Below are 125,061 nucleotides of genomic sequence, written 5' to 3'. Positions count from 1 at the left end.
ATAAAAAAAAAAAAAAAAAAAAAAAAGACAAGTTGCATAGAAGTGACCTTGATAAGAAGACTACATAATAAGATGTCCTAAAAAAGGCATTTGACCCACATCAAAAGTCTAAAGGCAATTAGTCTAATAAATTATTTAAAAGCTACATGGTTGAAATAGCACCCCTTATTCATGTGGTTGTAGAATTGAAAAGAGGCATTCTTAAAACAAAGCTTGTCTAATCATATTTACAAAGGAAGAAAAGGAAGAACCAATTACATGTGCTTCTCTTTTAAATCCACACATTATTATTCTTGTTAAGCATTAATCTCTATCATTCTTGTGTCTCACCACCCATCACTTCACCAGTTGCCATATGTAAGAGCTGACCCTTTAACTTCATGTTGCAGCAACAGGTGTTATTAGTTAACACTTAATTTCTGATCTAATCTGATCTGATCCGATCCGATCTGCTCTGCTGTGATGTTTTGAAAAGTTGGGATGGTCCTCAAAGCTTTTTAGTTGCGCATTTGCAATATAGATTTGGAGATAAAGGCCTTTTGTTGATTGGAAAACAGGTGAGGCCCAACAACACCAGAAAGCATGCAGGCCATAGTTGAGGGTCCTGCTTATCTTTCTCGTTTGAGTTGAAAGCTTCTTAACACAAACCAAATTTCTCAAATCATACGGAAAAAAAAAAGAAAAAAAAGCCTCATACCAATGATCATTCCCTAAATTAGCCAACGTGGGACTCACTCCCAATAATCCTCAACAATTCTCCCCTCGAACAAAGTACACTATAAGTCTCCCTTGAAGCTTATAGAGCTCTCGAATAGCCTCCCCTTAATCGAGGCTCGACTCCTTTCTTTGGAGCCCTCGAACAAAGTACACGCTTTGTTCGACACTTTAGTCACTTTTGACTATACTTTCGAGTCTCACAATTCTTTGTTCGATATTTGAGGATTCTATTGACATGGCTAAGTTTAGGGCATGGCTCTAATACCATGTTATGAATTACGACTCTTCACAATGGTATGATATTGTCCACTTTGAGCATAAGCTCTCATGGCTTTGCTTTGGGCTTTCCCCAAAAGGCCTCAGACCAATGGAGATAGTATTTCTCACTTATAAACCCGCGATCATTCCCTAAATTAGCCAATATGTGACTCACTCCAAATAATCCTCAGCAGTATCAACGAAAAGCATGCAACAACAAATAGAAAGTACAAAAAATAAAGCATTGTTTGGAAGCCTTAATGAATGAGCAACGTGGAAGGCATCTGATGTTAAAGGCAACTTTTAAAAGAGAAAAAGAATACCAAATGGCGGATGGCTCCAATCTGATCTAATTAATTGAATGGCAGCTCAAACATAAGACGCAATTATGAATATGACAGAAAAGGCCAAAACAATTACAAGCATGAAAAATAGTACACCACTTTTCTTTCCTTTTCTTGATGTACTTTACATCAAGACTAAACTAACACCAAACATCATCTTTTCTTCCTCTTTTGGGTGTTAAATGAACACGACTCTCCACAATAGTATGATATTATTCACTTTGAGCATAAGCTTTCATGGCTTTGCTTTGGGCTTCTCCAAAAAGTCTCACACAAATGGAGAGAGTATTCTTTGTTTATAAACTTATGATCATTCCCTAAATTAGCCGATGTAAGACTTTCATCATCCAACACCTCCCCTCGAACAAAGTACGCCTCCCCTTAATCGAGGCTCGACTCCTTTAGAGTCTTCATCGAACAAAGTTACAAAATTCCATTTCTGACTCTCCATTAGTTCCACTTTACTACTTAAGTTTCTTTAGGCGCTTCTTAGTTTTCATTATTACACCTCTCTGTGTGTGAAAGAGCATGCTATTCTTGTTCTGTGACAGGTGTTGGTGTACAGTCAAGAAGAAGTCAAGAACCCAATGATTGAAAATTGAGTACTGAAGAAGACAAGAAACAAGGAAAGAAGGTCGTCGAAGTAAAAGATGGTATTGGTGCATCTTTCCAAGTAAAAGTGTGCAACCAATTTTATCTTCACTTTCTAATATCAAATGACCTCACACCCCATGTTCTGGTGCATAGCCTTGAACAACGCTCAAAAAGACAACCTCGGTACAAGAGCAATAAAATGTGTCTTTTTAGAATATTCTTCTACCATAATGATTGTAGGAAGTCTTACATCTCAATTGATGTGACATTCACCGAGTGTAAACTGTTCTTCTCTAAAGCCTCCCTTTGGACACACTAAATAACCTTGCCTCTCTTAATATAAGGTTAGTAGCTAAGGGATCTATTCAAACTTGACGACATAGTTACTTAGAGACATTTGCCTTAGTAACAAAGATGAACACTACAAGAATATTGCTATCTTTAGTTTCCAACTTAAATTGACAGCTCTTACATATGTAAGAATGTGTTCTTTCGCGGTGATCTAGATGAGGAAAGCTACGAGAGAATTCATTTAGGATTTGTAAATTATGGAGTCTGCTGCTTATTTATAACTTAATCAACGGTTATACTTAATAAAACTATATTTTATAAATGACATATAAAGTAAATTATCATAAATAGTAAATAGCAATATATACAGTTATATCTGGTAAAGCGATATATAGTAAGCTAAACCATATATATATATATATATATAGGTAAAGCTATACTATCTGGTAAAGCGATATATAGTAAGCTAAACCATATATATATATCCCTCAGACAGAGCTTTAAAAATGTACTTTATGTATTCTCTGTATTCTCTCTTTGTAACGACCCATATCCACCACTAACCGATATTGTCCTCTTTGGGCTTTCCCATTCGGGCTTCCCTCAAGGCTTTAAAACGTATCTGCTAGCGGAAGATTTCCACACCCTTATAAAGGGTGGTTTGTTTTCCTTCCCAACCAATGTGGGACATCACAATCCAGCTCCCCTTCGGGGCCCAGCGTCCTCACTAGCACTCGATTGGAGGAAGGAGAACAAATCACCCTCTATAAGGGTGTGGAAACCTTCTCCTAGCAGACGCATTTTAAAGTCTTGAGGGGAAGCCTGGATGGAAAAACTCAAAGAGGACAATATCTGTTAGGGGTGGGCTTGGAGTGTTATACTCTTACTCTACATGGCTGAAGTCATCAATATAAACCTTTAGCCAATATTCTCCTTGCATTTTCTCTATCCTGTTCTTTGTGTTCATCTAGATCAAGTGTGTACATTGTTGTACGATCCTAACCACTCAAAAGGTAAAGTGTGTAGTCTAAGTCCTGTATGAATTAAAACAATCACCAAGTGTGTGGTTTGGAAGATTCACGAAGGTAATGAAAGACTGTGAGTATATGTAGAGTTAAGGAGATTACTCTATTTATCAAGCACTCAAAATCAAGAAGAGTTACAATACTTCTAGTGTATGTAGATGACATCATAGGTACGGGAGATAATAAAGAAGAAAGGATTGAACTTAGAAGGAAATTAATGAGAGAATTTGAGATCAAATAACCTGGAAGGCTAAAGTACTTTCTCAACGATGAAGAAGCATACTCAACTTAGGACATTTTCCTATCACAATAGAAATAAGTAACAAATTTATGAATCCCAAAAGAACTTACAATCAACATTCGACATGACATAGCATACTCCGTAAGTGTAATTAGTCAATTTATGCATTACCGGCGAGAGCCTCATCTTCAGACAACATATAGAGTATTACATTACTTGCAAGAGACTTCAGGAAAAGGAGCCTTATTTAAACAAAAACAATCCCCTTGCATCCCCTTCTATTGGAAGCTTACACGGACTTTGATGACTTGTAGATTAAGGGACAAACTCAATGTTTCATGAGTTAGTATACAGTATTGAAGGTGGAAGGTATAATACCTAATCAAATGTTGAAAGTTAGCTCCCCATTGTGTTTAAATTGCCTTGCAGTGAATTTCTGATGGGAATACATTTGAATATCCACAGTCTTAAAGATCACGTATTTGTTTAGATTGCTGTCAGTTAGTATCTAATTAAATCTCCGTTAGGAATTAGATTTACTTTTGATTTGATTAGACTAGATTTATTTACTGGTTTGTGACCAGATTTTCTGCAGATTTTTAGGTAGATTTTTAAAATATCTTTTTGTATTCTCTGTGTATATATATAGAGCATTCTTGCTCTTCATAATTCAATCATCTCATCAATCATTCAATCAATCTCTCTTTCACTAACAATTGGTATTAGAGCTATCTTCTTAAGGGATCTGTGAGATCAAAATGGGAGAATCAAGTTTTTCAGCTGTTGCACCACCAGTCTTCGATGGAGACAATTATCAAATGTGGGCAGTTCGTATGAAGACTTATTTGGAAGCCTTGAATCTTTGGGAAGTAATAGAAGAGGATTACGAGGTCCCTCCACTTCCAGCAAATCCTACTGTAGCACAAATCAAATTACAGAAGGAAAAGAAAACAAGGAAATCAAAGGCGTAAGCTTGCCTATTTGCCGCTGTATCTCAAATGATCTTCATGCGAATAATGTCCCTCAAAACAGCAAAGAAAATCTGGGATTATCTCAAGGTTGAATATGAAGGAGATGAGAGGATTCGTGGAATGAAAGCCCTGAATTTGATTAGGGATTTCGAGTTACAGAAGATGAAGGAGTCAGAGTCGGTGAAAGAGTACTCTGACAGACTTCTCAGTATCGCCAACAAGGTGAGATTACTTGGTTTTGTATTAAATGATTCCAGGATCGTTGAAAAGCTACTAGTCACTGTTCCAGAGAAGTTTGAAGCCACCATTACTACTCTGGAGAACACCAAAGACTTGTCAAAGATTTCTCTTACAGAGCTCTTGAATGTTTTACAAGCACAAGAGCAAAGGAGGTCTATGAGGCAAGAAGGGGTGATTGAAGGTCTCTTACTTGTTAAGCATCAAGACAGCCACAAGTATAAAAACAACAAAAATTTCAAAAATCAATTGATGTATGGAGATTCATCTGCCAATTATCAGAAGACAAAAGGAGAAGGGTTCAAAAAATCCTATCCACCTTGCCGCCATTGTGAGAAAAAAGGTCATCCACCATACAAGTGTTGGAGAAGACCTGACGCCTTCTGCTCTAAATGCAATCAACTTGGACATGAAGCTGTGATCTGCAAAGCCAAATATCAGGTGAAAGAAGTAGATGCACAAGTAGTTGATCAAGAAGAAGAAGAAGATCAATTGTGTATGGTCACTTCTTCCTCAAGCAAAGAATCAAACGAGAGGTGGTTGATTGATAGTGTGTGCACAAATCACATGACATATGACAAGGAGTTTTTTGAGGAATTAAGAGACACTGAAGTCAAGAGAGTGAGGATTGGCAATGGTGAACACTTGGAAGTCAAGGGAAAAAGCACAGTAGCTATAACAAGCTATGAAGGTACAAAATTTATTCCAGATGTTTTATTGTACCTAAAATTTATCAAAATCTGTTAAGCGTTGGTCAATTACTTGATAAAGGCTATAAAGTGTTGTTTGAGAATAAGCAGTGCTTGATCAAAAATGCTAGTGGCAAAGACTTGTTCAATGTCAAAATGGAAGGAAAAAGCTTTGCTCTAAATCCGACGGCCTTTATATCCAGAGCTAGTGCCATTAGGACTTGGCACAAAAGACTTGGGCACTTTCATCATCGAGGTTTGCTTCAGATGCAGTCAAAGAAGCAGGTAGAAGAACTCACTGACATTGATGATGACATGCCTCCTTACCGTGCTTGTAATTTTGGGAAGCAACATAGGCAACCCTTTCCTAAACAGGCATGGAGAGGCTCGAAAAAGCTGCAACTGGTTCATACTGATCTTTGTGGTCCTCAACGAACACCATCATTAAATGGTAATCTTTATTACATTACTTTTATTAATGATCTAACAAGAATGTGTTGAATATTCTTGCTGAAGCAAAAGTCAGAAGTTGCGAGTGTATTTTGGAAATTCAAAGCCAGAGTTGAGAATGAAGGTGCATGCTTGATTTAGACGGTAAGATCAGATAATGGCAAAGAGTACACTTCAGAAACTTTTAACAGGTTTTGCGAAGAGGCTGGAATTGAACATCAATTGACAACACCATACACTCCTCAACAGAATGGTGTTAGTGAAAGGAGGAATAGATTCATAATGGAGATGACGAGATGCATGCTTCATGAGAAGGATCTTCCAAAACGTTTTTTGGGAAAAGCAGCAAGCACTGTTGTGTGCTTGCAAAATCGAATTTCAAGAAAAGCTGTGAAGGATCTGACACCATTTGAAGTTTGGTATGGTTACAAACATTCTTTAAAGTTCGTTAGAGTATTGGGGTGTCTTTGCTTCACTTACATTCTACAGGTCAAGTGTGACAAGCTTGACAAAAAGGCAAAAGCTGGCATTTTTGTTGGGTATAGCATTATATCAAAATCTTACAGAGTTTTTCAACCACACATTAGTTGTGTTATTGTGAGCCGAGATGTTCATTTGGTTGGAAATGAGCAATGGAATTGGGAAGAACTGACGAAGGTGAATCAGATTTCTAATACACCAAACAATTTAAAGATGAACGGCACCTGTCCGAGGAGGAGCTTTCAGTGATCGAGAAAAACAAAATCTGGGAGTTGGTTGATCGACCTCTAAACAAAAAGATAATTGGAGCAGGATGGATGTTCAAAAATAAAAAGCTTAGTTCACAGCTTCTAAACAAGGAGGAGTGTTAAAGATCACGTATTTGTTTAGATAGCTGTTAGTTAGTATTTAATTAAATCAATGTTAGGAGTTAGATTTACTTTTGATTTGATTAGATTTATTTACTGGTTTGTTATCAGATTTTCCGAAGATTTTTAGGTAGATTTTCTAAATATATTTTTGTATTCTCCGTATATATATAGAACATTCTTGCTCTTCATAATTCAATCATCTCATCAATCATTCAATCAATCCCACTCCCAGTGGAAGTTTTCCACTGACAAACAGGGTCCAATTTGTATCCCCGGGTTCACACTGCAAGCATAATGATATCAGATAAATCACAGTTGCCTCAATTGAAAAGTAACAATGATGAATAGAAGAACAAATCAAGATGAACAAAAACTTGATCCATATTACCAACTCTAACTAAATCAATCACCAGTAATCTCCACAAGAACAAATGCCATTGGTGAAATGATGAAATCTGCTTATGTCTCTTACTATAATCTCTCGCCCAAAAACTTCTGATGCAAACTTCATTACGGTATGACAGTCTCCACAAGTTCTTAAGTTCTTTTTTATCCTAATTGGAGCCCCGGCGGGAAGGCTGAGCAGCCCAAGTGCAAGAGCTAGTTTCTCGCTATGGTACCACAAACTCTGCTCCTTGTATGCTTCTGCCATGTTTATTGCAAATTCAGTTTCAGCCACATACCCTTTCTTCTTTACCAACTCCTTCACCTTCTCCAACATCTCGTAAATCTCCTGCGTTTTCTCATGCGACTTATCATGCACTGTGAACACATATGTTGAATTCTTTATGTCAATCCAGCTGCATCCTGGTTCCTTCCTAACTCCAATGGCTTCCATCTTTCTTCTAACCTCGTCGGCCTCGCGTAACATCCCATTACGTGTCAAGATGTTACAAAGCAGCACATAATTTCCAGGATTATCTGGTTCCAATTCAAAAAGTTCCTGAGCCACTTCCTTACCCATTTCAAGGTTGCTATGATTCCTGCAAGCACTAAGCAGAGCCCCCCATACAGAGGCGTCTGGTTTGGTAGGCATCAGTTCTATAAACCTCTTAGCTCTATCCAACTGCCCAGCACGACCAAGCAAGTCGACTATACACGCATAATGCTCATAGCCAGGGTAAATACCATGCACTTTAGTCATTGAATTAAAGTAGAAGAACCCTTCTTCAACCCGACCGGTGTGGCTGCAAGCAGAGAGAACAGAAACGAAAGTAATATAGTCAGGTTTAATCCCCTCTCTCAACATTTGCTCGAATAACTCAACAACCTGGTTAGCATGACCGTGTTGTTGACAAGCTGCAATTATGGCTGTCCAACAAACCACATTACGGTCCACAGTCTCTTCAAATATCTGAAAAGCATCTACCAAGCTGCCGCACTTTGCATACATCGTAACCAAAGAGCTTGCAACACACAAATTCTTCACGAATCCAGATTTTATGATCTGATTATGGATGAGTGCTCCCTGATATAATGCTGCAAGATTTGCACAAGAATGAAGAACAGAGGAGTATGACGCTTCATCAGGTATTAAACCTTCCCTCCTCATCATCCAAAAATTATTGCAGGCATCTTCATAATTGTTATTATAAACGCATGCCATGATCATAATGTTCCAAGTAACAACATCTCTAGCTCCAATGTTTGAAAACAACTTCACAACATCGTCAAACAAGCCACACTTACTATACATGTCAATCAGCGAGTTATTTACATAAACCAAATTCCTGACACCAAGCTTGAGAGCAACTCCATGAACTTGTTTCCCAAACTCCCAGTTACCAACATTGGCACAAGCACTCAAAGCACTAGAAAAGCTTACCTCATCAACAGCAGTTAGACTCTCGAGTAGAAGCGTCTTAAAGAAGAGAATGGCCCGATCATATAGCTTGTTCTGCAAGAATCCCACAATCATAGAGTTCCAAGACACTAGGTTTCTCAGGGGCATTTCCTCGAACACCTTCTCGGCCCTGCACATATCACAACACTTGGCATACATGTCAAGTAACGCACTGGCAACAAAGACGTCAGCATGGAACCCGTGTTTCCAAATCAAAGAATGCATCTGATCCCCATGAACAGAAGCCATAGTGTCAGTGCAAGCAGATAAGACAGCAGAGAAGGTGTAGTGATTGGGATAAACCCCAGAACACCTCATATGGTTAAAGAAAGTAAGGGCGTGAAAGGGTCTTTTAGAACGGGAAAATTGGGTGATAAGAGAAGTCCAAGAGACAACGTTCTTAGAGTCATGTGGGGCTGAGGAGAAGAGCAACAAGGTGTGATCGAGAGAAGCAGATTTGGCGTACAAGTTGAGGAGGTTGTTGAAGAGGAAAGGGAGGGAAAGGAAGGCAGTGGTGATGAGATGGGCATGAATTTGAGTGGCATGTTTCAGGGTCCGCCCTGAATTGATAAGGCTGTTCAGTGAGGTTGGAAGGGGAAGTAGTTTACAACTCATAACTCGTACTCCTGCATTAATCACTACGAGTTTCAAGCAAAGATTGTTGATTGGAAGGGGAACTCACTTCGATTCTTCGACCACTTGGGTCGACAAGATTCACGAAACCCACTGCTGTTCTCGGCATAGAATCTACAGATTAGGACTACTGCTCTCCATTTTTTACTGTCATAACACACACAAATGTGAAGTTTGGGTTGAATCAAACCCATATTTATATCCAACCTACTCCAAGCTCATCAGGGTTCATCAGGGTGTATATGGTCCGGGTTAAGTCGGATTCGGAGATTTTTTTTTTACCCAACCCAAAAGTTCGGGTTGGTTGGATTGTTAACCCAATCCGACCCAAAAATTTTCACAACCCAACCCAATTCAACTTTCTATTTTATTTTCGGGTTGGGTTGGGTTCGGGTTGGGTCCTCCGATTGTTAATTTTTTTTTAAGGTTTTTTAAATTTTTTTATTTATTCACAAGATATAATCTTAGATAAAAAAAATTTTAAAGGTTCACAAATAAATTTAAATCCATTTATATTTATTAAAAAAAAATAAATTCATGGACAACAAATAAAAAAATGTAACATCTCAACCTTATTTAACAAAAATTAGAATGAAATATTGAAATGATTTATGTAAATATAAAATGAAACTAAAAATAATAAAACAAAATGTAATTTATGTAAATATAAAATGAAACTAAAAATAATAAAGTAATAAAAAAAAAACATATTATAAACGATGTATTTAAAAATAGTATAAAATGAATAAATATTTGTTAATTTATTTACTTATGTTTAAAAACAAAATGAAGTGATTTATGTAAATATAAAATGAAACTAAAAATAATAAAACAAAATGTAATTTATGTAAATATAAAATGAAACTAAAAATAATAAAGTAATAAAAAAAAAACATATTATAAACGATGTATTTAAAAATAGTATAAAATGAATAAATATTTGTTAATTTATTTACTTATGTTTAAAAACAAAATGAAGTGATTTATGTAAATATAAAATGAAACTAAAAATAATAAAACAAAATGAAATATTGAAGTAATTTATGTAAATATAAAATGAAACTAATAAAGTAACAAAAAAAACTATTTAAAAATAGCATAAAATGAATAAATAAATATTTGTTGATTTATTTACCATATGTTTAAAAATAAAATGAAATATCAAATTAATTGAAGTGATTTATGTAAATATAAAATGAATATTTTTAAAAATCCAAATCACGACTTCGACAGATCTTAACATTTTCAAGGTTATTTATAAGTTAATTGGGTTTCGGGTCTAACCCGGGTTTTTTATCCTATGAACCGAAAACCGAACCGGGATACTCCGAGTCTAGAAAAAACAACCCAACTCAATCCAAAAGACTAATCCAACCCAACCCCTATAATTCGTGCCGGGTTGGTCTGGGTCATGAGCCTGGCCCAACAGCCCAACAGCACAAATGGGCCAAACCCACTGGATTTTATATCCAGGCCATAGTTGGTCTTTCGATTCAGCTCCATAAAGCCTACCATGATCTTTAGTTCGAGTTGGAAGCGACATACAAGCACTAAAAGGAACTAAAACAATACAGAAGCTGTAGACCCAGTTGCTTCTCTCTCCACCCTGTTTGATTCTGTTTTTGTTTATGATAAATAAAAGAGAACTAAAAGGAATGGTATATCATCATCCTCATCCTCATCAATAACTCCAGGCAAGATCATGTGACAAAAGTGTGTCAGTGACAGACTGGTTTTGGCTGCTTCTTCTCTTTACTCTTCTACTGACTTGGTCGAGCTTTTCTGACTTCTTCCCGACCGCCTCATTCCTTTCCTTCATTTCTTCATCTTCTTTCAATCTCCATCCTTAACCACTCCGACAACCGCCGCTTTGTTCTTCAATCCACGATCATTATGGCTACCCAAACCCAAGCTTCTACATCCGATGAGGTATGTTTTTCCTTAATCATTAATGGATGTGAAGATCGTTTGTTCATGTTCTTAGATTCTTGATCAACACCCACTTCTTAGTTTCTTCTATTTTTAACTTTAAACACCCTTCTCTGTGATATGTTTCATACTTTGCATGTAATACAGACTGCATCAATTACTTCATTTGGGTAAGAGATCATTACCAACATCTTGATAGATTAGAACAGAGCTATGGTTGATTCAATCTGTCAATTCCTTCACCAATATCTTATGGATTCATTGTACTGTTGTAGCAAACCAAGAAGTTTAGTGAAGCAGTAAAAGTAACGGAACAAATAGAAGAGACAGGAAAAGGTGAAAACTTGGCCACATCCGAAGCAAGGGCAGTGGATGAGCCTCCTGTTTCTGAGAGACCATCGAACGAACCCATTGTAGGAGAAGCAACAGAGCTGCCAGTCATTGCGTTCCTGGAAAAGGGTACAAAGGAGGAGTTTGATGCAGCTGACAATAAAGGAGAAGTCATACAAAAAGAGAGTCTGGAGGTTCTACAAAATGTAGAAGAACAAGCATCAGAGATTGTGGGCCTTGTTCCAAAAGCACAAGAGGAATCATCAGTAACGGCAGAGTGTGGCAAGGCTCCAGCAGATACAGAGGAGGAAGACAAAGAGGCAGACAAGGAAGCACAAAACAAAGAAGCTGAAGCGATTGAGGTTGTTCCAATGGAAGAAATGATTGGAACAGCTGAAGCTCCAACACCAAAGGAGCAGGCAGTTGACAAAGAATTGGAAGAAGTGATAGCAAAAGAAATTAGCATACCCACAGAAGTGATAGAGCCAAGTACAGAGTTTGTAAGTGCAGAGAAAGAGGCAAGTTGTGTTGTAGCAGAATCTGCTGAAACTCCACTCAAAGTCATAGCAGAAGACACTACTGAATCCATTACAGCTTCCAAGAACAAAGAGCAGCAAAATGAAGAACATCCTGTGGTAGCAGGCAAGTCATTAGTTGACCTGATAGCAGAAACCAAGATAGAAGAACCCCAAGTAGCAGGGCTTGAAGGTGCCAATGTATCTGAGGTGGAAGTAAAAGATGAACAAGTTGCGAGCACAAAGGGAGAAGTGCCATCAAACCCCACTCAGAAGCACTCGCACAATCTCTTATCCAAACTAAAACACTCATTGGTGAAGGCAAGGAAAGCCATCATTGGGAAGTCACCCACCTCAAAAACTCTTTCCTCCCAACCAAGGGATGATATTAAAGTCAAGTGATGGTCTGCACTTAATAGCCAGATTCAGAGTTAAGTACTTATCAGAATATATGTTGTGAGGATTGGTTTTTTTGCATAGTTTCTTATAGTTGCAATGTAAAATTTGATATTATACCGTCATGTGTACATCGACTTCAAATTTGTGGATTTTGTGTGTGAAGTGATAAGGTATTACTTAGCGTGTTGTCTGTGGCTACATGTTGGATGTTTCAGTCATGTTTGTTCTCGGTTGGTACGAGGCCTTTTAGGGAAGCCCAAAGCAAAGTTATGAAAGCTTATGCTCAAAGTGGACAATATCATATCATTGTGGAGGGTCGTGTTTGTCTAACATGGTATCAGAGTCATGCCCTAAACTTAGTCATGCCAATAGATTGGTAAATCCTCAAATATTGAACAAATGACTCCAAAAGAAAAGGAGTCAAACCTCCTCGAGGGTAGTAAAAAATGACTAAGGCTCCAAAGGAGTCAAGCCTCGATTAAGGGGAGGCGCACTTTGTTCGAGGAGAGGTGTTGGATGATGAAAGTCCCACATCGGCTAATTTAGGGAATAATCATGAGTTTATAATCAAGGAACACTCTCACTCTCTCCGTTGGTATGAGGTATTTTGGAGAAGCCCAAAGCAAAGCCATGAGAGCTTATGCTCAAAGCGGACAATATCATATCATTGCAGAGGGTCGTGTTCATCTAACAGCAATCACTCCCTAACCATAAACTTGTTTGGATGAGGACGAGGGGCTACATAGGTTAGACATTGTTGACTTGATTGAGGGTCATAACCCCTTCATGCTACTTATGTTATGGGGCCTACTAAGAGGATATCAACGGAACTCTTTTAGAGAATTTGATAACAGTATCCATAACGGTATGATGAGAAGTATAGGTTGGAATACGGACGTTAAGGTCGCACCTCAAGAACCTACTAGCATTAGGTCCATGTGAATCATGATAATGATCGACAAGGTTCACAATGATCGACAAGGAACTCTTAAAAGGACTGCCTTTCTAGCCCTTAATCTCAAATTAACTAGTTTAATTATATTTTATTTTTTTATTTTATAACGAACCTATTTTTAATTAAAATTTTAGTGTGGTAATTTCGAATTTCAAATTGGTAACTCAAAATTTCACTCCTCATATTTAAATTCATTATCTTCTTCGTAATCAACCCACAATTTTTTTACATTTTTTGTATCCTCTATTTTTCTGAAGTCTTCCTTACCGATCTCTCCAAGCTTCCAATTTTTATTTTTCTTCATATTCTCGAGAGAGGATTCTATTGTATTGTGAGTATTCAAATTATAAATCTACAATAGTTGTGGTATATTCTTCAAAAATCCAAAATTTGTAACAGTTCAATCCTAAGCCATGGAAATGATTGAATTTATTCTAATACTCTAAAAAAAGCGGTGTAACATTTTTGCTCTGATCCGTGGAAAGAGTAAGAAAAGTTTTTATTCAAATTCACAAGAGGTGTTTGAGAGTAGAGTAGATCGAGTTTGACCGAACTACTATAATCCTAAGTTCAATTGAGGAGAATCTTCTTGGAATATGGAGCTTATTTATAGCTTATTCAACTGTTATGCATAGTGCAACTATATTTGGTATGATATATTACACAGTAAAGCTATATTTGGTAAAACATATAAATTGTCATAAATAATAAATAGTTATATATATATCTATAGTAAAAAGTTATATCTTTAAAGCTATATATATATGGTAGATAATAATATGTGGTAGATATTTATATTTATATTTATATTTATATATATAGTAAGCTACAACTATATATATAATATACCCATCCTGCAGAGAGATTTGAAAATGTAGTTTGTGTATTTTGTTTATGTGCATATCTATAGTCATCAATATAAACCTTTTAGCTAGAGTTCTCCTTGCATTTTCTTTATTTTGTTTTTTGTGTTCATCTCGATCGAGTGTGTGCGATTCTAACAAATCTAAGTATACCTAGTATATAGCCTGGCCTACAATTTAGAAACGAACTCTTAAGTTTGAATAAGACACCGTATGAACTTATGACATAAAACTTAAAGAACTATAAGAAAGCTACTTCCAGAGTATTTTTATAATCATTCATACTACTTTCAATCTTTTTAAGATGAAAGTTAGATGGAATGTTCGAGGCAAGAGCATGCACAAGTTACAGGGCTATACAAGTCGACTAGATTGATGTCTTGTGTTTTTTATGCTCTTTATGAACTCCATCTTTATGTATTTTGAAAGTTGTGTTGGTTGTGTTAGTCAGATTCTGTAATACCCGAAGAAAGAGAAATAGAGATAGAAAAAAAAAAGGAAAAGTCGAGAGAGGGGCAAATAGGTAAGTTTGCCCCTCCAATCACTAAACGGGTCCAAAGGAAACCCTATCAAGAGTCCTGCAAAAGAAAAATAGTGAGAGAAAGGGGCTAGAGAGAACCTAGAGAGAGAAGAGGAAGAATGAACGGCCGGAAGACTCATCGGAAACTACCATCGGAGTTTACTCCGGTTAAGATCATGATGCAAGGAGCCCTTCTTGGAAGGGAAAAGAGAATCTGGGTGGTCGGAATCCCATTTTCCATCAAGAAATCAGAAAAAACCCGCGAGGTAAGATCTTGAATGTTTTCTTAGATCTACAGTTTTTCTTTGTGAATCAAGATCTGAAATCTTGATATATTCATTTAGGAACAACTCTCTACATGATCTTTGAAGAAGTTTGGCTGAAACCTCGATCCGAAGGCTGAAACCCGAGAATCGTCCGAGAACGATGAGCGAACTTCCGACGTTCTTAACTCGTCCAGTAGTCAAGCAAAAATTACAAAAAAATATACTAGGACATAGCCCGTAACACGATCTAGAACTTTGTCGAAGAAACCATATCGATCCGATCTACGGATCAAAAGATATGAAAATCGGAAAAGGAAACTGTGTTACGGATTTCAAAGAACAGAGAAAAAAAAAAAAAGAGGTCGGGCGGAGGGCGGCGACAAGCTCGGACACGCATCAACCGTCGGCTAGAGCAACGCAGCTCCAGCGAGGCGATGACACGTGTCACCCGGAAAGCCGAGCCGAACCAAAAACGCGAGCCGAGCCGAGCCGAACCGAACCGACCGACCCACGACTGCGCAGAAGCTGCCGCGCGTGCGACCTGCGATTGGCGCATTCCCGCGCGCGTGGCCCTCACACTCCCAGCGCACTACTAGCGCGTGAGCGCGCGCGAAACGGCCGTTTTGGCCCGGTTGCCCTCTGTTTGCCCGATTTTTGTCCCGATTCCAGTTCTAATATTGTTTTTATGTGAATAGGAACCTAATTTAAGGAAATCAGTATTTTTGGACACCTCACGGGCAAAGAAACGCTAGCGAAAGGGCACGCGTCAACCAGGTAAGTCACCACCCGGTATTTAGGAAGAAATACTTGTAGGTTTCGCTTGGATTGTATGTATGCATGTTAGTAATTTTGCCTTAAATTAGCTCTCCATGAATGAGATTAGTCAGATGGATTGTTATGATACGTTGGGTGAATTATCTGAGTGTTGCTTGTATGCTTTAAGCTTCTGTTGTACGTATGCATGTGTTTAATTTATGTTGGAATTGCGTATTTCGTGTTCTGGGTGCTCGATGGATGAATTCGCCCCATTGAGCGCGAACTTTGTGTTCTGAGTGCTAGATGGAGGTCATCGCTCCGTTGAGCCAGCGTGCCTAGTTTGCATGAATTATATATTATGATATTTGTAACAAAAAAAAAAAAGGGGCTAAGTCAACTGAGGGGCAAAAATGTCATTTTGCCCCTCCAACCCAAATAGGGGTCCAAGGAAAATCCAGCCAGATTGCCTGCAAAAGAAAGAAGAGGTTAGAGAGAGGTTAGAGAGAGGTCGGCCGGGAAGATTAACGGACCACCGCCGGAATCCATCTCCAGACGAGACTCGTACCAGGATTGAGGGGCTATCAAGGCCTACGCACCATCAAAGCCTAAGAACATTTCGCGGGGTAAGGTTTCTGAACGATATTGCTCAGATCTGAGTTTTCCCCTACGTGAATCGACCCTAAAATGTTGAAATCTTCACCTAGGAACAACTCACGCACGGTCTGTGAAGAAGTTTGGCCGAGACCTCAACCCAAAGGCGGAGATCCGAGGGTCATCCGAGAACGGTGAGCGAAATTCCGGCGTTCTTAAATCCTCCGATAGTCAAGAAAAAAATTATAAAAAGAATACTAGGACGTAGCCTGTAACACGATCTAGAACGTTGCCGAAGGAATCATATTGATCCGATCTACGGATCGAAAGATATGAAAATCGGAAAACAAAAACCGACTGGGTTTCGGTTTCCAAAGGACAGAGAAGAAAAAAAAAACGCCCGGCGAGCGACGGAGGGCGGCGACAGGCGCCGGACACGCGTCGACCACCGGCTGGAGCAACGCAGCTCCAGCGAGGCGTCGACACATGTCGCCTGCAAGCCGGGCCGAATCGCAACGCGAGCCGAGCCGACCGGACCGAGCCGAGCCGACTGGACCGGGCCGGGCCGGGCGACCCGCGACTAATTGGGTGCGCGTGGCAGGCGCGCGTGCAGCCTGCGGCTGGCACCTTCCCGCGCGCGTGGCCACGCACTTCCAGCGTGCTGCTGGGCGCGTGAGCGCGCGTGGAACGGCCAGTTTGGCCCGGTTGTTTTCTGTTTTCTCGATTTTTGCCCCGGCTTCAGTTCTAATACTGTTTTTACGTGGATAGGGACTTAATTTAGAGAAATCAGTAGAGTTGGACACCTCACGGGCAAAGAAACGCTAGCGAAAGGGCACGCGTCAACCAGGTAAGTCACCACCCGGTATTTAGGAAGAAATACTTGTAGGAATCGCTCAGATTGCATGCATGCTAGTAACTCTGCTTCAGATTAGCTCTTCATGTAAGTTACTAGTCAGTTTATCTGTTGTGTTTGAATTGTGTAAATTACATGAGTGTCGCTTGTATGCCTTAGGCTTCCGCCGTATGTATGCATGCGTTATTTGATGTGTGGAATTGAGTAGGCCGGGTTCGGGTGTTTGATGGACGAATTCGCCCCATTGAGCGCGAACTTCGTGCTCTGGGTGCTTGATGGAGGTCATCGCCCCGTTGAGCCGGTATGCCTAGCTTGCATGAATCACATACTATGATGTTAGAAGAAGATTACATGCACCCTCTGTTAATTGCTAGGGCCCATTTCTTTGATAAGATTAGGGAATCTTGGATAGGAGCGATATGTCGCTCTAGACAGACTTAATTTTCCCCTAGAAACTTAGCGGTTTACCACGGTAAGAAAGTACCTAAGGGGGTTCATAGATTGCTAGCGTGAGAACGGTATCTATAGCTTCGTGGGAGGACCAAGGGTCCCTGATCAGTCCTTACTGTTCTTAGCCATTTCGCATGGGAAATGTGTCCCCACGTCGTACAGCCCATTAGCTGCATGGGAACGGGTTGGGTCGCGCCCCCCATAGGAGGACTATATGGGCGTAGAGGTATTCAGCACACCCCTAGGCTAGGTACCATGTAGTTCTAGATAGCCATGTAGAGGTAGCGCCTCATAGAGAGATACCGACCATATTAGCTTAGCATAAGGAACCTCTAGGTGACTAATGAAAGGACGATGAACCGGTGAAACCCAAGGGGCAAGCCCCAAGAGACTAAGGTTAGAACCCGATGTCCTAGAACCGAATTAGGAAACCGTGGGAGTTCTGCTAAATTAAGATGCGAAAAGAGCCTACAAGTAGGTGGCTTACTGAGTATAATTTTTATACTCATCCTTGCTATGTTTTCTTTTTTTTTCAGGGGCGCGAGGCGTCGGTCAAGAGTGGGCGTGATCTGAAGGGAATTGTCACAGAGGAATGGGTTGTCCCGGGGCGTCAGTCCAGTCTTAGTCATCATTTTTGTATTCGCATTCTTTTTAAATTTATTTTCCAAACGGTCTTGTGTTCTGTGTTTATCGTTCGAAAAACTTTATTGAAATTTGATGATTTTCGCTACTTCATATTTAAATCTCTTGTGCATCTGTGTCGTGTCGTTAGTCACTGTCCGTAGTAAAATATTGGGCTGTGACAAATTTGGTATCAGAGCCGTCAGGTTATAGGTCCTGTAGACATTTAGGGTAGAGAGTCGTGTCCTCTGTGACTTCGCTCGTCAATCACATGCCGCTCACGACCAGACGTTCTCACGCGACGGAAACATAGAGACAAAGATTAAGTTAGTATTTATAGAGCATACCATGACTGACTAGGGCATTATATCGCACATTACCTAGGAGATGTGTTGTGGATGAATTGTGACCATAGTTCTTTGTTATCGTGGTAGATAATGGCACCAAAGAGACGCGAACCGTATGTAGGGCCAGGACCTAGAAGGGGAAGAAGAGAGGAAGTTCAGGACACCTCGGTTCCAATACCTGAAGAGGAACAACCTGAACCTCAGGAGGAGGTTGGGGATATGCCCCAAACTAGCGAGGGGACAGTACCACAGCCATCAAGATCAAAAAGACGCCGAATGAAGGCCAAGGCCCGAAGGCTGCTCGAGACACCCCCTACTACTCCCTTCTCCGAGGAGGCCCCATCAGATCCAACCCCGTGTACAGCAGTCCCACTAAACCAGCCATTAGCCATGCCCTCAGCGGAGATGTTTCAGACGTTCATGATGACGTCGATGGAAAATCAGGCTCTGACGAACCAGATGATTCAGACCATGATGTCTAATCAGTCAACAGGGCAAGGGGGCAAGGATTCAGGGACTATGACTGTGGAGTCCCGCTACTTGAGAGATTTCCAAAGGCATAAACCGCCTTCCTTTGACGGAGGCAAGATGGATCCTATTGCCGCTGAGAATTGGCTAGAGGCCATAGAAACGGCCTTCCATTTTATGAACTGCCCACCAAAGTATGAAGTCCATTGTGGGACATATATGCTGAAAGGAGAAGCGCACTTCTGGTGGAAAGGTGCTCAGAAAACCATAGTACCACAAGGAGAGTTTATTACATGGTGTCAGTTTAAAGACGCATACCTCCACAAATACTACCCAATCACTGCCAGAGTGAAAATGCAGGCCGCGTTCCTCGCATTGAAACAGGGAGACAGATCAGTGGGGGATTATGACTTGGAGTTCAATAGGCTGGCAAGGTTTTCTCCAGCCTATGTTAGTTCTGAGGAGTTGAAGGGCGAACGATTTATTGCTGGCCTGAGGGAAGAACTAAGGGGGAATGTGGCATCCCAGTCATCCTTTGTCTATACGAAAGCCCTTCAGGTGGCAACCCTGCTCGACTCGCCCCGTACCGACAAGCTTCAGTTGGGAATAGCATAATCATCCCACACTGCGGCCCAGGGAAAGGGGGCATACCCTAACCACCCCAGAACTGGCAGACCACCCCGTGGCCGCACTGATAGGCGAGGGAGAGCCCCGGTACGGAACATGACTTTGTGCCCTAATTGTCGGCGTCCTCACACGGGGGAATGCAGAGAAGGAACAGGCGCCTGCTACAGATGCGGTCAGGTAGGGCACTTTGCAGTGGATTGCCCTCAGAGAAACGATCAGCGTGTCAACCTGCCTGCAGTACAGCATCAGAGGGGCCAAGCCGGCCAACATCAGCAGGGGCGAGCTGTAGCCCATGCAACAACAGCCAGGCAAGCTGACCAGCCGGACGCGGTTGTCACAAGTACGCTACCCGTATTTGGTCATCTTGCATTAGTGTTGTTTGATTCGGGTTCGACGCATTCATTCGTATCTGAAGAGTTTGTAGAGCTAGCACAGCTAGAGAAAGAACTTTTAGAGATTACCCTATCAGTGTCTACCCCTGCTCATGAGCTGTTGCTAGCTACCCATAGGGTGAAGGGAGGTGGAGTAACGATAGCAGGGCGTGTCATCGAAGCTACACTGATAGTGTTAAGGATGCAAGACTTCGATGTCATCTTGGGTATGGATTGGCTAGGCGGGAATCGCGTTTTGATAGACTGCGAGACCCGAATAGTGACTCTCAGGCTCCCGTCAGGGGACATCTTTACCTACAAGGGAGCCACTTCCAAAGGTGTCCCGAGCGTCATAACCTCGCTAAGGGCTAAGAAGTTGATTCGTAGTGGCGCAATTGCATTCCTAGCCAGCGTGACCTTAGATAATAGTAACAAACAAAAAACCTCATCGGTACACATCGTCAGGGAGTTCGTAGATGTCTTTCCGGAGGATCTGCCGGGTTTGCCCCCAGCTAGGGAAGTCGATTTTGGGATCGATTTAGAACCAGGAACGGTGCCGATCTCCAAGGCACCTTACAGGATGGCACCTGCAGAACTCAGGGAATTGAAGGAACAGTTACAGGAGTTGTTGGATAAGGGTTTCATCCGACCCAGTGTATCACCCTGGGGAGCCCCTGTTCTGTTTGTCAAGAAGAAGGACGGGTCCATGCGGATGTGTATTGATTACAGGGAATTAAACAAGGTCACTATAAAGAATAAGTACCCTCTCCCGAGAATTGACGACCTGTTTGATCAGCTACAGGGAGCAACAGTTTTCTCCAAAATTGACCTAAGGTCGGGGTATCATCAGTTGAGGGTCAGGGAAGGGGATATACCCAAGACAGCCTTCAGAAGTCGTTATGGGCATTACGAGTTTCTCGTTATGTCTTTTGGCCTTACCAATGCACCAGCTGTTTTCATGGAACTAATGAACAGGGTGTTTAAGGAATTCTTAGACACCTTTGTCATAGTGTTCATCGACGACATTCTGGTATACTCTAAGTCAGAGGCAGATCATGAAATACACCTCAGAAAAGTCTTGACAATACTGAGAGCTCAGCAGTTGTATGCCAAGTTCTCTAAGTGTGAGTTTTGGTTGTCTAAAGTTGCGTTTCTGGGTCACGTGGTGTCAAGCAAGGGGATCACAGTGGACCCAGCTAAGATAGAAGCAGTGATGAGGTGGCCACAGCCGACCACAGTCACAGAGGTGAGGAGTTTTCTTGGGCTAGCTGGTTATTACAGAAGGTTTGTTCAGGATTTCTCCAAAATTTCCTCGGCGCTGACTCAGCTAACCAAGAAGGGCAAGCCCTTTGCTTGGACTCCAGTCTGCGAACAGAGTTTCCAGGAACTCAAGAAGAGGTTGGTAACTGCACCAGTCCTTACGGTTCCAGATGGGTCAGGTAATCTCGTGGTGTACAGTGATGCATCAGGGAAAGGCTTGGGGTGTGTGCTCATGCAGAAAGGTAAGGTGATAGCGTATGCTTCTCGACAATTGAAAGAATATGAACGAAACTACCCCACGCATGATCTCGAGTTAGCAGCGGTAGTATTCGCTCTAAAAACGTGGCGGCACTACCTGTATGGGGAAAAAGTACAAGTCTTCACTGATCATAAGAGCCTCAAGTACTTATTCACGCAGAAGGAGCTCAATATGAGACAGAGGCGATGGTTGGAGCTGGTAAAGGATTATGACATAGAGATTCTGTACCATCCAGGCAAAGCCAACGTGGTAGCTGATGCATTGAGCAGGAAGGCTGTGCATACTTCTGTGATGATCACCACACAGGAAAAACTACAAGATGAGATGAAGAGGGCTGGGATAGACGTGGTGATTAAAGGTGGTAATGTTCAGATAGCACAGTTAACTATACAGCCTACCCTACGAAAGAAAGTTATCGACGCTCAGAGGTCTGATGAACACCTCAGTAAAGTGTGGAGTCAGATGGAGACAGAGAGTCCAGTAGGGTATTCTATCTCCTCAGACGGGGGTCTGCTATGGCAAAACCGCCTGTGCGTTCCCCGAGACGAGGGAATCTTAAAAGATATTATGACCGAAGCCCACGATACATCTTATGTGTTCCACCCTGGAAGTACAAAGATGTATCAGGATCTGAAGAGATTTTACTGGTGGTCCGGAATGAAGAGGGACATAGCAGATTTCGTAAGCCGTTGCTTGACCTGCCAGCAGGTGAAGGCCCCGAGGCAGCGCCCAGCGGGATTGCTACAGCCCCTGAGCGTCCCTCAGTGGAAATGGGAAGCAGTCTGTATGGATTTCATTTCGGGTTTGCCAAAGACAAAGCAAGGTTTCAACGTCGTATGGGTAATTGTAGACAGACTGACTAAGACAGCCCACTTTATTCCAGGAAAGTCCACATATCGAGTAGACCGGTGGGCTCAGTTATATATCAAGGAGATAGTACGCCTGCACGGGGTACCAGTGTCCATAGTATCAGACCGGGACACCAGGTTCACCTCTCAGTTCTGAAGGAGTCTTCAGAAGGCACTAGGAACTCAGTTGAGGTTCAGTACAGCATTCCATTCTCAAACGGACGGACAGACCGAAAGGCTGAATCAGGTTTTAGAGGACATGTTGCGAGCCTGCTCCTTAGATTTCGCTGGGTGTTGGGACGAACATCTGCCTTTAATGGAGTTTGCCTACAACAATAGTTATCAAGCGACCATTCAGATGGCCCCCTTCGAGGCACTGTATGGGCGTAGGTGTCGAACACCAGTGTTTTGGGAAGAGGTAGGCACGCAGCAACTAATGGGACCAGAGTTGGTCCAGGTCACCAACGCAGCGGTGCAGAAAATCAAACAGAGGATACTCACCGCACAGAGTCGACAGAAAAGCTATGCAGATGTGCGTAGAAGGGACCTCGAATTTGAGGTGGGTGATCACGTGTCCCTGAAGGTGGCCCCTATAAGGGGGGTGTTGAGGTTCGGGAAGAAAGGGAAATTGAGCCCAAGGTTCATAGGCCCCTTCGAGATTCTGGACAGAGTCGGGGCTGTGGCTTATAGAATTGCCCTACCACCGAACCTTGCCGCCGTGCACAATGTGTTCCAGGTATCCATGCTGCGAAAGTATTCTCCCGACCCTACTCATGTAATCGAGCATGGGATGCTTCCTCTTCGAGAAGATCTGTCTTACGAGGAACAGCCTAGCAGGATTTTAGCTCGAGACACTAGGCGGTTGCGTAACAAAGATATTCCCTTGGTAAAGGTCTCATGGGGTAACCGCCGTGAGGAAGAGGCAACCTTGGAACGAGAAGAGGACGTGAGGAAAGCTTATCCCGAACTCTTCCAAGGGATAGCTACTTTCGGGGACGAAAGTTCCTAAGGAGGGGAGAATTTGTAACGCAAAAAAAAAAAAAAAAAAAAAAAAAGGGGGGGGGGGGCTAAGTCAACTAAGGGGCAAAAATGTCATTTTGCCCCTCCAACCTAAATAGGGGTCCAAGGAAAATCCAGCTAGATTGCCTGCAAAAGAAAGAAGAGGTTAGAGAGAGGTTAGAGAGAGGTCGGCCGGGAAGATTAACGGACCACCGCCGGAATCCATCTCCAGACGAGACTCGTACCAGGATTGAGGGGTTATCAAGGCCTACGCACCATCAAAGCCTAAGAACATTTCGCGGGGTAAGGTTTCTGAACGATATTGCTCAGATCTGAGTTTTCCCCTACATGAATCGACCCTAAAATGTTGAAATCTTCACCTAGGAACAACTCACGCACGGTCTGTGAAGAAGTTTGGCCGAGACCTCAACCCAAAGGCGGAGATCCGAGGGTCATCCGAGAATGGTGAGCGAACTTCCGGCGTTCTTAAATCCTCCGATAGTCAAGAAAAAAATTATAAAAAGAATACTAGGACGTAGCCTGTAACACGATCTAGAACGTTGCCGAAGGAATCATATTGATCCGATCTACGGATCGAAAGATATGAAAATCGGAAAACAAAAACCGACTGGGTTTCGGTTTCCAGAGGACAGAGAAGAAAAAAAAAAAAAAAAACGGCCGGCGAGCGACGGAGGGCGGCGACAGGCGCCGGACACGCGTCGACCACCGGCTGGAGCAACGCAGCTCCAGCGAGGCATCGACACATGTCGCCTGCAAGCCGGGCCGAATCGCAACGCGAGCCGAGCCGACCGGACCGGGCCGGGCCGGGCGACCCGCGACTGTGCAGAATTGGGCGCGCGTGCAGCCTGCGGCTGGCGCCTTCCCGCGCACGTGGCCACGCACTTCCAGCGTGCTGCTGGGCGCGTGAGCGCGCGTGGAACGGCCAGTTTGGCCCGGTTGTTTTCTGTTTTCTCGATTTTTGTCCCGGCTCCAGTTCTAATACTGTTTTTACGTGGATAGGGACTTAATTTAGAGAAATCAGTAGTGTTGGACACCTCACGGGCAAAGAAACGCTAGCGAAAGGGCACGCGTCAACCAGGTAAGTCACCACCCGGTATTTAGGAAGAAATACTTGTAGGGTTCGCTTGGAATTGTATGTATGCATGTTAGTAATTTTGCCTTAAATTAGCTCTCCATGAATGAGATTAATTAGATGGATTGTTACGATGTGTTGGGTGAATTATCTGAGTGTTGCTTGTATGCCTTAAGCTTCCGTTGTACGTATGCATGCGTTTAATTTATGTTAGAATTGTGTATGCCGGGTTTCGGGTGCTCGATGGACGAATTTGCCCCATTGAACGCGAACCTCGTGCTCTGGGTGCTTGATGGAGGTCATCGCCCCGTTGAGCCGGTATGCCTAGTTTGCATGAATCACATACTATGATGTTAGAAGAAGATTGCATGCACCCTCTGTTAATTGCTAGGGCCCATTTCTATGATAAGATTAGGGAATTTCTTTTAGGAGCGATATGCCGCTCTAGACAGACTTAATTTTCCCCTAGAAACTTAGCGGTTTACCACGGTAAGAAAGTACCTAAGGGGGTTCATAGATTGCTAGCGTGAGAACGGTATCTATAGCTTCGTGGGAGGACCAAGGGTCCCTGATCAGTCCTTACTGTTCTTAGCCATTTCGCATGGGAAATGTGTCCCCACGTCGTACAGCCCATTAGCTGCATGGGAACGGGTTGGGTCGCGCCCCCCATAGGAGGACTATATGGGCGTAGGGGTATTCAGCACACCCCTAGGCTAGGTACCATGTAGTTCTAGATAGCCATGTAGAGGTAGCGCCTCATAGAGAGATACCGACCATATTAGCTTGGCATAAGGAACCTCTAGGTGACTAATGAAAGGACGATGAACCGGTGAAACCCAAGGGGCAAGCCCCAAGAGACTAAGGTTAGAACCCGATGTCCTAGAACCGAATTAGGAAACCGTGGGAGTTCTGCTAAATTAAGATGCGAAAAGAGCCTACAAGTAGGTGGCTTACTGAGTATAATTTTTATACTCATCCTTGCTATGTTTTCTTTTTTTTTAGGGGCGCGAGGCGTCGGTCAAGAGTGGGCGTGATCTGAAGGGAATTGTCACAGAGGAATGGGTTGTCCCGGGGCGTCAGTCCAGTCTTAGTCATCATTTTTGTATTCGCATTCTTTTTAAATTTATTTTCCAAACGGTCTTGTGTTCTGTGTTTATCGTTCGAAAAACTTTATTGAAATTTGATGATTTTCGCTACTTCATATTTAAATCTCTTGTGCATCTGTGTCGTGTCGTTAGTCACTGTCCGTAGTAAAATATTGGGCTGTGACAATATTAGAAGACGGTTGTATGCACACTTTGTTATTTTCTAGTGTCCATTTCTATGATATGCTTAGGGGGTTACTGTTAGGAGCGATATGTCGCTCTAGCCAGACTTAACTTTCCCCTAAGAACTTAGCTAATTACCATGGCAACAAGATACCTCAGGAGTGTTCATAGATTGCTAGTGTGAGAACGGTATCTATAGCTTCGTGAGAGAACCAAGGGTCCCTGATCAGTTCTTACTACTCTTAGCCATTTCGCATGGGAAATGTGTCCTCACGTCGTACAGTCCATTAGCTGCATGGGAACGGGTTGGGTCTCGCCCCCCATAGGAGGACTATATAGGCGTAGGGGTATTCAGCACACCCCTAGGCTAGATACCATGTAGTCCTAGATAGCCATGTAGAGGTAGCGCCTCATAGAGAGATACCGACCATATTAGCTTGGCGTAAGGAACCTCTAAACGTCTAATGAAAGGACGATAAACCGGTGAAACCCAAGGGGCAAGCTCCAAGGGATTAAGATTAGAACCATATGTCTTAAGACCGAAATAGGAAACCGTGGGAACCTGTTAAATTAGGATATGAAGAGAGACTACAAGTAGGTGGCTTATTAAGTATAATTTTTATACTCATTCCTTTCTACCTTTTTTGTCAGGTGCCGGTCGAGGTGGAGGAGCGTTCGAGAGCTATGCGGTCACAGAGAGGGTCGTTCCGGAGCATCAGTCCCTTTTTGATATTTTGGAATCTTTTGCAAATTTATTTTATATTTGTATTTTATTTCCTTTTTCTAAACTTAAATCCTCTTTTGAAATATTTAAAAAAAAAAAAAAATTACACTCCCCTTTCTTCTATTTTAATTTTGTTGGATTTTCATCTTTTTATTTTACTCCTCTCTTTATTTTCTTTTTAATTTTATTTACTTTTGATTTGATCTTTTGAGTCACAGTCCGAGCTTCAAAGCTTCGAAAATCGGATCGTGACATATTCCAATATTTTTTAGGTTGAAGATTGAATGTGCAATCACATCCTATCACATTCTAAATTCTAAAATTCCAATATAAGACAAAATAAACGGTAAATAAAATTTACAAAAATTACCTCTAAATCGACAAAATCAACCCTCCAAAATTTTCTTCAAAAAAAAAAAAAAGTGAGATTTGAAACGGGAATAGGTTGCCTGTCAGGAGAGAGAAGGTGGGAAACGTGTCATATTGTGATGATTTGTCCGTTTGAATTTTGTTTCATTCTCTTATCGCCACGTTTCGCTATTCTACTGGGTTGCCACCTCAGCTGTCCACCTCATCACTTTTTCCCCTCTATTTGGATATAACATGATTTTAAATATAGATGATACTATAAATTTATTAAAATATACCGAGCTTTTCTTGATTAAAAAATGTTTAAAAGAATTGAAAGTTATTATCTATACTAACCAACTACACATTTTTTTTATAACTTGATTATAGGAATTTCACAGTTAACGTGTTTTGCTGAAATTGATTCTATATTACATGTGAGAACAAACTCGACGTTATTTGATGAGGATGATAATAAATATTTTGGTGTAATTGAGTGGGTTGTGGGATACGCGTTTGTTGTTGACAACGCACGTAACGCGTGTGACCAATTTTTCGGCAACTAAGAGAGGAATGACGCAATATCTACCACTCAAAAGTGTGCATAGATATGAAAATATTATTACTCAACGAAAGAATACAGATTTAAGAATAAGAAAAAAGAATTGGGATCGAATGTTCTATCTTCATTGATATTCACGACCTTTAAATAGGATACAAGATACTAAATAATATCTACCAAGAAAATATAAACTAACTAAATCCTGATAATAAAATAAAATATACTACTATTCAAATTCAACTGATTACGATATCTAAAATATATTTCCTAACTAATATATTCTGGAAGATTACGAATATCATATATTCCATAACTAATTCAAACTAAAATAAGTTGCACTAAATTTTGACAGGGAAGCATGCAAGCCGTTATACAAGGACTCCTACGCGGCTCAAATTCCCTTCTCTCTTGCTTCATTTCTTATATATTAAATATATTCCTACATTTTTCTACAAAAATAAATAAATTTTTTTACAAAAATAGAAAATAAAATAGGAGACAGAGAAGCAGAAGCCTCTCTTGTCTTTATCCCGGCTCGTGGACATCTCTAAATATATGAGAATAAATTTTTTTTAGTTAAAGTATATAAAGTTAAATGGAAAAATAAATTAATAATTATATTAAATTTTTTAAAAATGTTCGAAAAAATAATTTTGAATAAAAACGCTTAATACTTTCCTGGAAATATACAAACTTTGAGTGTTTCAAAATTATTTTTGAAATTCAAAAAAAATTCATTAATACTTTTCAACTTAAAAAAATAAAAATGATTATAAATTTAAGTGCAGTAATAACACCTTTTATTTCGATAAAAAAAAGTATTACCATTAATATATATATTTTATAGTCTATTCAATTATAAAAAATACTATCAATAGATTCTAAAAGAATAAAGGTGTTGATGATACAAGATACAAACGATATCATCCATATATTACCTGTAAAAGTATTTTTTTTATTTTTTAAATAAAGGTGTTTTTTTTTTAATTTTTAAATAAGTATATGGATATTAATAAGACTTTTGAAATTTTTAGTATTTTTTTAAATATTTTTAAAAGTGGGAGGGTATTTTTGAATTTTTTTTAAAACAAAGTTAAAATGACCATTTTCTCTGGAGCCCTTAAACAAAGTACACCTTCATCCTTTATTGGACACTTTAGTCACTTTTGACTATACCTTCAAGACTCACAATTCTTTGTTCGATATTTGAGCATTCTATTGATATGACTAAGTTTAGGGTATGATTCTGATGCCATGTTAAGAATCACGAATCTCTACAATGGTATGATATTGTCCACTTTGAACATAAACTCTCGTGGCTTCACTTTGAGCATAAGTATTCCTCGATCTTCCACTGAATTAACCTATTGGATGATGAAAGTCCCACATCGACTAATTTAGGGAATGATCATGGGCTTATAAACAAATAATACTCTCTCCATTGGAATGAGACATTTTGGTGAAGCCCAAATCAAAGCCATGAGAGCTTATGCTCAAAGTAGACAATATCATACCATTGTGGAGAGTCGTGTTCGACTATCATAACCAATGTAGGCTTATGATATCTTAATCAATAAATTAAATTAATATTAGAAAAAATGAATATAAAGTGTAAAGTCAAAGTTTAATTAATTGGTTGTATTTCGTGGAAATCAATCCCTACTAATCCTTCTTTTGGTTGGCATCGAAAAAGATGTTTATGAACCAGCTAGGCACCCAACCAGAATCCAATTTCACGTGTCCTTTCTCATTTACAACTCTTTTTTATTTTATTTTATTTTATTTGTTAATAACAATAATATACCTGGAATTTTCATAACCTTTTTGCGTCAAGAAAAAATAAAATACACGTGGAAACGCATTTAACCTCCACGTGACTGGCCGGTTAGCTTCACGTGCTTATGTGCCAAGAGCTTGAGAGGGAAGGAAGGGACCATTCCACGTGCCAAGTTAAAGCGCTTTAATCTCCGCCCTCGCATTTGCAGTTGCCAGATGCGGCAACATCTCCACCGTTGGATCTCTTCGTTTCAAAACCATCTCCCCGACACGTGTCTCGTTTAATTTTTTTTTTTTTTTTTTTGCTCTCTTTTACGTCACTTTGTTTGCACTCGTTAGCCCACCATCCTTTCTCGCTGTTTCAAATTTTAATTCTTTTAATCACGCGCTTTCTTATGTACAACAATTTTTTATTATACCACGACACTCTAAATGGATTAGGAGTGTTCATATAACTCAATAATTGTAACGGTACACATCTATCGCTAGCAGAAATTGTCCTCTTTGAGCTTTGTTCTCCCCCCAACCAATGTGGGACATCACAATCCATCCCCTTAGGAGCCCAGCGTCTTTGAGCTTTGTTCTCCCCCCAACCAATGTGGGACATCACAATCCATCCCCTTAGGAGCCCAGCGTCCTCGCTAGCACTTTTTCCTTCCTCCAATTGATGTGGGACCAGGAAACACCCTTATAAATAATGCCCAGTGTTCTCGCTAGCACTTTTTCCTTCCTCCAATTGATGTGGGACCACCTCCAAATCCACCCTTTTTAGGGCCCAACGTCCTTATCTTTGAGCTTTGTTCTCCCCCCAACCAATGTGGGACATCACAATCCATCCCCTTAGGAGCCCAGCGTCTTTGAGCTTTGTTCTCCCCCCAACCAATGTGGGACATCACAATCCATCCCCTTAGGAGCCCAGCGTCCTCGCTAGCACTTTTTCCTTCCTCCAATTGATGTGGGACCAGGAAACACCCTTATAAATAATGCCCAGTGTTCTCGCTAGCACTTTTTCCTTCCTCCAATTGATGTGGGACCACCTCCAAATCCACCCTTTTTAGGGCCCAACGTCCTTATCTTTGAGCTTTGTTCTCCCCCCAACCAATGTGGGACATCACAATCCATCCCCTTAGGAGCCCAGCGTCCTCGCTAGCACTTTTTCCTTCCTCCAATTGATGTGGGACCAGGAAACACCCTTATAAATAATGCCCAGTGTTCTCGCTAGCACTTTTTCCTTCCTCCAATTGATGTGGGACCAGGAAACACCCTTATAAATAATGCCCAGTGTTCTCGCTAGCACTTTTTCCTTCCTCCAATTGATGTGGGATCACCTCCAAATCCACCCTTTTTAGGGCCCAACGTCCTTACTAGCATACTGCCTCGTGTCTACCCCCCTTCAGGGAATAGTGAGAAGGCTGGCACATCGTTTGGTGTCTGGCTCTGATACCATTTGTAACGACCTAGATCTACCACTAGCAAATACTGTTCTCTATGGCTTTCCCTTTCGGGCTTCCCCTCAATGCTTTAAAACGCATCTACTAGGGGAAGGTTTCCACACCCTTATAAATGATGGTTTGTTCTCCTCCCCAACCAATGTGGGACATCACAATCCACCCCCTTTGGGGCCCAGCATCCTCACTGACATTCTTTCCTTTCTCCAATCAATGTGGGACCACCCCCAAATCCACCCCCCTTTGGGGCCAGCGTCCTTACTAGCACATCGTCTCGTGTCTACCCCCTTCGGGGAATAGCAAGAAGGCTGGCACATCATTCGGTGTCTGGCTCTGATATCATTTGTAACGACCCAAATCCACCGCTAGTAGATATTGTCCTCTTTGGGCTTTCTCTTTCGGGCTTCCTCTCAAGGCTTTAAAACGCGTCTACCAGAGAAAGGTTTCCACACCCTTACAAATGGTGGTTTGTTCTCCTCCCCAACCAACGTGGGACATCACAATAATTAAACCAATTCACATTAATAAACCCAAATCATAAATAGATTTTTAAATTTTGTTGGATTGAGTTATGAACTTTATTTGAATAGTTCCGATCACAAATCTATGAGAGCTTATGCTCAAAGTTGACAATATCATACCATTGTGGAGAGCCATGTTCATATAATTCAATAATTAAACCAATCCAGACTAATAAACCCAAATCATAACCGATAGATTTTTAAAATTTGTTGGGTTGAGTTATGAACTTTATTTGAATGGTTCGGATCACAAATCCAACCACCTCAAAACCTTGAGTTAGTTCAAAAGATTTTTTCGACCCGACTTAACCGACTTAACCAATAGAGTTGGGTAGACCCATGAATTAAAAGGTTAGTAAAAATGTAATAATAGAATGGGGAAGGGAGAATGAAGGAAGGAAGCACCAATGAATGCAAATTACGTGTAAATAAGGGGGGCACAACATGACCAATGGGGAAAGGCCACGTCACCTCCACGACTACTATTATTCCCAATAAAAGAATTTTAAAAAATAAAAAATAAAAAATTTGGTTGCCTTGTGTAAGTTGGTGTATATATAAAGAAGTCTCAAAGAGGATTAACCCCACCATCGCTACCCACTACCACTGCTTCTAACGCCTCCTCCATTCCCCTCTGTTGAATCCGAAGAAATTTCATAAGCAAAACATGGCCGACCCGGGCACCGCTAACTGCATCGATATCCTTCTGGCTATTCTCCTGCCGCCTCTCGGAGTGTTTCTCAAATTTGGATGCCAGGTCTGTGTCGCTCTCATCTTTTCTTCTTATTCTTTGGTTAATCGATGTTGTTGATTCGATGAACATGTAATTAAACCCTAATTTGGTGTTCCACAGGTTGAGTTTTGGATCTGTTTGGTGCTAACTTTGTTCGGATATCTCCCCGGGATCATCTATGCTGTTTATGCTATCACCAAGTGATTCCGAGATGTGCTTCATCATCAAACTGTGTGTTTAGTTTGGTTTGTGCTATGTGTTTGTGTGCTGTGCTTCGTTTCTAAATTCTTTTTTCTTGCGTTTTGTGGTTGTTGCTGTTGGTTGGATTGATTGAATTGGTTGTTGTAAACAAAATCCATCCTACTTTTTCTTCAACTTAATTACAACTTTACTTATATTTTAATCTTTGATTGTTCTTCACATATCCGAATTCATGTTTAAATAATTAGGAACAGATTAGGCACCAAAAAAAGGAAGAAAAGAGGCCCCACCCGTTGATATTTATGAATTATATGCATAAAACAAGGATGCCTATCACTTTACAACAAATAAGGTATCCAATTCCAATTTCCAGACGTATTTGGTCCTCTTTTTTAACTTTTTCCCAAAATGGGATTCAAACATCATCAATTCTTCAAAACAACTCACCGTCACATTTTTCTTGCATCTTCTTTCAAATCTAGCTATCCTCTTTTGAATGCCAATTTCTGGCCTTCATTGTTTTTAATTCATTTTAGTGTGTCGGTTCAAATTTGTTGAATAAAAAGTTTTGATAAAAAATCACAAGTTGTCACGTCATTTATTAGACAAAATATATATATATATATATATATATATATATATCCATCTCTAAATAATGTCAAGTGTTTTGATCGTGACCCTATGATGAAGTAAAGATACCTTAGTAGGTCAAATACTTAGGGTTGTTGGATGATGAAAAGTCTCATCCCAGCTAATTTAGAGAATGATCATGGGTTAAACAAAGAATGAGTGCTTTGTTCGAGGAGAGGTGTTGATGATGAAAGTCTCCATGATCATGGGTTATAAATAAAGAATACTCTCTCCATTGGGATGAGGCCTTTCGTGGGAGACCAAAGCAAAACCATGAGAGCTTATGCCCAAAGTGGACAATATCATATCATTGTGGAGAGTCGTGTTCCTCTAACAAGGGTAACCAAATATAGTTCATTAAATGATATGACTTGACCAAGAAATAAGGCCGAATTCAAATGATGGTGCCCAAATGTTAGAAATTAGTTAGAAAGTCTAGATTTCTCCTAACTCTTAAGAGTCAGGCACCTTCAAAGATCCGACGACTTCGAAATCCTGGAACTCTAATGTTAAGAACATGTGTTACTCGCTCTTTGAACGACACATGCATATTTAAAAAAGAAAATGAAAGAATCACTAAAAATGAAACTTTTTCAAGAAATCTGGTGAGGTAGCAATTATTTTAAACAATGTCAAGTAAAATTTAAATATTAAAATAAATGAATTATTTTGAACAAATCTCACCCCACAAATTTTAAAAATTTGATATTTGATTCTGCCAAATTTGATCTCAACTTTATATATATTTAAAAAAAAAAGAATTTTTTTTTTAGAGTGGGTTCTAATTTTTGAATAAAATATCTATGGATAAAGTAATATATATATATATATATATATATATATATATATATATATATATAAAATAAGATGAGAAGAATGGCAGACAAAAAACTTTAATTGATTTTGATATTTGGACAACTTACTTACAAACAACCCCTAATGCCATCTTCTCTCTCTTCATCTTTAGGTTCACATAAATAATCCCGGGGTCCATTCAACCCAACAACCTCCAGTTTGGGTTGAGTTGGATTAGCATTTCGAGTAGGGTTGGGTTCATTTTTCTAAATTCGAACTAAATCGCGGTTTTTAGTTCGTAAGCAAAACCTTCAGATTGACTCGAGCTAAATAAAAATATATAAAATATATTAAGAATCTTTTTATATTAATAGGCTTGCCAAAATATTATTTTGTTATTTTATTATTTTTCTATTAGTTTTATGACTAAGTTGAATTAGAATTTTTGCTGTTTATTTATTGAATTTGTTTTTTTTCTCTAAATTAATCATTTTTTATTGTTTATTTAATTTTATGATTATCCTTATATTTTGGTTACTTTAACCAATTCTAAACGTATTACTTTAAACAATTCTCTAACAAATCTCTGTATTTAGTTTTATGACAACGTTAACCATGTTAATAGGTTTCAATTTTCGCTTTCTGGTTTTTATTTCTCTCTTTTTTTTTTTTTTTGTCAATAATTATAGATGAATTTGTGTTTGTTTGTGAACTTTTAATATATTTTATTTAAGATTGTATCCAAATAGTTATAAATTGCTGAGAAATAAAATTATAAAAGATTGACAACCCAACTTGGACTCAACCCGAAAATAGAGGGTTGGGTTGGGTTGGGTTGTGAAAAATTTTGGGTTGGGTTGGGTTACGGATCCAACCAACCCGAACTTTTGGGTTGGATCAAAAAAATCTTCCAACCCGACCGGATGATGTACACCCCTAAATAATCCCATCATTCGTTATTCTAATTCTATCTCATTCCTTCTCACACCCAATTATTTTTTACTTTTTTTTTTTTTAATTTGTCGACCTCCCCAACAATTGGTCAACTAAAAGTAAAAAATAAAAAGGTAGAGAGGTTCAAATGATCGGAAAATCTAATCAACTTAAACTACTTAACCCAAAAGGTGGTTGGATTGATTTTTTGAAAAATTGAAAATTGGAGTTGATTTGTGGGTTGACACTATGGTTGGGTCACCAACTTAAAAGTTATGTTACAATCCAACCCTAAGTTAATTATTATGGAGATTAAAAATATTTAATGTTTGTAATTGAGGTGGTGAATGACTGTGACTTGTGCCCAATAAACTACAGCAACCACACCTTGAGCCCAATAAACCACGGTCACCCACCCACCTGTGTTAACTCAGTATTTTAGCCATTAGACCACACGACCCAGATGCAAGTCACCACCCATCAAGCCACGTGTCACTGTTTGCAGTCACTGACTCCATCGACTCGGCTCCTTAGCTAAAAAGGCTTTAATTCGCCTAAGTTTATACGTTTTTACACCTATTCTGTTTGTGACTCTCTCCAAGCTTGTTCGACTACACATGCTGCTTATACGTGCATGTTCAATCGTCTACGACACAACTGAATTGCCTCTACACTAGGCCAAGTCATTCAACTCGACCTTCCCACTACTCGGGGCCAAGGTCTCTCAATGCAACATCGCGTCTCATCTTTTCATCTTGATCTCCATCGACATGGGCCATATGTCTTGACGCCATCCCACGTTTCGGGTTGTCGTTGGCCATCACAACTCACTCGGTTATGCCATCGAGAACAGACCCATGTGTTCATGCAACATATTATAAGTTTTATTAATCCCAAAATGTCCCATTAAGTCACCACCATGTGCTCCTTTTACAAGCAAATCTCTAATAGAACATTTAGGAATATAAAGCCTCATTTTCTTAAATAAGAATTCATGAAACACATAATAATCATTCACAGTTGTTTTTGTAAGACAAGATGTATAAATAATTCCAAGTCTGAATCATTTCGATATAATTATTTAATATGCTCAAATCCAAGAATTTTTGTACTAATAGAAGTAAAAAGATTGTACCTTCTAGATAATGCATCAGCTACCACATTATCCTTACCTTGCTTATATTGATGACATACGGAAGTGTTTCAATAAACTCCACCCACTTTGTATGCCTACGGTTCAGTTTGCTTTGACCCTCAAGATACAAGCTTTCATGATCAGAGTGGATCACAAATTCTCTAGGCCATAAGTAGTGTTGCTACACCTACAATGTGTGAACTAAAGCAAACAATTCTTTATCATAGGTAGGATAGTTCAATGCTGTCCCATTTAGTTTTTCACTAGAATACATTACGGGTTTTCCATCTTGCATCAAAATAGCACCTATACCAAAACCACTTGTATCACACTCAATTTCAAAAGTTTTATCAAAGTTAGGCAAGACAAGTAATGGTGCATTGGTTAATTTATTCTTAAGCTCATTGAATGCATTCTTTTGCATATTTCTCCCATTTAAAAACAACATTCTTTCTCACCAAGTCATTCAATGGTGCAGCTATGGTGCTAAAATCTTTTATAAATCTCTTATAGAAGCTAGCTAACCCATGAAAACTACGAACTTCACTTAAAATTAACTATGAAGTCAAAAAAGTTTAACTTTTTTCATGCAAAAACTACCGTTATTAAAATTAGCATAAAGTTTCTCTTTTCTAAGTGTAGTCAAAACTAATTAACATGCTCCACATGCTCATGCAAAGTCTTTGAATAAATTAAAATATCATCAAAATACACAACATGCTTTCCTAAATATTCTCTCAAAACGTGATTCATTAAACGCATAGTTGTACTAGGAGCATTAGTTAACCCAAAAGGCATAACAAGCCATTCATATAATCCAAACTTAGTTTTGAACGTGGTTTTCCATTCGTCTCCTACCTGCATTCTAATATGATGATATCCAGATTTCAAGTCAATATTTGTAAATAAACATGAACCATGCAATTCATCAAGCATATTGTCTAGCCTAGGAATAGGATGTCGATACTTTACTGTGATTTTGTTGATGGCTCTACAATCCAGGCACATGCACCACGTTCCATCTTTTTTCGGCACCAATAAGATTGGTACAGAACATGGACTCAAACTCTCTCGTATATAGCCCTTCTCCATGAGCTCCTCTACTTACCTTTAGATTTCTTTAGTCTCAGTTGGGTTGGCTCTATAAGCTGGTCTATTAGGAATGATAGTCCTAGTTGGGTTGGCTCTATATGCTGGCTTATTTGGAATGAAGTCTATTTTATGTTCAATATCTCTCATGGGAGGCCTTTAGGGGCTTCAGCTTGGAATACGCCATCAAATTCCTGTAAAAGAGATTGAAACATATTAGGCAAAGGCAAATTGTTATCGTTAGAGACTAAACATCCTTCTTTTTACATAAGTACAAAGATGGTTTTTTGTGAGAACATTGCCCTTCTAACCTCTCCAACTCTAGCCAAACAACTCACTTTCTTTCTTTTTTTCAATTTCATTCTTTTTTTCACTGTGTTTTTCTCTTTGATTTTTCTCTATTTTATCACTTAGTCTGGTTTTTCTTTCAACTCTTTTTCTTCAATCTCTTTCTTTTTTTTCTTCCAACTTTAATTGATCAGCAAATACATTTGCCGAACTCAAAGCAACCACCCTTCACCCCAATAAACTACCGTCCCCCACCCACCTGTGTTAACCCACTATTTAAGCCATTAGACCACACGACCTAGTTGCAAGTCACCACCCATCAAACGAGAAAATGAGATTTGCGAAGACAAAGGCAGTATAAAGTCTGATTCCTCAATTCAGTTTAAGTTTAATTAAATTAGAAAATGAGATTTGAGAAGAAAATTAAACCCCATATATATTCCCCCAACTTTGTGGCTTCATTGGACCTTAGGCGAGGTTTGTCTTCACCAATCAAATATTATAGAATCTAAGCTTGTTCGACCATACACGCCGCCTACGTGTGTATGTTCAATTGTCTGCGACACAACCGAATTGCCTCTACAACTAGGTCTAGTCATTCGGCTCGACCTTGCCTCTACTCGGGGCCAAGGTCTCTCAATGCAACATCGCATTTCATATTTTCATCTTGATCTCCATTGACATGGCCCATATGTCTTGACGCCATCCCATGTCTCGGGGTGTCGTTGGCCATCACAACTCACATTGAGAACGGGCCATCACAACAATTTGGTGAGCATACATATTTCGTATGGATGGAATTAACTCTAGAACCGTATGCTCGAATTCCTTTGGAACCTCAAATTTTGAGGTTAAGGCCTGGGACCCTACCCGACACTTCAACAAGCCTATCTTTGCCCCTCTTGTCTATTCGATGTCTCTATCTTACTTATGTCTCGAATTGTCTTCAATTCCCACTTTGTGTGGTGTGTTGGATGATGCACCATCCTCCTCGGTCGCATCATGGCACTTGTCTAAGCCCTTGTGTGGCCAGTGGGCGCTGCTTCTCTTGTAGCAACGTGAGGGTCACAACCTACTCTCTTCATAGTTAGGTTGTGACACAAGGAAACCCTGTACGATTGACGACGACATTGCAAGTAAAAACCATGACACATGCATATAACAGTGGTATTTAAATTTTTAGACTATAGGTTAGTATAGGGCATGTTCATTTTCAATATTTACTTTATTTTATTTAATATTTCGTTGCATCATTTAAGAGAGTCCATGACATTGTTTAATGAATATATTTTTAAACGATTATTTCGATATAAGAGAGCATGTTATGATAATGATAGCAACTTTAGGTTAGCAATCATTACATTAATATTTTGTTGGCAATATATTGATTGATCCACATATATATATTTGGAATTTATCGTTTAAAATGTTATATTTTATTTCAAAAGGCCTCCAAGTTTGTAATATACATTTGGTATATAAATTTTTTTTTAGCATGTCTTGTAGTTTACTTGTATAGAGGTCGAGCATTCGTCTCTTTTAGTGACACATATACTTATAGTAAGATTTGTCTTTTTAGTGACCCATATACTTGTTAGTAAGATTTGACCTACAGAGGACTTTCTACTCAAATGATCTTTCGCAAACCTTGAACATTCGCTACGTTCTAGGCTCACGCAGGTATGTTGGTAACGAACAAACCATGATGTTGTAACCATAACTAGTAATGTCACACTAGAACAACAAGTTCGAGGGAGAAAAAAAGAAAGAGAAACTCGTTAGGGCTTCGGAGTTTATTAGGGAAGAAAAGAATAATGTGTTTGTAACGTTTTCTTATTCAATACTCATTTTTATTTTAATTTAAAAACTTTGAATGATTTGGATAGATATAGTTAAATAGGGAAGGAGAAGTAGTTAAATGTTATGGATGATATTAGATGCAAAGAAGGCAAGAAACATAAGGCATGGAAGAGCAAGCCAACCCAAACGTACGAAGGTGATAGCAATAAATAATGATTATGAGGTTACTATAAAGGGTAGGAAGTTATTGGATCCTATGAATAAATAATACAATATCAATTAATAATCCTCACGATCATCTCAATATTTGAAAATTAAAAGCGCCACCAAAGACCAAATTTAATTGCTCCAACCAGGAACAAGATCATACACACACACACATGTATATATATGCATATAAATCACAAGAATAAAAAAGAAAAAAGGAAAATCATGACGAGGAAGAAAGTGAAGCTGGCTTACATTGTGAACGACTCCGCAAGAAAGGCGACGTTCAAGAAGAGGAAGAGAGGGCTTATGAAGAAGGTGAGTGAATTGAGCACCCTTTGCGGGATTGAGGCATGCGCCATCGTGTTTAGCCCCTACGATGCTCAGCCCGAGCTGTGGCCTTCCCCCATCGGCGTCCAGCGCGTTCTCTCTCAATTCAAGAAGATGCCCGAGATGGAGCAGAGCAAGAAAATGGTGCATTTTCAGACACCCTTTTGTTTCTTTTCAAAATTGAGTGTACTAACACAAGCTGCCCTTTCCCTTGACACAGGTGAACCAAGAGACGTTTCTGCGGCAGAGGATCGCCAAGGCCAATGACCAACTGAAGAAGATGAGAAAGGACAACCGGGAGAAAGAGATGACGCGGCTGATGTTTCAAAGCCTCACCGCTGCCAAAGGCCTGCATGCACTCAACATGCTTGACTTGAACGACCTCACTTGGCTCATTGATCAAAATCTCAAAGACATTACTAAACGCATTGACTCCCTCAAGAAGCCTCCCCCCCACTCTCAGCCACACCCTCACCCTCACCCTCAGCCGCCTCCCCCGCCGCAGACCGCCGCGTGGCTTATGGAGCTTGTCAGCCCTCAGGACCAAATGGGGTTCGTGGCGGATGACATGCTCTTGCCCTTCGGGGATCAAACTTATAGCCATAATAATGCAATGTGGTCAAATGCCTTTTTCCCTTAGCTTTCTGTAATTTTCTTTTCTGGGTCTTGCACACCAACTCCTTCCACATCCACATGCATTCTATTCCATTCTATTCTCATCATAATTATCAATTTTCTTCATCTTTTCTATGTTAAATTAGTCGAACTCAACCCAAATAATTTCATAACCTAACCCAAATCATACGAGTTGAATTGGATTGATCAAGTTTCGCGTTTTATCGAACGTGTACTTAAATGAAGACGTTGGTGCCAAAATTAGGTTTATTGGTAAATTACAAACACTAAATCGTTACATAAATAACGATGGAACCTAGTTTTGAAGAGTTTTTATGATTGAATTATTGTAATAAATCTCAAAAATCAGTACAAGAATCAAAATTTGTGAATAATTTAGGGAGAGGAGCAATAATAGTGAATAGCAATTTAGGGAAAGAAATTGAGGGAATCCAAATGGATTGTTGATAGTTGATGACAGAGTAATTAATATTAGATTACATTTAATTTTGGAGAGCTTTGAAGGTAATTTAGTGTATTACCAAATTTTAATTATAACTTTCCTTGATGGGATTGATGCAACCAAATGATTAATGTTTCCATTCTATGCACCCAACAAATTTATATAATTCTCATTCCCTTATTTTCTTCTTATGGTAATAAAATCCGAAAATACGTCTTATCTTAATCTTCCACGCACCACACGGTACTTCAAAAATGAAACATATACGTTTAATCTATGAGTTGTTTGTTCTTATGTTTTAAATAATGCAATATTAATTTCAAATTAATATTTATGGAATGCTTTGCAAATAATACAGACAATATAGACGTGTCAATCTAATTCTTGATGTCTAATAGATCTCTAAACTTTTAATTTCATATTTAATAAAATCCTAAAATATTGTAAGTTTTTGTTTCTCTAAACACTAAAAACTCGTTAGCGACTCCTTGACGAGTTAGTTCTTGCAATTGTTTAGAGATCAAATTTGACCTTTGACTCGTCCAAATGAAGCTTGCTCATAATCAATCACATGAGTTGAATTTTCTTATATAGCATGGATACATTGAATACATTAGGAACCCGTGAAGTGTTGGGACTTGGGGTAATGCCAATCGTTCAATCTATTCCAATATCTCAATGAACCGGTGAAGCACGATCTTAGTTTCTATTTATCTCCAAACCTTACGACGCCTTTCCTAGAAGCTATTTTCAAGAACACATTATTGCTTACCTCAAACTCTAGATTCCTACATCGTGTATGGTTCATGATCGCTTGTAGAATCTCATTCATGGTATGAATCAACTTTGGTTCCAAACTTCATCTCAATACATTGGAGTCCTACATCTCTTCCTATAAAAGGCTTCAAAGAGTATCATATAGATGGTCCTCTGTAACTTTATTATACGCAAACTCCGTAATATGTCGTCTAGAGTTTAATTTAGGTATTCGGTATAATTGTCTAGTTAGGAATGAAAAGTTGTCTTGAACTCAAATCGAATACCCGCTCATGATAGACAATGATAGTATGAAGTGTGCGGATTTGGTAAGTAGGTCAATTATGCCTATATCATTATGTAGTCTTTTAGTTGTTGCACGATAAAGTTCATAGCTACGTTCTATCACTTCCATTCTAGTACATTTAAAGGTTGTAACAAGTATGCTTTCTTTTTTCTTTGTGCTTTGACAAGTTAGCAAATTCTAACACATCTCTCTTTATACCTCACTACCATAAATACTTAATACATTTTTGGTGCTACTAGGATGTATCAAATGATAAGTTATGAGCGTTTGTCAATATCTCTTATTTAAGTTCAAAATTCTTTAGTATGCACAACCATTCTTGCCATAAGAGTCCCTTGTCAGAGATGCCAAACAGAAACCCTTCTTCATTTTCATCTCTAATATCATTAGAAATTGATTTATTTGTTGAGAATCTACAAGTTGGAATTTATGTTCTAAAGTGTAACGACTCTAGATTTCTACCCGCCTAAAGCTGTTACCATCTTCATAACATCATCTCTTATGCGGAAATAAGTATTTAAACATCATCGTAAAATATTACCATGAATTTACATATTTCAAAATGTTTTTAATACAATATAATGAAATATTAAATAAAATGAAGTAATATTAAAATTGAAAAAACGCCCTATACCAACCTATTATCTAAAAATTTAAATATAAATATTCTATGTATGTGCCATGGTCTTTATTTGCAATGCCGTCGTCAGCCGTACATGGGTGCCTTGCCTTTACTTGAAGAATAGAAGTAGCACATGAATTGAGTATTTTATGAAATAATCAGTAAGTGACCCCACTAAATGATTAGGGGCCTATCGTTAAAACCATTATAGAGGTGTCTCTAGTCCGTAAAAAATTAGATGTGTATTACTTCCTTACATACGACCCACACGTGCGAGCATGAGTCCACCAGGCGGTTCGTGCCCCCTAGACCCATCATAGTAGGGTTAGTTATCTGTAGCCAGACGTTCGGAGGTCAGAAAACCCTCAAATATCATGCAAGACATGATGATGATGATCATCATCATAGTATACATGTTCGTACTCATCATCATAAATAGGGAAGTAATCCGATGTAAATGAACATATAATATGCATGAGGTCTCTATAGTTTTTATCTTAAATTGTTCTTGTGACAAACCCTATACATCATTCACATATTAGTCTAGGTAATATGCATGCATTGGTCTTCATATATTCATCACCACTAACATCATTACGGTCGTGTCTTAGAAAACTTTCATCATAATACATCATGGCATGTAATACATGCACGTCATCTTAAAATGGAATATCATCATATTAAGTCATATCATCATCATGCATCTTATATCATCATTTTATCATACATTATTGTCATCATGTCATCATGTCATCATGTTATATCACCATCGTATCTTCATATCGTTATATCGTCATGTCATCATATCTTCATCATCATCATACCATCGTCATCATATAGCATTACCATAACATCATATAACATTACCATATAACAACATCATATCATCATATAACATCATATTGTATTACTTCATATCATCATCATCATAATACATAAAGCATAAATGAATCATGCAACACTAGGCATGTTTTGTCATACAAAAGACAAGTTTTTCGACCGAGCCGATAGTAAGGCCACTTACTTGGTTGACCTTAGCCAAGGTTTGATGTACTACAACCTCGCTAGCGTCTTCCTTCTTATCATAACATTTTTATCATATCTTCCATGGGTGTATTGAGGTTGTACCTCATGCCAAAAAATGTCTTATTACATGCCATTCATACCATATATCTAAACATTTCATATGTGTCATATCATAAGCATATCGTGTCATAAAACATATTTTCGTATGCGTTGTATCATCAAACGTATCATATCATATCATTCACATTTCATATCTTAAATATATCGTCAAATACATCGTATCATAACACTTATATCACATCATTCATATAGCATATCATAACATACGTCATAAAATTTGCATAGCGTATCATAATCATATCATTTCATAACATATATCTTATCTTCACGTATCATACCTCGATTATATCATCAGACACATCATATCATAACATATATCCTATCATAAACATATCATGTCTACCATGCACGTATCATAACATATATCATCAGACACATCATATCATGACATATTATAGTCATATGGTTTTTGTCACAGCCCAACTTTCAAGATTTCGAGAAATTGGACCGTGACAAAAAGACGAAATGAAAAAAAAATCAAAATAAAGTAAAACATTGGAAATGTGGAAATTTGTAATACCCGAAGAAAGGGAAATAGAAATAGAAAAGAAAAAAAAAAAAAAGAAGGAAAAGCCGAGAGGGGCAAATAGGTAAATTTGCCCCTCCAACCACCTAAGGGGTCCAAACGAAACCCCATCCATAATCCTGCAAAAGAGAGATAGTGAGAGAAAGGGGTAGAGAGAACCTAGGGAGAGGAGAAATGATGAACCGCCACAAGACTCACCGAAAAATACCGTCGGAGTCTATTCCGGTGAGGATCATGATGCAAGGAGGTGAAGATCATGCAGAGAGACTTTCTTGGAAGGGAAAAGAGAATGTGGGTGGCCGGAGTCCCATTTTTCATCTAGAAGTCGGAAAACCCGCAAGGTAAGGATCTTGAATGTTTTCTCAGATTTACGGTTTTCCCTTTGTGAATCAAGATCTGAAATCTTGATATTTTCATCTAAGAACAACTCTACGCATGATCTGTGAAGAAGTTTGGCCGAGACCTCAACCCGAAGGCGGAGATCCGAGAGTCGTCCGAGAACGGTGAGCGAAATTCCGATCTTCTTAACTCGTCCGGTAGTTAATAAAAAATTTACGAAAAAAAAAATACGAGGACGTAGCCAGTAACACGATCTAAAATTTTGTCGAAGGAATCATGTCGATCCGATCTACGGATCGAAAGATATGAAAATCGGAAAAGAAGGTTGTGTTTCGGTTTTCAGAGGGTAGAGAAGAAAGGAGAAGAAGAAAAAAAAAAAAAAGAAGAAGAAGAAGAAAGGAGTCGGCCGGCGAGCGGCGGACGGCGGCGACAGGCGCCGGACACGCGTCGACCATCGGTTGGAGCAATGCAGCTCCAGCGATGCGTCGACACGTGTCGCCCGCAAGCCGGGCTGAACCGCGACGCGAGTCGAGCCGACCGGACCGGCCGACCCGCGACTACGCGGAGGCGGGCGCGCGTGGCAGGCGCGCGTGCAGCCTGCGATTGGCGCCTTCCCGCGCGCGTGGCCACGCACTCCTAGCGTGCTGCTGGCACGTGAGCGCGCGTAGAACGGCTAATTTGGCCCAGTTGCTTTCTGTTTGCCCGATTTTTGTCCCGGTTCCAGTTCTAATACTGTTCTTACGTGAATAGGGACCTAATTTAAAGAAATCAGTATTTTTGGACACCTCACGGGCAAAGAAACGCTAGCGAAAGGGCACGCGTCAACCAGGTAAGTCACCACCCGGTATTTAGGAAGAAATACTTGTAGGGTTCGCTTGGATGGTAGGTATGCATGTTAGTAATTTTGCCTTAAATTAGCTCCATGAATGAGATTAATTAGATGGATTGTTATGATGTGTTGGGTGAATTATCTGAGTGTCGCTTGTATGCCTTAAGCTTCCATTGTACGTATGCACGCGTTTAATTTATGTTAGAATTGTGTATGCCGGGTTTCGGGTGCTTGATGGACGAATTCGCCCCAGTGAACGCGAATTTCGTGCTCTGGGTGCTTGATGGAGGTTATCGCCCCGTTGAGTCGGTATGCCTAGTTTGCATGAATTATATACTATGATGTTAGAAGAAGATTGCACGTACCCTCTGTTAATTGCTAGGGCCCATTTCTATGATAAAATTAGAGAATTTCTGTTAGGAGCGATATGCCGCTCTAGACAGACTTAATTTTCCCCTAGAAACTTAGTGGTTTACCACGGCAAGAAAGTACCTAGGAGGGTTCATACGTTGCTAGCGTGAGAACGGTATCTATAGCTTCGTGGGAGGACCAAGGGTCCCTGATCAGTCCTTACTGCTCTTAGCCATTTCGCATGGGAAATGTGTCCCCACGTCGTACAACCCATTAGCTGCATGGGAACGGGTTGGGTCGCGCCCCCCATAGGAGGACTATATGGGCGTAGGGGTATTCAGCACACCCCTAGGCTAGATACCATGTAGTCCTAGATAGCCATGTAGAGGTAGCGCCTCATAGAGAGATACCGACCATATCAGCTTGGCATAAGGAACCTCTAGGTGACTAATGAAAGGACGATGAACCGGTGAAACCCAAGGGGCAAGTCCCAAGAGAATAAGGTTAGAACCCGATGTCCTAGAACTGAATTAGGAAACCATGGGAGTTCGGTTAAATTAAGATGCGAAGAGAGCCTACAAGTAGGTGGCTTACTGAGTATAATTTTTATACTCATCCCGTTCTCCTTTATTTTTCTCAGGTGTTCACTGGCTGCTGGTCGAGGTAGAGGAGCGTTTGAGAGCTGTACAGTCACAGAGGGGGTCGTTCCAGAGCGTCAGTCCCCTTTCGGTCTTTTAGAGTCCTTTGTATTTCATTTTATATTTGCAATTTCTTTTGTAATAATTAACAAACAAATTTTCTATTCAAAGTATTTTTATATTTTTACTTTGGTTTTCTTTTCTGTTATTTTCCTTTTGTTTGTTTTCGATTTCGCTTTTAGTCACGATTCGATTTTTCGAAGCCTCGAAAATCGGGTCGTGACAAAATTATAGTAAAATTTTGCGCGATTTTAAAAGTCACACAACACCACTATCAAAGTTATTTACAAACGGGGAAAAAGGGCATGGGATACAAAAAGAATACAATTGATTGATGCCCCAAGTCAACATCTCTCTGTGACAGAGCAGCTCCTGAGCACCTCCCGACCTCGACTGGTACATGAAAAAGAAAGGAAAAAGGGATGACTCGGTAAGCAACTTACTTGTAGGCTCTCATCGCTTCCTTCTTCTAGTAGGTTTTCACGACTTTCCTTTTGTCCAAAACCATGTTTCACATGATTCATCATTATTCATCTACCCGTGTAGTCCCTAGTCCCTCATTGAGACTAATTTATGGCATCATGGCATTGGCCTTGACTGTTTCTACACTCAATAGAAGCTAGTCATGCCAAACCACCTACCCGAGTAGTCTCTGATCTCTTCCAAGACCAGTTTACGAAGTCACAGCGTCGACCTTGACTCGTTTCTATACTCAATAGGGGCTCTCATCTGGACACTTACCTATGTAATCCCTAGTCCAACAAGGATTGGTTTACAGGTTCGCCTCTTTCTACACTTAATGGGGTCTCTCCACCTACCTGCATAGTCCCTAGTCCAACCAGGGCTGGTTTATAGGTTCGCCTGTTTCTATGCTTAATAGAGGTCTATGTCTTGAGCTAACTACCCATGTAGTCCTTAATTCTTCTCAAGAATTCATTTAACGGGATTATAGTTGGCCCTGACCCAATTCTACAGTCAATAGTAGCTCAACTAGTTTCGTGATCCTGTAGGCTACTTAAATCATGTTAATATACCGTGGAGGTCTACTAAATTCTTAGGGACATTCATGCAGTTTAAACTTCATTTTCTCAATTCCAGGTTGTTCTGGGTTAGCCCCTTGACTTAACCAATCCGTGATACTCATAGGTCTAACCTTTGGTTCTACATGTAAACCGCACTAGCTATAGCGCCCTAATCTTAACTGTGATTTTGACGCATGCTCTATTAGGAGAAATATATCTATCAACCGTCTCTAACACATAAATCATGTCTAACCATTCACATATTTTATTTAAGAAGGTATTCCTATCAAGCCTCAATGCATGAAAATCATGTCATAAATCATACACACAATCCACAATCAAACTAGCTGAATGGGGAGATAACATCCATCAATCACTCGGAGCGCAGATAAGAATATCCCTTCCACCGTCACACCACAACAAAGACATTAAATTAGACATGTTTCTCAATCCTCTTGTTCTAAGGGCAATTTCATAATTTTATCATGCATGTCATAATTATCCAACTTGTTCATTCTATGTTCTAATCATACATATTTTAGCCACCTATAGTACATTATGCATATTTTAGCCACCTATAGTACATTATGCTTGCATGCTAACTTATCCTAGCGATTTCTACAAGTATCACTTGCCTAGTATCCAAGTGGTTACTTACCGGAATGAAACGTGTCTTTCAAAGCTTGCTTTTTTGCTAGTTGAGAGCCTCAAAACCTCTCAAAAGCTTGCTAGTAGGTCCTAAATCAAGTGAAACTCGAATTGTTACAATGATTTTGACAAATTTTGTGTTGCAGTGGAGGCATTAGGAGATGCACTGGAGTTGACCCTTGTCTCTACATGTGGAGAAACTTCAATCGTAATCTCTTGCTGCACCTGTTCTTTGATCCAATCCCAACTCACATTTTCATCAAATATTACATCCCTTCTAACTAAAATCTTTGCACTAACGGGGTTGTATAGTTTATATGCCTTTGATTGAGTACAATAGCCAATGAAAATGCATTTTTCAAATTTTCATGAAGCTTTTGACGAATTTAAGGATGTTTCAAAGCATAAGCAATACGACCAAAGACTCATAAATGACTTACAGATGGTTTCCTTCCTTACCATGCTTCATAAGGAGTTCGATTCATAACCACCTTTGTTGGTGAGAGATTTAATAGATAGAAAGATGTTGCTACAGCTTCTGCCCAAAATTGGTTTGAAAGTCTCATTGTTTGTAACATACATCTTGCTATCTTCACAATAGTTCGATTGTTTTGTTCAGCGATTCCATTTTGTTCTGGAGTGTAGGGAGCTATTAACTCCCTTTGGATGTTTTTTTTTGTTTTTTTTTTTCACAAAACAGATTGAACTCTTTAGATATGAACTTGTCACCTCTATATGTGTGAAGAACTTTAATGTGACAGCCACTTTGGTCCTCTACCATACCTTTAAAATTTTGGAACTTCTGAAAAGTTTCTGGCTTATGTTGCAGGAAGTAAACTCAGTTCATGCGACTATAGTCATCAATAAATAGTAAAAAATATATACTCTCACACAAGGACTTAGTTTGCATTGGCCCACATAAATCAGCATGAATTAGTTCTAGACGATGTGAAGCTCTTTTAGCTTTTCCAATAGGAAAGAACATCCTAGTTTGCTTGCCATAACTGCACCTTCACATAAACTAATTGAATCAATTTTTGATAATCCTAAAACCATACCTTTATCCCTGAGTATTTTCATGTCCTTCGTATGGAGATGCCCATATCTAAGATGCCATAATGTCGAGTTATCTTTTGTGCTAGCAGCAAGAGCAAAATTCATTTATTGATCTTTATACCAACAATTCACTTTTATGTGCTTATACCTTCTGCAATGGTAACATTATATGACGTTCCTTATGTTACTTTGCTCCTTGAATTGCCTTTGTCCATAATTTCTCCATCTACCCCTTTTACTACGACCACCATGGAACCTGCGAAATCCCCCTCTTCCACGACTCCTACCTGCTAAACAAATATTTTCTCTTTCGTCGGCTTCGTTGTTGGCTGTCTCCTTCACTTGTAGTGCCTTTTCTTCATTCCTTTCTAGTGATCTATTGATTCTTGACTCATGAGCCTGAAGTGAGCTCATCAGTTCATCAATGGAGAGTATTGATAAATCCTTAGCTTTTTCTATAGCAGCCACCACATGGTCAAACTTTGGAGTTAAGCTTCTCAACACATTTGCAACAATTGTTTAATCTGAAATTTTCTTTCCATGGGTACACATCTGACTATTGCTCTTGACAAAAGGTCAGCAATTGATTCACCATTCGTCATGAGCAGAGTTTCAAAATCACGTCTTAGAGATTGCAATTTCACTATTATGATCTTTGAATCTCTTAGAAACTTCTTGGATAGAATTGACCATGCTTGCTTTGATGTGGTTGCTGCTGCAATTCGTGAAAAAATAGTCTCATGAACTGCTTGCTGAATAATGAATAGAGCTTTGACATCGTTTTTTTTGGTTTCTCTTAGTCTCTCATTTTCTTCTATTGTGGGTTCTAATACATCAACAAACCCGTGCTCCACCAAGTCCTATAGCCCTTGCGATCTGAGTAAGGTCTTCATCTTGATGCTCCATTCATATTTCTCACCACTAAGAATTGGTAACAGTGGTGCAGAGGAAGAAAAACTAGCTACTGCTATTTTCGTTTTGTAAAAAAAATAATCACCCACTCTTGTGTTGACAAGAACTTGGCTTGATACCAAATTTGTCGGGAAAAGAATAGTGAAAGAGATAGAAAAAGATAAAATAGATCAAAGCTGCAGTGCTTTATTATTGTTTTCTCGTTATATTAGTTAAAGAGTTACACAATTCCAATATTTATAGGTTTATACACTAACAATAAATATAGTAAACTATGGAAATCATACATAAATTCAAATCTACAAACAATTTTCTAAAATCTTCGTAGTTTAAATATTTGGATCATATCTCAACTACTTTAAATCATATCTTTTGAATACTCTGAATCATATCTCAACTACTTTGAATCATATCTCAACAACAGACATACCAAGATGTTGTCACATACTCAGCTTCACACGTCGAGAGTGTCACGATCGGTTGTTTCTTTGAAAGCCAAGTTAATGCTGTGGTGCCCATAAAGAATACATAACCCATAAATAATAATAATAATAATAATAATAATAATAATAATAATACTAATAATAATAATAATAATAAGTGGAGAAATAAAATAAAACCCAGAAAACAGAGGAGGAAAAATATGAGATTTTGTTGTTAATGAGCACGAGTTTGGATCGACTAAATTCGATTGCCGATTGAGAATAAGGAAAGAGAGGTTTTGTCGAGGATTCCTTGAGGAAGAGGACACAACCACGAGCTGAATCGAACGTTTATACGAAGGTAACGCAAAATCCATATTACCGAACCTTTAAATCTTGATATCCTGGCGTATATTGAGTAATAGATAATGAAATAGAGTTTGTTAGAATCGTAATAAGGAGATCTATAAAGTTGTAGAAGAAGTCGAGACGAAATATGGCTATAGAGGTGGAATATGGCTTCGGGATATAACCGAAATTATTGTGAAAGTTGGAAAATTGCAGGAAATCAGAAGGAAGAAGAAGAGGCACGTGAAATACACGCAGGGTGCGTGAGAATCTGCGACTGGGTGTGCGATTGGGTGGTTGGCTGGCGCATTAAGTGTGCTGACAGAGAGAGTGAGGGCACGTGAGAGCGCGTGTGTGGCTATTTTGGCTTCTGATTTGTCCCATTCGACTCGTTTTAACCCGTTCTATCTAGTTTGACCTATACTTACCTTGAAAATTGTGAAATATAGGTCTGATTGGAAGAAATTGTGTTGAAATACCCTATTAAACATTCAAGAAGAAAAAGGGGTTTCAAAACCAAGTAAGTAGCATATCGTCCTTTAAACTAGTTCTTAACTTGTTTTACAACATGTGAGTATGTTGTTTACATGATTAAAAGGTTAATATGTTAATATGAGCTTTGATAATATGTAATGTCTATTTGTATATTGTGACTGATGATATGTAATGTCTATTTTATATTGTGACTGCTTGCATGTGATGTAAGCATGTTATAAATAATTACTAGAATGTTTTATGTAGCGAACATTATATATGTATGAAAGCATGCATTGGATGTATGTTATGGAAAGGTTATGACTCTAGGATATGCATTGGTTGTTGAGCCATGGCTTATTTATATGAGTATTGTAGTCTATTAATTCCCGCAGAGTTCTTGACCAACACGTTGTGTGCTAAGTCAGAGAGAATGAGTACTTCTGACCGTTGGTATATGCGATTTACAGGCCGACAAAGAAATTAGTAGACGAGCCGTATTTGATTGAGAGCGAGTCTTACATACGAGTCCGAAAATTCTAGATAAGCATATAGAGAGAATGTCAGTAACCTAAGCTGGAGGTAGTTGAGATACCTCGTTAATGAACAGGTGACCCTGGTAAGAGAAACTAGGAGTCAATGGCGAATAAAACTTAAAAACACCAGAAAAGATTAGTTATAACTTATGAAAGATAAGTTAGCCACTTACTGGGTAATTTAATTACTCATCAAAATTATTATAACCTTTCTTTTCAGATTTAGGTGATGCAGGCCAACCGAGGATGAGACCGGCTAGAGACTATTGGGAATCCATGTCTGGGTTTGTTGATGTAATTATGCTTTTGCTATTTAAAAGTTATATTGGTTGTTTAATGTTTTAAATAGCACTGATTTTAAATGTTTTACTCGATGTTTATAGAAATGTTTTGGAAATGTTTCTAAATTTATGGTTGGTTGTCGGAGTTTGTTATCGGAGTCGATGGTAGCTCCTGTAAGTCGTGTTGTTGATGTGCGGGTGTTACAGCTTCAACGCCCTCCAATGTGAATAAATCAGCTCCTCCATGAACCGGCTTATAATGCCGACACTTAATGAAAGATCTGGCCTTGTGCATGTAAGATAGCGAAGGCTTCCTAACAGACTCCGGTACCTATTTGCATCTACTCGTTCTCCTTCATCGTACTTTTAGAGTTTTGCACCTGATTCCATTGCTATTGATTATGGGTTGCAATTTTCCATCTTGTACTTCTTCAAGATCTTCTTTGCATGTCTCCTGTGATATAAAAATACCCGTCTTTCCTTGTTTAACCTCCAATCCAAGGAAAAACTTAAACAAGCCCAAATCTGTCATCTCAAATTCTCGTGTCGTTGTGCTTTTAAACTCTTTTATCATCTCATCATTGTTGCCTGAAAAAATGAGGTCATCGACATAAAAAGCAACAAGTATCACATTACCTCCACTCTTCTTTGTGTAAAGTGCATGCTCGTGGGGACATTGCTTGTACCCGTTCTCCTTGAAGTATGTATCGATAAGAGTATTCCATGCTCGCGGTGCTTGCTTCAACCCGTAAAGCACCTTCTTCAATTTTAGTACCTTCTTCTCTTCTCCAATTTTCATGTACCCGAGTAGTTGTTCGAGGTAGACTTCTTCTTCAAGCACACCATTCAAGAATGCCGACTTGACATCCATTTGAAAAATCAGCCATTTAAATTGAGCCGCCTGGGAAATGAGCAATCAGATTGTCTCCATTCCTACAACAGGAGCAAACACTTCGTGATAGTCGATTCCCGCCTTTTGCTTGTATCTCTTCGCAACAAGTCGCGTCTTGTACCGCTCTATCTTGCCTTGAACGTTTATCTTTTTCTTGAACACCCACTTCACACCAATGGGCTGACTTCCTTCCGGTAATTCTGTTAACTCTCATGTATTGTTGCGATGAATCGCTTTAATCTCCTCATCCATGGTAGTTTGCCACTTCTTGTCTCGCACCGCCTCTTCAAAGCTGATATGTTCAGCATCTGCCAGAAGACATACAAGGTGTGCCTCATTTGTTGAATCATACAAGTCTCGCAAACTTCGCATTTTGGTTGTCATGGTTCATCTTCATCATCAGAGATTTCTGAGTTTGATGGTATACTTGTTGGTGCAACGACGGATGATTCTCCAACTTTGATATTGACTTCCGTCGAATTGTTCCAGTCCCATTTGCTTGCTTCATTTACTCGCACATCACGACTCACCATCACCGTCTTGCTTTTTGGGTCAAGTAGCTTATGTCCTTTTGTCTTCTCATCATACCCAATAAAAATATATCTCTTGCTTTTGTCTTCGAGCTTCGTTTTTCATTGATCGAGTACGTGAGCATAAGCCATACTACCGAACACTTTGAGATGAAAAACTGTAGGCTTTTGTCCGCTCCAGGCCTCTTGTGATATTTGATCATCTAACTTTGCATGTGGACATCGATTCTGCACATAGTTAGCGCATTGCACGGCTTCTACCCAAAATTTCTTTGGCATCCTTTTGCTCCTGAGCATTGACCGAACCATATCGAGAATGGTCTGATTTTTCTCTTGGCTACACCATTTTGTTGACGGGTGTACGGTGCGGTTAGAAATTGCCTTATACCTTGCTCCTTGCAATACTCCATGAAAGTCGTTGATGTATACTCACCACCTCTATTGGATCGTATAGCTTTGATGTGTCTACTAGTTGCCTTCTCCACCATCACTTTGAACTTTTTGAACACCTCGAATGCCTCAGATTTTTCTTTCTGAAAGTAAACCCAAGTTTTTCGTGAGTAATCATCGATAAAAGAAATGAAATACCTTTTACCGCTGAAAGACTCGGGGGTAATTGGTCCACATATATCTGTATGAATCAACTCGAGAGGTTGTTTAGCCTAAAATTCAGCATTCTTTTGGATTGAGGTTCTCGCATGCTTGTTGAGTATCACGATCATGCTCGTCCAAGGCATGTTGCCCATAGGGGGGATACGACTAGTCGTCCAAGGCTTCAGAAATATCATGTCTAGGTTTGTCAGACATGAAATGCCTCAGAATGTACTAGAGGGGGATACGACTAGTTGTCAACTTCTCCCTACCCAAGGTTATATACTGTGAGCCGTTGTTATTTCTCTCTTGCTTGCTTATATAACGTCTCTTTCAAAAATCTCTCTTTCGAAAATCTCTCTCTACCCTCGTTTTCTAAAACCTTTTCTTAAAATCGAGGCCAGAGGCTCGAGCATATGTCGCTTGGCTGTAGGCGACGTAAGAATGAATTGGCTTAGCTCACTTATCGTTGGAAAGTGAGTGCCGCACAATCGCAAGTTTGCTGCCATTAAAAATGCGATTGTGACACTGAGCATGCATTCTTCACAAAATTTTCCTTCGTGGTTCAAGTTGGGTAGCCCATGCACCATATTCTTCTTTGTTAATTCTTTTAGGCCGCCATGATGTAGGTGACCACAACGGAGGTGCCACAGTGATGCCTTGTCTTCTACGTCGACTCGCAAACAATTTTATTGTATGCTTCTTACATTCAGTTTGTACATCTGATTTCTTCCTATCTCGACTTCAGCAACCAAACGCCCTTGCTTGTCCTTTAGGTGTAGCAGATGGTCTTTTAAGAATATTGAATAACCTTTCTCTGTGAGTTGCTCCATACTCAATATGTTGGTCTTGAGGTCTGGTACGTAATAAACATCTTGGATTGACCCCATTAAACCATCCTTTTGCAAGAAATGTATCGTACCTCGGCCTTTGACCTCCACCTTTGATGCATCTCCAAATGTCACATGACCATCTTCAATCTTTTGCATCTTTTTGAATAGGTACTCGTGACCACACATATGGTTGCTTGCCCCTAAGTCGAGGTACCACAGAGTGTCGTTGTTGATGTTGTCTTCATTTTGAGCCATCACAAGTTAGATTGGTTGTTCCTTCCACCTTTTTATCGGCTCGACAATCTTTTACAAAATGCCCCAGTTTGCCACAATTATAACATTTGTCGAAGTTACAATCATTCGCATAGTGACCATATTTATGACATTTGTAGCTATAACGACCCAGAAAAAAAAAAGAAAAAGAAAAAGAAAAAAACTCAGTCGTTGGAAAACTCGGGAATTTTTTGGTGACCGCTGAGTTTCGCGGATCCCATGCGAAACAACAGCCACACCTTGCTCAGCCTTCAGCCCACGACTCCCAGCCCAACTACAGTGGCCCAAACCTCAATCCAGCCCAGAAGCCACGGTTCAGCTGAACCGACCCGAGACCAGACCCATGGTTCAATTGAACCGGCCTGCAAACCATATACTTGCAGCCCAATCCAGTAAACCGAGGCCCAAAACCAGCCCAACCCTATAGCCTTTTGTAGTAGTCAACCCGAATCGGAGTGCGACCTGCGCCTCGAGCCAACGCACACCGTACAACATGGCGTGCTCTAATTGTGCCACGTGGCACACAGCGGAGCAGGCGATCCCTCGGCTCAGCTCGCCGCAAACGGCTCGGTGGCTCCCAGCGGCTGTTCGGCTCAGCTCTCCACCCTCTTAGACCTATTTTTGGCCCTGATTAAGGTATCCGAGGCCGTTTTTTGCCATATTTTACATTTATTGAACTATTGGTAAATTAATTGTGAAATACTAACGGAAGGTGGCGAACGGTGTGATAGGAAACAAACCCCGGCAATGTAGGAAGTAGCTCTCACAGAATGGGAGCTTACATTTAGCTAATTAGGGAATACTTCGATCAAGGCCAACCAAGTAAGTGGCCTTACTATAGGATAGGCTAAATATTGTTTGATTTATGATGATGTATGAGTATGACGCTGTGTTGTGCTGTATGTTAATTGTACGTTATTTATATTTCGATGCATGACATACATGTTATATTTGATGCACTTAATGGCTTCTATGATGAGTATGATGTATGCATGACGATGTTATTAACATGATGATGTTTTCAATGTTGAACATGTCTTACGATGTTGTTTGCCATATTGCATCATGTCGTTAGATCGACAAAGGACACAACCCTAAGAGTATGAAAATGATATTAATGTAAATATCCACAAGCACGTGTTACATAGTGTGACCAAGAGATGAGACTAGAGGGTTGGGTCAGAAGAGATTTATAATTGGATTTAGAGGGAGCTCATGCATATTATATGTTCAAAAGCATAGGGCTACTTCCCCTAGAGATGATGAGTGCAGACGCGCACCGTATGATGAGCGTGAATACGCACAGGTGCGAATGCACACAGATGAGGGTGTTCATGAGGCGCATGACACTATGGGGTTCCGCTGACCTCCAGACGTCGCTACAGATTAGCTTGACCAGAGGATCTAGGGGATGTGCGAGCGCCCTGGAGATTCACACTCGCACGTGTGAATCATGTGTAGGGAAGTACTACAAATCCAATTTGTCCAAGACTGGAGGCCATCCTTAAGATGATTAGAGATAGGTCCCTAATTCATGATTGCATGTGTTTGCATTAGAATGGCCCCTATAGTGGGGTCACTTACTGAGTATTTCTTTGAAATACTTAGACCGTGTGCCATATTGTTTTTCAGGCAAAGGCAAGGTGCCCATGTACGGTTGACTGCGACATCGTGAGCAGAGACTGTGGTGTGTGCATAGGATAGTTGCATATTTAAAATTTCTAGTCTTCGTTAGGATAAGGTGTTTTGCATTTCATTTATTTAAATTATTTAATTTGTAATTGTTTTGAAGTCATGACAATTTGAACTTTATGACCGGATTTCTTATTTGTAACAACACATGTGTTGTCATCAAATAGAACGGAATGTCCTCTAGGCATCCGTTGTTCAACACTCTATAAATTGTACCCTATCAGGCATAAATTGAATATTATCTAATAGGTTTATCTTACCATGGCTGGTTTCAACTTTCACTTCACCTTTTCCCTCAACTTGCATCTCAATTGTATTTTAAAGTTGCACCTTAATTCTTTGCGTCTCATCAAGCTCTTGGAATAAAAATTTGGTGTCTGTTATGTGGTTCGAGCATCCACTATCAACAAACTATAAATCACTCTTTTGTGGATTAATATCACTATACGCCATACAAAGCCTTTCTTCTTCGTCTTCATTTTCTTCTACAAAATTCATTTATTGATCTTTATACCAGCAATCAGCTTTTATGTGCCCATGCCTTTTACAATGTAACATTGTATGACATACCTTATGTTATTTTACTCATTGAATTGCCTTTGTTCATCATTTCTTCATCTACCCTTGTTACCATGACCAACATAGAAGCTGCGAAATCCTCTTCTTCCACGACCTCTACTTACTAAACGAATATTTTCTCTTTCGTTTTCTTCGTTGTTGGTTGTCTCTTCACTTGTAGTGCCTTTTGTTCATTCCTTTCTGGTGATCTTTTGATTCTTGACTCATGAGCTCGAAGCGAGCCCATCAGTTCATCAACGAAGAGTATTGATAGATCCTTATCTTCTTCTATACCAGCCACCACATTGTCAAACTTTGGAGTTAAGCTTCTCAACACCTTTGTAACAATTGTTTCATCCGAAATTGTCTCTCCATAGGCACGCATCTGACTGACTATTGCCATTGCTCTTGACAAAAGGTCAGCAATTGATTCACCGTTTGTCATGAGCAAAGTGTCAAAATCACGTCTTAGAGATTGCAATTTTACTGTGATGACCTTTGAATCTCCTGGAAACTCTTTCTGTAGAATTGACCCTGCTTGCTTTGATGTGGTTGTTGCTGCAATTGGTTAAAAAATAGTCTCATGAATTGCTTGCTGAATAATGAACAGAGTCTTGGCATCCTTTTTCTTGGTTTATCCTAGTCTTTCATTTTCTTCTATTGTGGGTTCTAATACATCAACAAACCCATGCTCCACCAAGTCCCATAGCTCATGCGATCTGAGTAAGGTCTTCATCTTGATGCTCCACCACTCATATTTTTCACCGTTAAAAAATGGTAAGAGCAGTACAGAGGAAGAAAAACCAGCTATTGCCATTTTCGTTCAGTAAAAAAAATCACTTCTTGCGTTGACAAGAACTTGGCTCTGATACCAAATTTTTTGGGAAAAGAATGTTGAAAGAGATAACAAAAGACATAATAGATAAAAGCTACAAATGTTTTATTATTGTTTATTCACTCAATTCCTAAAGAGTTACAAAGTTCCAATATATATAGGCTTATAGAGTAACTAGAAATAGAAAATGATGGAAATCCTATTAAACAATTGACCATAAGTAAGGTCACAAGTTTAGGAAACTACCAAGAGCTTCTTCAAAACTTGGTTAGAACTTTGAATCATATTTCAACACTAACTTCAGGGACACATGGTCACCCACCTCGAACCCAAATCTGCATAGCTCTTTCTTTGACTCTGTGTAGTGAGTATTCTCTACTTGATTTTTTGCACCGCTGCATTGTTGACCTGAACCAACTCTGGTCCCAGTAGTTGCTGTGTTCCTACTTTTCCCAAAAGACTAGCGTTTGACACCTATGCCCATACAGTGCCTTAAAAGGGGCCATCTGAATGGTTGCTTGATAACGGTTAATGTAGGTAAATTCCATTAGAGGTAGGTGGCAGGGGTGTACATGGTCCGGGTTGGGTTGGGTTGGAGGATTTTTTTTTACCCAACCCAAAAGTTCGGGTTGGTTGGATTAGTAACCCAACCCAACCCTCTATTTTCGGGTTGGGTTCGGGTTGGTCCAAAAAAATTTTAAAAAATTTAATTTGTATGACTTAAAATGATAAAACAATTACTACCTCTAAGTTGTAGATCAAAAATATCAAACTCTCCATTGCATCCATATTATCACCTATAAATATATAAAGAATATGCAATGAATCAATTCTAAAGTTACCACGTCTAATTAAATTATTACATCCCCAACATATAATCATTCAACAAAAGGCCTAAAAATTCACCTATAAATATGTGAAGAATATTCAATGAAGTAATTCAAAAGTTACAACATTCATCCAACCCTCTCTTGCATTCTTAATTCCTACAAAAGAAAAAATAGCATCTTGAAAGTTAATACCGTTTTAAGATTGTTTGGATAAAGCATAGTGTAACTTCAAATATTTTACTTACATTCAAAAATAATTATTGCATGACGTTGGTAGAACTTGAAGGTCTTAAATCATCTGAAAAATAAAATATAAATTGTGATATAACCATACATAATACATCTTAACAAATAGACAATAAATAGATTTGGAGTTACCTGTTTCAATCTTAAAACAAATCTCCAAATCTTCAAGGTGTAGGAATATCTAACAACACTGATTTTCTACCGATCCAATTTTGTGTACATATGAGAGCTTCCACTCTTTTAGGTGTCAAAGAGCTCCTACAAGAATAAAAAATCCTCCCACCCATACTAAATGTTGATTCAGAAGATACCGTCGACACTGGAACGGCCAAAACATCTTGGGCAATTTTCGATAAAACTCTATAATTAAACTCATTTGTTTTCCACCATGCCAAATCATCAAAATTATCATCAAGTTCTTCACTAGGGTCAGATAAATATCGATCCACATCATTCTTTAACTCGAGTGAATGTTGCTCTTTTCTTCTTCATTTGTATCTTGATAATACTAATATTGAACTACTCAAATTCTCTTCATCAATTGTGTCCATCTTCGTAAATATTCGAAAAGCAAAATGATATGTAATCCAATTTGTAATGAGGATCGAGTACCACTGCTATGAATATCAACTTATTAATTCTTTCCACTGGGCCTCAATATCTGTCATACTTAACTTCATATTTGAACTCATGTTACTTAAAACAGAGTTCACATTTGTACTCCACTGAATTAAAAGTTCTCAAATACCCCAAAGTTCATGAAAATAAGAATTAGAAGTCACATATAAAGAACCACTTATCTTCGCAGTGACATCATAGAAAACCTTCAAAAACATTACAAACATTGCAACATTTTTCCAATCATCAATGGTTGGTGGCCCTATTCTTTTGTTTCCATGATCCCCCTCTTTGAAATAATCAACATAATCTAATTCTCCCTCCTCTAATACTTTAAAAACTTTTTCAAATTTCAAGGCATGATCAAGCATCAAATAAGTGGAATTCCATCAAGTCGCCACATCCAAACAAACAAGTGCTTTACATTTAATTTTTTCTTGTTCAACACAATCTTTAAATTTTGTCAATCTCTTAGGGGATGATCTAACATACCTCACGGCATTGCGAACATTAGAAATGTAGTCATGCATTTCTTTAAGCCCTTCATTCACAATCAAATTAATTATGTGAGCACAACACCTCATGTGTAACATTTCTCCATCTAAGACAAGTGAATTCCAACTTCTAAGCTTTCTCATAATATATGAAATAGCTATATCATTGGAACTTGCATTATCAACTGTGATAGAGAAAACCTTATCGATTCCCCATTCCAATAAACAAGTATCAATAATCTTGCCAATAGTCTCTCCCTTGTGGTTAATAACTTGGCAAAAGTTGAGAATTCTTTTATGCAAATTCCATTCTGAATCAATAAAATGAGCGGTGATTACCATGTAATTAATATTTTGCAACAAAGTTCATGTGTCAGTGGTAAGACAAACCCTCTTGGAATGACTGACTAAAAAATCTTTCAACTTCTTTTTTTCTTCTAGATAGAGCTGAAATATATCTCTAGCAATGGTTACTGTTGACGGAGGGTCAAACTTAGGACATGCAATACTACAAAACAATTTGAAACCCTAATTCTCTACAAATTTAAATGATAATTCATCCATAATTATCATCTTGGCACATGCTGCTCTACATCTTGTTTGACTAAATAATGAAGTAACAATATTACTACCACCCTTTCCATCCATTGAACATTGAAAACTTAGATTGGTTTGTCCTTTGTCCTCCACCTTATATGGGTACTTCCTACACTGATTTTTTAAGTGCTTTCATAACGTGCTAGTTCCACAAGAATTAGTATCATAAGCATACTCCTTTGTCCTCTTATTATTGTTCTCTAATCTTGTAAAGTGATCCCACACGGTTGATGTACTGGGTTTCTTCTTCTTAAATTCAGATTGGGTAGCCAATGATGGTTTCAATGCATTATAATTACTTGAGCTACTTGTACATATTGTTACACTATTGTTTTCCATCTATAAAAAGTAAAATAGAACTATTATGATTCAAACATTTAACTCAATATGAACAATTATCATAGAATGCATCAAGGTTAAAATATACAATCAGTTTTTGCAAGGGGATATAACAAAAAGAGAAAAAACGAAAAAACTTATCCGTTATAGCGTTCCAAGAGACTAAAGAGAGAAAGACGGCAGGCGAGAAAGAAACAAGACAAAGAACGCTAGAGAATGCTATTGAGATCAAATTCCTTGTGAGAGACTAAGTATCGAAAGAGATTTGTATTTTGTGGAGAGGCTGAGAGCAGAAAGGTAGGGAGAGGAATGGATGAATGGATTGTAGAGAGGTAGGGAGAGAAATGGATGAATGGATTGCGGTAGATAGAGAAATGGATTGCAGTAGAGAGATGAATGGATTAAAATTAATTGTAGAGAAATTAATTGCAATTGAAATGAATTGGAGAGGAGAGGAGTTGAAATTAATTGGAGAGAAATGAATTGCAGAGAAGAGGAGTTGAAATGAAGTGCAGGAGAGAAGTTGAAATGAGTGGTAGAGGAGAGAAGATGATGGCAGAGGAAGAGATAGCAAAATAAAATGAATGGCAAAGGAAGGATTGTAGAGTAAAATGACAGAGAGGAAGAAATAAAATTTGTGTAAAAATTGCAGAGGGAGAGTGCTGCCAAGAACTCAGAAATAGCAGAGGGAAAGAAAGAGAAATTTCTTTCACCGCTGAGGTAATACTCCTTAAGTGCACCTCTTATTATTATTATTGTTCTCCAATCTTGTAAAATGATCCCACATGGTTGATTTACTAGGTTTCTTCTTCTTAAATTCAGATTGTGCGGCCAATGGTGGCTTCGATGCATTATAATTACTAGAGCTATTGGCACATTCAGTTGCACTACTGTTTTCCATCTATAAAAAGTAAAATAGAACTATTATGATTTAAACATTCAACCCAATATGAACAATTACTATAGGATGCATCAAAGTTAAAATATATCATTATGGCGTTCCAAGAACTTACCCGTTATGACGTTCCAAGAGACTAAAGAGAGAAAGACGGTACGCAAGAGAGAAACAAGACAAAAAACGCGAGAAAATACTATTGAGATCAAATTTTTTGTGAGAGACTAAGCGTTGAGAGAGAGATTTATATTTTGGCTGAAGGTTTGTATTTTGGCTAAAGGTTTGTATTTTGGCGTGAGAAGAGAATTGGCTGAAAGGAGAAAAAGGCTGTCAGGATGAGGCTTTTTGAGAGAGAATTATAACAAAGGAGAGAGAGAGATCGGCTGACTAAAGAGGAGGGAGAGAAATGTTCCGTTGACTCAGAAATGAGGCTTTTTGTCCCATTTAAGTAATCAAAGCTCGGAGAGAATTGTTATTTTAAATTTGTTTACACCATTTAAGTAATTGGACTTTGGTAAAAAGTGTCAAGCTTGGGCTTTGTTAAAGGTGGTTAGAGACAAGACAAGACATTAGCAATAGGTTATTGGGCTTTGACTTTGGGCCCTTGGGCTTCAATTTCTTTTTTTTTTTCCAAATATTTTCGGGTTGAGTCGGGTTGACCCAATCATTTTCTTTTGGAACCCGAACCCAACCCAAATCAGATCGGGTTCAAAAAAATGGACCCAACCCAAACCTGAAATCTAACAAAACCCAACCTAACCCTTATGTTTCGGGTTAGGTCGGATTGGGTCGGTTTCGGTTTTCAGGTTTTCAGGTTGGGTGTACACCCTACTCCTCGTGCTCTGCCTCTAACTTAGAGTAAACCAAAATATCGTAATAAACACTATTACAAAGGTGTCTAAGAATTTCTTAAACACCCTGTTCATTACTTTCGTGATGACTCTAGATGCATTGTTAAGGCCAAAAGACATAACAAGAAACTCGTAATGTCCATAGTGACTTCTAAAGGTCATCTCAAGTATATTCTCTTTTCTGATCATCATCTAATGATACCATGGCCTCAAGTCAATTTTGGAGAAAACTGTTGCCCCCAAAATCAAATTCCCTGGCTGGGGACAAACTTGGCAAATCCTCTGGGAAAATATTTACAAACTGTACTATCTGCTAGTTGATGCTGTCCAGGTTCACACTCGCTAAAAATGCGCTTGCGCCACTATGTAAAACTATCCCCTGACAGGATTCTGAGAGTCATTTTTCGAGTCTCAAAATCTATCAGAGCACGATTCTCGCTTAGCCAATCCATACCTAAGATGACATCGAATTTTTGCATGCTTAACAGTATCAATGCGGCTTCCATGACACTTCTTAACACTGATACACTACATCCCTTAATCCTATGAGTAGCCATCTATAGCTCGTGAGCAGGGGTGGACAATGACAGGGTGATCTCTAAGGGTTCCTTTTCTAGGTGTGCTAGCTCTACAAATTCCTTAGATACGAAAGCATGTGTAGAACCTGAATCAAATAACAAGGCAAGATGACTAAAGATGGTTAGAGTACCTATAACATCTGTGTCAAGCTTGTTGGCTTGTCTGGCTGTTGTTGCATGCACTACTGCTCGCTCTTGCTACTGCAGAGCACCCCGGGTTCTTTGACTCTGTGCCACATGTCAGTTAGTTTCTTGATCTCCTTTCTGAGGACAATTCACTAAAAAGTGCCCTGTTTGGCCACATCTATAGCATACATTAGTTCCTACTCGACATTTCCCCTTGTGAGGACGTTGACACTTAGGGCAAATAGTCTTGTTCTATGTTGGGGCTCTCCCTTGATTACTAGTTGTAAGAGCCGTACAACTTACATTAAGTAAGGAGAGAGAAAGACCAGCTGTACTACTCTTTTAGGGTTAAAAAAAAATAAAAAAAATAAAAAAAAGGAAAAAGAAGAAGAAGAAGAAAAACAGAGGAGAGGGTGGAGAGAAGGAGACGAACTTTGAAGCTTGAAGCGCTTATCGGCAATGTTGGGGTCGAACGATTCAGGAAGGGAGAACGCCGACGGTAAGCCCTAGTGGTGTGATTTTCATTGCTCCTTTCCCTAAAACTCCAATACGTGTCACTGGGTCGGTGTACCTAGGTTATGGTCGAGGGAAGTTGATGAGTCCTCGTGAAGAAGAAGACATGGGGTGCTGAGAGGACAGAAAAATAAAGAAGAAGGTGGGAAGAAGAGGTCGAAAATCCTGGGGCACAACCTGACCCGACCCGTTGGACTGACCTGACCAGACTCACTTGTACAAAATCAAAACCCAAATTTTTCCTTTCATTTCACCCCATTTGATTCGTTTTTGTTCAGATTTAGGTACTTGACTCACACATTCCATAATGCCTTATTTATAGGAAAATTCCCAATTAGCTTAGTCAAGTGGACACTTGAAGACTCGATAAACTTTCAGGAAGTCTACGATCAGGTAAGTAACCATCTGGAGCAAGTTTCTATGTAATTTCTTGTAGGCGTCGGTATGGGTTTGTGGGAAAATAATTTAGTATCGCATTGAGGGATGGATAAATTTAGTTCATGGAGGTGGCACTTCGATAATGTGTTTAGTTATATTTTGATTGTCATTATGGTTATATAGTTTCGTTGACATGAATGTGAAATTTCTGATAGGCATATGGAATGGTATGTTTTATGTTGAACTAGATGGTTATTACGTGATTTAGCATGGTGACGTGTTGTTGCTGTGACTCTTTGTCAGGCATTGGTTGTGGAGCTTGGGTAGCCATTGTTGCCCTTTGTGAGTTAGACCATTTATTATCTGCTAGTTATCATAAGTTATGAAGTATGTAGACGACAATGTACCATTTTAGTAGTTACCCACAAGGGGTTGAGGGTAATCATAGTATATTACTATGGTAACTCGTTAGAGGTGAATAGTGAGGCGAGTCATGGCTTTTTTACTAATCTAGTCGAGCGGCATAGTGACAAGAAGTTACTGTACCTAAGACAAGTAGTTTTACTGATTTGAGTCTACAAGGGCGTAAGGCAGGTAGTTACTGACCGGCCTAGCGAGGCATAGTGGCAAGTAGTTACTGATCTTAGGAATAGTTAGATGTTGCCAGACACTACTAGGTCTCCGACTAGCGACTATTCGAGCACAAAGCTTAAGATCTCGTGAATAGGGCTAAGTTCGACAAGAGCTTACGAGCAGGTTACTTATTGAGTATTTGTATATACTCATTCCGTGTTATTTCTATTTTTCAGGTGAAAAGTAGATCTGGATCGGTGGCGGTAACGTGTGGAGGCATGCAACTGTAGAAGGGGCCCTTAGATTGAGTCCTCTTCTCCCATGTCGTTTTGGTTATGATTTTCATGTTTTTGGAAAAACACGCGATATTTTGCAACCGTTTCCTTTTGATGTGACTCTACAGGTTCTCGTTATGTGTTTTGTAGTAATTTTGATATTTTGAAATGTATATCAGACTACTTTTAACTTTTAGTCCCCTGTTCAAACAACAAGAAGTGTTGAAAGGTTTTTACTCTTGAGTCCATGTGACAACCCGTGATTCGATGTGTCGAAGATCGGTCGTTACAATTTTGGTATCAGAGCACTAGATTGTTAAGTCTTGTAGACCTTCCTTAACTAGAATGTCAGTTGGGCACTTTGCAGCTCAACTTGTAGCCACTTTCCTTCTCGAACAAGTAACCAAGGAAGTAAGTTACAAGCGTAGTAATAGCTGTAGTTGTATTATGGTTTAACTTTTCATGGTGTGACGTGAATCCATAAACTATTATGGTTAAAGTTTGAATTGGATATCTAGTAACCTACTTGTTGTACAATGTAGATACTATGGCTCCCAAGATTAGAAGGAGGGGTAGGAGAGCCACCAGGGCTCCAAAGGAGTCTGAGCTTGCTCAGGATTCAGCCTCGGAATAGGCACTGCCGGATCAGGCACTTGAGAGGATCGTGTTCAAGGTTATTAATGTAATCTTGAACAGTATGTGGTTGACATACAAGAGGATCGTGTTCAAGTAATAATCTAAAGAGTCTAGTATATGGATAAGGTTGGGTGCCTTATCCTAGTAACACTATTGATAGGGCCCACTTTGTAATCATTAAAAATGATTTGATCCAAATCATTCATGTGAAGACATGAAAGTGGGGGTATCCTATACAATGAGTTTGTATAAGACTGGACCAAGAAATATTTAATCTCTCTTTGTAAATCCATTAATTGAGAGGATTAATATTTCACATGATGATCATATACAACTTGATCTTAACTCTGAGTGAGTTATGAACTCTTGCTTGTGAGGGCTTGCCCTTTAATTTACATGGGTGAGAATGACTGTTTTAGCCGATTCAATATGCCTACCATTTTGGGGACTTGACCAAACAGGGAGTTGGGAACACAGTATCATGAGATTGAATTCGCTCCTTTCCATATAAGGAAAGTAGATAAGTTCTCTTAAGTACTGATTTCGGGACTTGAACAATGGGACCCCACCCTCTCATGGTCCGAGAGGGACTTGGTTTATGATTGGATCATAGACAAATTGTTCATTAGAGAATCAGTGGTACTTAAGGTGATAGATGTAATTACAGGGGTAAAATGGACTTTTGACCCAACTGTAATTATGAACAACTCGTGAAGGATCGACTTGCTTGTAATGGTTATATCAATAGACACAACTTGTCCTACAGTGCATAAGAGTGCAACTCTAAGTCTATAGTAGAGTGACTTATAGTTAATGAATGAAAATTGATTAATTAAAGAGTTTAATTCATTAATTTTTATCATTGGAGCTTATAATCTGTAGGTCCATAAGTTCCACTTGATAGCCTAAAAGGTTCAATTTATTTGAAAAAAAATTTAAATGGTTCAAATTGATATTTAGTATATTAGATATATTAAATATAAAGGAGAAAATAAATTTAATTTGAAATGTCAAATTAATATTTAATATATTAGATATATTAAATAAAGAGAGAAAATATATTTAATTTAAAGGGTTCAAATTAATATTTAATATATTAGACATATTAAATATAAATGTAGAAAAATATATATTAATTTAAAGGTTCAAATTAATATTTAATATATTAAATATATTAAATAAAAAATATATTTATTGTATTTAATACAATTAAATATTAAATCTTTCCATATTTTTTTTTTATACATTAAATAAAAATATATTTGAAATTTGAATAAGATTCAAATTAGTTAAATATATATTAGGATATCTTATAATATCTCAATATGATTTTTATAAGGTATTATATCTTAATATATTAAATATGCAAATATATTATTTTGCAAATATTCTCCAAGAGTCCCTAAAAATGACCTTTGGGTTTAGTCAAAGATATACAATCTCTCACATTTTCTCTTGAGAATGAAATTACATTTACAGAGAATTCTCGAAACTCTCTCTCTAATCCCTTTGGGATTTTCTTTCAAGAGACTCCACAAGTCTTGACCTTGTGTTTGAGTCATAATAAGGAAGATCTTGTGGAATGTTGAAGAACTTCTGCATGGTTAGAATACTCCGAGTAGTCTTGCAATCTAGGTTTCTACAAAGGTAGTGTTCTTACTCTTGTATTTATTGCTTTGTTTTAATTCTTAATAAAAATCAAAACGGTTCCCAATGTTTCCACTACGTGGATGAAGAGTTCATTCCCTTCAATTGGTATCAGAGCCAAGTTGATTTTTATTTGAATTTAAAAGTACCACGGTGGGTATTTTATTTTAAATAATATATATGGTATATTTATGAGTTCTTTGCGAAATTGATTGTTTTAATGATGAATTAAAACAAAGCAATAAATATGAGAATAAGAACTCTACCTTCCTAGAAACCCTAACTTGCAATTGGAGTATTCCAACCATGTAGAAGTTCTCCTCACTATGACTCGAACACAAGGTCATGGCTTCTGGGAGCCTCTTGAAAGAAAATCCCAAAGGGATTGGAGAAGAGAGTTTCGAGAATTCTCTAGAAATGTAATTTCATTCTCCATAGAAAGTGTGAAAGATCGTATATCTTTGGCTCAACCCGAGGGTCCTTTTATAGGGACTCTTGGAGAAGTTCTTCAACATTCTACAAGATCTTCCTTACTATGACTCGAAAACAAGGTCGTGGCTTTTGGGAGCCTCTTCCTTACTATGACTCGAACACAAGGCCATGTAGAAGTTCTTCAACATTCTACAAGATCTTTCTTACTATGACTCGAACACAAAGGCATGGCTTCTGGGAGCCTCTTGAAAGAAAATCCCAAATGGATTGGAGAAGGGAGTTTCGAGAATTCTCTGGAAATGTAATTTCATTCTCTAAAGAGAGTGTGAGAGATCGTATATCTTTGGCTCAACCAGAGGGTCCTTTTATAAGGACTCTTGGAGAATATTTGCAAAATAATATATTTGCATATTTAATATATTAAGATATAATACCTTATACAAATCATATTTAGATATTATAAGATATCCTAATATATATTTAACTAATTTGAATCTTATTCAAATTTCAAATATATTTTTATTTAATGTATCAAAATATTTAATATTTAATTGTATCAAATACAATACATATATTTTTTATTTAATATCTAATATTTTAAATATTAATTTAAACCCTTCAAATTAATATATATTTTTCTTCATATATTTAATATATCTAATATATTAAATATTAATTTGACATTTCAAATTAAATATATTTTCTCTCTTTATTTAATATATCTAATATATTAAATATTAATTTGACATTTCAAATTAAATTTATTTTCTCATCTATATTTAATATATCTAATATACTAAATATCAATTTGAACCATTCAAATTTTCTTTCAAATAAATTGAACTTTTAAGCGTTACTATGAGCTAGCAAGGGGACCTTATGGACCTACAGATTATAAGCTCCAATGATAAGAATTAATGAATTAAACTCTTTAATTAATCAATTTCCATTCATTAACTATAAGTCACTCCACTATAGACCTAGAATTGCACTCTTATGCACTGTAGGACAAGTTGTGTCTATTGATATAACCATTACAAGCAAGTCGATCCTTCACGAGTGGTTCATAATTACAATTGGGTCAAAAGTCCATTTTACCCCTGTAATTATATCTATCAAGTACCACTGATTCTCTAATGAACAATTTGTCTATGATCCAATCATAAACCAAGTCCCTCTCGGGCCAATGAGAGGGTGGGGTCCCATTGTTCAAGTCCCGAAATCAGTACTTAAGAGAACTTATCTACTTTCCTTATATGGAAAGGAGCAAATTCAATCTCATGATACTGTGTTCCCAACTCCCTATTTGGTCAAGTCCCCAAAATGGTAGGCATATTGAATCGGCTAAAAGAGTCATTCTCACCCATGTAAATTAAAAGACAAGCCCTCACAGGCAAGAGTTCATAACTCACTCAGGATTAAGATCGAGTCACATATGATCATCATGTAAAATATTAATCTTCTCAATTAACAGATTTATAAAGAGATAAAAAATTTCTTGGTCCAATCTTATACAAACTCATTGTATAGGATACCCCCACTTACATGACTCCACACGAATGATTTGGATCAAATCATTTGTAACGATTACAAAGTGGGCTGTATCAATAGTGTTACTAGGATAAGGCACCCAACCTACCTCAGTGTTTCTAGAAGAGCTGTCGGGGTTACTGCCAGTCAGGGACAGGGACTTCGCAATTGAGTTGGAGCCAGGTACCACCCCAATATTCAAGGCATCGTATAGGATAACTCCTGCCGAGTTGAAAGAACTTAAAGAGTTGTTGCAAGATTTATTGGATCGAGGTTTTATCAGGTCAAGTGTGTCGCCATGGGGGGCCCAATACTGGTTGTCAAGAAGAAAGATGAGACACTGAGATTGTGCATTGACTACGAAGCATTGAATAAAGTAACAATAAAAAACAAATACTCATTGCCTCGCATTGATGATCTTTTTGATCAACTACAAGGTGCATCAGTATTTTCGAAGATGGACTTGCGATCAGGGTACCACCAGTTGAGGATCAAGGAAGGCGACATCCCCAAGACGGCTTTCAAGAGTCGATATGGTCATTATGAGTTTACTGTGATGTCTTTTGGCTTGACGAACGCCCCAGCAGCATTTATGGACCTTATGAATAGGGTGTTTAAGGACTTCCAGGATACGTTTGTCATAGTATTCATTGATGACATATTAGTATACTCCAAGAGCAACGAGGAGCACGAAGCGCATTTATGTCAGGTGCTGTCAAGGCTAAGGGCACATCGACTTTATGCTAAATTTTTCAAGAGTGAATTTTGGTTACAAGAAGTGACCTTCTTGAGGCATGTTGTCTCCAGAAAGGGCATATTAGTGGATCCAACCAAAGTCGTGGCAATTATAGATTGGCCCCGACCTACCTCAGCAACCGAAGTGAGAAGCTTCTAAGGTTTAGCTAGATACTAAAGAAGATTTATTCAAGATTTCTCCAAAATAGTTGTCAGTCTCACACAACTAAGGAGGAAAAGAAAGACGTTCTCGTGGGATAGTGCATGTGAGCAAAGTTTCAAGGAACTCAAGCACTGACTAATTACAGTGCTGGTACTTGCAGTACTAGATAGCTCAGAAAATTTTGTGGTCTATAGAGATGCATCAGGGAAAGGTCTAGGTTGTGTCCTGATGCAAAATGGCAAAGTCATAGCCTATGCTTCGCGTTAGTTAAAGAATTATGAGAGAAACTACTTGATGCATGATCTGGAGTTAGCTGCCGTAGTATTTGCTTTGAAGATATGGCGAAACTACCTGTATGGCGAGCGTATACAGATGTTCACCGATCACAAGAACTTGAAATACTTATTCACTCAAAAGGAACTCAACATGAGACAAATGCATTGGTTGGAGTTAGTAAAGGACTATAACCTTGAAATAATGTATCACCCAAGTAAAGCTAACGTCGTAGCTGATGCTCTGAGTAAGAAGACTGCTCACTCTTTGGCGTTAATTATAAGGGAGTATACGTTGTAGGAGGATATGTCGAAAGCTAGAATAGAAGTAATGGCAAGTGGCGCAATGGGAAGATTGAGTCAACTTAAGGTCTAGTCAGATCTAAGGTAGTGAATCATAAATGCTCAGAGCAACGACCCTCACTTGTACTTGGTTTGCCAACAGGATGAGGCAGAGAGGGAGGAAGGATTTACCATGTCTTCCGAGGAAGGATTACTATGGCAGGGGCGACTATGTGTCCCCCCAGATGGACAAATCAAAGAAGACCTCCTGGCTGAAGCACATGAATCTCTGTATTCAGTACACCTTGGTAGTACCAAGATGTATCGTGACATAAAGAAGTGTTATTGATGGCCAGGGATGAAGCAGGATGTTGCTCTCAAAGTTAGTAGGTGTCTCACTTGTCAACAGAGGAAGGCCCCTAGACAGAGACCCTCAAGCTTACTACTGTTGGGTTTTATGTCCTAAAACTCATAGTTTGTGAACAAAAACATATTTTGTTTTCAATAAAGTTATTATTGATGTTTATTCAGTAAAGATTGTTATTGAATAAAGTGAATGTTACGATCATTAATCTAAATCCAATAAACTAAGAACACTTTGGCTATAGTATGATTACTTGAACTATATGTAGAGACATAAGAGTGTATCAAGTTCAAGTATATAATCAAAATGATCTATAGTACAGGGATAAGGTTAAGTACCTTATTCTGGGGACACTATGGATGCGGCCCGCTTTTGTATATGATATAAACAATGTGATCACTAAATTGTACATGTGAGACATGTGAGTGGGGGCATCCTATGCAATGAGTATTACATAAGATCAGACCATGAAGAAAACCATCCTCAGTTTATAATGTCGTTTACTATTGAGATTGATTTTTTCATTTGATGACCTAGGTAACTCGATCTTAATTCTGAGCTCACTATGAACTCTTGTTTATTAAGAATTATCCTTAGGTTTGCATGGGTGAGAGTGGCCCGAGTTCGCCGACTCAATAAGCCTCCCATTTCAGGGGTAAGACTGGGTGAATAGTTGGGGACATAGGGTGTAAAATGAAATTCACTCCTACTCGCTTTTAGGGATAGTAGAGAGGTTGTTCCCTTAAGTACTGACTCCAAGTCTTGAACAAGGAGCCCCGCCCTCTCATTGGCCCAAGAGGGATTCGGTTTGGTGGTTGGACAACAAATCAATTGTTCATTAGAGGATCAGTGGGACTTAAGGAACAAAAAGTAACTTAAGGGGTAAAATGGTAAATTGACCCAGCTCTAGTTATGAACAACCTGTGAAGGATCAACTTACTAATCATGGTTATATCAAATGGACAGAAATATATCTATAGTGAAGGGAGTGCAACTACTAGGCTATAGTGGAGTGTTCTAGTAATTAACGAATGTTGGTTAACAAGGTTAGTGAGTTTAGCCGGTTAATCTCGGATCGTTGGAGCCCATGATCTGTAGGTCCATTAGATCCCTCTACTAGCTCATATCGGACTAAACCTTAGAACAGTGTGATGAGTGAGTTCGAAGTGTTCGAATTCAAATTAGGGAATACACACTAAATATATACGATATATTTAACCACATTTTGTTTTAATTATGAATTAAACAAAAAGAGAGAATTTGAGATATTTAAATAAGATTTAAATGTTTTAATTATGAATAGGGATTCATAATCCATATGTGCCGGAATTGATTGGGATTGACATATGATTTAATGTTAAATATTAATTAAACTGTTTAATTAATCATTTAATATTATTTTGATTTGAAATTAATTATTTAAATTAATTGTTGAATTAAAATAATGAAAGTCAAAATGTTGACTTCATTTCATGGAAAAATTCATGTTTGAGTTAGTGGAATATTGAGTGTCAATATATGGTTTAACCAAACTTGCATGTTTGTCACATAATCCCAAAAATTTGATGGAATTTTGAGTGTCAAAATTTGGTTTAACCAAACATGCATGTTTGCCAAATAAACCCCACAAATTTGAGTGAAATTTTGAGCGTCAAAATTTGGTTAACTCAACTTGCATGCTTGCCCCATAATCCCACAAATTTGAGTGGAAATTTGAGTGTCAAAATTTGGTAATCTCAAATTTGGATGAACATTCAAATATGACTCTATAAATAGAGTGATAAGGTACATGGAAAAACTACTTGAAAAACTTTGAGAAAATCTCTCAAAACTCTCTCTTTACATATGCTAAATTCCTATCAAGTTTCATCACTCACCAAATTCCACAATCCCGTTCTAAGGCCGGAGAATAGTAGGGAAGACACTAGTGGTGGTTCGAAATCGGTTCGTGAGGAAAAAAGAATTTGAATTTCAAAAGGTTAGCATTAAAAGAATTTGAGTTTTAATGCTTTTGAACATGCTAGCTAATTTACTATAATTAATGTACTTAAAGTGCCTAAGATCCAAATTGTTTCCGCACGTGTTAGAGTAACACCATCAACTATAACCCCTAGACATCCCACAGTAGAAGTGGGAGAATATAGCCATAGACTTCGTAACCAGATTACCCAAGACCTCGAAGGGATACACGGTTATTTGGGTGATTATTGATAGACTGACGAAATTCGCCCACTTTATCTCAGGTAAGGCTACTTACACGGGGGATAAATGGGCAAAGTTATATTTGGAATAAATTGTCAGATTGCATGGGATTCCGGTCTCCATTGTGTCAGATAGAGATTAACGCTTTACCTCCCACTTTTGGAAAAGTTTGCAAAAAGCAATGGGGACCCAACTCAGATTCAGTACAACGCTCCACCTCTAGATTGACGGCCAAACCGAGAGGCTGAACCAGGTCCTAGAAGACATGTTGCGAGCATGCGTAATAGACTTCGCCTGTGGTTGGAATGAATACCTGCACCTTATAGAATTTTCATATAATAATAGTTACCAAACGATCATACATATGGAACCTTTTGAGGCTCTATACGGGCAAAGGTGTCGGTCTCCAACTTTTTGGGAAGAAGTGGAAAAACGACAAATTTTAGGACTAGAATTAGTCCAACAAACGAATGCAGCAGTCCAAAAGATCAGAGTACAAATTCAGACTGCATAGAGCTGACAAAAGAGTTATGCAGACACGCGTCGCAAGGCTCTAGAGTTTGCCGTTGGCGATTACGTCTTCCTAAAATTGACACCCATGAGAGGGGTAATGAGGTTCAGAAAGAAGGGCAAGCTGAGCCCAAGATTTATCGGTCCTTTCGACATCTTGGAGAGAGTTGGTTCTATGGCGTACTGACTAGTCTTGCCTCCTACTCTAGCTGTTGTTCACAACGTGTTCTACATGTGTATGTTGCATAAGTGCACCCAAGATCCTTCGAATGTGATTGAGTATGCAAATTTTCCTTTAAGGGAGGACTTAAGTTACAAGGAGGAGCCCATCGGGATTGTAGCCACAAAAATACAGAAGCTTAGAAACAAGGAGATATCGCTTGTTAAGGTGTTATGGAACAACCATCCTGTTGAGGAAGCAACCTGGGAGTTAGAGAGCGAGATGAGGGCCAAGTACCTCGTGTTGTTCTAGGATTAGGAACTTTCGAGGACGAAAGTTGTCAAGGGGGGAAGATTGTAAGACTGGCATTAAGTGAGAGAGAGAAAGGGCAGCTGTACTACGATTTTAGGGTTAAAAAGAAAAAGAAAAGAAGAGAGAAGAAAGGAAACGAAAGACAGCCGATAGGAAAAAAAAAAAAGAAAGAAAGGAAAAAGAAGAAGAAGAAACACAGATGAGAGGGTGGAGCGGAGGAGACGAACGACGAACCTTGAAGTGCTCATCGGCAACGTTGGGAACGAACGGTTCAGGAAGGGAGAACGCCGACGGTAAGCCCTAGTGGTGTGATTTTCTTTGCTCATTTCCCAAAAACCCTAATACGTTTCACTGGGTCGGTGTATATAGGTTATGGTCAAGGGATGTTGATGAGTCCTCGTAAAGAAGAAGACATGGGGTGCTGAGAGGACAGAAAGATCAAGAAGAAGGTGGGAAGAAGAGGGCGAAAATCGTGGGGCATAGCCTGACCCGACCCGTTGGACCAACCCGACCTGACTCATCTATACAGAACCGAAACCCGAATTAACCATTTGATTCGTCTTTATTTAGATTTAAGTACTTGACTCACACATTCCATAATGCCTTATTTTTAGGAAAATTCCTAATTAGCTTAGTCAAGTGGACACTTGAAGACTCGATAAAGTTTTGAGAAGTCTACCATCAAGTAAGTAACCATCTGGAGTAAGTTTCTATGTAATTGCTTGTAGGCGTCGGTTTGGATTTGTGGGCAAATAATTTAGTACCGCATTTAGGGATGGATAAATTTAGTTCATGGAGGTGGTACTTCAATAATGTGTTTAGTTATATTTTGATTGTCGTTATGGTTATATAGTTTCGTTGGCATGAATGTGAAATTTTTTATAGGCGTATGGAATGGTATGTTTTATGTTGAACTAGATGATTATTACGTGATTTAGCATGGTGACGTGTTGTTGCCGTGACTCTTTGTTAGGCATTGGGTGTGGAGCTTGGGTAGCCATTGTTGCCCTTTGTGAGTTGGACCATTTATTATGTGCTAGTTATCATAAGTTATGAATTACGTAGACGACAGTGTACCGTTTTAGTAGTCACCCACAAGGGGTTGAGGGTAATCATAGTATATTACTGTGGTAACCAGTTAGAGTTGAATATTGAAACAAGTCATGACCTTTTTACTGATCCAGCCGAGCGACATAATGACAAGTAGTTAATGTTCCTAAAACAGGTAGTTTTCTTGATCTAAGCCTACAAGGGCGTAAGATAGGTAGTTACTAACCCGGCCTAGCGAGGCATAGTGGCAGGTAGTTACTGATCTTAGGAACAGTTAGACGTTGCCAGGCACCACTAGGTCTCTGACTAGGGACTATTCGAGCACAAAGCTTAAGATCCCGTGAATAGGGCTAACTTTGACAAGAGCTTACGAGCAGGTTGCTTACAGAGTATTTGTATATACTCATTCTTTGTTATTTCTATTTTTCAGGTGAAAAGTAGATCTGGATCGGTGGCAGGAACGTGTGGAGGTGTGCAGCTGCAGAAGGGGCCCTTAGATTGAGTCCTCTTCTCCCATGTCATTTTGGTTATGATTTTGATGTTTTTGGAAAAACACGCGACATTTTGCAACCGTTTCCTTTTGATGTGACTCTAAGGGTTCTCGTTATGTGTTTTGTAGTAATTTTGATATTTTGAAATATATATCAGACAACTTTTAACTTTTAGTCCCCTGTTCAAACAACAAGAAGTGTTGAAAAGTTTTTACTCTTGAGTCTACGTGGCGACCCGTGATTCGATGCGTCGAAGATCGGTCGTTACACTAGTGCGCCAGAGGGCGGTTTGCCAGTTCTAGGGTGGTTCATGTCTGTTCTCTTCCCTTGAATTGCGGCATGGGGTGTCTGGGCTAATCTTGACTATAACTTGTCGATGTTGGGCATATCGATGTGGATCACCACTCAAAGGGCTTCTGCATAATCAGAGGATGCCTGGGCTACCACATGCCCCTTTAGATCCTCCCTTAGACCAACAATGAATCACTCGACCTTTAACTCCTCAATGCTGATATATGCTAGAGAAAATCTTGCCAGCCTGTTAAACTCTAGATCATACTCCTCCACTAACTTGTCTCCCTATTTGAGTTCAAAGAATGCGTCCTACATTTTCATTCTAGTAGTGACTGGATAATATTTGCAAAGGTAGGCTTCTTTGAACTGGCACCAGCTAATAGTCTGTCCATGTGGTGCAATAATCCTCTGAGCGTCTTTCTACCATAAATGTGCCTCTCCTTTCAACATCTATGCCCACAATGAACCTGATATTCTAGCAGATAGTTAAAGAATGAAAGGTTGTTTCAATATCCTCTAGCCAGGTCTCTACTGTTATCTTTGACTGAGCAATTCGCCTAGTGAGAAAATCCTTGAAGAAAAATTGCCTAAGAAATTGTTGGGAGAAGAAAAATAAAGGAAGAGTATAGAAGCTTTGGGATTTGTTTTTGAAAAAACAGGGTGCAAATGTTTCACATTTAATTTGGATATTTAAAACATATTACATTCCTCCAAAACATATTACATTCTAAAATTGGAGGAGGTGGCTAACACATCTTGAGCAAAGTTGGCCCAAATGGTCCGCTAAAAATAAGCTCTTACATTATTTAGTAGCCCAAAAAAATCAAGTAACTAAGTTTAAGAAACGTGCGAATAACCTAAATAAAGAAAAAATCATAGCTTTTTATCTAACATCTGCTACTATAGGATCTACCTTGCCACCGTCAAAGGAAGATAGTTTATATCTTTGGAATGCTTTCCGGTAATGGGATTCCACAGTCATAGTCCCTAAGTCTTTGGTCCCTTGCACTGATGTCTGATTAGCCACCAGTGTTTGCATCATTTGGGTCATTAGAGCCTGATTTTCCATTGAGGTTAACATGAACGTTGGTAGCACATCCAGTGTGAGCGTGGTTGTTGGTTGGCTGGGCGAGACCTCTGTAGTAATGTCTGACACTGGTGGGACTACCTCTGGGAGGGGAGTAGTAGAGTCTGCGTCAAACTTGTCTTGGTTCACCACTCCCCTTTGGCCCATTCCAGTTCTTGGTGCCCGTGGTACAATTCTCTCACTTGCTTGGGGACACATCTCTAACTTCCTCTTGAGGTTCAGGTTGTTCCACCTCAGGTGGTGAAACAATGGTGTCTAGGCGACTCTTCTTCTTCCCCTTCTGGGTCTAGGCCCGACATAGGATCCGCGTCTCTTTGGTGTCATTATCTACCATAACAGAAAACAGTTACATTTTGTTCATAGCATATCCTCCAAGAAATGTGCAATTACAACCCAACAGAAAGTCATCTTAAATTCTTTAAACATCAACTTAGCTCTTAACTTCACAATTTAAATATGTGAGATTATCTGGTCATGAGCGGCACGTGATTGATGGGCATGGTCACAAAGATATGACTCTTTAACCTAAGTATCTACAGGACCTATATCTTGGTGCTTTGATACCAATCTATCATGACCCAATATTTTACTTTGAGTCGTGACTCAAAACGACATTGACGTGTAGTGTGTATGCATGAAAACTCAAAAGAAGACATCATTTCAAAAATCATTTATTTCATAAGGAAAGAAAAGTTTCGATACAAAGAAATAATAACTAGTTTTAACAACGAAAATATGAAACATGATGTGTATAAAAAAGAAGGACTGGACTGACGCCCCGGGACATGCATTCCTCTGTGACAATCCACATCTCTCAACACACCCTCTCTTGATCCGACGCCTCATGCACCTGAAAAAGAAAGATATAGCAAGGATGAGTATAAAAGTTATACTTAGTAAGCCACCTACTTGTAGGTTCTTATCGTATCTTAACTGATTGCCACGGGCTTCTAATTGGCTCTAGGACGTCTGGTTCTAGTCTTATCCCCTTGAGGCTTCTTTGGTTCACCATCCTTTCATTTAAACCTAGGCTTCTTTGGTTCACCATCCTTTCGTTTAAACCTTAAGAGTTTCCTTATGCCAAGTTGTGAATGACCGGTGACTTACGAGGAGCTACCTTAGCATGGCTTATGATTGTCTCTCTCATCGAGAAGGGGCTACCCTTCCCTTATCCTATCCAACTAAATGATTTGTACCACGTGGGCTCATGTTTCCCATGCAAATGGCTAGGAGTAGTGAATTCTGATAAGGAACCCCTAGTCCCTCAGAAGCTATGGCAGCGTGTTAGGAATCACTGATCTCCACAATGGTATGATATTATCTACTTTGAGCATAAACTCTCATGGCTTTGATTTGGGCTTCCCCAAAAGGCCTCGTACCAATGGAGATACTATTCCTTGCTTATAAACCCATGATCATTCCCTAAATTGGCCAATGTGGAACTCCATCCCAACAATCCTCCCCTCGAACAAAGTACACTATAGAGCCTCCCCTGAGGTCTATGGAGCCCTCGAACAACCTCCCCTTAATCGAGGCTCGACTCCTTTTTTGGAGCCTTCGAACAAAGTAAACCCTTTGTTCGACACTTTAGTCACTTTTGACTATACCTTCGAAGCTCACAATACTTTGTTCGACATTTGAGGATTCTATTGACATTACTAAATTTAGGGCATGGCTCTGATACCATGTTAGGAATCACGGATCTTCACAATGGTATGATATTTTTCACTTCGAGCATAAGCTCTCATGGCTTTGCTTTGGGCTTCCCTAAAAAGCCTCATACCAATGGAGATACTATTCTTTGCTTATAAACCCATGATCATTCCCTAAATTAGCAAATGTGGAACTCCATCCCAACAATCCTCAACACAGCGTTCATACACTAGCAGCCTAAGGATACTCCTAAGGTGGTTCCTATGCCATGGTGGTCTATTAGGCTTTTAGGGAAAAGGTTAGGTCAAAACTGAATGACTTGTCACTCTAACCACCAAAACCCTAGACCTATCATTACACTGGATCATGAAAGCTGAGTGTGCATGCAACTGTTATCTAGCATCATCATACATAATTCATGAAAAAATAAACATACATGCTCAACGAAGTGATAACATCCATCAAGCTCCTAGAGCTCAGAGTTCACAAATTTTCATCCTCCTTTTAGCATGAACTAAACACTTTTATATATAGAGAGAGAGCAGAAGCTTAAATCATAATTGCACACCCAAATCACATATTACGTTCATACTCATTTTAATCAACGTACTTAAATTCATTAAAGGAAAGCTACACCTAAGGCAAATATACTAGCATGCATGCAATCCAAGCAAATCCTACAAGTATTTCTTCCTAAATACCGTGTGGTGAATTACTTGGTTGACACATGCCATTTCGCTAGCGTTTCTATGCAAGTAGGGTTTAGGGTTTAGGGTTTGGAAGAACTCTCTCGGATCTGACTTCAGTCACGTTTTTCGTCCTAGTTACTTCACAGATCTTGAAGTACAACCTCTCTAGTTGAACATACCGTAAGATTAGATCTAGAATTGTCAAGGAGGATCTTAGATCTGAAGAAGATTGATCAAGAACCTACCTCATGAACTCTTGGATCTTAATGAAGCGTTGGCCTCGCGAGCCCATCTGTCCTTCCAAGCATGGAGTTCTTGTGTTTAGGTCTCGACTGAAGGTGGATTCTGACGGTGGTCAAACGAGATTTCGCCGTGGCTCCTTTTATCTCCTCTTAACTTTTCTCTCTCTCACTATTTTCTTGTTTTGCGGGTATTCTGATTGGGCATTATTGGACCCCATAGTTGGAGAGACAAAATGACTCATTTGTCCTTCTTTTGACTTTCACGGAAATTTTTTTTTAGGGTTACAAAAATGGTTTTAAAAAAAACATGATTTTCATGAGATATTTGAAAAATTAAAACAAGCAGGGATTAAAACTAAAATTTGGTAGAGAAATTAAAACATTATTTATTATATATGCAAAAGAAAAAGGCTCCAATTGTTCTACAACACTCTAGAGACTTCAATGATTCTTATTTGAAATAGTGTCGCATCGTAGGTTTCTTTGGTCGGGCCATAAGACATTGGGGTCACCCATGTTGGACAGTTTTTAGTTTAGAATCTAACAATAATGACCCACCTACCAAGCATCTATGCATATCATTTTAAGTTAAATTAAAAAATAATAATAATAATAAATAAATAAATAAAACTCTAAACTTTATGTTTTTTTTTTTAATTATTCTTTTAAAAATTACAATATTATCTTTTTAACCTTCCTCCTAAACTACTATTATAATAGAAATGGGCTGAAATATTAGACCAAATTTGAAATTTGAACGTATGTTACGGTGGTCTGAAATGATGTAACAGTATACGAACATCAAATTTTATTTCACTATCTTTTTTTTTTTTTCTAACGTACTAATAGATTTCTACCCAAAGGATAGGTTTCAAATAAAAAGCTAATCTTTTAGGAATTTTTGTAATGACTCACGTACAGGATTCATAATCTAGATTCACTAGTTGATGGCCCCGACATTTCTCTTTATCCCTACGACATGGAAATGCTACCTACTTCTCGCTTCGTAAGAGTAAAGACTATCTACACAAACCAACACGAGTTCTTTTAGCATGGTTTATTATCACTCACATGCATCCTAGGAAAATTCCTATAAAGTCATTCAATCGGGATTTCCCTTATTTAGATGTGGTCAAAATTAATTCATATTCATCTCCTTTACTCTGATGTTACAATTTTAGACCAAATTTTTTATAAACTTTGATTTTTAATTTGATATATTTGTTGTTGAAAGTATTCCTCGACCATTTTTGAGAAGTTTAAAAAGTAATATTACAATTTTACACGTTGTGTGTTGATTTGGTTGAAAGGTTTGTTAGGAATCACGACTCTGCACAATGGTACGATATTGTCCACGATAGTGATAGTATTTCTCACTTATAAACCTATGATCTTCCACTAAATTAACGAATGTGGTACTCACTCCCAATAATCCTCAACAATCCTCCATTCAAACAAAGTACACTATAAGCCTCTCATGAGGCTTACAGAGCTCTCGAATAGCCTCCCCTTAATCGAGGCTCGACTCTATTATCTGGAGCCCTTGAACAAAGTACACCCTTTGTTCGACACTCTAGTCACTTTTGACTGCACCTTCGAGGCTCACAATTCTTTGTTCGATATTTGAGGATTCTATTGACATGGCTAAATTTAGGGCATAGCTCTGATACCATGTTAGGAATCACGACTCTCTGCAATGGTATGATATTGTCCACTTTGAGCATAAAAACTCTCATGGCTTTGCTTTGGGCTTTCCCAAGAGGTCTCATACCAATGAAGATAGTATTCCTCACTTATAAACCCATGATCTTCCGTTAAATTAACCAACGTAGAACTCACTCCCAATAATCCTCGACAGGGTTAGCCTACACATTGTTTTTCAAATTAGTGGATGGGACAATATTGAGAAAAAGCACTTGAAAACAAAGCTTCTCCTATGTACCCAACAATGAATGAATATGAAAAAGCAGTGCCTGAATCATTAGAGAGCTGAAGAATAGGGCACCGTGTAGGATCCAAACCACTCCCATGAATTGATGGAGGAGGTTTAGTCAAAAACGCATGAACAATCCATACATAAAGGAATCCATCACTTGGACTTCAATTCTCTTTTCCATGCATGGAATCCTCCTACACACTTCCCCACCCATGCTGCCCTAGATTGATATCAAATTCTTCTAAATCAAACACTTAGTTTCAATCATTGATATCAAATTCTTCTAAATCAAACACTTAGTTTCAATCATTGGTATCAAATTCTTCTAAATCAATCACTTGGTTTCAATCATTGATATTGAGCACGAGGGAAGCTAACAACAAATGATAACCACTCATGCTCTTTGAGAGGACATCAAAGTGCGATGCTGCGTCCAAAGAACCACGCGAGTTTAAAATTTGGAAGAATTAGCTGCCCAAAAGCTTAGATATTTACAAAGAATCTCCTTTATTAATCCCTTTTGGGTTTTAAATAAAACCACTCATTTCATTAAATAAATGTAATTATGTTCTAAGATTCTCTCAAGTACAGCTGAAGCAAAAGCAAAAGAACAAAACACAGCTGCTCTCACCTTCATTTTGGGGACAATAAACAGCCACTCGGAGTGGAGGACCTCAAACTCTTTATCTTTTTCTTTTTGGGTTTACCCTAATGGAGCTTCCTTTTAATGTAATCGTTCAATATGGTTGGAATTCTACGTTCCCTAATTAAAAATGAGACATTTTAGAGAAATCAAAAGCATAACTACGAGAGCTTACGCTCCAATTGAAAATTATCGTATTATTGTGGAGGTCGGTCGTTCCTACCAGTAATATCATTACAGAAGTGCATCAATTATTTACTTCTTTTGCAATACCAAAGCTTTTGTTTTTCTTTTGTCTTTTTGGGGGCACTTTCTAAATTCTTCACTTTCGAGACTGTAAAGAAGAATTTGAAGAGGGTCCGACCCTAAACCCGAAACCCGAAACTCTAAACCCTAAACCCTTTACTTATTTACTCCTTTGGGTTGGAATTTTCTTCCTATTGCACTCTGAAAGCTGTAATATGATGAACTAAAAACCACTACACGACAACAAAATCATGTATATAATCTGTAAAGCAACGCCTAATTATGTTTTAAACCAAACCAAACCTACACTTGAACTAAAATATAAGGGGAAAGCATCTTACCTTTTTACTTTTCTCAAAAGAAAGAAAAAAAAATTGCACTTAAAAATGTTTTAACATTCCTTCAATTCAAATACAAAGAGAATCAACCTGGCAAGCATAACATGGTTCGTCTGTTCATCGTGATAGGAACTATGGGCTCCACCTTTTAAAGATATTTCTAAAAGACCTAATCTCAATAGAGATGGTATATCTTACGACATACGGTACAATTTTCAATTTGAAACCATTCGATGTTTGATCAATCATCAAAATCTCCCTTTTGATTGGTAATAGAGAAGTATTTGGATAAGGTAATGATTGTACATGTACTTCGAAATGTACGTACGTTGTTAGAAGCAAAAGACAAGCCGGTTGGTGGACATCCACGTTGAGGAACAAATTAAATTAAGTATTGGTTAACTTAGTAAGCTTTTAGCTTCAAATGATTTGTTTATTCTTGTTCTTCAATAACAAACTTGAATAGATATCAATAAAATGTTTAAGCTATCGTCGTGTATATATTATTTGATAAGCTCACAACACTTGAAACGAATTATAACAGGGAGAGAGAGAGAGATGCAACAAAATAAACAAGGGGGGATGATGATACGATGATGATGATTTACATGTCCGCCTTGGTTTCCGAAGGTGCGACGGTGACAGTTTGGTTTTTGGTTTCCAAGACACGGCTAAGATGAATCTTTTTGATGTAATCATCGGCTTTTCTATCGATGCCAGGCTCAGCAACCCAATGATGGCGTTTGTCTGCATCGCTCGGCCACACCTTGCTAGGGCACGAGAGGTCGTCCCAAGTGCTACCATGGTCGTACCCGTCTCCATTTCTACTCCTTTTGGATTTGAAGAGGGCAAGGAAGGAGAAGGAAGAGGAAGCCTTCTTGTGCCTGTTCCCTCCCATGTCAGTGACTCAAAAGGGAGCGAGAGATGCGTTGGGGTTGGTGTTGGTGTGGGGAGGCTGGCCAGGGCACCTCCTTTTATAGTGGGAAACAAGAATGTGAACGAACAAACCTTGTTGTAAGAAACACATAAACAAATAGATAATAGACTACAACGTTACTGACTAAAGGAATCCTTTTGTAAAGACTTGGAATTCAAACTTACTGTTCATCTCTTCCAATCCCAACTTCACACACAAACTCATTAGTTTTTCCCCTTTCCAACACTCAAAACTCTCAATTATTCCATCTTTTCATTCTATTTCTTTCCACATAAGAATATTGATTTCAAAAAAATATAAAACCCTACCAAAATTAAAGCGGGTTCGGATTAATTTGAATCCTAGAGTTGAAAATTACAGAACTTTGACTATCACCACAATATTACTGTTAAAACTACGACTACTACGATATCACTACGATATCAAAAGTGTATGTGTTCGAAGTTAACAAAATCATAACATTTTATCCCTATCCATTTATTACGTCATATTCATCACGTCATGTCGTGTATTGTGAAGTACATTGTGTTTCTTACTAAATAAAGATTCTCTTATAACTATAAATTTGGACATATCTTAGTTTATTGATTCCTTATACGCTTTAAATTTATGAATTTGTATGAATTTGTAAAGGAAGAGAGTTTCTTTTATGTTTCTAAGTACGAAGAGAATTTAGAAATCGAAAGTATTTAAGTTTTGATTAATAAGACTCGGTTACGTGCTTGAATGACTTATAAAATGAAAAGAAAGTGGTAGAGTAAAAGACTGTGATGTCCTACATTGGTAGGGGGAGGAGAATAAAACACCATTTATAAGGGTGTGGAAACCTTCCCCTAGCAGATGCATTTTAAACCTTTGAGGGGAAGCCCGAAAGGGAAAGCCCAAAGAAGACAATATCTGCTGACAGTTGATCTGGGTCGTTATAAATGGTATCAGAGTCAGACATCGGATGATGTGCTAGCCTTCTCGTTGTTCCCCGAAGGGGGGTAGACACGAAGCGGTATGCCAATAAAGACGCGAGGCCCCGAACGAGGGGTGGATTTGGTGGCGGTCCTACATCGATTGGAAGAAGGAAAGAGTGCCAGCAAGGACGCTGGGCGCTGGGCCCCGAAGGGGTGAATTATGATGTCCCACATTGATTGGGGGGAGAATAAAAACACCCTTATAAGAGTGAAAACCTTAAAGCTATGAGGGACACTGGATGATATGCTAGCCTTCTCGTTGTTCCCCGAAGGGGGTAGACACGAGGCGGTGTGCCAATAAAGACGCGGGCCCCGAAGGGGGGTGGATTTGGTGGCAGTCCTACATCGATTGGAAGAAGGAAAGAGTGTCAGCAAGGACGCTGGGCGCTGGGCACTAGGCCCCGAAGGGGGTGAATTGTGATGTCCCACGTTGATTGCAGGAGGAGAATAAAACACCCTTATAAGAGTGCGAAAACCTTAAAGCCGTGAGGGAAAGCCCAAAGAGAACCATATTTAATGGGTCATTATAAAGCCTTTAATTACTCATATTATTATATGCATAATTATAAAAAAATCTAAAATTTAAACTATATTAATCAGTATCATATTTATTAACCAATGAAAATTAAATTAAAATGTAATGGACTAAAAAGTATTTAATAAAAATAAATTAACTACTATTTAAAATTAATTAATATAATAAAAAATTTAGAATTAATTGTGGAACCAAACAAAAATGTTACTTATTGTTAGGTGAAATTTTAATAATGTTATCGTGTAACACGAAAGACTCTTATTTTGTTATACCGATATCTTATTTTTAATGTCTTAAACAAAACTTTCAACCAAACGTGCATAAGAAATTAGTTTGGATTCTTATGTCCAGTAAACTCGTTTTTTAATGTTATTTTTTTTCGGGGTTTGGGGGGTAGGAAATACCCACGAAGAATACATGGGGATCGGGTTCCCAAGAGAAATGTGTGGGTATCGGATTCTCCCTGAAAAATCTTTCCCCATATTATTATTTTTTAAAAATATGGTTCAAAAATTTTCTAAGGTATAATTTCTATTTTATTAAAATAATTTTAAAAAACAAAAATATAATATAGTGTTTTACTTTTAAAAATTTTAAATTTAACATAGTTTTAAATCAACATATTTTAATTTAAATAAATATTACAATCATAGCTTTTAAAATTTTAGATAGGGTAATATATAAGTAATAATATTTATAAGAAAAGTTCATTATTTTTTTACTTCAATTTTACAAATTTTAGATTTTTTAGCTAAAATAAAGTATAATTGACTGAAACAAAACGATGACTGGTAAGAAAAATATTTTTTAAAAAAATATGATTAATGATATTTTTGTATTTATTTATTTATTTATCTTTATATATAAAAAAGTGGAGACGGAAAAATATAATCACATCCTAGTCATGTTTGAGGAATCTCTCCACTCCCTCTCCGTCCTATTTGAAGAATCTCTCTACTCTCTTATTCTCTGTGAGGAATCTCTCCACTCCCTCTCGGTCCTATTTGAAGAATCTCTCTACTCTCTTATTCTCTGTTTAAATCGGGATTGTCGATAACAATAAACAAATTTTAAAAAAAAATATATCGCGAGAGTTCATTAGACAGATTTCTGAAGTCCTTAGATCTTGACTATTGTATTAGGGACGCCTATGTGTCCTGGAAATAGAGAAGCTAAGGAAAGAGATATTGACGGAAGCTCACAACTCGCCATTTGCCATGCACCCAAGAGGTACTAAGATGTACTAAGATTTAAAGCAACACTTCTGGTGGTGGAGCATGAAGAGAGACGTGGCCGAGTTTGTGAGCAAGTGCTTAGTTCGTTAACAAGTGAAAGCTCCGAGATAAAAGACAGCAGGGATGTTATAGCCCCTAAGTATACCAGAGTGGAAGTGAGAAAATATAGCAATGGAGTTCATAGTAGAAATACCCAGAATGCTGAAAAGGCTATACAAGAATCTGGGTAATTGTCGACAACCAAGTTGGCATAGTTCCTAATTGGGAAAGCAACATATAAAGTTGACAACTGGGCTCAACTATATGTGAAAGAGATAGTAAGATTACATGGAGTCCCAATGTCAGTGTCAAACCGAGACCCACGCTTTACGTCAGCTTTTTGGCACAGACTTCAAGAAGTGTTGGGCACTCGCCTAGACTTTAGTACCGTCTCCACCCCCAAACAGATGGACAAATGGGGTGCTTAAACCAAATTCTAGAGGACATGTTACGCGCTTACTTACTAGATTTTAAGGGAAGTTGGGATTTCAAGCTCCTCTTGATGGAATTCTCGTATAACAAAAGTTTCTAAGCAACTATTGGAATGACACCATTCGAGGCCCTATATGGGAAATGATGCAGGTTCCCACTATGTTGGGACGATGCAAGTGAGAGAGAGCTGGTAGGACCCGAGCTGATTCGAGTCACGAAGTAGACATAAAAACTATGTCGATGTAAGGCGTAGAAACTTAAAGTTCGAGATAGGGCACCTAGTATTCCTAAAGGGGCACCCATGAAAGGTGTCTTGTGGTTCGGACGTAAGGAAAAGTTAAATCCTAAATTTATTGAACCATTCAAGATTCTCAAGCCAATCAGCTAGTAGCGTATAAGTTAGCCCTACCTCCCTCCCTCTCAGGAGTAAACCATGTATTTCGCGTGTCGATGCTGAGGAAATACATGATGAACCCTATCCACATAACAGATTACGAGCCCCTCCAACTCAACAAATATTTGAGTTACGAGGAAAAAACCATAAGAATCTTAGCTTGGGAAGTGAAAGCGCTATGCCACAGGGGCATTTCGTTTGTTTAGGTGTTGTATTTCATGTTTATTAATTTAATTATAAAATACTAACAGAAGATGATCAAAGGTATGAAAGGAAATAAACCTTGGCAACATTTGGAGCAGATCTCAAGGAACAGGAGTTTAAGTTTATTAATTAGGAAGGACTTTGACTAAGGCTGATATGAACCAAGAGACATCATTCATACAATATACTTCAATGAAGATGTGAAGAAAATGTTGTCAAAATTATCAAAAGGGGTTGCAATTCATGTCACATTGAAGAGGAATAAAGTTTGATGGTTATAAATTTTGGGTGGGTTACAATTTAGAGTTATTGTATTTTAAGACATTTTATTTACTTTAGGTTACATTTACATAATGGCTAATTATGGTCATTAAGTATGAATGTTACAACTTTTGGAACGCCTTTAATAGTTTCATTTTGAGGCTATATAAAGCCATGTATGTTGTATTTGTAAGGTAGACTTGGAAAATACAGTAAAAGAAGCATTTGTGCTTTCTTTAGCCAATGGCTAAGTTTATTTGCAACTCTATGTAGTTTAGGTTGCATGTAGAATCATTCAAGCTCGACATGATCAATCTTGCTTGTGGAGTGATTCGAATCTCAATCAAGTGTTCTTGTCTTGAGATATTTGATCAACAAGAATCATTGAAGCTAGACATGATCGATCTTGCTTCTGGAGTGATTCGAATCTCAAACAAATTGTTCTTGCCTTGAGATATTTGATCAACAAGGTAATCTGAATCTTATTCCCCTTGTAGTTGATTCCTTATCTTATCAAAGGCTAACCATGTAAGTGGCCTTACTATAGGATAGGTTAGGAAATTGTATGTGTTACAGTTATATTTAAAAGCATGATGATGTATGAGCTATGATCATGTATGAGTATGATGTTTAAGTTGTGATGCATGCTGTTTGTTCATGATTTATGTTTCGATGCATGACGTACATGATATGTTTGATGCTCTTGATGACATTATGATGAGTATAATGATTGCATGACTTTTTCCTTAATATGATGATGTTTTCCACATTGAGCATATCATATGGTGATGAGTGTCATATTGCATCATGTCAATAAACCGACATAGGACACAACCCTAAGAGCATGAAAATGATATTAATATAAATATTCATGAGCATGTGTTACTTAATGTAACAAATAGAGGATAATAGAAGGTTGTGTTAGAAGAGACGATAAGATAGAATTTAGAGAGACCTCATGCATGTTGTATGTTCATAAGCATAGGGATACTTATCCAGAGACGATGAGTGCGGACGCGCATAGTATGATGATGAGGGTGTTCATGGGGAGCATGACACCAAGGGATTCCGCTGGCTTTTGAACGTCGCTACAGATTAGCTTGACCAAAGAGGGTCTAGAGGGTGTGCGAGCCCCCTAAGGATTCACACTCGCATATGTAGATCGTGTGTAGGAAAGTATTATACATCTATAGTAGTCAGAGATTGGAAGCCACCCCTAGAGAATAGAGATAGGTCCCAAGAGCATGATTGCATGTCTTTGCATTAGCATGATCCCTATAGTGGGGTCACTTACTGAGTATTCTTCGAAATATTCAGGCTGTGTCATATCATTTTTCAAGTAAAGGCAAGACGCTCGTGTACGGATAAGGCGGCATCGCGAATAGAGACTGTGATGCATGCATAGGATAGTCACATATTTAATTTTCTAGTATTAGGTTAGAATAAGATGTTTGCATTTCATCATTTAGGTTATTTTATTTTGTAATTGTTTTTAATTTTTGAATTCCAACGTTTTTATTTGAAACATGTAAGACAGGCAGTGTTTTCTAGAAGTTTGGAGTTGTTCGAAACGTTTTCAAAGTTTATGTTACAAATGACATTCATTTAAGAGTTATATTTCCGAATTAAGGGATGAGCATGAAACGTTAATAGCGACTCTAAGTAGGTAGAATTTAGGGTTTTACATTGTCCGTCTATTCCGAGTGGGACATCTCTACTTTTAGTTTTGTTATTTCTTTTTCTTTTTATTTGTTTCGTGCTTTTTTTTTTTTTTTTTACTAATTATATATAAGTTCCTAAAATTTTATTAAAATCAATTTTTAAATGACTAAATAAACTAAAAAAAAAACTTCAAATTTAGACTAAAATTTAAGTAGTTAAATTATTTTAATAATTGAACTAAAGAAAAACAAAATAACAAACAAACAATTAAGTTAATTGTAGAACACATATGGCTCGGTTAGTGTTCGTGTTTTTTCTCTTTAGCTTCCCTTTAATATTTTAAAACACATTTGACTAGTGTAAGGCACTCGTTCTCTTCTTCAAGAGATGTGACACCCTCCAATCCACTTCCTTCGAGGTCCAGCGTCATCGTTGACACTCGTTCCCTTCTCCAAGAGATGTGGGATCCCCCCAATCCACCCCCTTTTAGAGCCCAGCATCCTCATTGGTACTCGTTTCCTTTAGGGCTCAGCCTCCTCACTGGCACACTGCCTCATGTCTACCTCCCTCCGAGGCTCAATCTCCTCGCTGGCTCTGATACCATTTGTAACTGCTCAAACCTAACACTAGCAGATATTGTCCTCTTTGAACTTTCTCTTTCGAGCTTCCCTTCAAGGTTTTAAAACTCGTCTAATAGGGAGTGGTTTCTTCACGCTTAGGGTTTAGGATTAAGGGGTTTAGGACTAAGGGTTTACCCTAAACCCTAAAAAATGTTTCGTTCTCCTCTCCAACCGATGTGAAATCTTACATTAATTATCTCAATCATATTATTAAAATTAATTATAGGAACTAAAAATAAATATTATTTATTCATATATAAAATTTTAATAGCATTTTCATGTCACACTAATCAAAATTAAAATTAAGAAAGGAAATGTTTAATAACTAAAATAGAAAATTCATAAGTTTATGGCTTTCTCTTTTGAATATTATGTTTATTTATTTATTTTTCTTTTTAAAGCTAAGATTCCCTTCCAATGGAAAACAATTGAGCTTAGAAATAATATTCTCATTCATCCTTTTTCAAACTGTTCAAAAGTTGGAAGGGATTACAAGTTATACCTCTACACTCTTTTTCTACGCTCCCGTTAAATCATTTGGTTCTTTTGGGGTTAGAGAAATGCAATTACACGTAACATAGTTCATGGTGAAACTTACTTTTACGTGATTGTTCTTCGTACTTTAAATTTCTTTTAAAAATGGTTGGATGCATAGTACTTCACTCTACACACGGTTCATGCACGCACGCACGAACCCAATAGGCGGACTAACTACGACCTAGTGCATGCTCATATTGCTTAAAACCAATAGAAAGAAAGGATCACATATTATATTATGGTGTACGCATCTGTATAAAATATACTAGAGAAGTATCCCGTGCTCGAGACACACAACATGCATGGAGTATTAAAATTTTCATACCATATTTTTCATTCTTATCATACATAAACATCAAGTCTCATAGTTCATAACGTGAACATGGTATCAAAACATACTCGACGTACATACATCACCGGGAGTTTATAAGCATCACATTATTTATACAAGTAATAACACGTAGCTAAACCACACATAGTATGTAACGCCCCAGATCCACCGCTAGCACCCTCTTTGGGGGAACAGCGAGAAGGCTGGCACATCGTCCAGTGCCTGGCGCTGATATTATTTATAACGGCTCAGATCCACCGCTAGCAGATATTGTCCTCTTTGGGCTTTCCCTTTCGAGCTTCCCCTCAAGGCTTTAAAACGCGTCTGCTAGGGGAAGGTTTCCACACCCTTATAAATGGTGGTTTGTTCTCCTCCCCAACCAATGTGGGACATCACATAGTATGTGTTATTCATACAACATACAATTCATCCAACCTAACCCGAAAGCGTTCCAACAATAAGTTCACATACTTATAGGTTTACAAAGTCACTAATTTCCTTTGTAATAGTTCCAACAATAAGTCATATCTATGCATCTAGCACTATAATGTCAGAAATTATCAAAATAATTTCATTTGATTCCCTCTGAGCATAAGCTTTCATGTGAGATAATGTGTAACAACTCACGCTTTGAGCTTCCCCTCAAGACTTTAAAACGTGTCTACTAGGGAAAGGTTTCCACACCCTTATAAAGGGGTTTCATGTAGACTCGAACATTAATAAAATATTGTTTTCTTGTCGTAATAAAAATCAGAAATATACCTTCTTTTTTCTTTTTATTTTTTTAAACTAAAGTTTAAGTTTGGTCATTAACCATTATTAACAAACTAAATAAGATAGAAAATAAAGTTTGGTGGAAAAATAGATACCAATCTTAATATAATATATAGATTTAATGCAGTGATTATTCCATGCCATTAATTAATTTATTAGATATGCTTGAATTATCTTGTTTTAAAGAATAACTTAAAATATATTAATTTTTATACTCATAAATTAATAAAGAATGGATGGGTTGATTTGAAATGATGTTTAAAACATTGAAACGTGATTCTAATAAATTAAGCATGTTTGAACATTCAACATGTTTTAAATTTTCAACCTTTTTTTTTTATTTTTTTATTTTATTCTAATTTAACTCCTTTAAATAATATTTACCTCAAGAGATTCTCTATCCTATAACTTGACTTTGATACCAAATTTGTCACAATACAATATTGTGATGTCCCACATTGGTTAGGGAGGAGAACAAACCACCTTTTATAAGAGTGTGGAAACCTTCTCCTATCAGACGCATTTTAAAGCCTTGAGGGGAAGTCCGAAAGGGAGTCTAAAGAGGACAATATCTAGTGGATCTCGGTCGTTACAAATGGTATCAGAGCCAGACACCGGACGATGTGCCAACCTTCTCGCTGTTCCCCGAAGAGGGGTAGACATGAGGCGGTGTGCCAGTAAGGACGCTGGCCCCAAAGGAGGGGTGGATTTGGAGGCTGTTTCACATCAATTGGATGAAGGAAAGAGTGCCAGCGAGGACGCTAGGCCTCGAAGGGGGGTGGATTGTGATGTCCCACATGGGTTGGGGAGGAAAACAAATCACCATTTATAAGGGTGTGGAAACCTTGGCCCCAAAGGAGGGGTGGATTTGGAGGCGGTCTCACATCGATTGGAGGAAGAAAAGAGTGCCAGCGAGGACGCTAGGCCTCGAAGGGGGGTGGATTGTGATGTCCCACATGGGCTGGGGAGGAAAACAAATCATCATTTATAAGGGTGTGGAAACCTTCTCCTAGCAGACACGTTTTAAAGCCTTGAGGGGAAGTTGCTCAAAGAGGACAATATCTATTAGCGGTGGATTTGGGCCGTTATTATGAAGTTGCTCAAAGAGAACAATATCTATTAGCGGTGGATTTGGGCCGTTATATAATAACTCACTTTTTGATGCGCTACTACATAACTTCTTTGTAAAAAAGGACAGCAAAATTTTTTATTTTTAAAATGAGCGACACAAAGAAGTAAATTTATAATTAAATACAACATCTAATGCATACGATTTCAGGAACATTACACGACCAATTGGTTGGAGTTAAGAATACAAACCATTAAAACATAAAGAGTTCCAAAATACATAGTTAAATAGGGAAAATAAATGACACGGGTCTAAAGTTCATTCTACGGTCGGACAGCCTTGCCCGCTCCCACCCACGACGAATCATTTACCGTTCATCTAGAAAACAAAAATACTTAGTAAGAAACATACTTGTGGCCTGTTATCGAACTTTCTCTTATTCAATGTTTCTTAAAGTTATATGTTCATTCTAGTAGCTCTATAAGGCTTGTAGTCATATATCCTACTTACTGCTATTTCAAGGGTGTAAGTCACCCCTAGGTCCTAAGAGCATATTTGCATGTTATTGGATTTAGCATGTCCCCTGTTCTGAGATCACTTACTGAGTATTCTTCGAAATATTCTGATCGTGTGCCACATCATTTTTCAGGTAAAGGCAACACGCCCATGTACGAATGACTGCGACATCGCGAATAGAGACTGTGGCACGTACATAGGGTAAACGCATATTGATTTAAATTATTTTGTATTTGTTTTCATTTTCTTTAAATTTCAGTATTTCGTATTAAACATATAAGACCATGACTGTGTTTTCCAGAGATAAAAGATGTTTTGAGTGTTTTCGACATTTATACTATAGATGATGTTTTCTTTTAAGAGTTATATTCCCCTTTTAGCCGAGCATAAGACATTAGTAGCGATTCTGAGTAAGTAGAAATTTAGGGTCGTTACATTAAAGTAACACAACCGAAATATTAAATAAAATAAAATAAAATTTAAAAGTAATACCACCCTATACTCACCTAAGAGAATACGATTTTAAATGATAGGTCTCATTCATGATTGTATATTCATGATTGTATATGTTTGCATCTTAACCCCAACAGTGGGGTCACTTAATGAGTATTTCTTAAAATACTCGAGTCATGTGCTACTTATATTTTTTAAGTAAAGGCAAGGCACCCCTATACGGCTGACGATGACATCTTAAGTAAACCATTTCACGTGAAATTCTTAGACGTTAAGTTATTACAGGGCGTTATTACTTTTAATATTTAATTTGTATTATTTAATATTTTGTTTGTGTTACCTTAAATACCCTTTTTAAACATATTAGTCCATGACATTATTTTATGAAAATATTTTTAAATGATTAATTCCGTATAAGAGATTATATTATGAAGATGATATCGACTTTAAGTTAAGAGAAATCTAGGGTCGTTACATCCTCAGTATCAATTAATTTCGTATAAATAGCTTTGGTTAAAATCGTAAAATGTTTAGTTTTATTTTTATATTTTTTATTAGGATAATTTTAAATTTTGTTCTCATAGATAGGTATGTTGTCTCATTAAAAGAATAAGAAAAGAAAGAAAATGTCACAAGGAAGAATATATGAACCAAATCAAATTGATATAACCATTTTTGTATTGTACTAACAAAATATTTTTGAAAAGATTATTACTTTAATAATACATAATATAAATAAATAAAAGCTATTTTTAATGATTATCTACTATTGACTATAGTTGTCCATTCGAAATCCAAATTCGGTAGTGGAGGGTCTCGACATTTCATTGTAAGATTTCAAAGCCTAGGCAAGGACGCTACAAATAGTATCATGGCTATATATATATATATATAGAAACTAATGGATAACATTAAAATCATCCTAAAAATTGAATTAAAAGAATTCCAACCATGGATAAATGTATAGAATAAAAATAAAATTAAAAAATAATAAATAAAGAATATTAAATTATAGAATAACTTTGTGTGAATACATTAGAAGGAATTTATACCTACGTTTTGAGGGTATTTTGTAGAAGCATCATGTCTTTCGTAGGTGTTTATGCCAACATAGAAACGTAGAAACGTAGAGAGGAAAATTAATGTATAGATATTAAATCAATAAAACCTTTTTATATTCTACCCTTTTATTTTTTTTCATACTTTCATTAATATCACTATTAATTATTACGATGACACACGTCCAATGACCTTTACATGTGTCATTTATGCTTTATGTTATATGATGATGTAATGATGTGTGATGATGTGATGATGTTATATAATGATGTGATGATGACATGACGAAGATGATGCATGATAACATGATGATGAGATAGTTTAACATGATGATATTCCATATCGAGATGATGTGCATGTATTAAATGTCGTGATGTTTTATGACAGTGAGTTTCCTAAAACAACCCTAATTGATGTTAATGATGATGAATTTATGAAGGCCAATGCATGCATGTTACCTAGGGTAATGTGTGAATAATGTATAGAGTTGTGCCATAAGAATGATTTAAAGATGAAAATTATAGGAACCTCATGCATATTGTATGTTCATATACGTCGAGTTACTTCTTCATTTATGATGATGAGTACAGATGTGTAGACTATGATAATGATGATGACTATCATGCCTCGCATGATATTCGGGGGTTTGCTGACCTTCGGATGTCTGGATACGAACAGCTAGCTCGACTATGATAGATCCAGGAGGTGCGAACCACCTAGGGACTCACACTCCCATGTGTGCATATTGTGTAGGGAAGTACTACACATTCAATTTTGTTCGGACTGGAGGCTAATTCTATAATGGTTTTAACGATAAGTCTCCAATCATGAGTTACATGTGTTTGCATTCCCTAACCTCAATAGTGGGGTCACTTACTGAGCATTTTATAAAATACTCAAGTCATGTGTTATTTCTATTTTTCAAGGCAAGGCACCATGTACGTCTAATGACGACTTCGCAAGTAAACACTATGACACATCATAGGATAGTTATATTTAAAATCTTAGACCATAGGTTAGTATAGGGCGTTTTTTGAATTTTAATATTTACCTTGTTTTATTTAACATTTCATCATGTTGCTTTAAATACTCTTTTCAAACATGTAAGTCCATGACAATGTTTTACGATAATGTTTTAAATGATTATTTTCACATAAGAGAGTATATTAAAATGATGATAGCTACTTTCGGTGTAATAGCCAAAAGGAAAAAAAACAATTAAAAAAATATATTATTTTAAATAATAATAATTCATAAATAAATAATAAAAGGATTACTTAAAAATAAAATAAAATAGAACTTACCCACCTCTCTCTACTAACCTCTCATCCCAATTTCATCCTCTCTCCTCAACGCCCCACGGCACACTATCACAGTTATCACAATTAGTCAAAAAAAAAAAAAAACACACAAAAATGTTAAATTTGAGAAAAAAAAATAGAATGACTTTCTGGCAGATTTAGAGATTTTAGTCTATTGTTATGGTAAAATTCAATCTCATATTTCCTTTTCCGTTATGATTATAAAAAATTAATTTAGATCAGATCTTCTTTTAAATCTCATTTTCATGTATCCAATTAATTAGATTTTTGTTGGCAGTTATATAAATTAGTAACATTAGGCCTCAATTTTGGCCAATAATATCTGTTTACAAAATAAATATAGAGTTAGAGTAACATCCTGTTTAGAAAATGTTTACAGAATTGAAAATTTATTTACAGAATAAAAACAATTATGAGAGGAGGGAAGATTGAGGAAAGATTTGTTGAACAGAATTTAAAAATAAAACTAAAAAAATAAGAGGGCATGTAACTCCATTAAATTTTGTCTTTTGTCTTTTAGGAAATATCAGAATTTTAGGATGACCCATGTAAATGAGAGAAATAATTTTATAGAGTTCAAACTTGAAACTGATGCCATGGGTCACATAGATTACTTGGATTTCAAAAAATGGAATTGAACTTTCATTAAGGATATATTCGTGATAACGACTTAAGCTAATCAGGTAAGTGACCTTACTATCGGCATGGTTATATTTAATGTTGACACGTGCCTGTGGTTCTGCACGTGTCATATATACTGAAATGTGTGAATTATCTGTGAATCGGTATGCTTATATTATGTAGATTGTATGATAATAATTATGGTACGATGTGTTCAAGGATATGTTTGAGATAGGATATAAGAAGGATGCACAAAATGAAATGTAACGATAGGAGTAAGATACGTTCATGAAACATTAAGGTTAGGTTACATACCGGAGTGCTATGGATAGGGGAGGTTGATGAAAGAATATGGTTAGAATATGGGTAGAAAGGAATAGGTTTGTGATAGATTGACAGAACGATAGCGTTAGGATACGTTTCTGTGATGATATGACTAAGGTACGTTCACATAACGATATGACTGTGATAGGTATAAGAACATTAAGGCTATGATAAGTTAGGGAACGATATGACCACGAAGTGTTTACGATATGACATACTTATGATACGATATATTGTGATGTGATATGTTGTTTTTAGATTGTTTTGTGTGATCATTGAGGTAATTGTTGTATGAATTGCACGTTATGAAACGACATGTTAAAAGCATGGAGCGTTATGTTATGTTTTCTAAATTTTATGTATATAGTATGTTATGAATGACATGATATCACGGTAATGAAATGAAATGTAACCCCGTTAGGATTATGTATGATAATTAGACTGAAAAATGAGAAATGACATGTAAAGCATGAAAGATGATAGTGGGATTATATTCATCAATGATAAAAGTAGAAATGTTGGGGATCTCATGCATTATGTGTGCTCATGAGGGGGATTCTTCTATTCCATCACAAGGGTATGGATGCGTACATCCAATGGCAGGACAACGATCGTTACGTTTTGCATAGCGCTGCCGTGACGGTTACTAGTTGTAATGGATGTCTGGCCTAGGGAGCGTCCTAGTGTATGCTCGCCCGACAAGTAAGGTGGCCCAGCGGTGTGCGAACTGATTGGTGAGCCCATACTTGCATGTATGGGTTGTGTGTAGAGTATATGGTATACGTCCAAATTACCCATTAGGACAGTACTGTAGGAAAATAGATTGAAAGGACAGGTCCCGTCATTGCATTCGTATGTTATTGCATTTAACCCCAATAGTGGGGCCACTTACTGAGTATTTCTTTAAATACTCAAGTCATGTGTTAATACATTTTTCAGGTCAAGGCAAGGCATTCCTGTACGGCTGACGATGACATCGTAACTCGAGACCATGGCACATGCATAGGATAGTGGTATTTATTTTCATAGACTTAGGCTAGAATATGATACTTTTAACTTAAACGCTTACTTATTTTATTTAGTCTTTTGTTGTGTCGTTTTAAAGATGTTTTCAAAACACGTAAGTTCATGGCTGTGTTTTAAGATAAAGGTTATGTCTTATGGAATTTAAATGAAGTCTTCCGCATTCAATGTTTATAATACGTATACAGTAGCAACCTTAAATTAAGTAAAAAATTTCGGGTTGGTCGTTACACTTATTGTAACACCTGACTTTTTAAAATGTGACTTAATTGCTACTACATACATGTTATGAATTTGTTTCAAGACTTGATTGAGTCGGAAAATGCAAATACATACGATTATAGTTCATATCAGGACATATTTGTCTTAACTTTTCTTTACTCACTATACAAGCACAAAACATCGTTGTAACCATATTACCCTAAAAGAGGATGTCATATTGCCACTCTCCTCGACCATATCACCAAGATTTCAAAAACATAGTTTTGACCCTATCGCCAAGAACATAGGAGGTCTACATCGCCACTCTGTCTTATGGTCCACATCGCCACTCTGTCTTAGGTTAGTGCATTTCCCTCGAGCTCTAAAATTTTAAAACTTCCTAGAAAATTTATTTACTTACAGTATATATATCATGAACATTTAATGTGGAAATACCTCAAGTGAAACTTTATGAAACTTCCTAATAAAACTGGATCTTGTCCTTACATGTCACATCTAAGGTTTTTGAAATAAAACAATATAAATAAGAAAAATAACATAAACTAAAATGTCGTATACTAATCTATATGCTACTAAAGGGAAATGCACCAACCTATACTGACCTATAGTCTACTAAATTCAAATTATGAAACTATCCTAAGCATGTGTCACAGTCTCGTAGTTGCGATGTCACCGTCAGTCGTACATGAGAGTTTTATTTTTACCTGGAAAATAGAGTATCACATGGCTTGAGTATTTTAAGAAATACTAAATAAGCGACCCTCTATCGGGGTTAAATGAAAACACATACAGTTTCATGTATGGGATATTATAAAAGTATATTTTCCTATGGTGGCGAAAATTGAATGTGTATTTAATTTTCCTACACACGGTCCACGCGTACGATAATTGACCCACTAGTCGGTTCGCATACCTCCTGGGTCCCTTTCTAGTCGGGCGAGCATTCTCTGGTAGCTGTTGATGTCGGACACCCGTTAGGAATAGCGACCGTCACGGCAGCATTATGACAAACATAACGAACGTTCTCCTGCCTAGTAGCATACGTGTTGTACTATTGTGAAGGAATAGGAGTATCCCCCTACGCATGAGCACGCAATAATGCATGAGGTCCCAAAAGTTTTTTTTTTTTTTATTTTCATTATTATATAATACAACCCCACTAGCATCTCGTTCATAACATATCATTTCTCACAACACGTCTGTATTTAATGCTAGTTCGTCGTTTTGCATGTCAATCATATCATATCATCATGTCACATATCAATCATATCATAACATTTTCATGCTTTCCGACATAACAATCTATATCGTGCACATATCATATCATATATCATAACAGTCACACAATTTATCCCGAGCATGTCTCCAAAATATCATATCATAAAGCATATTAATTCATCAAATACAGCATAACAATCACATCGCATAACATCTACCTATCATTTCATAACCAAACGACTGTAATCATATATGATCTATGACATGTGCGAAACCATGAGCACATGTAATCATAAAACACACAATTATAACCAAACGACCGTAAAGCCACTTACTTTGTTGGTTTAGTCAACATTCTCCTCAATTCGAGTACGTTAGCTCCCATTCCTCAAAGTTGCTTCAAATTACCGTTGGTTTTCATTTTCTATTAGAATATTCATCCCGGTTCGTTAGTAAAATAATAATTCTTAACTCAATTGAACTTACATTGAGAAATTTACCCTTATATGAACCTTATTTGCTGTAGGTCAAATTTAGTTTCGGGATAGTCGGAATGGTGGAAAATGTCTGTTTTCTCTTTGCCAAGCGAAAGGAGGGCATTTTGAGCCACGGAGCTGAGCCAAGCCATTTAAGCCGACTAAGTCGAGAGATGTGGCGCAAACTAAAGTCGATGCGTGTGCAGGCAACTTGGGGTCGAGGTGTGGGTCAAGGACTGCAGGCGTTTGGGCTTATCTAGACTCTGGCCGTAATAATTTGGGCCAAGAGGGTATGCGTTACTGCAAGCGTCAACGATAGCAGTTCGAGCCGCGGGCGATTGGGCTGAAAGCAGAGCGGTGGTTGATGGGTTACACGCTGGGTACAGGATCCAGGTCCGACCTGAGGTCCACCGACTTCGTCTCCTCCACCCGATTCCCTCGCGGTTCTCGATTGCATTTCTCTCTCCTCTAAAACCGTCTCTCACCCATTATAACCAACCTATTTAAATATGAATCTACCGTATGTACGCGCCACAGTCTCTGCTCGCGATGTTGCCGTCCTCCGTACGGGTGCGTCTTGCCTTTACCTGAAAAATGATGGAACACGGCTTGAGTATTTCAAAGAATACTCAGTAAGTGGCACCACTATACGGGGCCATGCAAATGCAAACACATGCAATTATGATTTAGGGACCTATCACTAATCATCATAAGGGTGGCCTCCAGTCTCAGACAAATTGGATGTGTAGTACTTCCCTACACACGACTCACACGTGCAAGTGTGAATCTCCAGGGCGCTCGCACACCCCCTGGACCCTCTGGTCCAGCTAATCTGTAGCGACGTCCGGAGGTCAGCGGAACCCTATAGTGTCATACACATCATGAACATCCTCATCTGTGCGCATTCGCACTCGTGCACGTTCTGGCGCGTCCACACTCATCATCTCTAGGGGAAGTAACCTTGTACATATGAACATACAATATGCATGAGATCCCTCTAAATCCATCATAATGTCTCTTCTAACACAACCCTCTAGTCTTATCTCTTTGTTACTCTAGGTAACACATACTCGTGGATAGTTATATTAATTTTCATTTTCATGCTTTTAGGATTGTGTCCTATGTCGATCTAACGACATGATGCAATATGACACTCATCATCATATAACATGCTCAATATGGAAAACATCATCATATTAAGGTAAACGTCACGCAATCATCATACTCATCATAGTGCCATAAAGTGCATCAAGCATATCAAGTACGTCATTCCTTAAATATATTATGCACATCTTACATCATCATAACTCGTACATCATCATATACTAGTATACGACGTCATACGATAAAGCTCATAAATCGTCATAACTCATACATCATCACATACTATCATACGGCATCGTACGACACAGTTCATACATATCATAATTCATACAATTTTTAGTCTATCCTATAGTAAGACCACTTACTTGGTTGACCTTAGCCGAAGTATCCCCTAATTTAATTAACATAAGCTCTCGTTCCTCGACAGCTGCTCCAAAAGTTGTGTGGTTCGCTTCATATCGCACCGTTCGTCACCTTTCGTTAGTATTTCACATTTTAATTAATAATCTAACTAACAATGTGAAATAGGGCTCTAAAACATCAGTAAAAATCGAATTCCACATTTTCATTGTTTCTCAATTTTGTTGGGTAGTAAAACTTAAATTAAAAATATGTCAATATTATTTCATTATTTCACCCTGCTTGAATCATTCAATCCAACTATTGTTTGTTATAATATCATAACAAATAATAATAATTTATCACATCTTCCATTTTCCCGTTCTACCACTTGTTTCTCTTCTCTCTCTATTTTTTTTCTTTCCTACAAATGACTATGCAATTATAAGCCATTGTCAATCCATTCTGTTTTCTTCTCTTTCCTAAAGATGATTATCTAATTAAGAGAAGTATTTTTCAATCTATTATGTCTTCTTCTCATCCCTAAAGATGACTAAGCCATTTTCAATCAATTTTGATTTTATGTCGTATATCTAAAATCTAAATAATTTGCAAAGCATTATATATATATATATATATATATATTTTTTTTTTAATTATTAATTATTTATTTATTTAAATTTTTTGGATCGTTACAGTATGTGTCATGATCTCGAGTTGCGATGTCGTCGTCAGCCATACAGAAATTCTATGCCTTAATCTATAATAGAAGTAGCACGTGGCTTAAGTATTTTAAGAAATACTTAGTAAGTGACCATAATATTGAGGTTAAATGCAAGAACATGCAAATGCAATGATAGGACCTACTATAAACAGTTTAGTTTCCTACGACTCTCTCCTAATGGGCAACTTGGATGTGTACCATATACTCTACACATGGCCAACACGTGCGAGTGTGGACCCACTACTCGATTAGCACACCGCTGGGCCCCTTTTCTTGTCGGGCGAGCATGCTTTGATAGCACTCTATGTCGGACACCCGTTAGAAGTAGTAGCTGTCACGGCAGCATTATGTCAAACATAATGATCGTTCTCCTGCCTAGTAGTGTATGTGTCCGTACCATCATCAAGAAATAGGGGTATTCCCCAATACATGAGCACACATAATGCATGAGATCCCAATATTTTTCCATTTTCATTATCTTTTAATATAACCCCGCTCGAGTTTCATACATATCATATAGTTTATCATATCATTTATTATATCTTTCATGCATACGCTGGAGTTGTATTTCATGTCAGACCATTCAAATTACATAAATATGTCCTATCATAACATTCCATGCTCCCAAACATAACAATTTTCAACATGCACATATCATATCACATCGTATTTCATAACAATCACATAACATATTCCTAGAATATCGGTTCATACTATGTCATATCATAAACGTATCAACAATCACATATTTTGTATTGTAACCTATATCATATCATCCTCCTACCATGTTTCTACATATTTATATATGTATTCGCCATTCCCATATCTGTTCATAATCATATCATATCATAAACGTTCCCTAAATTATCATAGGCTTAACGTTCTTGTACATATCACAGTCATATCGTTACATAAACATACTTAGTCATATTGTTACAAGAACGTATCCTAACGCTATTGTTCTATCAATCTATCATAATCCTATCTCTTTCTTCCCATAACTTAACCATATTTTTTTTTATCAACGGATCGTGATCATATCATTTCCAATACATAACTTAACCGTATCGTCATATTAATCATTCTTTAGCTATAGTGTTTTCTATACATAACCTTAGCGTATCGTTTTATCAATATTTCATATCCATAGCACTTCGATACCTAACCTAACCTTAACGATTCATGAACATATCTTACTTCTATCGTTACATTACGTTTAGTACATCCTTCTCGTATCCTATCTCGAATAAATCATTGAACACATCGTACCATAAGTATTATCATACAATTCACATATCATAACATATACCTATCATATCATAAGCATATCGATCCATAAACAATTCACACATATCAATATACATATACAGAACCATGGGGCACATGTCAACATCAAATATAACCATGCCCATAGTAAGGCCACTTGCTTGGATGACCTTAGTCGAAGTTCTATCTAACTCCAAATTAGCTTGCTTTTGTCACTCAAATTCGTTCTCACTGTCAAGGCACTTCACCCTCTTAAAGATGTTCATCGAATTCCTTTCATAATTCTAATTCCAAAATTTTGTTAAGTATTTAACATATTTTTAATCTTTCCATTTATATTTAATGTTTTTGGGATATAAATATGTTTAACAATACTATGTTTATTAAATACTATTGTTATTATATTTAATAGTATAACAATTTAATACTTTTCAGATCTTCCCTTTTATTTCTCGAGCGGTGTTCTTGTGTTTTTCCTTCTATTCTTTTGTACGTGTTTTTATATCTTCCCTTTTCATTCTCTCTTATTCCTATCTGTTTTTCATTCTATTTTCTTGTCGGTGTTTTAATTTTATTATCTTTTTGTGTTCTAATTATGCTGACATTGACCAAATTTTAATAGATTCTTAATCTTCCGTTTTTATTTTCTCTGTATTTTCTTTTTTCGTTCTTTCTTTTGATTCTTTAATAGTATCGTAGTCAACTTTTAATTTATTCTTCCATCCAAAAATTTCCTTTTTCTTATATGTTCATAGATATTATTGTCACTGATATAAAATTATTGATCTAACATTACTGATGAACGTGATCTATTAGAATTAGTATAAAATTATCGATATCTAATTTTTAATTTAAACCTAAACAATTGCAACCGTTAAGAAATATCTAAAAATAAAATTAGGATAAAGAAAAAGAAAATTTAATATATATAGTTTAGCAGACTAAATCTACAGAGATCTTTGTTCACTTAAATCTAGGAAGGTCCTTTTAGTTTTTTTTTTTTTTTGTTATTTTTTTTGTTTGTGCACGAACTTGATATTCTCTTGTAAGAGGTGGGCTAATGAGAGATAATTGAGGGAAGGAATGAGAGGTTGGTGGAGACAGTGTTGTTATTTATTTATTTATTATTATTCTTTTTTTTAACCTTTTTTTTATAAATTTTATTCATTTTTTTATTTATTTTGGGTTATTACCTTGTTTTAAACTTTTTGACATTAATGAAGATCTCATCCCACTTATGTTTCTCATTCTTAACACTTTTTTATACACGGTTCACACACACGTGTATGAACCCACTAAGCGAGATCGTAACGTAACCCCTAGGTCTGACTATGGACTAGCACATGCATACGCTACCAAACCAACAAAAGAAATAAGCGTGTATTATTATGTTGTACGCGTACGTACAAAACATACTAGAGTATCACATGCTGGTTACATACAACATTCATGATGTTCTAGATTTTCAAATTATCATACATAATTACGATGTACATCATACTTCCATACTTTTTATGACAATATTTCTGAGATAACGTACATGTACATGACATATCATTCATTTTTATCATGCACGACACATTAAGTGTCTTATAGGGCATAACGTGAACATGTATCATAGCATACTTGGATTGATATATTAGAAGTACATGCATCACAGAGAGGTCATAAACATCACGATATACAAGTAATAACACGTAAATAAGCCACATGGTACCTATAGAAGTCTCATAATTAATTATTTAATTTTTAATAATATTTTTTATTATTTTATTTGCAGTATAATATTGTCTCTTATATGAAAAATTAAAGAATATTAGTGTAATCTTAAACCATAGGTAATGATTGTCTAAGACTGACTTAAGAAATATTTAATCTCTTATTATAAATTTTGTAGCTTTTGACGGTAAAAACTTTTTATTTAATTTGCATGAGTGAGAATTAATTTTACACCATTTTGAGATTAAAGTGAACTAGACCCAAATGGTAGGGGTGTATATGGTCCGGGTTGGGATGGGGGATTTTTTTGGCCCAACCCAAAAGTTCGGGTTGGTTCGATTGGTAACCCAACCCAACCTAACCCAAAACTTTTTCCAACCCAACCAGACCCTCTATTTTCAGGTTGGGTTGTCAATTTTTTTTTGTTAATTTTTTTTTAAAGTTTTATTTATCTACCCTTCATAATTATTAGGATATAAAATATACTAAAAATTCACAAACAAACATAAATCAATCTATAATTATTAAAAAAAAAACCAATTCAATAAAAACAAATGGTAACCTATTAACATAATTAACATTGTCATCAAACTAAAGACAACTAAATACCGAAGAATTGGTTAAAGTAAAAAAAAAAGGATAGATCATTAAAGTAAATAAATAATAAAAATGATTAGTCTAAAGATATTGTATATAACAAAAATAAAAAATATATAACGTGACCTTAGAATGTCCTAAACTATTAAAAAAATAAAAAAATATATCAATTATGATATAATAATAATGCAATAAATAGATATTAAATATATTAAAATTTAGAATATGCTTTAAAACTATATATATAAAATTTATAAACATTAAACCATAATATTTAAAAATAATAGTATAAAATGTATTATCTATATAATTTATAAACATTAAATCAGCATACTGACCTTAGTACGGCTTTCGTAAACCTATTAATACAGAAAAGTTCTTAATATATTTAATATATTTTCATTTGACTTAAGTCAATTCGAAGATTTTGCCCACGAACCCGAAACTGAACCGATTCAGTTTGGGTTCAGAAAAATGAACCCAACCCTATCCGAAATGTTAATCCAACCCAATCCAATTCTTATAGTTCGGGTTGTGTTGGTCCGAGTTGTCGGGTTAAATGTACACCCCTACCAAATGTTGACCCAACTTTTTGTTTTTTTTTTTTTGCCGTAAAATTCAAAAAGTGAAATAATAATATTTAAAAAAATAAATAATAATGATTAATATTGATTTTTTTTTAAGGAAGCGTTACTAATAATTAATTTTAATGGTATGGTTGTAAATTTAAAATATAGACTACAGATTTATGAATATTGTATCTAAATTAGAGTACGGAATTACCCCTAATGTTTTGGGCCTATTAATCCTGGGCTTGACAGGCTGGCAATGTGGTCGGGCCCAATAAAAAATTTGTTCTTTCGTTTTAAAGCAATTCAGTAGCCGTCTCTGTCGTTGGCATTAGCGCACCAGGTCCGTCGCAACGCAGCTTCTGCAGGTGCTCGTTGAAACAAACAACAATCCAATTCCCATCTTGTTGACCTAATTTCTCTCAACTTCAGGTTCTTTCCTCTTCTCATAATTCCATTGCATACTGCTCTACAATTTTCTTCAACGTTCTTTCTATGTCGTCCATGCCATTTGTTTTCTCTAGGGCTGTGGAACTTGATTGCTTTTCTGTTTCTTATTAAATTTGTTACTTTGATTAATTTCCATTTTCTGCTTCAGGAAAATTGTTACTTCTGATTCCTCCTTCATGGTAGTTGCAATTTTACTTCCGTCGGTCTATTCTATCGTGTTTATGATCGTGGATATGTACATCTCATTGTAGTCGACTAATCTTAAAGAGAATTTCTTGTGTAAGAATTGGACGGGGAACATGTTTTTTTGTATCTTATTCTTAGTAGTTGAAGCTCTTTCTTGTAGTTACTTAGAATTGGCTAGTTTTTTTTTTTTTTTCCTAAGATCCGCTCGTTTTGGATTGATTTTGTGTGTGACCGCTGTAGATTCGCTCATTTTCTCTATGAAATTATGGTCTCAGTTAGAGGAAAATAGGGATATTAGGGATCCACTGGGAATAGGATGACCAGACTGCCTAAGGACCTCCAACATTACAACCCTTCTTTCGTAGGTTATTTTCTTGAAAAAAAAAAAAAACCTTCAAAGCTTCAAGTTTATTTAGCGAAGCTCAGAAGTATACTGAATGTTAACTATAATCAACCTCACAGTGAAATATGACAAACATTTTAGTCAACTGCTAAACATTATGCTTGCTTGAGATTATTTTCTATGTATATGTTTTACTTGCAACTTGCAAGTGCTAAAATTTTGGTTTCCAGGAATAACACAACCATGGGTTGTCCATTTGGCCATTTGGTCAACTCATGATGAATATTTTGAAATGCATTTATAAAATTGATCAGTTTTTTCATCTTTACAGTTTTTTCATTTAATCATTTTCTTTTTCATTTTTGAACTTTCTAACTTATTATTCTTGTGCTTCAAATTTCTATTTGTAATGTTTTTTAACCTAACCATGTGATATAGGTTGGACAAAATGGATAAACGGAGTTACAGTAGTAGACTGGAAACAAACAACCCAAATAAAGCCTATGCAAAGGAGCAGGTATGAATGAGTTATCATGTCAAACTGGAAATACTCAACATACGTCTGTCTGACCCCTTGACTGACTGAAATCCTCTCCCTTTTCTTACAAAAAAGAACATGAATTACGGTTTTTGTGATATCTAATGTTTCACATATTTTTGTCTTCGGTGGGAATATTAGGATTCTCTTGGTGATGACTTCATAGATGATTTTCGCTTGCCCATCAACCATAGACCAACAGAAAATGTTGATCTTGATAATGTGGAACAAGCATCGTTGGACACTCAATTAACTTCATCAAATGTGGGCTATAGGCTTCTCCAGAAGATGGGCTGGAAAGGGAAGGGACTAGGAAAGGACGAGCAAGGTATTGTGTTTTTCTGGACATGAAATCCCACTCTGCTTATTCATTGTGCAATCTGTCTCTGATTTTATTATTTCATTATCTTTTCTCGTGAACCTTAGATTCTCTTAACTATTTATATAACTTTCTGAGTTTGTTTAAATTGCACACTTGATCATTAACGTATGAAAACATCTATTTCTGAGTTGGAACTTAAGCTCTAAAACTCCAGTGCGTTATGTCTTTTGGGCATGTTTACAAGTTTGTTTTTGAAAACAGTTTTTCTAGTATAAAAGCATAAATATATCCCCAAGTTAGATACCTTTTGAAAGTAGAAATCTAAAACTTAAATAGGAATATAAACAAAAAATCTCTTAATGGGTCAAAAAATCTTTTCAGTTATTATTCTTTTAATTAATGGTTTTCTGAATGTTAATCCAAAATTAATCCTTAATCGGTACTTGTTGGTCTAGCTTTTGAAAATAATAGGAACTCATTGTGTGTGTTTGTGTAGGAATTATTGAGCCCATTAAATCTGGAATTAGAGATCCCAAACTAGGAATTGGAAAACAAGAAGAAGACGATTTTTTCACTGCAGAGGAAAACATCCAGCGGAAAAAACTTGATGTTGAGATGGAAGAGACAGAAGCAGATGTGAAAAAACGGGAGGTATGTTATTTTTATCTTACAGTTGGTTGGGAAAAATGATAATTATTAGCTAAGACTTTGAAGTTGATGCTTTCCTCTTTCTGAAACTCATATCAAATAGCAGAAGGCAGCATATAGCATATATGCATGTCTTTTAGCGGGAATGGTATATCATAGGGGACCATCAACTTTTGGAAGGTCTTCAGATTTTCCTGCAGTTTTTATTACCTGGTGGCTTCTACTGCCCGCTTCGTGCACATTATTAAAATCCAGGTTTTAGCAGAACGTGAGGAGAAAATTCAAACTGAGGTTAAAGAAATACGCAAGGTTTTCTATTGTGATCTCTGCAACAAACAGTACAAGTTGGCTATGGAATTTGAAGCGCATCTCAGCTCATATGATCATAATCATAGAAAGGTAGGAAATTAAGCGTTTACTCATAAGTACTCCCTGTCTAGCAAAATCGTCATTCTCCTTTATTTCCTCTTCGAAGTTGCATCGAATCTAAAACATTGTTGGATGAGATTGCAGCGTTTTAAAGAAATGAGAGAAATGCATGGTTCAAGCAGCCGAGATGACAGAAACAAGCGGGAACAGCAACGTGAAGAGAGAGAGATGGCAAAATTTGCTCAAATGTATCTCCCTTTCCTCACTTTTTTTTTCTTTCAATAACTTCTTTTGTGATCCCATTTTAAGTTTCTCTTTATATTTTCATTTTGTGTGATTCTGTTTACATTTTCTTTCATGTTAAAACTAGTGCGGATGCCCGTAAGAAGGAGCAGCAAATGCTGGAGCAACAAGAAAGATCAGCCACGGCCCCTGCTTCTACTGAAATTAGAAATGCTACATCACTTGCAGATCAGGATCAGCGGAAAACATTAAAATTTGGATTCTCTTCTAAAGGTGGCACCTCGAAGGTAAAGCTAAAGTGTTAATGACGTTTTGTTTTTAAAACTAGTTTGCAATTGATTCTGAATATTTTGTTCTTTGTTTTTTACGAGTCCATTCATTCTGAAATTTGTTGATGCTTGATTGATTGCTCATTCGAAAGGTAATGAGTGATATTATCTGGTTCATCTTTTGGAGTGTTTAGGACTCAATAAGTAACCAATTTCCAGAAGGACCGGTTCCTATGGGAGCAAAGCACAGCAGTGTTGGCATTATTGCTTGCTCGTTCATGTTCGTTCCAAACAATGTTTGGAACGTATCAACCATTGCTTGGTCGTTCGTGTTTCTTGTTACCACAGAATAATAATATAGGGGAATTAATTGAAAGGTATCTCGTCTCTAATTTCTTGTTGACTGATGTTATTGCAGAAGATTTTTGGTGGAGCCACAAAGAAACCTAAAGTAGTAGCCCCTGTAGCTTCAGTTTTCGGGAATGATAGTGATGAGGAATAGCATTCAAAGAGTTCCCAAGTTGCTTTGCATCTTTTGTATGTGTAAGGAAACATCTTGAAGTTCATGTATTCTTATTATGGCAGTAGAGACATTATTGTTTAAACTTGCTCGCTCGCTCTTAGAATGTTAATTTTGAGATATCATATCGTGTGATTTAGTCTGATGAACAGATATCCATACAACTCTCTGTGCTATTGATATGTTCTGTTTATTATAACATCTTACTTACTGAAATGATGCTAGGAATCATTTTCAAGTGTACAATACCCCTCTGATCTGAAAGGGGTTTGGATGTTTGCTTTACTTTTTAGAAAATCAGTCCATTTTTAGGATGTTAAAAGGATGAAAGTCCACCTTTCGGGAAGCTCAACTCAAAGCCATGAGAGCCTATGTTCATATGGGCGGACTTTAACTCCTAAACTGCATGCCCAAATTCCTTTCGAAACCTTGACTTTTGAGGTTAAGGCCTGGGCCCTATCTGGCTCTTCAACAAGCCTATCTTTTCCTTCATGTCTATTCAATGTTTTGTCTTCCTTATCTCAACTTGTCTTCAATGCCCACTTCGCGTGGTGGTGTTGGACGACGTCCTTCTCGATCGCATCATGACACTCTTCTATATTGGCCCGCATGTGGTCGTATGTGCGTCTCTTGAGGGATGCCGCTTTGCTTGTCATGACGTGAGGGTCACAACCTACCCTCTTTGTGACATTCTCTCCCACCTAACTTAGTCATTGTTCTTGATGACTTACTCGATTGCAGATTGTGAGACAATATTATTGCAGATTGTGAGACAATATTACGTGAGATTCGTGATTTCTAACAAAAAGGACTTCTACTTGCATATGTCTCAACTTGTCTTCAATGGCCACTTCGTGTGGTGGTGTTGGATGATGCATTGTCCTCTTCGATCGCATCATGACACTCTTTTATATTGACTTGCATGTGGTTGGATGGGTGTCTCATGAGGGACGTCGTTTTGCTTGTCATGATGTTTGCATCATGACACTCCATCATGACACTCTTTTATATTGACCTGCATGTGGTCGGATGGGTGTCTCATGAGGGACGTCGTTTTGCTTGTCATGACATGAGGGTCACAACCTACCCTCTTCATACTATCGTTGTGACATTCTCTCCCACCTAACTTAGTCATCGTCATTGTCCAATACGATTGTGCCCCTAAGTTTCTTGTGCCCCTAAGTTATGTAGAGATTCGGGATTCCTAACAAAGAGGACTTCTATACCATCATTTTGTAAAATCTAATTATACCATCATTTTGTAAAATTTAATAATACGAAAAATAATTAAAAGTCAAAGCTAATAATTCCAAATCTAATATAATACCAACTCAAAACTATATTTTAAATTTTTGTCGTTTAAATCTACCAATACTTTTACAAAAATGGCTAACCATTTCTCTCTATTTCTTTTATTATTCCTATATTGATATAATAAGTCAGTAATTAAATTATATTTATTTTGTTGGCTAGAAATTAAAAAAAAAAAAAAAAAAACCATTAAATTATAATATTTTATATCTATTTTTAGAATATTCAAAATAGGTTATTTGATGCCTTTTGATCGTTTTCTTCTATAGTGAATGCACATTTGCAAACCCTAATTTGATCTCTGCAACTCAGTCAACTTTTGAAACCAAAACAGAGTCAAAATTACCCTTCAAAACCCTCAACTCCTTCATTCCTTTCTTTGATTCCGCCATTGTTGTCTTCTTTGATTTCCATCCGTTTTAGGGTTTCCTTTTGTTCTTTGTATTCGCCTCTCTCTCGATGAATCACCCTCATCTTCCTCCTCCTCCTCCAACCAAAGTGCAGACGGAGTGTGGGAATTGCGGCTCTCACGGTCGGTGGATTCTTCATCATGTTCGTTTACGAGGTATTAATCGTCGTCTTTGCACCTCCTGCGTGCTTCGCCTTCATCCCACGTCCTTCTGCCCTTCTTGCTTTCACTTCTATGACCCTTCTGTGTCTCCTCCTCATCCCTCCAATCGTTTAACCTGCCTCAAGTGTTCTTCCATTACGCATTCCCACTGCGTTCTCAACCCCGCTTCTTCCGATCCTCACCTTCTCTCTTCCTCCACCTCCTATCTCTGCCCTCCCTGCGCTAAACCCAATTTCTCCTTCTTCGATTTGGACTCTCTGCCCCGGAATTCTCACAAGTCTATTGACAGGAAGACCGCCGTCGTGTTGCTCTGTGCGGCTAAGATCGCTTCTGCTTCGATGGGGAAGGCTGTGATTGTTGCCCGTGCCGATGCGGAGAGGAAAGTGCGGGAGGTGGCTGTGGCCAGGAAGAGAGCCAGAGAGGCTCTTGAGCATGTTGGTTTTCTTTTGGCTAGAGAGAGAGCTAGGCGTAAGGAGGAGGCGTCCATGGAGGTTTCGGGTTCCGGGAATATGGAGACGAAGGACAAAGAGAGGAATAGGAATCTGGGTTCCATGGTGAAAACTGAGAATTCCCTTGAGACCCCTGCAGTGCCAACTTTGAACACTGGTACCACTTTAACTCAGAGGAGGGAGAGCTTGAATGGGTTCGTGAGACAGATGTCTATGGTGAAGAACGAGGCAGCTGCTTCCGTGCAGGAAACTGCTGAGGCTGACCGTTTACGGAGTAACAACAACATTGCTGATAATGGGGATGTTGAGAATGTGCAAAATGATCACAAAATAGCTCTTTGAAGTTGTTCATTGGTTATAATTCTGAAGATGCCGAGGCATGGTTGTAGGAGGACTGACCGCATCATTGTGATATGGATTTGAAGTAAGCAAATTTATTAAGTTATTTTCGTATTGGGTTCGACCTGGCTGTTTAGGAATTCATGTAGCGAGGTTAGCACAATGCCTGTGAATATATCCAGAGATTCCTTGCTGAGATTTGGGTCGTCTAGAGATGATTACACAAATGCTCTTTAAGTAGTAAGGGGTCCCTCCTTTGTTGCATGCTGTAACAAATGTTGATTAATTGAAGCTTTTATCATTTTTCTGTGTGCCTGCCACACTGCTACCTTGCACCTTACTGCTGAATTCAAATGCATTCTTTACCTGAAACCCATGATCATCTTACACTCTTGACTTGATTGAGATAGCTTTATGGTTGTATTTTGCTTGTTTCGTCTCAAGATTGGTGACGGTCGAAGAGAAAATGACTGAAGGATTGGGTTAAATGAATTGAATGTTGTTTTCATTGGCTGAATTTCTTCTGGAATTCTGATATTGTAGCTGTAATAATATGATTCTTTTCCTCCTTTCTAGCTGCTGCCCATTTCTTTGCATTATGCGGAGTGTACTTTGTTTGCATTATTTTCTTGATATTTGGCTATGTTGTGTGGGAAAAGTGTTGATAAATATTTCAGGTACTAAAGGAAGAAGCAGTTGTTTTGATATCGAGTATGAAAGGACAAGGAGGTGCCATGCGAGAACATATTGTTGAGGATTATTGGGGGAGTGAGTCTCGTGGAAGATCATAGGTTTATAAGTGATGAATACTATCTCCATTGGCATGAGGTCGCTTGCGGAAGCCTAAAGGAAAGCCATGAGAGCTTATGCTCAAAGTGGACAATATCATCCATTATGGATGTAACCACTAGTAGATATTGTCCTCTTTGGGCGTTCCTTTTTAGACTTTCCCTCAGGGAAAGGTTTCCACACCCTTAGACAGGGTGATTTGTTCTCCTCCTCAACCAACGTGGGACATCACAATCCACCTCCCTTCGGGTCCCAGCGTCCTCGGTGGCACTCTTTCTTTCCTCCAATCGATTTGGGACCGCCCCTAAATCCACCCCCCTTTAGGCCCCCCAGCGTCTTTATTGGCACACCGCCTCGTGTCTACCCCCTTTTGGGGAACAGCGAGAAGACTGGCACATCGTCCGGTGTCTGGCTCTGATACCATTTGTAACGACCCAGGCCCACCGCTAGCAGATATTGTTCTTTTTGGACTTTATTTTTTGGGCTTCCCCTCAAGGGTTTAAAACGCGTCTGTTAGAGAAGATTTCCACACTTTTACGTAGGGTGATTTGTTCTTCTCTAATCAACATGGGACATGATTATGCTTAACGTATGTAATGCAGAAACATGGGGTGCTGCCGCCATCAGTGGGGATTGAAATTGAGGTAAGTGTTAGTTTCTGTACAAATGTCACTTCCCAATCATTGAGCTCACATGGAAGCAAGCAATGCAAGCAAGCATGGCCCCCCAACGGCCCATATTTTCTGCTTCTCAATCATCAACCTCTCTCTCCACTTCATTCATAACACCATACGCTAATTAGACATTACCTTTTTTTCATTTTCAACTTTGGTCTAAACATGATGCATCACCACCAATCTAATCTAAATAACATTGTTTGGGACCTAAATTTTGATTATATTTTTGAAGTGGATGCTAGAAGTTTTCGAGACTAGTTAGAAAAAACGATTTCAAATGGTTGAGATTAAACACGTCAATTTTTAAACTTCAAAGAATTTCCGCTTTAAAATTCAGAGATCAAATAGTTAATATATATAAATCTTGGGTTAAATGATTTGCTCCTAAATCCGTCCGTGACTAAGCCTTTATTGTCATGCAAATCTTTATCCACAACAAACAAACAAAAATCTTGAGTTAAAATGTACTTTTTGTATTTAGAGATTTAAGAAGGGACAACTTTAATCCATGGTATTTAGAAAAAGTTATAAATAACCATTGGTTGATATGTATGGGATGTTGATGTGGTAGATCTTTGTCACCATGCCAACCTTTAACCCACCGGTAGATCTTAACCCACCAATCACCACTCTGCTGATAGATTAAGCATTCTTTGCTCAATTTGATTTTGAGGTGAAACTAGAACTTAGATCTCGTTGATCTCAATTAGTTCATTCTAGACATTCTAGATATCTAGCTCCTCGTTGAAAGAACGTGGTTGGACAACAAAACTACAAATGGTGATAGTGTTCATCAACTAGATAGTGGTGACAAGGTCTCTTGATCAAACATCGATCAAGTTCAATTGTGAAATGACTCAATTTATACTAAGATTCTAAATCTTATTTTATCTTTGATCATACGAGATAATATGAAATCTTATGTTTTGATTCAAGGATTCTAACTTCAACCAACGAGTAACTCAACAAATTTCAAATTGAGCGACAACCATTCTTTTCCTTTTTAAGTACAAAACACTCCGACTTAAACATAGTTATAGAAACATTTCCAGTCCACAGCTATGTCTCCCTGTTTTCTGGAACCAAAGTTCTAGTTCTAATTCTCAAGCACCGACCACGTTGAAGTAAATAACCAGCGATACAAATTCCAACAATACTCCCAAAATCTAACATATAGATATATTTATAAAAATATTATATTACAGTCTCAAAGTTCCAATAGCTAATACATCCGTCTCTATCACTAACATATATTTGATCTTTACACAAGCAAAAGCTCAAGCAAGGCAGTGGCAGTGGCAGTGCATTCTCTAAACCATCTTGTCTATCTCTCAAACTCACCTCTGGTCCCTTTTCTCCTCCAAAAATTGCACTCATGGTGGAACTGGGTGGCGATTCTGAAGCTGTGAATTACGAGTGCCTTTCATGTACAGTACAAGGAGAAGAACTCAGTGATTTCATAACTCCAGAGTGATTCTGCGAGTGATCAAGGACATCGTCATAATGATGCACCAAGTAAAGGGTCTCAATCCAGCTGCCATGGATATTGAGGTGCTTGAGCTTGGAGGGATCTCAGTTCCAAACCCTGTTGAGCTGCCAATACTTGAAGCTGGATTGTCTGGGTTAAAGACTGCAGGAGGAGTTCCATTTCTGCACCAAGAAGATGGTTTTATTAATTTAAAGGTATAAGTTTCATGCAAATTGTGCCTATTTTATTCCCCACCCTTCAAATAAGTTTTTAGTAAACTCTAACAAGTCTCTACCTTTTCTAGTGTTTTCTTAGAACAATAATAAAAAATGGGGACTTAAATCGTTACACTCAAACCTCAACCGAATGTTTTAGTTTAGACAAATCAGATGGACAGACGGGCACAATTTTAAGAGTTGAAGATATATTATAAATTATCCAAACTCGTAGTTTAACCCAAATTCAACCCCAAGAATTAGAAAGTTCCAAGCTTTTTTAAAAAAGTTAATAGGCATGAGAAGTGAACAGAGCATCTTACTCTGGCATGCCGGTCCCTACAGGTGAAGACGTTGGGTTCGTAACTATAGTTGGTGCGACAGTGATCGGCGCTGTTGTTGTCGGTGTTGGCGTTGGAACCGACGGCGTCATGGATGCCGGCGTCGCAGAGGAAGATGATGATGGGTAAAGGCAAGAGCCAGTGCCTGTTCCAAGACAAGAATTGGATTAATTGAGTAAAAACATAGGGTCGGGGGTTGAGAAACTATGACCGTCTTCTCTTACTTGGATTGGAGTTGGTAACCATGGCAGATCCTCCAAAATCGCAGCTTGTAGGAGAAGGATTCTTCTGAAAATAGCTATTGAATGCAAAAGAAGCGTGGTTTTCAAGTGTATTTGGGTTGTAGCAGCTTCCACCTTGCTGGATTTGAGAACAGTCAGCCCCAGTGCCACAGGCGTAGTCCAACGCCGACTGAAGAGCCATCTCAGAAGCGCCGGACCTGGCCACACACCAGCTCTGTCCTGGAATTACCGGTGCGTTCGTCATCGCCGGAGGGGACACCGGAACTGGGTTTGTGACGGGTGTTACTACCGGCGAACCACCTGACGGAGCTGGATAAGTGGTCACCGGGTTCGTTATGGGCTGGGCTCCGGGTACTGTAACTGGCGGCGCAACCGGATTGGTGAGCGGCACCGGCGAGTTAGCAGGAACTGTGATGGGTGTCGTTAAGGGAATGGACACCGGCGTGGAAGCAGGACTCGACGGAGTGACAGTGATAGGGTTGGTCGCCGGAACGGTGATGATTGTCGGCGTGGAGGTGTCTGGAGTTGTCGGAAAATTCGTTGTCGGCGAGTCGGTCGCGTCGTGCATTGTTGTCCGAACAAGTTCACTGAACTTCCATTCCAACTCTGCCGAAGCATTTTCTTGCACATCCAAATGCGATCCACCAAATCTACCTGAGATAACGGCAGAAGCAGATACATTCAGAACGGAAACGAAGAAAAAAGATTCACCCGACACTAAACAACAAAACCCCTTAAATTTTTTGCGAAAACATGAAACGCCATTAGTGGACAAAATGCAAACTTTCGATTCAGAAGCTGAAGCTCGCAGGAACCCGGACGGAATCATAGCAGAAAACGAAGAACTGAGCTAGATAGATCTATAACCTGTTCTAGTTCGAGAATAAGAAGTTGCTTACCAGAAGAGCAGATGGCGAGGAGAGACAGAACGGAAAAGAAGAAGCATTTGGAAGCTGTTTGGGCCATTTTAATGGTGAGAGGTTATAGTTCTGGGGACAAATGAAGAGACCCAACTGGATTCTTAATGGGATCGGTTTAATTGAGGCGTTGCTTTTAAAAACAACGAAACCAGACAGGAAAAATGGTGTAAAGGGGCTCGCGTCCAAAGTTCAAAGAGAGAAACGGGGGAAAGGAAGAAGGTAAAGGTGAAAAAAGTAGAATGCTTACGGCTGCAATATATAAAAGAAATAAATCAATAAATGAAAAGGGGAAAAAATGGTTACTTTACGAGCAAGAATGATAATATTGGAAACGTTGCCTCTAACGACAAGAGAAAAAGGGGATCAGCCCGTCCATACTTTTTTGCCTTTTCCATCTTTTCTCAAAAGACAAATAACCTCAAAGATAATAAAGTAACATTCAACCATAGCAGCTCCAAGGGAAGAAAGCATGCATGTGCATTTGTACACATGCACCCATGACTGCAACTAAGCCAAGTGATTCCATTCTCTTCCCTTTCCAAGTAATCGCAGCCCTTTTTTTCTCTCTTTTCTCCATCCTAATTTCTTTTCAAATTGGGAGCAAGATATGCAACTAAAGTTTATCTATTAAATCTAATAAACAATAAGCTAACAACCATTCCAACAAATACAAGATATGCTTTCTCAAATTCTGACTTTAAAGTCTAAAGAACATTAAAGATTGAAGATGTTTGGAAAGATGCAGTGTAGGTGTATAATAATATAAATGGAGTCAAAGGTGTTCAGCTCAGCAAAACCCACAAAGCAAATAGTTTAATAGAGGTGGAAAAGAAGGAAATGAGAAAATCAAATCTAAGTGGGAATTGGGCATTGGGATTAGGATGAAATGATGCAGTCTTTAGCCTTTTGAGATTACTTCAGGTACAAGATTTGACAGCCATTATTGGAAAAAACGAGACCGAACGGGCAGAACTTGTGAGTTTATGCAGAGTGCAGCAAAACAAAGGGAAAAAAAATTCAAAAAATGATGCTGACCTTAAGTGAAGTGAGGTTGATGCTGCAACTGCTTTCCCAAAGTGGCTCAAAAAAGGTTTTCAGCTACTTCCCACAAGCATGGCGGTGCTGTTGCTGCTGGTGATGGTGCCATTAAGAATTAGAATATACAATGGGAGTGGGGACAATGCATGTGGAATAACCTATGACGCTTTGGTTCTTCGTATCAATGGATCAAAAGCAACCTGTCTGACTAGACAAAGCCAAAAGCAAACACGCAATTCAGAGAGAGTGCCCATACAGTCAATCACCTGTTTTATATTTCTCCCTGGGGCTCCCTGCATAAAGCCATACGCCCACCATCTGATTCCCACTTCCAGAATCAAAACATGTTTCAAAACTAAATCACGATAATTCAAATGCACAGTAAAGCAACTCAGGAAAGGCATTCAAGATAATCCCTAACAATAGTTCTGAAAACAAAAAAGAAAAACTTAGCTTTTCAAAGAAATTCTCCAGCAGTCACTGATTTGATGCCCCCTTACATGCAAAGTAAATCTATGCGACAGTCCAGAAGCTGCATGTCAATTTCCTGCCCACATACACTGAAAGGAGAAATATCAAAGATAATGTAAAAGAGCAGGGTGCTTTTCCTTGCCCAAAATTGGAAAATAAAGAAACAGAGGAATCGAATATTGGTTAAAATGTATTGGGCTGTCGTGCCACAACCCTTGAGAGTTGAGTCTATGTCATGCATGCATATGCTTGATTCTAGTAGAAGATAAAACGGTAGTGGTTTGCCAGCACATTTTCAGATGATGTTCTAACGAAGACTGAAATCGATTGGCTCAGAGATCATCATAAAGTAAATGTAATGCAAAACTTGATATTATGCACCCTACTTTTTACTAAAGCAAATTTATCTAAATCATCACCTATCAATCCTCTATATCTCTGATAAGTTTGCTTTTAATTTTCCATAATTATAACAACTCAGAGATAAATCATGATGAAAAGAGAAAAGTCACTGTTGAGGAACAAGATAGCCTAACAATTTAAAGTAAAAGAAAGGTTCTTAAGATATACCTGTTGTCATTATAGTTTACATTTGTGTTAATTTAGTCTATAAATTTTTAAACATTACAAATACAAAGATTAATTTACATCCACCGGCAGGGAGCAATATCAGGACTTCATTCTACTTCGTGTTGGAGTCTAAAATCATCCAGCTCTACTCCACACTGCTTGACCAAAAAATCAACTCATTGAAAAATGGATCAAAAATTGCTTCTTTTGCTGAGTTATATTTGTCCAGACGTTTCTTGAATGCCCGCAGTTCCCTTTCATGCTTTGAACTACGCTCCTGGAAAAATATCGACAGCCTTTCAATCAAATTCTTACAGTTAACATTTCAGACAGCAAAAACATTTCCAAAACCACCGTAAATATACACCTTTTGGATTTGTGAATCCCCTAGAAGGTAAACATCACAGAAGGAAAAAACAAAAAGGAGAGCAGCCAAGGTATTTATCTTTAGGATTCATGTCAATCTTCAGAATAAGCAACTTCATACTTTAACAAGTTTTGTTTAGATATAGACACAGAATATGCATCCACTTCAGAACTAAACTATCTGAATATGAAAGAACCTTCGAAAATAATACAACCAAAAAAATCTAGCTACTTATCTGGGGATTCACAATCATACTCCAGAATAAGAATTATAACTTAACAAATTCTGTTGATATTCTGCATCTAAAATGTACTGAGCACCATTTGAATCTACTCAGTCCTTGAGAAATGAGAAACACATTTTCTTTTAGTAACTTACAACAAATGAAAGTGATTGTTCACAAAAGCTAAATTCAATTCTTTGGGTTCTAAGGAACAATTATGATTGGTTTCCTAATTAGATATAGAAGACTTACGAATGATTTCTTCAGAAGTAATATATGCACAAGGTAGAGTAACCACAGGACGTTCGTTCTAGGAAAGCTGTTGAATACAAAATCAACGGTTTCAGTTATGAGTCACAGACAATTTTCAATGGTGAAAGGTATCAGGTTAGTATGATGGATGGCAAAATGTCTACTACTGAGTACTATACTTGAAAGCTATAAATTATCTTGCTAAATTTCATCGCTTACATTCTAAAATTTTAGATGTATCAACTTTGTGCATGGAGTTTGTGGATTCATATAAAGTAGAATAACAATGGACGCTCTTGCTGAAAGGAGGGAAAAAGAGCGAGAATAAGATCTTCCCCTTTACACTTTTACCAAGCAGATAATCCAGCACAAACAGTACCGTCCACATCTTTTTTGGACATTTCTAAAAGGCTAAATATTTTTTAGTCACTCTTTTTTAATCTAATCCCAATCGCTTAAAAAGTTTCAAGATAATCCTCTATGCATTATCATTTTTCAATTTAGTCCATGACAATTGATAAATGTTAAAATTTGAGGAGAAAAAGGTAAAGTTTTTTATTTCTCCTCTAAATTCCTAAGGAATTAGAAGAAATTTCGATTGTTTTCCTTCTAGATGACTTTTTCTCCTCTAGATTTTTCTTAGTTTGTAAGTTTATAATCAACCAATTTTCATATTCACCAACATTAAAAGAGATTGAATTAAAAAATGTTCGGTCAAAAATTACCTTTTGTCCTTCAACTTTCATCCAAGTAACATTGTAGTCCTTAAAATTTTTTTAATGTTTTAGTTTTTGTATTTTCATTTGTGTAAGAATTTAGTCTCTAAGGTGTACAAACTTAGTCCGTGTACGTTAAAATTTGGAATAATTTAGTCTATATAATAAAAAGTATCATTAAAATTTAAAATTTTTTACATAGATAGATCAAACTAATTAGGAACCAAATATACTTATAAACTATATAAAAAAAAAATATATTAAATAATTACATAATAAAAGTTGACATTTAATTTTGAGAAATCTTTTACAATAAAGGTTAAATTACAAGGACTAAAATGAATTTTGAGAGTACAAATCCATTGTGAATACAAACAAAAAATCTCTTATTACTCGAGTTCAATAGAATGTTATCCCAGGCTTTTTGTCTTTTAACTGTATAGGAGTTCTTGGAAGTAAAGAGGAAACATGACTGTTGGGGCATCTTGTTTTAAGGCTAAATTGGAAATTATAAAACAGAAATAGATTTTAAAATATCAAATATTAGCCACTAAGCATATATTAGTCTTTCTAAAATTTATAAACAATTAAATCCTGAGGATGCCAAAGGGGAAAAAGATCAAAATCACCTCTATAATTGATTCAGATATGATAGAAAGATAAACGCATAAACACTTGTACCTCCCCTCCCAGCAGTCTCCAGTCACCTCCTTCATTTTCCTATATGTTTCTGACTGCATATGAGAACAAAAATAAAAATAAAAATAAAAATAAAAAAGTAACACGAAAATTTTCAAATAAGTGGATTGATAAGATTTATCTTAATTCTTAAGTAATCAAATTGAATGCTTGCTTACTTGTCTATCTCCTTTTGCACCCTTAAAGAGATCAGGATCCGATGAGAGATCTAAAAAGAGTATGTCTTCACCTGCATGTCAAACATTCATTCAGTTTTCTAACTCCCTTTTTGACCAGGCAACCAACAAAACTAACTCATAAACAAATTTTAATTAAGGGAATTGTCTCAGTGCAAACTCCATAGATGATAAATTAAAAACCTCTTACCAGTATTGATTCGCGATAGGGTGAAGTCAATGATCGAAATCTGAAGTCCAAATGTTTGTACGGTCATGTTCTTACCCTCAAGGGTGAACTGCAGCGCTTCAGAATCATTCCGACTCAAAAGTACATTTCCCCTGGCAATAAATACACGATCCAAATCAGTAGTCAATGAAAAGAAACTACCAAATTAACTGTAGATGGAAGAAGAACCCGACCAATGCAGATCTCGGTGTTCAAATTCATAAGCAGCTTCAGCCACAGCCAAGGCCGCAGTAACCTGCAGTTCGTCAAAATTGGATCTGGTTAAAGCTTCAAAAGCTAATAATGCTAGTAAAATCCATTGCAAACCTGTACTAATAAGCTCTGGGCTTCATCAAAGTTCAGGAGTACAAAGCTTTCAAGATCTTTTCCCCCATGTTGGAGAACAAACACCACATAACACTACAGAACATCAGCAAAAGTCAACCACAGGATAAATTGCATAACCAAGCCTCTAATATCATAATATGACATTTTATTTAAAATAATTTCAAACCATCACTCGAGGAATAGATTGTGAGGTCTTACAAAAAAAAGTGAAAAGTTGGTACTATACAAAGAAACACACAATTAAAATGATCGTGATCTTCTAGCTACATAAATTATTTTCACAAGATAAGCAATATTATGCGAACAAATATACGTTTCCATGCTTTTGTTCCCCTTTATGGCGTTGGTACATATAAACGATAAAAACTCAGATGCATGAAGCTTTTTATATTTCAGAAAAAGAAATAATTCATGATCTATACAAAAAGAAACCTGTTTCTCTGGAAACTCCTTAGGGTGATCATTTTCCGAGCCATGCTTTTCATCCCAATCTTCCCAAGCCTTGATTAGTAGAGCATCATAAGAACCTTGGCACACCCTTAAACTATTGGATAAAAAGATCACGAAAGTATTAGTTTAATAGTCCATGAGAAACTGCTCCATTATTACCAACGGCAATTATTCTCACAAAACCCAGCGTATGAGATGAGCTGGAAACAAGTTTTCTACTCTTTAATTGACCTAAAAATTGCATCACATCAGAATGTTTGATAGCCCAACATAAAGCAGAAACAAACTACTGCAGATAAAGGAAAAGCGTGGTGGAAAATTCTAGCTAGTGGATGTGCATTGACATCGTAGAAAACCATGACCATTTATCTTACTAGGCAGTAAACATACTCTATGGTTCGTATGAATGTTGAGCAAAAATTATCAGCACCGCCCTCTTGATTTCTTAGAGAATTCAGAGTTCTGGAAAGTATGACTTCCTCGAGCAGTTCTTCTGATCTCTGATACAAGGTAAGTATGACTGACTTAGAGTTATAACAAATTTCTGACTTCAACTACATTCATCAGAATCATCGGGATGGTACAAAAGAAAAAAACAATTATTATAATTTTTAAAGAACGAACGAAAATATATATATAATAACGAATTTAAAGAAAAATCAATGCATTAAAAATCTGCTTCCAAAACGAAAGAACTCTTCAACATGATCTTCCATCCCTGAAATTTTCCATGAAGTGCCACTTGCCAGGCTGGAACAGCCATGAGTTGGTGGTAAAATGTACCTTTTGCACTTCTCCATTAACTTGTAAATCTCCGTCAATTGGAACTATCTTGCAAACGGTGTTACCAGCTTTAAAAGCTTCTCCATATGTACCTTCACCAACCTTGACAATAGTTTCCGGGTCACTGAGTCAAAAAATTCACTAATCAACGAAATTTAAAAATTGTGAATGAGGAACATACGAACTAAAGTAAGCCAAGAAATTAACGGGAGAACAACAATAGTTGCAAGAGCAGTGACCACAAACCATATGCATAATCGCATAGGGCAAAATATATGTGAATGTATTTATTTACTCTATAACAAATGGTGACTGCAATTTCAGATAAATTACTTGAGTTCAACAGTTATAAGAAAGCTGTAACTTGTCGGGATTGATCCTGAATCAACTCATCCAATTAATAGTTCCAAGTAGAAGTTGTCGTGCTATAAGCTTGAAAATAAACTAAAAGGCAGCAACAGGATCCCTAAAAAGCTGATCCTCAAAAAGAACACTTCATAGGCATTAATTACATTACTTATGAATCTCCGTTTAGAGGTGGAACCTATTCCTGCCACTTCTTAAGCAACGAAGTCCGAGTTGCAAAGAAGATGACTGATTCAGAAACCAACCTTTAAATCTTGGAGAAGACAAAAGGCTAGATATACTGTTTTTATGTTCTTTTAAGCCAATAAGCAGAATAAATATATGAAAATAAGTATTTGCAGACTGAGGAACAAACCAATAATTAGAGAATGCATCCTTAAGCGTGGAAGGAGCTGACTGTCCACAAACTGCTAATAATGCATTAAATGGATCCAAATTATAGTTATGGAAAGAAGTAGATGTTGATGTTAAAGAAAGTTTTTTCACAGAAACTTCAAGGTCTGCACGATCCTCTGTGCTCACATCTTCTGCTCTGGTACTTCTGTTGTCTCGAGTGCTATCTATTTCAAGGGCATCGATATCATTTAGACTGGAAATAAATCTTCT

The 125,061-nt window shown here is 37.8% G+C and overlaps 10 protein-coding genes and 1 long non-coding RNA gene across 19 annotated transcripts in view; 8 read left to right on the top strand and 3 right to left on the bottom strand.

Annotated features, from left to right (window-relative positions):
- Positions 1-6,919: 6,919 nt before the first annotated feature.
- On the bottom strand, positions 6,920-9,363 carry LOC111462026 (putative pentatricopeptide repeat-containing protein At3g23330). 2 transcript variants are annotated; one of them, XM_023105679.1, is made up of 2 exons: positions 9,197-9,363; positions 6,920-8,641 (listed from the first exon to the last, which is right to left on the bottom strand). In XM_023105679.1, exon 2 carries the CDS (start codon positions 8,617-8,619, stop codon positions 7,075-7,077), a length of 1,545 nt encoding a protein of 514 aa, XP_022961447.1. In that variant the 5' UTR covers positions 8,620-8,641; positions 9,197-9,363; the 3' UTR covers positions 6,920-7,074. The 2 variants fall into 2 exon arrangements, with proteins under 2 accessions (XP_022961447.1, XP_022961446.1); XM_023105678.1 differs by lacking the exon at positions 9,197-9,363 and having other exon boundaries at positions 6,936-6,951; positions 7,057-9,188.
- Positions 9,364-10,736: 1,373 nt separating this feature from the next.
- Positions 10,737-45,878, top strand: LOC111462030 (muscle M-line assembly protein unc-89-like). Of its 3 annotated transcripts, XR_002713687.1 has the most exons (6): positions 10,737-11,073; positions 11,349-11,879; positions 12,773-12,783; positions 19,778-19,974; positions 24,392-24,470; positions 45,847-45,878. XR_002713687.1 is itself a non-coding variant. In XM_023105685.1 (3 exons), exons 1-3 carry the CDS (start codon positions 11,038-11,040, stop codon positions 12,318-12,320), a joined length of 969 nt encoding a protein of 322 aa, XP_022961453.1. In that variant the 5' UTR covers positions 10,751-11,037; the 3' UTR covers positions 12,321-12,515. The 3 variants fall into 3 exon arrangements, 2 of the variants coding, with proteins under 2 accessions (XP_022961453.1, XP_022961451.1); XM_023105685.1 differs by lacking the exons at positions 12,773-12,783; positions 19,778-19,974; positions 24,392-24,470; positions 45,847-45,878 and adding an exon at positions 12,021-12,515 and having other exon boundaries at positions 10,751-11,073; positions 11,349-11,981; XM_023105683.1 differs by lacking the exons at positions 12,773-12,783; positions 19,778-19,974; positions 24,392-24,470; positions 45,847-45,878 and having other exon boundaries at positions 10,751-11,073; positions 11,349-12,515.
- Positions 14,731-19,771, top strand: LOC111462031. 2 transcript variants are annotated; one of them, XR_002713688.1, is made up of 3 exons: positions 14,731-14,921; positions 15,000-15,695; positions 18,108-18,325. XR_002713688.1 is itself a non-coding variant. In XM_023105686.1 (3 exons), exon 3 carries the CDS (start codon positions 18,630-18,632, stop codon positions 19,620-19,622), a length of 993 nt encoding a protein of 330 aa, XP_022961454.1. In that variant the 5' UTR covers positions 14,731-14,921; positions 15,000-15,695; positions 18,627-18,629; the 3' UTR covers positions 19,623-19,771. The 2 variants fall into 2 exon arrangements, 1 of the variants encoding a protein (XP_022961454.1); XM_023105686.1 differs by lacking the exon at positions 18,108-18,325 and adding an exon at positions 18,627-19,771.
- LOC111462034 (hydrophobic protein LTI6B-like) lies at positions 31,677-32,249 on the top strand. Its single transcript, XM_023105691.1, has 2 exons — positions 31,677-31,868; positions 31,965-32,249. The coding sequence occupies exons 1-2, from the start codon at positions 31,779-31,781 to the stop codon at positions 32,046-32,048; spliced, it is 174 nt and encodes a 57-aa protein (XP_022961459.1). The 5' UTR covers positions 31,677-31,778; the 3' UTR covers positions 32,049-32,249.
- On the top strand, positions 39,148-39,892 carry LOC111462033 (agamous-like MADS-box protein AGL80). Its single transcript, XM_023105690.1, has 2 exons — positions 39,148-39,396; positions 39,473-39,892. Exons 1-2 carry the CDS (start codon positions 39,148-39,150, stop codon positions 39,890-39,892), a joined length of 669 nt encoding a protein of 222 aa, XP_022961458.1.
- Positions 45,879-63,826: 17,948 nt separating the features above from the next.
- On the top strand, positions 63,827-65,330 carry LOC111462038. The gene is made up of 3 exons (XR_002713690.1): positions 63,827-63,880; positions 63,957-64,287; positions 65,082-65,330. It is a non-coding gene; the product is annotated as an uncharacterized LOC111462038 (long non-coding RNA).
- A 4,333-nt stretch (positions 65,331-69,663) lies between these two features.
- On the top strand, positions 69,664-74,365 carry LOC111462021 (uncharacterized protein K02A2.6-like). Its single transcript, XM_023105671.1, has 3 exons — positions 69,664-70,074; positions 70,981-71,115; positions 74,144-74,365. The coding sequence occupies exons 1-3, from the start codon at positions 69,664-69,666 to the stop codon at positions 74,363-74,365; spliced, it is 768 nt and encodes a 255-aa protein (XP_022961439.1).
- Positions 74,366-106,895: 32,530 nt separating this feature from the next.
- On the top strand, positions 106,896-110,682 carry LOC111462032 (G patch domain-containing protein 8). Of its 3 annotated transcripts, none has more exons than XM_023105687.1 (8): positions 106,896-107,010; positions 107,996-108,074; positions 108,237-108,423; positions 108,914-109,068; positions 109,321-109,464; positions 109,579-109,682; positions 109,805-109,964; positions 110,365-110,682. In XM_023105687.1, exons 2-8 carry the CDS (start codon positions 108,006-108,008, stop codon positions 110,446-110,448), a joined length of 903 nt encoding a protein of 300 aa, XP_022961455.1. In that variant the 5' UTR covers positions 106,896-107,010; positions 107,996-108,005; the 3' UTR covers positions 110,449-110,682. The 3 variants fall into 3 exon arrangements, with proteins under 3 accessions (XP_022961455.1, XP_022961457.1, XP_022961456.1); XM_023105689.1 differs by having other exon boundaries at positions 110,368-110,662; XM_023105688.1 differs by lacking the exon at positions 106,896-107,010 and having other exon boundaries at positions 107,977-108,074.
- Positions 110,683-112,184: 1,502 nt separating this feature from the next.
- LOC111462036 lies at positions 112,185-113,711 on the top strand (the record flags this gene model as incomplete). The annotated part of the gene is made up of 2 exons (XM_023105692.1): positions 112,185-112,342; positions 112,638-113,711. Coding segments are annotated over 2 exons (660 nt in total), but the record flags the coding sequence as incomplete, so codon positions are not given.
- A 2,045-nt stretch (positions 113,712-115,756) lies between these two features.
- LOC111462029 (mucin-2) lies at positions 115,757-118,029 on the bottom strand. Its single transcript, XM_023105682.1, has 4 exons — positions 117,768-118,029; positions 116,851-117,522; positions 116,609-116,771; positions 115,757-116,252 (listed from the first exon to the last, which is right to left on the bottom strand). Exons 1-4 carry the CDS (start codon positions 117,832-117,834, stop codon positions 116,060-116,062), a joined length of 1,095 nt encoding a protein of 364 aa, XP_022961450.1. The 5' UTR covers positions 117,835-118,029; the 3' UTR covers positions 115,757-116,059.
- Positions 118,030-119,732: 1,703 nt separating this feature from the next.
- LOC111462027 (serine/threonine-protein kinase haspin homolog) overlaps positions 119,733-125,061 on the bottom strand; it is a 10,150-nt gene continuing 4,821 nt past the window's right edge. For 2 of the 3 annotated variants that reach the window (XM_023105681.1, XM_023105680.1), the window contains 11 exons: positions 124,811-125,061; positions 124,090-124,213; positions 123,697-123,806; positions 123,289-123,400; positions 122,836-122,928; positions 122,703-122,764; positions 122,491-122,621; positions 122,283-122,353; positions 122,107-122,159; positions 120,710-120,776; positions 119,733-120,144 (listed from right to left, as the gene is read on the bottom strand). The exon at positions 124,811-125,061 is cut by the window's right edge and continues 345 nt beyond it. In XM_023105681.1, coding sequence (XP_022961449.1) covers positions 120,013-120,144; positions 120,710-120,776; positions 122,107-122,159; positions 122,283-122,353; positions 122,491-122,621; positions 122,703-122,764; positions 122,836-122,928; positions 123,289-123,400; positions 123,697-123,806; positions 124,090-124,213; positions 124,811-125,061 — 1,206 coding nt within the window. In that variant the 3' untranslated portion in view covers positions 119,733-120,012. Of the gene's footprint in view, positions 120,145-120,709; positions 120,777-122,054; positions 122,160-122,282; positions 122,354-122,490; positions 122,622-122,702; positions 122,765-122,835; positions 122,929-123,288; positions 123,401-123,696; positions 123,807-124,089; positions 124,214-124,810 lie in introns of all 3 variants that reach the window. The other variant, XR_002713686.1, reaches the window with a different exon arrangement.

This window comes from Cucurbita moschata, unplaced genomic scaffold (assembly GCF_002738365.1).
Source record: "Cucurbita moschata cultivar Rifu unplaced genomic scaffold, Cmos_1.0 Cmo_Scf00026, whole genome shotgun sequence".
Taxonomy (NCBI): Eukaryota; Viridiplantae; Streptophyta; class Magnoliopsida; order Cucurbitales; family Cucurbitaceae; genus Cucurbita; species Cucurbita moschata.
The sequence above is the reverse complement of the archived record's forward strand: the minus strand, read 5'-3'. Positions and strand labels throughout refer to the sequence as shown.

What these genes read in the sequence shown, in the direction of transcription:
- LOC111462026 (XM_023105678.1), bottom strand. Translation starts at nt 9,126, where the DNA reads ATGAGTTGTAAACTACTTCCCCTTCCAACCTCACTGAACAGCCTTATC.
- LOC111462030 (XM_023105683.1), top strand. Translation starts at nt 11,038, where the DNA reads ATGGCTACCCAAACCCAAGCTTCTACATCCGATGAG. An exon ending in AAGCTTCTACATCCGATGAG is followed by an intron (nt 11,074 to 11,348) that starts GTATGTTTTTCC and finishes GTACTGTTGTAG; the next exon opens with CAAACCAAGAAGTTTAGTGA.
- LOC111462031 (XM_023105686.1), top strand. Translation starts at nt 18,630, where the DNA reads ATGGCACCAAAGAGACGCGAACCGTATGTAGGGCCAGGACCTAGAAGG.
- LOC111462034 (XM_023105691.1), top strand. Translation starts at nt 31,779, where the DNA reads ATGGCCGACCCGGGCACCGCTAACTGCATCGATATCCTTCTGGCTATT. An exon ending in TTCTCAAATTTGGATGCCAG is followed by an intron (nt 31,869 to 31,964) that starts GTCTGTGTCGCT and finishes GGTGTTCCACAG; the next exon opens with GTTGAGTTTTGGATCTGTTT.
- LOC111462033 (XM_023105690.1), top strand. Translation starts at nt 39,148, where the DNA reads ATGACGAGGAAGAAAGTGAAGCTGGCTTACATTGTGAACGACTCCGCA. An exon ending in TGGAGCAGAGCAAGAAAATG is followed by an intron (nt 39,397 to 39,472) that starts GTGCATTTTCAG and finishes CCCTTGACACAG; the next exon opens with GTGAACCAAGAGACGTTTCT.
- LOC111462021 (XM_023105671.1), top strand. Translation starts at nt 69,664, where the DNA reads ATGGGGGGCCCAATACTGGTTGTCAAGAAGAAAGATGAGACACTGAGA. An exon ending in ACGAAGCGCATTTATGTCAG is followed by an intron (nt 70,075 to 70,980) that starts GTGCTGTCAAGG and finishes GTTTGCCAACAG; the next exon opens with GATGAGGCAGAGAGGGAGGA. An exon ending in CACATGAATCTCTGTATTCA is followed by an intron (nt 71,116 to 74,143) that starts GTACACCTTGGT and finishes ATGTTGCATAAG; the next exon opens with TGCACCCAAGATCCTTCGAA.
- LOC111462032 (XM_023105687.1), top strand. Translation starts at nt 108,006, where the DNA reads ATGGATAAACGGAGTTACAGTAGTAGACTGGAAACAAACAACCCAAAT. An exon ending in ACTAGGAAAGGACGAGCAAG is followed by an intron (nt 108,424 to 108,913) that starts GTATTGTGTTTT and finishes GTGTTTGTGTAG; the next exon opens with GAATTATTGAGCCCATTAAA. An exon ending in ATGGCAAAATTTGCTCAAAT is followed by an intron (nt 109,683 to 109,804) that starts GTATCTCCCTTT and finishes TGTTAAAACTAG; the next exon opens with TGCGGATGCCCGTAAGAAGG.
- LOC111462029 (XM_023105682.1), bottom strand. Translation starts at nt 117,834, where the DNA reads ATGGCCCAAACAGCTTCCAAATGCTTCTTCTTTTCCGTTCTGTCTCTC. An exon ending in CCTCGCCATCTGCTCTTCTG is followed by an intron (nt 117,523 to 117,767) that starts GTAAGCAACTTC and finishes CCGTTATCTCAG; the next exon opens with GTAGATTTGGTGGATCGCAT. An exon ending in GTAGGGACCGGCATGCCAGA is followed by an intron (nt 116,253 to 116,608) that starts GTAAGATGCTCT and finishes TTCTTGGTGCAG; the next exon opens with AAATGGAACTCCTCCTGCAG.